Consider the following 125000-nt stretch of genomic DNA (forward strand, 5'->3'; position numbering starts at 1 on the left):
CTTATCTAGATGATATTGTGTTACTTATCTAGACGGTAGTGTGTTACTTATCTAGATGATATTGTGTTACTTATCTAGATGATATTGTGTTACTTATCTACATTACATTAAAGTCATTTAGCAGACGCTCTTATCCAGAGCGACTTACAAATAGATGATATTGTGTTACTTATCCAGATGGTAGCGTGTTCCTTATCTAGATGATATTGTGTTCCTTATCTAGATGGTAGTGTGTTACTTATCTAGATGGTAGTATGTTACTTATCTAGATGGTAGCGTGTTACTTATCTAGATGGTAGCGTGTTACTTATCTAGATGTTAGTGTGTTACTTATCTAGATGGTAGTGTGTTACTTATCTAGATGGTAGTGTGTTACTTATCTAGATGGTAGTATGTTACTTATCTAGATGGAACCCAACTCTTCAGGATATAGATTTGTGAGAATGTTACGACAGGGAGAGAAAAACATCTCAGTGGTTTTAAAAGGTCAGAAACCTTTTTTTTTGTCCTACAACATTTTTGAAGACATGTCTCGGGAAACGTGACTGTGCCTTTTGTAGACAAAAAGACTCAGAGACACAGGCTGTGTTTTATACAAGCTTTATTACAACTTGGTTAACAGCTGTACATGTCAGAGCGTAGGAAGCACATTTTATCAACAGGTTTCAAATGGACAGGTAACTATGACCACTAATGTCCTCCTCCACTGTTTGTTAGTCCCATACAGTGTATACATATTATACAAGCAGCAATAGAAAACTTGGCAAATGGAAAGGTTATTTGCTACTTTATTTTTTAATGTAAAATAAGTCTTTCCTATGAATAAAAAATACAGCAACCATAAAACCTGGCGATTAAGTTCTGACTGAAAAGCCTCAGTTCTTAAAAGTTTTTTACCCTAGGAAAACCAGATTGACCGCTACGCTCACCATTGTTTGAAACATTCAGTCTGGTGTAACTATGCTAGAGGTTTATTGTCCTGTGTAGAACACTAGCCTGGTCCCAGATCACTTGTCAAGACAGCACACACTGATCTGGGACCAGGCTAGGAGACTAACCGATCTGGGACCAGGCTAGGAGACTAACCGATCTGGGACCAGGCCAGGAGACTAACCGATCTGGGACCAGGCCAGGAGACTAACCGATCTGGGACCAGGCTAGGAGACTAACCGATCTGGGACCAGGCCAGGAGACTAACCGATCTGGGACCAGGCCAGGAGACTAACCGATCTGGGACCAGGCCAGGAGACTAACCGATCTGGGACCAGGCCAGGAGGACCAGGCTAGGAGACTAACCGATCTGGGACCAGGCCAGGAGGACCAGGCTAGGAGACTAACCGATCTGGGACCAGGCCAGGAGGACCAGGCTAGGAGACTAACCGATCTGGGACACAAGTAGAGACACGTTGTCCAACCAATCATATCACCAGATGTCAGGAGACTATAGTATTTAACACAAGTAGAGACATGTTGTCCAACCAATCATATCACCACATGTCAGGAGACTATAGTATTTAACACAGTAGAGACACGTTGTCCAACCAATCATACAAGTAGAGACACGTTGTCCAACCAATCATATCACCAGATGCCAGGAGACTATAGTATTTAACACAAGTAGAGACACGTTGTCCAACCAATCATACAAGTAGAGACACGTTGCCCAACCAATCATATCACCAGATGCCAGGAGACTATAGTATTTAACACAAGTAGAGACACGTTGTCCAACCAATCATACAAGTAGAGACACGTTGTCCAACCAATCATATCACCAGATGCCAGGAGACTATAGTATTTAACACAAGTAGAGACACGTTGTCCAACCAATCATACAAGTAGAGACACGTTGCCCAACCAATCATACAAGTAGTAAAAGCCATATAAAGTTCATCAGTTACATAATAGTATGGACACATCCTTTTGTTATAAACTGAAAGACACACAGTATCAGCAACAAGTCAATAAGTCTACTCTTACTCACACCCGTTTGGTTTTTACACTCGAGGCGAAAGCACTTTCAACATGTTCATGATATAACATGATAGGAAAGATCCTCTTTGACTTCTACCAGTCTGTCCATTAGTGACGCAGCGGGTCTAGAGGCATCACTATAGACCCGGGTTCGATCCCGGGCCCAGCGTCGTCCGGGCTAGGGGAAGGTTTGAACGGGGTAGGCCGTCATTGTAAATAAGAATTTGTTCTTGCTTAGTTAAATAAAGGTTAAATAAAAAAATAAAATGTTTGTTTGTTCTTGTACTAAAATGAGTGTTTTATACTGGACAGGTGGAGGTAGAACATCCCTGTTTCAGTCCGTTTTCTAACGTTTGGTGCCTAATGAACTACGACCCGGGACAGGGCAGTCTTACTATGTGAGCCATCAGCTAATGAACTACGACCCGGGACAGGGCAGTCTTACTATGTGAGCCATCAGCTAATGAACCACGACCCGGGACAGGGCAGTCTTACTACGTGAGCCATCAGCTAATGAACCACGACCCGGGACAGGGCAGTCTTACTATGTGAGCCATCAGCTAATGAACTACGACCCGGGACAGGACAGTCTTACTGCGTCGGCCATCTGCTAATGAACCACGACCCGGGACAGGGCAGTCTTACTATGTGGGCCATTTGCTAATGAACCACGACCCGGGACAGGGCAGTCTTACTATGTGAGCCATCAGCTAATGAACTACGACCCGGGACAGGGCAGTCTTACTATGTGAGCCATCAGCTAATGAACCACGACCCGGGACAGGGCAGTCTTACTACGTGAGCCATCAGCTAATGAACCACGACCCGGGACAGGGCAGTCTTACTATGTGAGCCATCAGCTAATGAACTACGACCCGGGACAGGGCAGTCTTACTGCGTCGGCCATCTGCTAATGAACCACGACCCGGGACAGGGCAGTCTTACTATGTGGGCCATCTGCTAATGAACCACGACCCAGGACAGGGCAGTCTTACTATGTGAGCCATCAGCTAATGAACTACGACCCGGGACAGGGCAGTCTTACTATGTGAGCCATCTGCTAATGAACTACGACCCGGGACAGGGCAGTCTTACTATGTGAGCCATCAGCTAATGAACCACGACCCGGGACAGGGCAGTCTTACTACGTGAGCCATCTGCTAATGAACCACGACCCGGGACAGGACAGTCTTACTATGTGAGCCATCTGCTAATGAACCACGACCCGGGACAGGGCAGTCTTACTGCGTCGGCCATCTGCTAATGAACCACGACCCGGGACAGGGCAGTCTTACTATGTGAGCCATCTGCTAATGAACTACGACCCGGGACAGGGCAGTCTTACTATGTGAGCCATCTGCTAATGAACCACGACCCGGGACAGGGCAGTCTTACTATGTGAGCCATCTGCTAATGAACCACGACCCGGGACAGGGCAGTCTTACTATGTGAGCCATCTGATAATGAACCACGACCCGGGACAGGGCAGTCTTACTATGTGAGCCATCTGCTAATGAACCACGACCCGGGACAGGGCAGTCTTGCTGTGTCGGCCATCTGCTAATGAACCGCGACCCGGGACAGGGCAGTCTTGCTGCGTCGGCCATCTGCTAATGAACCACGACCCGGGACAGGGCAGTCTTACTATGTGAGCCATCTGCTAATGAAACACGACCCGGGACAGGGCAGTCTTACTATGTGAGCCATCTGCTAATGAACTACGACCCGGGACAGGGCAGTCTTGCTGCGTCGGCCATCTGCTAATGAACCACGACCCGGGACAGGGCAGTCTTACTATGTGAGCCATCTGCTAATGAACCACGACCCGGGACAGGGCAGTCTTACTATGTGAGCCATCTGCTAATGAACCACGACCCGGGACAGGGCAGTCTTACTATGTGAGCCATCTGCTAATGAACCACGACCCGGGACAGGGCAGTCTTACTATGTGAGCCATCTGATAATGAACCACGACCCGGGACAGGGCAGTCTTACTATGTGAGCCATCTGCTAATGAACCACGACCTGGGACAGGGCAGTCTTGCTGCGTCGGCCATCTGCTAATGAACCGCGACCCGGGACAGGGCAGTCTTGCTGCGTCGGCCATCTGCTAATGAACCACGACCCGGGACAGGGCAGTCTTACTATGTGAGCCATCTGCTAATGAAACACGACCCGGGACAGGGCAGTCTTACTATGTGAGCCATCTGCTAATGAACTACGACCCGGGACAGGGCAGTCTTGCTGCGTCGGCCATCTTGCTGTATTCTTCAAAAAGGCTCTGCCATGGCATCCTATCAACAAGCCTACTTGTTTTATAAAAAGGTTAGAGAAAGGTTTTACACATTTTATACAATGTAGGAAATGTATGAATCTAAGTCAATATTGCATATGTATGTCAAATAAAAACAGGAATAAATATCAAAGTTATAAAGGCTAGATAGAAGCATGTGATCTCTTCTAACAATACCCTCCACCATTTAGAGAGAAACACATCGAGGTTATTATCAGTGAAATAAAGAAGCAGAGCACTCCTTACATAGAGGTTAAGTCATCAGAACACTTATACAGAAATACATGGAAACTAAACATCTAGATCTAGACTGAGTGTACAAAACATTAAGAACACCTGCTCTTTCCGTGATATAGAGCCCTCCAACTCAACTCTGGAACAGTTTGAATCCAGGGTCTGGTTTATACATGGGACACCAGGGCCTGCTTTAGACATGGGACACCAGGGCCTGCTTTATACATGGGACACGAGGGCCTGCTTTAGACATGGGACACCAGGGTCTGATTTAGACATGGGACACCAGGGTCTGGTTTATACATGGGACACCAGGGCCTGATTTAGACATGGGACACCAGGGTCTGATTTAGACATGGGACACCAGGGCCTGATTTAGACATGGGACACCAGGGTCTGATTTAGACATGGGACACCAGGGCCTGCTTTAGACATGGGACACCAGGGTCTGATTTAGACATGGGACACCAGGGTCTGATTTAGACATGGGACACCAGGGCCTGATTTAGACATGGGACACCAGGGCCTGATTTAGACATGGGACACCAGGGCCTGATTTAGACATGGGACACCAGGGCCTGATTCAAACATGGGACACCAGGGCCTGATTTAGACATGGGACACCAGGGCCTGATTTAGACATGGGACACCAGGGCCTGATTCAGACATGGGACACCAGGGCCTGATTCAGACATGGGACACCAGGGCCTGATTCAGACATGGGACACCAGGGTCTGGTTTAGACATGGGACACCAGGGCCTGATTCAGACATGGGACACCAGGTAGATGAAGGGGAGGAGACAGGTTACAGAAGGATTTTTAAGCCTTGAGACATGTATTGTGTATGTGTGCCATTCAGAGGGTGAACGGGCCAGACTAAATATTTAAGTCCCTTTGAACAGGGTATGGTAGTAGGTGATAGACGGTTTGTGTCAAGAACTGCAACGCTGCTGGGTTTTTCACTCTCAACAGTTTCCCGTGTGTATATAGAATGGTCCACCAACCAAAAGACATCCAGCCAACTTGGAACAACTGTGGGAAGCATTGGAGTCAACATGGGCCAGCATCCCTGTGGAACACTTTAGACATCTTGTAGAGTCAACATGGGCCAGCATCCCTGTGGAACGCTTTCGGACACCTTGTGTGGAGTCAACATGGGCCAGCATCCCTGTGGAACACTTTAGACACCTTGTAGAGTCAACATGGGCCAGCATCCCTGTGGAACACTTTAGACACCTTGTAGAGTCAACATGGGCCAGCATCCCTGTGGAACGCTTTCGGACACCTTGTGGAGTCAACATGGACCAGCATCCCTGTGGAACGCTTTCAACACCTTGTAGAGTCAACATGGGCCAGCATCCCTGTGGAACGCTTTCGGACACCTTGTCGAGTCCATGCCCTGATGAGGCTAAAGGTGAGGGGGGGGAGGATACAACTCAATATTAGGAAGGTGCTCCTAATGTTTTGCACACTCAGTATATACACATTTGATTAGAGGATCAAGTGCAATAAATGATGATATTGCCCTTTTTCTCTCAGACCCCCAAAAAAACACAAAGAGAGAGAGAGAAGTGGGTGGAACAACCAGCAGATACACACCAGTTTAACAGTACAGTGACCATGTGTTGCTAGTCGCTTGATCATCGTCATTAAGAATAACACTGTCTTCCATGTAGTCCTCGCTTTGCACCACACATTTAGAACAAGAGGTTTCCTTGACCTTGGACACAGCATGAAGAATCTTTAAAATGTTTTTGTTTTGTTTATCCCCAGCCCTAGCTCCAGCTCTCCCCGTTACCCCACTAGAGACTACTGTTGTTGTCTCAGAGTATGTCATGACGACAGAGGTTCGCAAGCAGATGCAGGTCTGTGAGTGAAGGAGGAGGAGGAGGAGGGGGTGGCGGTAGGTTAGGTGGCCTCTGAGAGGGCGGCGCCGTCTGGGTCTGTAGAGAGCCCTTACCACCCCCACCCCCAGTCCTGGGCATAGTCTGGGCCCGCCCGCCCGGCCCGTCCTCCGTAGAGTTGAGGGTTAGTGTTGATGAAGGGTTATTTTCAGCTCGACTCATTATTAAGCCATGGTCATGCACCCGCCCATCACCCCTGCCTGCGCTGGTCATGTAATGTCACTGTGGAGAGGAGGGAAAAGAGAGGAGGGAAAAGAGAGGACAGAGAGAGAGAGAGAGAGAGGAGGCGAGAGAGACAGAGAGACGGAGAGAAAGAGAGGAGGCGAGAGAGAGAGAGAGAGAGGAGGCGAGAGAGAGGAGGCGAGAGAGAGGAGGCGAGAGAGAGGAGGCGAGAGAGAGGAGGCGAGAGAGAGGAGGCGAGAGAGAGGAGGCGAGAGAGAGAGAGAGAGGAGGCGAGAGAGAGAGAGAGAGGAGGCGAGAGAGAGAGAGAGAGAGAGGAGGCGAGAGAGAGAGAGAGGAGGCGAGAGAGAGAGAGAGGAGGCGAGAGAGAGAGAGAGAGAGAGAGAGAGAGAGAGAGAGAGAGAGAGAGAGAGAGAGAGAGAGAGAGAGAGAGAGAGAGAGAGAGAGAGAGAGAGAGAGAGAGACAACAACAACCAGTAAAAGGTTTGGTTATAATGATACAGCAGATCATGATCAAAACGGTCTGATAGACAGCAGATCTTTCACCAGAATATAGACACATTTGCAGTGCCACTAGAAACCACTAAACAGTCATGTTGCCGCCCTGTAGGTTTACATCTATCTAGTCCAGGGCTCTCCAACCCTGTTCCTGGAGAGATACCCTCCTGTAGGTTTACATCTATCTAGTACAGGACTCTCCAACCCTGTTCCTGGAGAGATACCCTCCTGTAGGTTTACATCTATCTAGTACAGGACTCTCCAACCCTGTTCCTGGAGAGATACCAAAGTTTATAATCCTCCTCCCTGTATAGTGTATAATCCACCTCCCTGTATAGTTTATAATCCACCTCCCTGTATAGTTTATAATCCACCTCCCTGTAAAGTTTATAATCCACCTCCCTGTATAGTTTATAATCCACCTCCCTGTAAAGTTTATAATCCACCTCCCTGTAAAGTTTATAATATACTTCCTTGTAAAATTTATAATCCTCCTCCCTGTATAGTGTATAATCCACCTCCCTGTAAAGTTTATAATCCACCTCCCTGTAAAGTTTATAATATACTTCCTTGTATAGTTTATAATCCACCTCCCTGTAAAGTTTATAATATACTTCCTTGTATAGTTTATAATCCTCCTCCCTGTAAAGTTTATAATATACTTCCTTGTATAGTTTATAATCCACCTCCCTGTAAAGTTTATAATCCATCTCCCTGTAAAGTTTATAATCCTCCTCCCTGTAAAGTTTATAATATACTTCCTTGTATAGTTTATAATCCACCTCCCTGTAAAGTTTATAATATACTTCCCTGTATAGTTTATAATCCACCTCCCTGTAAAGTTTATAATATACTTCCTTGTATAGTTTATAATCCACCTCCCTGTAAAGTTTATAATATACTTCCCTGTATAGTTTATAATCCACCTCCCTGTAAAGTTTATAATATACTTCCCTGTATAGTTTATAATCCTCCTCCTTGTAAAGTTTATAATATACTTCCCTGTATAGTTTATAATCCTCCTCCCTGTAAAGTTTATAATCCTCCTCCCTGTAAAGTTCATCATAACCACTGTTTGACTAGGTCCAGCGCATAGATAGTGGTTATGGACCGTTAGCATGCAGACGGGTTAATATGGGACAGTTATAGCTGTGCATCGTGTTAGTTACGAGTGTGGATCTAGAGGACAAAAAGAGAGAGGACAGTTTGGTATTTCCTCATGCAACACAGGATAATAGGGAGAGACGCTCACTGCGTTCACCATAATCAATCAATAAACTATTGATTGATAAATAATTGATAATGACAACTGGTTGATTTGAGAACAGGAGTCTACAGGGGAAGAGGTTTCCCTTCATTTCAGGAGAAACATTTGATCAATATGAATCTTTGTTCTGTTCTGTAAATACCGTATGTATGTGTACAGTTACCTACTCGACTGCTAGGTCCCAGTTTAGTGGAGGCCAACTACAGACTACACCTAAAACAAAGACTGTCTAAAACAGACTGCACGTAAAACAAAGACTGTCTAAAACAGACTGCACGTAAAACAAAGACTGTCTAAAACAGACTGCACGTGAAACAAAGACTGCCTAAAACAGACTGCACGTAAACAAAGACTGTCTAAAACAGACTGCACGTAAAACAAAGACTGCCTAAGAGACTGAACACACTTAACACATACTATGTACTGTACTGGGTTTAAAGATATCAACTGGTCACTAGCCCTATACATAGTGGACACACCCTCTCCAAAACTAAAGAGCATTCAAGCAATAGATATGAAAATATTCTCTGTTTTTCTTTTCATAAAGGTTAAAATACAACAACAAAAACAACAACAACAACATGGCATCTCTACTCTCGTGTTACATAGAAACAACAAGTTATTAGATCGGAGGATTCCAAACAGAAGATGAACAGAACAGGTAACATCGTTTTACAAAAATGTGCATAATAATTATTGATAATAAATCCAGGTAACCAGATTTAAAAGGGAGACTGAAGGACTGTGGAGGAGGACAGAGAACAAAGGAGCATCAGAGGATTTATCCTAAACCGGTCCAGTGAACACGGGATCACTAAGCTCAGCCGACACCCATACAACTGGACTGTGTGTCCTGAGGGACACCTGCAGGGGGTCAGGGGAAAAAAAGGTTCAGGTAGGGGTCAGGGTGCCATGTCTACCTGGCCGTGGTGGTACCTGGCCTGGAAGGGTCGGAGGTCAAAGGTCGGGTTGAAGAGTCACGGCGCCATGTCTACCTGGCGGTGGCGGACTGGGGTCCCGGGTATCCGGGGTAGGAGCGGCGTGTGCTGGTAGCCTGTCTCTGGCGGGCCAGGAAGGACTGTCCGGAACCCGTACTGGCCAGACGGTCCTCTGCTGCCTTCTTCTGGAGAGCCATGCCCTGAGGGGAGGGGGGCAGACATGTTTCATTAAGACACATATTCATTAAAAGATGTTGGTTAAATCCCCTGTGTCTGATATGTGAGTTTTCTTCTCATTTTTGACTCAAAACACTGAAGCCAGCAACACGAACACTACACTTTTTATATACATGGAGATTTCATTTCGGGAGGCAGTTATCCTAGTGGTTAGAGGGGTGAGGCAGGTATCCTAGTGGTTAGAGCGTTGGGCCAGTAACCGAAAGGTTGCTGGATCGAATCCTGAGCTGACAAGGTAAAAATCTGTCGTTCTGCCCCTGAACAAGTCAGTTAACCCACAGTTCCTAGGCCAACATTGTAAATAAGTATTTGTTCTTAACTGACTTGCCTGTTAAAATAAAGGTAAAAATGTTTCTTTTTTAAAGTGGCATAGGAAATCCTAGAGCGCCCTCTAGTGTTTGACAGGAGTAACAACATATAATAATGCATTTTTATTTTTATAACTAACCCAAGACAGACTGTCGTTTCTAATGAGAGCAAAGTAATCGTAGTGGGCAGAACAAGCAAGGAGGAGGGCGGAGCCAAGCGCGAGCGAGATCCTATTGGCGCGTTCTAGAATATATTTGCATATTTCTGTTACGGAACACCTACTCTTGTGAAGTGTGCGTGTGCAATAACTCAATTCGCCCTTGAACATCTTGTAACCAATTCAATTTATTGAAACTTTGGCAAAGGGTAAAGTCCACAAAACGTAGTCCACTCTGTTCATAACAGATTGAAGTTTTGGGAACAGAAAACTGTATCGAGATTAAATGTTACATGAGAAAATTTGCAGAATGTCAGTGAAAATCCATCCAACTCAATCTCCTCCCATTTCCGGCCACTGGGCTTCCTCTCATCACCATATTTGGTAGTGAGTGGAAATGTCACATAATTTATACATCTGGTGGAACATCTGGTTCTTTGTTCCATCTGTGGTAATACAGTCTGGGGTAAATATGTACCATGTTGTAGCAGGCAGACACTACCGTGCCCCGAGTAGGCTTCATGAGTACAAATCAAAGTATGCGAAACGGATCACGGATGTGGTACTCCGCTTGTACACATTTTGAAGCATGCAACGATGCAAGCTTCAGCGAAATGTATGGACAGAAATATGAGGCAATCACGTAAGAAATCAAATGTAAAATGTCTTGAAATCAACGACGGCCATTATTTGAGCTGAAGCGAGAGAAAATACACTCCGACTTCAGAATTAAATGTTGCCTATTTTCATCTCATATGTGCCTGACTACAATATGTTATCTTGATACTTTAATAAATACATGTTTACCTGCCTACAATGCCAACGTGAGGTAATACAGTAGGGGAAGTGCTGCTCAGCGTGAGGTAATACAGTAGGGGGAGTGCTGCTCAGCGTGAGGTAATACAGTAGGGGGAGTGCTGCTCAGCGTGAGGTAATACAGTAGGGGGAGTGCTGCTCAGCGTGAGGTAATACAGTAGGGGAGTGCTGAGGTAATACAGTAGGGGAGTGCTGCTCAGCGTGAGGTAATAGAGTAGGGGAGTGCTGAGGTAATACAGTAGGGGGAGTGCTGCTCAGCGTGAGGTAATACAGTAGGGGAGTGCTGCTCAGAGTGAGGTAATACAGTAGGGGGAGTGCTGAGGTAATACAGTAGGGGGAGTGCTGCTCAGCGTGAGGTAATGCAGTAGGGGGAGTGCTGCTCAGCGTGAGGTAATACAGTAGGGGAGTGCTGCTCAGCGTGAGGTAATAGAGTAGGGGGAGTGCTGAGGTAATACAGTAGGGGGAGTGCTGCTCAGCGTGAGGTAATACAGTAGGGGAGTGCTGCTCAGCGTGAGGTAATACAGTAGGGGGAGTGCTGAGGTAATACAGTAGGGGAGTGCTGCTCAGCGTGAGGTAATACAGTAGGGGAGTGCTGAGGTAATACAGTAGGGGAGTGCTGCTCAGCGTGAGGTAATACAGTAGGGGAGTGCTGAGGTAATACAGTAGGGGAAGTGCTGCTCAGCGTGAGGTAATAGAGTAGGGGAGTGCTGAGGTAATACAGTAGGGAGTGCTGCTCAGCGTGAGGTAATACAGTAGGGGAGTGTGAGGTAATACAGTAGGGGAGTGTGAGGTAATACAGTAGGGGGAGTAGTGCTGCTCAGTGTGAGGTAATACAGTAGGGGAGTGCTGCTCAGCGTGAGGTAATACAATAGGGGGAGTGCTGAGGTAATACAGTAGGGGGAGTGCTGAGGTAATACAGTAGGGGAGTGCTGAGGTAATACAGTAGGGGGAGTGCTGCTCAGCGTGAGGTAATACAGTAGGGGAGTGCTGCTCAGCGTGAGGTAATACAGTAGGGGGAGTGCTGCTCAGCGTGAGGTAATACAGTAGGGGGAGTGCTGAGGTAATACAGTAGGGGGAGTGCTGAGGTAATACAATAGGGGAGTGCTGAGGTAATACAGTAGGGGAGTGCTGCTCAGTGTGAGGTAATACAGTAGGGGGAGTGCTGAGGTAATACAGTAGGGGAGTGCTGAGGTAATACAGTAGGGGGAGTGCTGAGGTAATACAGTAGGGGAGTGCTGAGGTAATACAGTAGGGGAGTGCTGCTCAGCGTGAGGTAATATAGTAGGGGGAGTGCTGCTCAGCGTGAGGTAATACAGTAGGGGAGGTGCTGCTCAGCGTGAGGTAATACAGTAAGGGAGTGCTGCTCAGCGTGAGGTAATACAGTAGGGGAGTGCTGCTCAGCGTGAGGTAATACAGTAGGGGGAGTGCTGCTCAGCGTGAGGTAATACAGTAGGGGAGTGCTGCTCAGCGTGAGGTAATACAGTAGGGGGAGGTGCTGCTCAGCGTGAGGTAATACAGTAGGGGGAGTGCTGCTCAGCGTGAGGTAATACAGTAGGGGGGAGGTGCTGCTCAGCGTGAGGTAATACAGTAGGGGGAGGTGCTGCTCAGCGTGAGGTAATACAGTAGGGGGAGTGCTGCTCAGCGTGAGGTAATACAGTAGGGGGAGTGCTTCTCAGCGTGAGGTAATACAGTAGGGGGAGTGCTGAGGTAATACAGTAGGGGAGTGCTGCTCAGCGTGAGGTAATACAGTAGGGGGAGTGCTTCTCTAATGTAATGTTTAATGCGTTCTCCAAACTCTCGTAATCAAGAGAACGTCCTGAGAGTCGTAGTACGAGAGTGTGGAGAACGGTAGTGTGTATATTGAGGAAACAGCAACCCGATGAGTTAAGAGTACGATGACTAACATGTAATATAACAAAACACACCATGTTGTACCAGGCAGACACTATGAGTTTCTCCTCCTGGTCTCTCTGAGCCTTGGTCTTGTCGTAGTCTTTCTGTAGCGGGAGATCAACAGAGGAACAGTAGGTTAGTAAACTACTCCCCAACCCCTCCTCCATCCTAACCCCTCCCCCATCTTAACCCCTCCTCCATCCTAACCCCTCCTCCATCCACTCCCCAACCCTAAACCCTCCTCCATCCTAACCCCTCCTCCATCCACTCCCCAACCCTAATCCCTCCCCCATTTAACCCCTCCTCCATACTAACCCCTCCTGCATCCTAACCCTTAACCCTCCCCATCTTAACCCCTCCTCCATCCCATCCCCTCCCCAACCCTAAACCCTCCTCCATCCTAACCCCTCCTCCATCCCCAACCCCTCCTCCATCCTCAACCCTAACCCTCCTCCATCCCCAACCCTAACCCCCTCCTCCATCCCCAACCCTAACCCCCTCCTCCATCCCCAACCCTAACCCCTCCTCCATCCCCAACCCCAACCCCTCCTCCACCCCCAACCCTAACCCCTCCTCCATCCCCAACCCTAACCCTCCCCAACCACTCCTCCATCCCCTCCCCAACCCTAACCCCCTCATCCATCCCCTCCCCAACCCTAACCCCTCCTCCATCCCCTCCCCAACCCTAACCCCTCCTCCATCCCCAACCATAACCCCTCCTCCATCCCCAACCCTAACCCCTCCTCCATCCCCAACCCTAACCCCCTCCTCCACCCCCAACCCTAACCCCTCCTCCATCCCGAACCCTAACCCCTCCCCAACCACTCCTCCATCCCCTCCCCAACCCTCTCCTCCATCCCCTCCCCAACCCTAACCCCCTCCTCCATCCCCTCCCCAACCCTCTCCTCCATCCCCTCCCCAACCCTAACCCCCTCCTCCATCCCCAACCCTAACCCCCTCCTCCATCCCCAACCCCTCCTCCACCCCCAACCCTAACCCCCTCCTCTATCCCCAACCCTAACCCCTCCCCAACCACTCCTCCATTCCCTCCCCAACCCTCTCCTCCATCCCCTCCCCAACCCTAACCCCCTCCTCCTTCCCCAACCCTAACCCCTCCCCAACCACTCCTCCATCCCCTCCCCAACCCTCTCCTCCATCCCCTCCCCAACCCTAACCCCTCCTCCATCCCCAACCCTAACCCCTCCCCAACCACTCCTCCATTCCCTCCCCAACCCTCTCCTCCATCCCCTCCCCAACCCTAACCCCCTCCTCCATCCCCAACCCTAACCCCTCCCCAACCACTCCTCCATTCCCTCCCCAACCCTCTCCTCCATCCCCTCCCCAACCCTAACCCCCTCCTCCTTCCCCTCCCCAACCCTCTCCTCCATCACCTCCCCAACCCTAACCCCCTCCTCCATCCCCTCCCCAACCCTCTCCTCCATCCCCTCATCAACCCTAACCCCTCCTCCATCCCCAACCCTAACCCCCTCCTCCATCCCCAACCCCTCCCCTCCACCCCCAACCCTAACCCCTCCTCTATCCCCAACCCTAACCCCTCCCCAACCACTCCTCCATTCCCTCCCCAACCCTCTCCTCCATCCCCTCCCCAACCCTAACCCCTCCTCCTTCCCCAACCCTAACCCCTCCCCAACCACTCCTCCATCCCCTCCCCAACCCTCTCCTCCATCCCCTCCCCAACCCTAACCCCTCCTCCATCCCCAACCCTAACCCCTCCCCAACCACTCCTCCATTCCTCCCCAACCCTCTCCTCCATCCCCTCCCCAACCCTAACCCCCTCCTCCATCCCCAACCCTAACCCCTCCCCAACCACTCCTCCATTCCCTCCCCAACCCTCTCCTCCATCCCCTCCCCAACCCTAACCCCCTCCTCCTTCCCCTCCCCAACCCTCTCCTCCATCACCTCCCCAACCCTAACCCCCTCCTCCATCCCCTCCCCAACCCTCTCCTCCATCCCCTCATCAACCCTAACCCCCTACTCCATCCCTCCTCCATCCCCAAACCTTCCTCCTACATCCTAACCCTTAAACCATAACCCAGCCCCTGGTACCTCCAGAGAGTGCAGCATCCTTTCCCTCTCCTGCAGCTGGTTCTTCAGGGTCTGGACCTCTGGTGCCGAGCCCTGGTTCTGCTTAGGGTCCAGGGTCCGGATAACACTCTTCGCCTTCTCCAGGTACTTCTTATATCTGTCCTCCATCTGCTTCATGTCTTCATCCTTCTTCTTTAACGCCTCTTCCAGTTCCTCTACTTTCTGGGCTGGAAAGAGAGAAAACAAATCAAACATAACACCAAAGAGTTACACACAGTTCATAGAAATGAAAGGAAAAGGGTTGAGAACGTACAGCTAAGTAAACTTGGGATAAAAACATCTGCGAAAATCCACATTTTTATATATTTGTTCTCACCCACAATCATACATTAGACCTTGTCATCACAGGCGAGCTTGTCATCTCTGACCTCACAGAAACCTGATGTTACACCGGGTCCACCTGCTACTGAAACCTGATGTTACACCGGGTCCACCTGCTACTGAAACCTGATGATCCACCAGGTCCACCTGCTACTGAAACCTGATGTTACACCGGGTCCACCTGCTACTGAAACCTGATGATCCACCAGGTCCACCTGCTACTGAAACCTGATGTTACACCAGGTCCACCTGCTACTGAAACCTGATGTTACACCGGGTCCACCTGCTACTGAAACCTGATGATCCACCAGGTCCACCTGCTACTGAAACCTGATGTTACACCGGGTCCACCTGCTACTGAAACCTGATGTTACACCAGGTCCACCTGCTACTGAAACCTGATGTTACACCGGGTCCACCTGCTACTGAAACCTAGCAATCCACAGGGTCCACCTGCTACTGAAACCTGATGATCCACCAGGTCCACCTGCTACTGAAACCTGATGTTACACCAGGTCCACCTGCTACTGAAACCTGATGTTACACCAGGTCCACCTGCTACTGAAACCTAACAATCCACAGGGTCCACCTGCTACTAAAACCTGAAGTTACACCGGGTCCACCTGCTACTGAAACCTGATGTTACACCGGGTCCACCTGCTACTGAAACCTGATGTTACACCGGGTCCACCTGCTACTGAAACCTGATGTTACACCGGGTCCACCTGCTACTGAAACCTGATGTTACACCGGGTCCACCTGCTACTGAAAACTGATGTTACGCCGGGTCCACCTGCTACTGAAAACTGATGTTACGCCGGGTCCACCTGCTACTGAAACCTGATGTTACGCCGGGTCCACCTGCTACTGAAACCTGATGTTACGCCGGGTCCACCTGCTACTGAAACCTGATGTTATGCCGGGTCCACCTGCTACTGAAACCTAATCATCCACAGGGTCCACCTGCTACTGAAACCTGATGTTACACCGGGTCCACCTGCTACTGAAACCTGATGTTACACCGGGTCCACCTGCTACTGAAACCTGATGTTACACCGGGTCCACCTGCTACTGAAAACTGATGTTACGCCGGGTCCACCTGCTACTGAAACCTGATGTTACGCCGGGTCCACCTGCTACTGAAACCTGATGTTACGCCGGGTCCACCTGCTACTGAAACCTGATGTTACGCCGGGTCCACCTGCTACTGAAACCTGATGTTACGCCGGGTCCACCTGCTACTGAAACCTAATCATCCACAGGGTTCACCTGCTACTGAAACCTGATGATCCACCAGGTCCACCTGCTACTGAAACCTAATCATCCACAGGGTCCACCTGCTACTGAAACCTAGCAATCCACAGGGTCCACCTGCTACTGAAACCTGATGATCCACAGGGTCCACCTGCTACTGAAACCTAGCAATCCACAGGGTCCACCTGCTACTGAAACCTGATGATCCACCAGGTCCACCTGCTACTGAAACCTGATGATCCACCAGGTCCACCTGCTACTGAAACCTAACAATCCACAGGGTCCACCTGCTACTGAAACCTGATGTTACACCGGGTCCACCTGCTACTGAAACCTGATGTTACACCGGGTCCACCTGCTACTGAAACCTGATGTTACACCAGGTCCACCTGCTACTGAAAACTGATGTTACGCCCGGTCCACCTGCTACTGAAACCTGATGTTACGCCGGGTCCACCTGCTACTGAAACCTGATGTTACGCCGGGTCCACCTGCTACTGAAACCTGATGTTATGCCGGGTCCACCTGCTACTGAAACCTAATCATCCACAGGGTCCACCTGCTACTGAAACCTAGCAATCCACAGGGTCCACCTGCTACTGAAACCTAACAATCCACAGGGTCCACCTGCTACTGAAACCTGATGTTACACCGGGTCCACCTGCTACTGAAACCTGATGTTACACCGGGTCCACCTGCTACTGAAACCTGATGTTACACCGGGTCCACCTGCTACTGAAACCTGATGTTACACCGGGTCCACCTGCTACTGAAACCTGATGTTACACCAGGTCCACCTGCTACTGAAACCTGATGTTACACCAGGTCCACCTGCTACTGAAACCTGATGTTACGCCGGGTCCACCTGCTACTGAAACCTGATGTTACGCCGGGTCCACCTGCTACTGAAACCTGATGTTACGCCGGGTCCACCTGCTACTGAAACCTGATGTTACGCCGGGTCCACCTGCTACTGAAACCTGATGTTACGCCGGGTCCACCTGCTACTGAAACCTAATCATCCACAGGGTTCACCTACTACTGAAACCTGATGATCCACCAGGTCCACCTGCTACTGAAACCTAATCATCCACAGGGTCCACCTGCTACTGAAACCTAGCAATCCACAGGGTCCACCTGCTACTGAAACCTGATGATCCACCAGGTCCACCTGCTACTGAAACCTGATGATCCACCAGGTCCACCTGCTACTGAAACCTGATGTTACACCAGGTCTACGTACTACTGAAACCTAGCAATCCACAGGGTCCACCTGCTACTGAAACCTGATGTTACACCAGGTCCACCTACTACTGAAACCTAGTAGACAACCACTGACGAAACCCATGCTACCCCTTATCCACCATTAAATACCTACTCAAACCAGCTGAGTCACCCATCAACAATGCTGCTACGACAGAGGACTGTGGAAGATTCTCCACATACGTGGAATTGTCACTCCCCACCTCCCAAATGTATCTAACCTTCCATAAACTGCTTTACTCTGACCTCACCTGCTGAGATATTGTCCACAAGCTGTGGCCTTGACTCCATCTCCACAACCCTACTGAAATCTTGTTCCTCCACTCTCACGACATTTTATAAAGGAACTGATCAACAAGTCAACAAAAAGCTCATCAAACTTGACCTCCAATGACCTCTGAGACTGTCCAATCCGGTTTCAGGCCTAACCACAGTACAGAAACAGCCCTCGTCAGAGGTGTAAACCCCTTCCTCATGTCAACTGACAGTGGACTCCCGAACATCCTCGTCCTCAGTTCCGCCATCGACATCCTCCTGGATCGACAGTACTCTCATTAAACTGGTTCACCAGTTTACCAACAGCACACAATATGTTGCCGTAGGAAATGCCAAGTCAGAACCCACCACAATTACCTGTGGTGTCCCTCAAGGCTCCGTCTTAGGTCCACTCCTACTCATAATCTACACGTTCCCCTTTGGTCTCCTAATCATTTAACACGGCATCCATTTCCACTGCTACGCTGACGACAAACAGATCTACATAAAAACCACCCTGCACTTCCTCTCGTCCATTAACACCCTCACCAGCTGTCTGGATGACATCAAGGCCTGGATGTCAAACAATCTCCAGCAACTCAACAACAGCTTGTGCAGAACAGCGCTGCCAGGGTCCTCACAGGAACCCGGAGGTCTAACCACATCACGCCCTTCGAGCCTTTCTCCACTGGCTGCCCACCATATTCAGAATCAACTTCCTGTTAGTCTTCAAAACTCTCAATGCCTCTGGTCCCCAATACCTCAGTGAACTCCTCAGGCCGAAACAGTCTTCACTGTCACTCTGGTCAAATGATCAAAGACTGTTTGGGACTCTAAAGACATGCTTAAAATCAATGGGTCCTGGAATGAACTCAATGCCTTTAAGTCAGAGCTCAATAATCACTTCTTAAAACTGTATTTCACTTAATATGATCTATGATGTGGTGTATGTTGGTATATGTTGCTATAGTTTAGAGTTCTATTGGCCTTCTACTAGAGTTCTATTGGCCTTCTACTAGAGTTCTATTGGCCTTCTACTAGAGTTCTATTGGCCTTCTACTAGAGATCTATTGGCCTTCTACTAGAGTTCTATTGGTCTTCTACTAGAGTTCTATTGGTCTTCTACTAGAGTTCGATTGGTCTTCTACTAGAGTTCGATTGGTCTTCTACTAGAGTTCGATTGGTCTTCTACTAGAGTTCTATTGGTCTTCTACTAGAGTTCTATTGGTCTTAAACTAGAGTTCTATTGGTCTTCTACTAGAGTTCTATTGGTCTTAAACTAGAGTTCTATTGGTCTTCTACTAGAGTTCTATTGGTCTTAAACTAGAGATCTATTGGTCTTAAACTAGAGTTCTATTGGTCTTAAACTAGAGTTCTATTGGTCTTCTACTAGAGTTCTATTGGTCTTAAACTAGAGTTCTATTGGTCTTCTACTAGAGTTCTATTGGTCTTCTACTAGAGTTCTATTGGTCTTCTACTAGAGTTCTATTGGTCTTCTACTAGAGTTCTATTGGTCTTCTACTAGAGTTCTATTGGTCTTCTACTAGAGTTCTATTGGTCTTCTACTAGAGTTCTATTGGTCTTCTACTAGAGTTCTATTGGTCTTAAACTAGAGTTCTATTGGTCTTAAACTAGAGATCTATTGGTCTTAAACTAGAGTTCTATTGGTCTTAAACTAGAGTTCTATTGGTCTTCTACTAGAGTTCTATTGGTCTTCTACTAGAGTTCTATTGGTCTTCTACTGGTCTTCTACTAGAGTTCTATTGGTCTTCTACTAGAGTTCTATTGGTCTTCTACTAGAGTTCTATTGGTCTTCTACTAGAGTTCTATTGGTCTTCTACTAGAGTTCTATTGGTCTTCTACTAGAGTTCTATTGGTCTTCTACTAGAGTTCTATTGGTCTTCTACTAGAGTTCTATTGGTCTTCTACTAGAGTTCTATTGGTCTTCTACTAGAGTTCTATTGGTCTTCTACTAGAGTTCTATTGGTCTTCTACTAGAGTTCTATTGGTCTTCTACTAGAGTTCGATTGGTCTTCTACTAGAGTTCTATTGGTCTTCTACTAGAGTTCTATTGGTCTTCTACTAGAGTTCTATTGGTCTTCTACTAGAGTTCTATTGGTCTTCTACTAGAGTTCTATTGGTCTTCTACTAGAGTTCTATTGGTCTTCTACTAGAGTTCTATTGGTCTTCTACTAGAGTTCTATTGGTCTTCTACTAGAGTTCGATTGGTCTTCTACTAGAGTTCTATTGGTCTTCTACTAGAGTTCGATTGGTCTTCTACTAGAGTTCTAGAGTTCGATTGGTCTTCTACTAGAGTTCTATTGGTCTTCTACTAGAGTTCTATTGGTCTTCTACTAGAGTTCTATTGGTCTTCTACTAGAGTTCTATTGGTCTTCTACTAGTTCTATTGGTCTTCTACTAGAGTTCTATTGGTCTTCTACTAGAGTTCTATTGGTCTTCTACTAGAGTTCGATTGGTCTTCTAAAGTTCGATTGGTCTTCTACTAGAGTTCTATTGGTCTTCTACTAGAGTTCTATTGGTCTTAAACTAGAGTTCTATTGGTCTTAAACTAGAGTTCTATTGGTCTTCTACTAGAGTTCTATTGGTCTTCTACTAGAGTTCTATTGGTCTTCTACTAGAGTTCTATTGGTCTTCTACTAGAGTTCGATTGGTCTTAAACTAGAGTTCTATTGGTCTTCTACTAGAGTTCTATTGGTCTTCTACTAGAGTTCTATTGGTCTTCTACTAGAGTTCTATTGGTCTTAAACTAGAGTTCTATTGGTCTTCTACTAGAGTTCTATTGGTCTTAAACTAGAGTTCTATTGGTCTTCTACTAGAGTTCTATTGGTCTTAAACTAGAGTTCTATTGGTCTTCTACTAGAGTTTATTATTATCATATATGTTAAATGAACAAGTTCAATGAGAAGTAATAAATTAATAACTTACAACTAGAGGTGTACTTGGGCTCCAAGTCATCGATGTGCGCACACTTCTTCTGCAGTTCACTGTTCACTTCCCGTAATTTCTCCCTTTTAGAGACCACAACAACATCATCAGCAACAGACAGTCAGGAAACGCCACAAACAAGCATCATCTTCAATCGATCTGACCAAACTTTCAAACGTCCCAATCTTAATTTAACAAAAAAATAATTATAATAATAACATTTCACAATAGATTTTAAAAAAAGTTACTTACATGTGAGCATCATTTTTCTTCTTCAGAATGATTGACTTTAAAAAAACAAAAAACAAAAAAAACAATGTTGGTTGTAGTAATTTCATCAGAGGGCATTGTAAAGCAGTAATGATATCATGTAGGCCTATGGGTTGGTGAATGTTCCCTTTTCTGATTGAGATAAATTACATCTCATCACATTGGATGGCTTGGAATTACGTTGCGACATATTTGATGTTATCATATTGATTTCCAGGTTTAGATTACCGTGAAGAAAATGAGAGTCCTGGATATTAATGTATTTTCCTTACATTAAAAAAAAGGCCATGAATGTAATATAATAATATTGATACCATTTAGACAGACGCTTTTATCCAGACTAGAGGCACCCTGACCACCAGTCATGTGTTGAAAAGGCATTCTAAAAAGGGGCCGTATGGAGTCCGATGAACTCCTGGGATAACATTCATGTCTCTGCGTGCAGTTTGAAGGAAGCACCATGACTAGCACCAACTGAGCTACACAGATTAAGCAGTTAAGATTGAAGTCTCATGGGTCTGACATAAGAGTGATAGCTCGGAAAAAAGCTTCTATAGAGACTAGAGGCACCCTGACCACCAGCAGGGACTGTAGATTGAAAAGGCACTTCTTAAAAAGGGCCGTTATCTACTTCCCCAGAGTCCGATGAACTCCTGGATAACATTCATGTCTCTGCGTGCAGTTTGAAGGAAATGATTGCTGACTAGCACCAGAAATAAAGGTAATTAAAAAAGCAAATGACTGGAAGTCTAAATGGATCTCTGCTAAAATGATAGTTTAGATAATATAACTATAAACTTTACAGTCATTGTCTAACGGAGTTAGCGTTGGCTCAAAAGATCTATCTCCAACTACTCCTTCTTACTGGGGACACAGAATTAAAACTGTACAGAGAGTCTATCAGGGCTTCCCAGAGGAGATGAGAGGAGATGAGAGACAGCATCTCAGTGCTAGAGGCGTCATTACAGACCCTGGTTCAATTCCAGGAAAGACTGTACCACGTTTAACATCCGTGATTGGGAGTCCCGGAGATAGAGCAGGCGCTACAACTGGCTCAGCCTCCTAACAGGGTTTTGGCTGGCAGGACAACCAACCAATGACTCAAACAAAAATGATTTGTTCTTTAACTGAACACAACAACTAGTTAAAAAAGGTAATATAAAAAAATAAAAAATCTGACTCTGGGGAAGTAAATAAATAGACTGATCACTGCCAAAATCCTGCAAGTATTTAAGCACTAATATAACTATAATAGAATGAAACTATTACACCTTGTCATCGGGTTCTAAACAACGAGAACAAGCCCTCCCTCATCGGGTTCGTCTAAACAACGGAACGATCTCCTCATCGGGTTCTAAACAACAAACAAGCCTGAATGGGTTCAGAATTAAAGAGAAAAGCAGAGATCGGGTTCTAAACAACGCAGGACAGACCTCCTCATCGGGTTCTAAACAACGAGAACAAGCCCTCCTCATCGGAGATGAGAACAGAGAGACAGAAAGAAACAGAGAAGCATTTCCTCATCGGGTTAGTCATGCAGTCCTCAGGGTTCTAAAAACGACAGGACAACGGGCGTTTAACATCAACAAACATATCATTCCTCCTGACAAGATGTCAAACAACGGAGAACAAGCCCTCCTCAGAAACAGGAACAAGCCGCTCATCGGGTTCAGATGACCTGACCTTTAGCCTCCTAACAGGATAGGCTAAACAACGGAACAAGCCAACCAATGACTTCCAAACACTACAACATCGAGTAAGACAACAAACAGAACACAACAACAACAACACATACCACAAACACAGTGTTAGAATGTTAGTGAAAATGACAACAACCCTCCAGGGTTTAAACAACGAGAACAAGTTCTGATGGGTTCTAAACAATGAAACAGACTCCTCATTTGTTCTAAACAACGTGAACAAGCTTTATTTTCTGCATCAGTAAAGGTTTCTAAAAAAGCCATGTAAAGAACGACAATGACCCGACGTTCTAAACAACGAGAACACGCCCTCCTCATCGGGTTCTAAACAACGAGAACAAGCCCTCCTCATCGGGTTCTAAACAACGAGAACAAGCCCTCCTCATCGGGTTCTAAACAACGAGAACAAGCCCTCCTCATCGGGTTCTAAACAACGAGAACACGCCCTCCTCATCGGGTTCTAAACAACGAGAACAAGCCCTCCTCATCGGGTTCTAAACAACGAGAACAAGCCCTCCTCATCGGGTTCTAAACAACGAGAACACGCCCTCCTCATCGGGTTCTAAACAACGAGAACAAGCCCTCCTCATCGGGTTCTAAACAACGAGAACAAGCCCTCCTCATCGGGTTCTAAACAACGAGAACAAGCCCTCCTCATCGGGTTCTAAACAACGAGAACAAGCCCTCCTCATCGGGTTCTAAACAACGAGAACAAGCCCTCCTCATCGGGTTCTAAACAACGAGAACAAGCCCTCCTCATCGGGTTCTAAACAACGAGAACAAGCCCTCCTCATCGGGTTCTAAACAACGAGAACAAGCCCTCCTCATCGGGTTCTAAACAACGAGAACAAGCCCTCCTCATCGGGTTCTAAACAACGAGAACAAGCCCTCCTCACCGGGTTCTAAACTTAACAGCCCCCATAGCAGGACAGGATGTCGTGGGTTCTGTCGTTTCCAGTTTGTTTAATAAGCGCTCTGATAGTCGTAAAATCAGGGAGTTAATCTGATCTGAGATCAGTTTTAGTGGTACTCACATCGTCTGCTTTGGAGCCCTGTTCCTGAAGACTCCTCTGCAGCTCCTCCACCTGACTCTGACCCTCGATCAGTCTCTGGTTCACCAGTCTGGAACACACACAGTCACCATGTTTGTTTGTTTAACTATACTTAACACCAGACGATCCCACTAGAGTAGTAAACAAACAACAATTTGACCAGCTAGGGACATGTTGTTAATCCCCACAAGGTCAAATGCTGTATCTAGGGGGGGTTTTAGGGTTAAGTTAAGGTTAGAATTAGGTTTAGGGTTAAGGTTAGAATTAGGTTTAGGATTAAGGTTAGAATTAGGTTTAGGTTAAGGTTAGAATTAGTTTAGTTAAGGTTAGGGGTTAGAATTAGGTTCAGGATTAAGGTTAGAATTAGGTTTAGGATTAAGGTTAGAATTAGGTTTAGGGTTAAGGTTAGAATTAGGTTTAGAATTAGGTTTAGGGTTAAGGTTAGAATTAGGTTTAGGGTTAAGGTTAGAATTAGGTTTAGGGTTAAGGTTAGAATTAGGTTTAGGGTTAAGGTTAGAATAAGTGTTGGGGTTAGAATTAGGTTTAGGATTAAGGTTAGAATTAGGTTTAGGGTTAAGGTTAGAATTAGGTTTAGGGTTAAGGTTAGAATTAGGTTTAGGGTTAAGGTTAGAATTAGGTTTAGGATTAAGGTTAGAATTAGTGTTGGGGTAAGAATTAGGTTTAGGATTAAGGTTAGAATTAGTGTTGGGGTTAGAATTAGGTTTAGGATTACGGTTAGAACTAGTGTTGGGGTTAGTTTTAGGGTTAGGCTTAGGATTTTCAGGTTAAGGTTATTGTTAAGGTCAGGGAAAATAGGATTTTGTTCTTCCGTCCGCGTGGGGACCTGCAATCTACAAAGGTTGGGTTTGGTGTATAAGAAAAATACAATTTTTAATGGAATAGAAGAAGCGTGTGTCTGTGTGGCGTGTGTCTGTGTAGCGTGTGTCTGTGTAGCGTGTGTGTCTGTGTAGCGTGTGTGTGTGTAACGTGTGTCTGTGTAGCGTGTGTCTGTGTGGCGTATGTCTGTGTAGCGTGTGTCTGTGTGGCGTATGTCTGTGTAGCGTGCGTGTGTCTGTGTAGCGTGCGTGTGTCTGTGTAGCGTGCGTGTGTCTGTGTAGCGTGCGTGTGTCTGTGTAGCGTGCGTGTGTCTGTGTAGCGTGCGTGTGTCTGTGTAGCGTGCGTGTGTCTGTGTAGCGTGCGTGTGTCTGTGTAGCGTGCGTGTGTGTGTCTGTGTAGCGTGCGTGTGTGTGTCTGTGTAGCGTGCGTGTGTGTGTCTGTGTAGCGTGCGTGTGTGTGTCTGTGTAGCGTGCGTGTGTGTGTCTGTGTAGCGTGTGTCTGTGTAGCGTGTGTCTGTGTAGCGTGTGTCTGTGTAGCGTGTGTCTGTGTAGCGTGTGTCTGTGTAGCGTGTGTCTGTGTAGCGTGTGTCTGTGTAGCGTGTGTCTGTGTCTGTGTAGCGTGCATCTGTCTGTGTAGCGTGTGTCTGTGTAGCGTGTGTCTGTGTAGCGTGTGTCTGTGTTGCGTGTGTCTGTGTTGCGTGTGTCTGTGTTGCGTGTGTCTGTGTAGCGTGTGTCTGTGTAGCGTGTGTCTGTGTAGCGTGTGTCTGTGTAGCGTGTGTCTGTGTAGTGTATAGTGTCTAGTGTATAGTGTGTCTGTGTAGTGTATAGTGTGTAGTGTAGTGTGTATAGTGTATAGTGTATAGTGTATAGTGTGTAGTGTATAGTGTATAGTGTGTAGTATATAGTGTGTAGTGTATAGTGTGTAGTGTGTAGTGTATAGTGTGTAGTGTAGTGTGTAGTGTGTAGTGTATAGTGTGTAGTGTAGTGTGTAGTGTATAGTGTGTAGTGTATAGTGTGTAGTGTATAGTGTGTAGTGTATAGTGCATAGTGTATAGTGTATAGTGTGTACTATATAGTGTGTAGTGTATAGTGTATAGTGTGTACTATATAGTGTGTAGTGTATAGTATATAGTGTGTACTATATAGTGTGTAGTGTATAGTGTATAGTGTATAGTGTGTAGTGTGTAGTGTATAGTGTATAGTGTATAGTGTGTACTATATAGTGTGTAGTGTATAGTGTGTACTATATAGTGTGTAGTGTATAGTGTATATAGTGTATAGTGTATAGTGTATACTATATAGTGTATAGTGTATAGTGTATAGTGTGTAGTGTATAGTGTATAGTGTGTAGTGTATATAGTGTATAGTGTGTAGTGTATAGTGTGTATAGTGTGTACTATATAGTGTGTAGTGTATAGTGTATAGTGTGTAGTGTATAGTGTATATAGTGTGTACTATATAGTGTGTACTATATAGTGTATAGTGTGTAGTGTATAGTGTGTATAGTGTGTACTATATAGTGTGTAGTGTATAGTGTATAGTGTGTAGTGTATAGTGTATAGTGTATAGTGTATAGTGTGTACTATATAGTGTATAGTGTGTACTATATAGTGTATAGTGTGTAGTGTGTAGTGTATAGTATATATAGTGTATAGTGTGTAAGTCGCTCTGGATAAGAGCGTCTGCTAAATTACTTAAATGTAAATGTAGTGTATAGTGTGTACTATATAGTGTATAGTGTGTAGTGTGTAGTGTGCACCTGTTTTCTGTCTCCAGTTCGTTCTTCCTACTGTTTGCGTCCTCCAGTAAACTCTGCAGCAGAGCGATCTTCTCATTATCAGAACCCTCCTGGGCCAGCTTCAGCATGTTGTTCTCATGCTGCAGTCTGATCAGCTTCTCTCTGGGAACAAAACACAGGGACAGATTCCCATGTAGAAATGGGATTAAATCAGTTTAGTTAGGCCCTAACACGCCTAGTTAGGCCCTAACACGCCTAGTTAGGCCCTAACACGCCTAGTTAGGCCCTAACACGCCTAGTTAGGCCCTAACACGCCTAGTTAGGCCCTAACACGCCTAGTTAGGCCCTAACACGCCTAGTTAGGCCCTAACACGCCTAGTTAGGCCCTAACACGCCTAGTTAGGCCCTAACACGCCTAGTTAGGCCCTAACATGCCTAGTTAGGAACCATAATTTGTCTACACGGACAAGTTCCTGCCTGGTTTAGATCTGATCTGTCTGAAAGATATCAGTTTGTCTCTGTGGATGGTTTGTCCTCTGACAAATCAATTGTAAGTTTCAGTGTTCCTCAAGGTTCTGTTTTAGGACCACTACTGTTTTCACTATATATTCTAACTCTTGGTGATGTCATTCGGAAACACAATGTCAACATTCATTGTTGTGCAGATGAAACATGGTGAAGCCCCAAAATTGCCTAACCTGGAAGTGTTTCAGACATAAGGAAATAGACAGCAGCAAATGTTTTACTTTTAAACTCTGACAAAACAGAGATGATAATTCTAGGTCCCAAGAAACAGTGGGGTGCGTCCCCTGAGTGGGTTGATTCACTGTTGTTGTCATCCTGTCTGGGTTGCCCCCCCCCCCCCCCCTTGGGCTGTGCCGTGGCGGAGATCCACCCTCTCCGAGTTGGGCATCTCCGGCGCGGCCCACGCTTGGATTGCGTCCTACCTGACAGGTCGCTCCTACCAGGTGGCGTGGCGAGAATCTGTCTCCTCACCACGCGCTCTCACCACTGGTGTCCCCCAGGGCTCTGTTCTAGGCCCTCTCCTATTCTCGCTATACACCAAGTCACTTGGCTCTGTCATAACCTCACATGGTCTCTCCTATCATTGCTATGCAGACGACACACAATTAATCTTCTCCTTTCCCCCTTCTGATGACCAGGTGGCGAATCGCATCTCTGCATGTCTGGCAGACATATCAGTGTGGATGACGGATCACCACCTCAAGCTGAACCTCGGCAAGACGGAGCTGCTCTTCCTCCCGGGGAAGGACTGCCCGTTCCATGATCTCGCCATCACGGTTGACAACTCCATTGTGTCCTCCTCCCAGAGCGCTAAGAACCTTGGTGTGATCCTTGACAACACCCTGTCGTTCTCAACTAACATCAAGGCGGTGGCCCGTTCCTGTAGGTTCATGCTCTACAACATCCGCAGAGTACGACCCTGCCTCACACAGGAAGCGGCGCAGGTCCTAATCCAGGCACTTGTCATCTCCCGTCTGGATTACTGCAACTCGCTGTTGGCTGGGCTCCCTGCCTGTGCCATTAAACCCCTTCAACTCATCCAGAACGCCGCAGCCCGTCTGGTGTTCAACCTTCCCAAGTTCTCTCACGTCACCCCGCTCCTCCGTTCTCTCCACTGGCTTCCAGTTGAAGCTCGCATCCGCTACAAGACCATGGTGCTTGCCTACGGAGCTGTGAGGGGAACGGCACCTCAGTACCTCCAGGCTCTGATCAGGCCCTACACCCAAACAAGGGCACTGCGTTCATCCACCTCTGGCCTGCTCGCCTCCCTACCACTGAGGAAGTACAGCTCCCGCTCAGCCCAGTCAAAACTGTTCGCTGCTCTGGCCCCCCAATGGTGGAACAAACTCCCTCACGACGCCAGGACAGCGGAGTCAATCACCACCTTCCGGAGACACCTGAAACCCCACCTCTTTAAGGAATACCTAGGATAGGATAAGTATCCCCCCCTTTAAGATTTAGATGCACTATTGTAAAGTGACTGTTCCACTGGATGTCATAAGGTGAATGCACCAATTTGTAAGTCGCTCTGGATAAGAGCGTCTGCTAAATGACTTAAATGTAAATGTAAATCTTTGTGGATCTTTGTGGGCTATACTCAGCCTTGTCTCAGGATGGTAAGTTGGTGGTTGAAGATATCCCTCTAGTGGTGTGGGGGCTGTGCTTTGGCAAAGTGGGTGGGGTTATATCCTTCCTGTTTGGCCCTGTCCGGGGGTGTCCTCGGATGGGGCCACAGTGTCTCCTGTCCCCTCCTGTCTCAGCCTCCAGTATTTATGCTGCAGTAGTTTATGTGTCGGGGGGCTAGGGTCAGTTTGTTATATCTGGAGTACTTCTCCTGTCCTATTCGGTGTCCTGTGTGAATCTAAGTGTGCGTTCTCTAATTCTCTCCTTTCTTTCTCTCTCTCTCTCTCTCGGAGGACCTGAGCCCTAGGACCATGCCCCAGGACTACCTGACATGATGACTCCTTGCTGTCCCCAGTCCACCTGGCCATGCTGCTGCTCCAGTTTCAACTGACCTGAGCCCTAGGACCATGCCCCAGGACTACCTGACATGATGACTCCTTGCTGTTCCCGGTCCACCTGACTGTGCTGCTGCTCCAGTTTCAACTGTTCTGCCTTATTGTTATTCGACTATGCTGGTCATTTATGAACATTTGAACATCTTGGCCATGTTCTGTTATAATCTCCACCCGGCACAGCCAGAAGAGGACTGGCCACCCCACATAGCCTGGTTCCTCTCTAGGTTTCTTCCTAGGTTTTGGCCTTTCTAGGGAGTTTTTCCTAGCCACCGTGCTTCTACACCTGCATTGCTTGCTGTTTGGAGTTTTAGGCTGGGTTTCTGTACAGCACTTTGAGATATCAGCTGATGTACGAAGGGCTATATAAATACATTTGATTTGATCTGACAATTAATCTCGACGGTTGTACACTCTTTTTGACGAACATTTACAAAATATTTGAAGAGGAGCTTTTTTCTTCATAACATTGTGAAAATCAGAACCTTTTAGTCTAAAAATGATGCAGAAAAATTAATCCATGCTTTTGTTACTTCTAGATTAGACTACTGCAATGCTCTATTTTCCGGCTACCCGGATAATGTACTAAATAAACTTCAGTTAGTGCTAAACACGGCTGCTAGAATCTTGACTAGATCCAAACCATCATATTACTCCAGTGCTAGCCTCCCTACACTGGCTTCCTGTCAAGGCAAGGGCTGATTTCAAGGTTTCACTGCAAACAGTGTTTCCAGCCACTAGACTAAGCTATGCTACGCTAACGCTAGCTGTGTTACCAGCCACTAGACTGAACTATGCTACGCTAACACTAGCTGCAGCAGGGAATGTTATTCCTTGGAAAGCAGCTAAAACAGAGCTGATGTAACTCTGAAGGATCTGGTGACATACTGAACATTATTACATAACTAACAAGAATAACTCTCATCCCACAGTACATTACCCAGCCAGGCACCTCATCAGTCTATAGTACATTACCCAGCCAGGCCACTCATCAGTCTATAGTACATTACCCAGCCAGGCCACTCATCAGTCTGTAGTACATTAATTACCCAGCCAGGCCACTCATCAGTCTATAGTACATTACCCAGCCAGGCCACTCATGAGTCTATAGTACATTACCCAGCCAGGCCACTCATCAGTCTGTAGTACATTACCCAGCCAGGCACCATCAGTCTATAGTACATTACCCAGCCAGGCTATAGTCTATAGTATTACCCAGCCAGGCCACTCATCAGTCTATAGTACATTAATTACCCAACCAGGCCACTCAGTCTATTATAGTACATTACTCAGCCAGGCCACTCATCAGTCTATAGTACATTACCCAGCCAGACCACTCATCAGTCTATAGTACATGAATTACCCAGCCAGGCCACTCATCAGTCTATAGTACATTACCCTGCCAGGCACCGCATCAGTCTATAGTACATTACCCAGCCAGGCCACTCATCAGTCTGTAGTACATTACCCAGCCAGACCACTCATCAGTCTATAGTACATTACCCTGCCAGGCACCGCATCAGTCTATAGTACATTACCCAGCCAGGCCACTCATCAGTCTATAGTACATTACCCAGCCAGGCCACTCATCAGTCTATTATAGTACATTACCCAGCCAGACCACTCATCAGTCTATAGTACATGAATTACCCAGCCAGGCCACTCATCAGTCTATAGTACATTACCCTGCCAGGCACCGCATCAGTCTATAGTACATTACCCAGCCAGGCCACGCATCAGTCTATAGTACATTACCCAACCAGGCCACTCATCAGTATATTATAATACATTACCCTGCCAGACCACTCATCAGTCTATTATAGTACATTACCCAGCCAGGCCACTCATCAGTCTATTATAGTACATTACCCAGCCAGGCCACGCATCAGTCTATAGTACATTACCCAACCAGGCCACTCATCAGTATATAGTACATTACCCAGCCAGACCACTCATCAGTCTATAGTACATGAATTACCCAGCCAGGCCACTCATCAGTCTATAGTACATTACCCTGCCAGGCACCGCATCAGTCTATAGTACATTACCCAGCCAGGCCACTCATCAGTCTATAGTACATTACCCAGCCAGGCCACTCAGTCTATAGTACATTACCCAGCCAGGCTATTCATCAGTCTGTAGTACATTAATTACCCAGCCAGACCACTCATCAGTCTATAGTACATTACCCTGCCAGGCACCGCATCAGTCTATAGTACATTACCCAGCCAGGCCACGCATCAGTCTATAGTACATTACCCAACCAGGCCACTCATCAGTATATTATAATACATTACCCTGCCAGACCACTCATCAGTCTATTATAGTACATTACCCAGCCAGGCCACTCATCAGTCTATTATAGTACATTACCCAGCCAGGCCACGCATCAGTCTATAGTACATTACCCAACCAGGCCACTCATCAGTATATTATAATACATTACCCTGCCAGGCCACTCATCAGTCTATTATAGTACATTACCCAACCAGGCTATTCGTCAGCCTTCCACAGAGCACAAAAAGAAAGGCATTGAAGGTACACAAGGGACTAAATGATTCAAGCTGCACCAGAAACTAATCAAGTGTTGACTTAAACTTCTTGATCAATTCTTTGTGATATTCATGAATTGTACACTCTTTAGACAAAAGTATGTGGACACCCCTTCAAATGAGTAAATGTGGCTATATCAGCCACACCTGTTGCTGACTGGTGTAGAAAATCGAGCACACCGCCATGCAATCTCCATAGACAAACATTGGCAGTAAAATGGCAGACTGAAGAGCTCAGTGACGTTCAATGTGGCACAGTCATAGGATGCCACCTTTCCAAGTCAGTAAGTCAAATTTCTGCCCTGCTAGAGCTTCCCCGGTCAACAGTAGGTGCTGTTATTGTGAAGTGGAAACGTCTAGGAAGACCCCCACAGTAATATTCCAAAATCTAGTGGAAAGCCTTCTCAGAAGAGAGGCTGTTATAGCCAGCAAAGGGGGGGGGGACCAGCTCCATATCAGCGCACACGATTTTGGAATGAGATAATGGATGAGCAGGTGTCCACATACTTTTGGTCACGTTGTGTATCTGGCTGTGTCGAGCAGAGCGGAGAATGTCAAACCGACCAGAGGGGAAGCGGTCAGAGAAGAAGAGAAAGGTCTAATCGGTTTAGCGTATTTTAACGGAAACGGAAAGTACTAATCTTTGAAATGTTTAGAAAGTATGACAGCAGATAAATCAAATCAAATCAAATCAAATCAGTTTCAACTGTTCTGCCTTACTATTATTCAACCATGCTGGTCATTTATGAACATTTGAACATCTTGGCCACGTTCTGTTATAATCTCCACCCGGCACAGCCGGAAGAGGACTGGCCACCCCACATATGCTCTCTCTAATTCTCTCTTTCTTTCTCTCTCTCGGAGGACCTGAGCCCTAGGACCGTGCCCCAGGACTACCTGACATGATGGCTCCTTGCTGTCCCCAGTCCACCTGACTGTGCTGCTGCTCCAGTTTCAACTGTTCTGCCTTATTATTATTTGACCATGCTGGTCATTTATGAACATTTGAACATCTTGGTCATGTTCTGTTATAATCTCTACCCGGCACAGCCAGAAGAGGACTGGCCACCCCACATAGCCCGGTTCCTCTCTAGGTTTCTTCCTAGGTTTTGGCCTTTCTAGGGAGTTTTTCCTAGCCACCGTGCTTTTACACCTGCATTGTTTGCTGTTTGGGGTTTTAGGCTGGGTTTCTGTACAGCACTTTGAGATATCAGCTGACGTACGAAGGGCTATATAAATAAATTTGATTTGATTTGATTTGATGACAGCAGATAACACATCAGAGTTCAACACAACAGAAAAATGATAGATTTCTGGGAACTCAACCAATCATACCGGATCTCTGGGGTGACGATCTCTGCCGCCAGCGAATCAGAGCCCTCGTTACTGTCCAGTGGAACCATGCCTGGAGAAACAAAGATGTTATGTTAGACACAATCACATACTAAGACTAGAGGCACTGTAGGGACATGAACATACTAAGACTAGAGACACTGTAGGGACATGAACATACTAAGACTAGAGGCACTGTAGGGACATGAACATACTAAGACTAGAGGGACATGAACATACTAAGACTAGAGGCACTGTAGGGACATGAACATACTAAGACTAGAGACACTGTAGGGACATGAACATACTAAGACTAGAGACACTGTAGGGACATGAACATACTAAGACTAGAGGCACTGTAGGGACATGAACATACTAAGACTAGAGACACTGTAGGGACATGAACATACTAAGACTAGAGGGACATGAACATACTAAGACTAGAGACACTGTAGGGACATGAACATACTAAGACTAGAGACACTGTAGGGACATGAACATACTAAGACTAGAGACACTGTAGGGACATGAACATACTAAGACTAGAGGGACATGAACATACTAAGACTAGAGGGACATGAACATACTAAGACTAGAGGCACTGTAGGGACATGAACATACTAAGACTAGAGACACTGTAGGGACATGAACATACTAAGACTAGAGACACTGTAGGGACATGAACATACTAAGACTAGAGACACTGTAGGGACATGAACATACTAAGACTAGAGACACTGTAGGGACATGAACATACTAAGACTAGAGGCACAGGGACATGAACATACTAAGACTAGAGACACTGTAGGGACATGAACATACTAAGACTAGAGGCACTGTAGGGACATGAACATACTAAGACTAGAGACACTGTAGGGACATGAACATACTAAGACTAGAGACACTGTAGGGACATGAACATACTAAGACTAGAGACACTGTAGGGACATGAACATACTAAGACTAGAGGCACTGTAGGGACATGAACATACTAAGACTAGAGACACTGTAGGGACATGAACATACTAAGACTAGAGGCACTGTAGGGACATGAACATACTAAGACTAGAGACACTGTAGGGACATGAACATACTAAGACTAGAGACACTGTAGGGACATGAACATACTAAGACTAGAGACACTGTAGGGACATGAACATACTAAGACTAGAGACACTGTAGGGACATGAACATACTAAGACTAGAGACACTGTAGGGACATGAACATACTAAGACTAGAGACACTGTAGGGACATGAACATACTAAGACTAGAGACACTGTAGGGACATGAACATACTAAGACTAGAGACACTGTAGGGACATGAACATACTAAGACTAGAGACACTGTAGGGACATGAACATACTAAGACTAGAGACACTGTAGGGACATGAACATACTAAGACTAGAGGCACTGTAGGGACATGAACATACTAAGACTAGAGGCACTGTAGGGACATGAACATACTAAGACTAGAGACACTGTAGGGACATGAACATGACTAGAGGCACTGTAGGGACATGAACATACTAAGACTAGAGGCACTGTAGGGACATGAACATACTAAGACTAGAGGCACTGTAGGGACATGAACATACTAAGACTAGAGACACTGTAGGGACATGAACATACTAAGACTAGAGGCACTGTAGGGACATGAACATACTAAGACTAGAGGCACTGTAGGGACATGAACATACTAAGACTAGAGACACTGTAGGGACATGAACATACTAAGACTAGAGGCACTGTAGGGACATGAACATACTAAGACTAGAGGCACTGTAGGGACATGAACATACTAAGACTAGAGGCACTGTAGGGACATGAACATACTAAGACTAGAGACACTGTAGGGACATGAACATACTAAGACTAGAGACACTGTAGGGACATGAACATACTAAGACTAGAGGGACATGAACATACTAAGACTAGAGACACTGTAGGGACATGAACATACTAAGACTAGAGGCACTAGGGACATGAACACTAAGACTAGAGACATACTAAGACTAGAGGGACATGAACATACTAAGACTAGAGGGACATGAACATACTAAGACTAGAGACACTGTAGGGACATGAACATACTAAGACTAGAGGCACTGTAGGGACATGAACATACTAAGACTAGAGACACTGTAGGGACATGAACATACTAAGACTAGAGACACTGTAGGGACATGAACATACTAAGACTAGAGACACTGTAGGGACATGAACATACTAAGACTAGAGACACTGTAGGGACATGAACATACTAAGACTAGAGACACATGACTAGAGACACTGAGGGACATGAACATACTAAGACTAGAGACACTGTAGGGACATGAACATACTAAGACTAGAGACACTGTAGGGACATGAACATACTAAGACTAGAGACACTGTAGGGACATGAACATACTAAGACTAGAGGGACATGAACATACTAAGACTAGAGGGACATGAACATACTAAGACTAGAGACACTGTAGGGACATGAACATACTAAGACTAGAGGCACTGTAGGGACATGAACATACTAAGACTAGAGGTAGGGACATGAACATACTAAGACTAGAGACACTGTAGGGACATGAACATACTAAGACTAGAGGCACTGTAGGGACATGAACATACTAAGACTAGAGACACTGTAGGGACATGAACATACTAAGACTAGAGACACTGTAGGGACATGAACATACTAAGACTAGAGACACTGTAGGGACATGAACATACTAAGACTAGAGGCACTGTAGGGACATGAACATACTAAGACTAGAGGGACATGAACATACTAAGACTAGAGGCACTGTAGGGACATGAACATACTAAGACTAGAGGGACATGAACATACTAAGACTAGAGGCACTGTAGGGACATGAACATACTAAGACTAGAGGGACATGAACATACTAAGACTAGAGACACTGTAGGGACATGAACATACTAAGACTAGAGACACTGTAGGGACATGAACATACTAAGACTAGAGACACTGTAGGGACATGAACATACTAAGACTAGAGACACTGTAGGGACATGAACATACTAAGACTAGAGACACTGTAGGGACATGAACATACTAAGACTAGAGACACTGTAGGGACATGAACATACTAAGACTAGAGGCACTGTAGGGACATGAACATACTAAGACTAGAGACACTGTAGGGACATGAACATACTAAGACTAGAGACACTGTAGGGACATGAACATACTAAGACTAGAGGCACTGTAGGGACATGAACATACTAAGACTAGAGACACTGTAGGGACATGAACATACTAAGACTAGAGGCACTGTAGGGACATGAACATACTAAGACTAGAGACACTGTAGGGACATGAACATACTAAGACTAGAGACACTGTAGGGACATGAACATACTAAGACTAGAGACACTGTAGGGACATGAACATACTAAGACTAGAGGGACATGAACATACTAAGACGAGAGGCACTGTAGTTGTGTACAGTACTGTAAAGAGCAGGAGTGTCTGTGACTGTTACCTGTAGACAGTTGTCCTTCCTGAGCCTCAACAAAACGCAGCTCCTCAATGGTCTCCTTTAGGGAGTCTCTCTCTGACCTCATCCGCTGGAGGGGGGTGGATAGATAGAGAGAGAGAGATCTGTTGTGACGGATTGCTTCCTGTTTATGCTCTACTTCCGGTATCACAGATGACTGGTTGACAATGGAAAGACCATGTTGACCTGTAGTTCTGGAATTAGAGTAGTACTGAAGTACAGTACTGTAAAGTCAACCTGTAGTTCTGTACAGGACTGTAAAGTCAACCTGTAGTTCTGTACAGGACTGTAAAGTCAACCTGTAGTTCTGTACAGGACTGTAAAGTCAACCTGTAGTTCTGTACAGGACTGTAAAGTCAACCTGTAGTTCTGTACAGGACTGTAAAGTCAACCTGTAGTTCTGTACAGGACTGTAAAGTCAACCTGTAGTTCTGTACAGGACTGTAAAGTCAACCTGTAGTTCTGTACAGGACTGTAAAGTCAACCTGTAGTTCTGTACAGGACTGTAAAGTCAACCTGTAGTTCTGTACAGGACTGTAAAGTCAACCTGTAGTTCTGTACAGGACTGTAAAGTCAACCTGTAGTTCTGTACAGGACTGTAAAGTCAACCTGTAGTTCTGTACAGGACTGTAAAGTCAACCTGTAGTTCTGTACAGGACTGTAAAGTCAACCTGTAGTTCTGTACAGGACTGTAAAGTCAACCTGTAGTTCTGTACAGGACTGTAAAGTCAACATGTAGTTCTGTACAGGACTGTAAAGTCAACCTGTAGTTCTGTACAGTACTGTAAAGTCAACCTGTAGTTCTGTACAGGACTGTAAAGTCAACCTGTAGTTCTGTACAGGACTGTAAAGTCAACCTGTAGTTCTGTACAGGACTGTAAAGTCAACCTGTAGTTCTGTACAGGACTGTAAAGTCAACCTGTAGTTCTGTACAGGACTGTAAAGTCAACCTGTAGTTCTGTACAGGACTGTAAAGTCAACCTGTAGTTCTGTACAGTACTGTAAAGTGAAAGTCAACCTGTAGTTCTGTACAGTACTGTAAAGTGAAAGTCAACCTGTAGTTCTGTACAGTACTGTAAAGTGAAAGTCAACCTGTAGTTCTGTACAGGACTGTAAAGTCAACCTGTAGTTCTGTACAGGACTGTAAAGTCAATCTGTAATTCTGTACAGGACTGTAAAGTCAACCTGTAGTTCTGTACAGTACTGTAAAGTGAAAGTCAACCTGTAGTTCTGTACAGTACTGTAAAGTGAAAGTCAACCTGTAGTTCTGTACAGTACTGTAAAGTCAACCTGTAGTTCTGTACAGTACTGTAAAGTCAACCTGTAGTTCTGTACAGGACTGTAAAGTCAACCTGTAGTTCTGTACAGGACTGTAAAGTTAACCTGTAGTTCTTTACAGGACTGTAAAGTTAACCTGTAGTTCTGTACAGGACTGTAAAGTCAACCTGTAGTTCTGTACAGGACTGTAAAGTCAACCTGTAGTTCTGTACAGGACTGTAAAGTGAAATGAACCATTGTAACACCTACATCCTTTTCTTTCTGTAGAGAGTCCACCTTCTCCTTGAGTCTCTTGTATTCAAACTCCATCTTGTCTGTCTTTTTGGACTCCTCAGACAGCTTGTTCTGCAGCTCTACCACCTGGGGACAACAAGGACAGTATGTTAACCTGTCTCTCTGTGTGTTTGTAGTGGTGTGTAGTGGTGTTCAGTCTCTATCCACACTCATCTCTCTGTGTGTGTGTAGTGGTGTTCGGTCTCTATCCATACCCATCTCTCTGTGTGTTTGTAGTGGTGTTCGGTCTCTATCCATACCCGTCTCTCTGTGTGTTTGTAGTGGTGTGTAGTGGTGTTCAGTCTCTATCCATACCCATCTCTCTGTGTGTTTGTAGTGGTGTGTAGTGGTGTTCAGTCTCTATCCATACCTGTCTCTGTGTGTGTTTGTAGTGGTGTTCAGTCTCTATCCATACCCGTCTCTCTGTGTGTTTGTAGTGGTGTTCAGTCTCTATCCATACCCGTCTCTCTGTGTGTTTGTAGTGGTGTTCAGTCTCTATCCACACCCGTCTCTCTCTGTGTGTTTGTAGTGGTGTTCAGTCTCTATCCATACCTGTCTGTGTGTTTGTAGTGGTGTGTAGTGGTGTTCGGTCTCTACCCATACCGGTCTCTGTGTGTTTGTAGTGGTGTGTAGTGGTGTTCGGTCTCTACCATACCGGTCTCTGTGTGTGTGTAGTGGTGTTCGGTCTCTACCCATACCCATCTCTCTGTGTGTGTAGTGGTGTTCGGTCTCTATCCATACCTGTCTCTTGTAGGACTCCAGCTGTCCTCTCGTGGTGTTGGCCTTGCGTACTTCTTCCTCCAGACTGACAGTGTTCTGCATGTACAGAGTGTTCTTCTCCTCCAACAGTTTGACCTGTCTCCTCAGATCTCCCAGGTCCTCCAGCTTCTTTTTATACGACTCCACCATGACCTCCAGCTTGGACACCTTGTCTGACGAGTGTCTGTGTGACACAAACACGAGCTAAGGGTGTGTGTCTATACAAGACGTTGTAGCGCTGCCAGTGGGCTGACAACTATGTCAATGGCAGACCACTAGTGAACCACGACATGCTTGCTAGCTGGGTCAACTCGTTCTTGAGCGTTACCTTGCTCGGGGTCAATTCCAAATTAAAACTGAAATTCCGATTGGATTTGAGTGTAGGGGTTAGGGTGTAGGGGGGGTTAGGGTGTAGGGGTTAGGGGGTTAGGGTGTAGAGGTTAGGGTGTAGGGGTTAGGGGGGTTAGGGTGTAGAGGTTAGAGTGTAGAGGTTAGGGTGTAGAGGTTAGGGTGTAGAGGTTAGGGTGTAGAGGTTAGGGTGTAGAGGTTAGGGTGTAGAGGTTAGGGTGTAGGGGTTAGGGTGTAGGGGGGTTAGGGTGTAGGGGTTAGGGTGTAGGAGGGTTAGGATGTAGAGGGGTTAGGGTGTAGGGGGTAGGGGTTAGGGTGTAGGGGGGTTAGGGTGTAGGGTGTAGATGTTATGGTGTAGGGGTTATGGTGAAGGAGGTTAGAAAGTAGGGGGTAGGGTGGAGGGGTTAGGGTGAAGGGGGTTAAGGTGAAGGGGGTTACGGTGTAGGGTCGTTAAGGTGTAGGGGTTAGGGTCTAGCATGTAGGGGTTAGGGTGTAGTTCCTACCTGAGTACATCCATTTCGTCCTTCAGTGTCTGGGCCTCGTCAGCCAGGGAGGTGAGCTCTTCATTCTGCCCTCTCAGCTCTGTCAGCTCCTTCTCCAACTCCTCACAGTGGATACGATAATCATCCTTCGCTGCCTCCAGCCTGCAGACACCCCAGAGAGAGAGAGAGAGAAACGTACACCTCAGTCCAAACTGAAACCACAACTGATGACAGATACACAAACTCACAGGTCACTCAGTGCCTCAAAAACTTCAACTTGACATTTCGAGCTGACGAAGTTTACATTTTGAGGTTGTTTGAGGACGTTGTGCTCAGTTGGTCCGTGGGGGTACCAGGAGCCACAGAAAATGCCCCAGATGGACAATGGCCTATTATGGACGAGTGCCCAAACCCATAGTCCAGTGTTTCCCAAACTCGGTCCTGGGATGCAGGGGTGCACGTTTTGTTTTTTTGCCCCTTTCACTACACAGCTGATTGAAATTATCATCAATCTTTGAGTAAAAATCAAAACGTACAACCCCCCGTTTGGGAAACACTGCCATAGTCTCCCAGTGACTCTCTCAGTGATGGCCCAGGGTCCTGTGGTGAACCAGACACCGTGGTGATGGCCCAGGGTCCTGTGGTGAACCAGACACCGTGGTGAACCAGACACTGTGGTGAACCAGACACCGTGGTGAACCAGACACTGTGGTGAACCAGACACCGTGGTGAAACCAGACACTGTGGTGAACCAGACACCGTGGTGAACCAGACACCGTGGTGAACCAGACACTGTGGTGATGGCCCAGGGTCCTGTGGTGAACCAGACACCGTGGTGAACCAGACACCGTGGTGAACCAGACACCGTGGTGAACCAGACACCGTGGTGAACCAGACACCGTGGTGAACCAGACACTGTGGTGATGGCCCAGGGTCCTGTGGTGAACCAGACACCGTGGTGAACCAGACACTGTGGTGAACCAGACACCGTGGTGAACCAGACACTGTGGTGAACCAGACACCGTGGTGATGGAGTTCCGGTTCCGGTTGGAGCGAGTGGTCGCATCTGCACGTCGCTCCAACGGGTAGTATAACGGGTAGTATAACTTTTTCATTATATTTCATTATATCACAACGGTTTGATTTGTCTTATCTTAGCAATTTCTTCTCAGCTAGCTACATAGCCGTCTTTGTATCAAAGATAATTGCGTAATTATCGTATTTCGCCGTCCTAACGTAGTCTTCACTAGCCAGCTAGCTAACGTCCACTGATTAGCTGCACTGGAGAAACTGTTACACTCAACTGAACGACTTGATTAGTTTAGTGTTAGCTAGCTACATAGCTGTCTTTGCTGTCTTCGTATCATCGTATCATCGTATCCAAGATAATTGTGTTGTTTAGGTTTAGAGTGTGTAGTCTTAGAGTGATTATCTTAATTTACCGAGGTTAGCTAGCCAGCTATTTGTCGTCCTTAACGTAGGTGACTCTGCTAGCTAGCCAACAGCTAGCCAACGCTAGCCAACGTCTTCTGTATAGAACTCAACTACCCGGTCGCATTCACAGGTTGTATCACATTTTCACTTCATTTTCATTACAGTACAACGGTTTGATTTGTTTGATCGTAGCTAGCTACTTAGCTAGCTACATAGCCGTCTTTGTATCAAAGATAATTGTGTAGTCTAGAGCGATTTTCTAGGTTCGCTAGCCATCTATTGTCGTTCTTTTAACGCAACGTAACGTAAACAACACTGCTAGCTAGCCTGCTAGCCCCCGAATAGCAACACTGCAGAAACTATTACACTCAACGGAACGACTTGATTAGTGTAGTGTCAACAACGCAGCCACTGCCAGCTAGCCTACTTCAGCAGTACTGTATCATTTTAATCATTTTAGTCAATAAGATTCTTGCTACGTAGCTTAACTTTCTGAACATTCGAGACGTGTAGTCCACTTGTCATTCCAATCTCCTTTGCATTAGCGTAGCCTCTTCTGTAGCCTGTCAACTATGTGTCGGTTTATCCCTGTTCTCTCCTCTGCACAGACCATACAAACGCTCCTCACCGCGTGGCCGCGGCCACCCTACTTTGGTGGTCCCAGCGCGCACGACCCACGTGGAGTTCCAGGTCTCCGGTAGCCTCTGGAACTGCCAATCTGCGGTCAACAAGGCAGAGTTCATCTCAGCCTATGCCTCCCTCCAGTCCCTCGACTTCTTGGCCCTGACGGAAACATGGATCACCACAGACAACACTGCTACTCCTACTGCTCTCTTCGTCCGCCCACGTGTTCTCGCACACCCCGAGAGCGTCTGGTCAGCGGGGTGGTGGCACCGGGATCCTCATCTCTCCCAAGTGGTCATTCTCTCTTTCTCCCCTTACCCATCTGTCTATCGCCTCCTTTGAATTCCATGCTGTCACAGTTACTAGCCCTTTCAAGCTTAACATCCTTATCATTTATCGCCCTCCAGGTTCCCTCGGAGAGTTCATCAATGAGCTTGATGCCTTGATAAGCTCCTTTCCTGAGGACGGCTCACCTCTCACAGTTCTGGGCGACTTTAACCTCCCCACGTCTACCTTTGACTCTTTCCTCTCTGCCTCCTTTCCACTCCTCTCCTCTGACCTCACCCTCTCACCTTCCCCCCTACTCACAAGGCAGGCAATACGCTCGACCTCATCTTTACTAGATGCTGTTCTTCCACTAACCTCATTGCAACTCCTCCAAGTCTCCGACCACTGCCTTGTATCCTTTTCCCTCTCGCTCTCATCCAACACCTCCCACACTGCCCCTACTCGGATGGTATCGCGCCGTCCCAACCTTCGCTCTCTCTCCCCCGCTACTCTCTCCTCTTCCATCCTATCATCTCTTCCCTCCGCTCAAACCTTCTCCCACCTATCTCCTGATTCTGCCTCCTCAACCCTCCTCTCCTCCCTCTCTGCATCCCTTGACTCTCTATGTCCCCTATCCTCCAGGCCGGCTCGGTCCTCCCCTCCCGCTCCGTGGCTCGATGACTCATTGCGAGCTCACAGAACAGGGCTCCGGGCAGCCGAGCGGAAATGGAGGAAAACTCGCCTCCCTGCGGACCTGGCATCCTTTCACTCCCTCCTCTCTACATTTTCCTCCTCTGTCTCTGCTGCTAAAGCCACTTTCTACCACGCTAAATTCCAAGCTGCTGCCTCTAACCCTAGGAAGCTCTTTGCCACCTTCTCCTCTCTCCTGAATCCTCCGCCCCCTCCCCCCTCCTCCCTCTCTGCAGATGACTTCGTCAACCATTTTGAAAAGAAGGTCGACGACATCCGATCCTCGTTTGCTAAGTCAAACGACACTGCTGGTTCTGCTCACACTGCCCTACCCTGTGCTCTGACCTCTTCTCCCCTCTCTCTCCAGATGAAATCTTGCGTCTTGTGACGGCCGGCCGCCCAACAACCTGCCCGCTGACCCTATCCCCTCCTCTCTTCTCCAGACCATTTCCGGAGACCTTCTCCCTTACCTCACCTCGCTCATCAACTCATCCCTGACTGTTGGCTACGTCCCTTCCGTCTTCAAGAGAGCGAGAGTTGCACCCCTTCTGAAAAAACCTACACTCGATCCCTCCGATGTCAACAATTACAGACCAGTATCCCTTCTTTCTTTTCTCTCCAAAACTCTTGAACGTGCTGTCCTTGGCCAGCTCTCCCGCTATCTCTGAATGACCTTCTTGATCCAAATCAGTCAGGTTTCAAGACTAGTCATTCAACTGAGACTGCTCTCCTCTGTATCACGGAGGCGCTCCGCACTGCTAAAGCTAACTCTCTCTCTCTGCTCTCATCCTTCTAGATCTATCGGCTGCCTTCGATACTGTGAACCATCAGATCCTCCTCTCCACCCTCTCCGAGTTGGGCATCTCCGGCGCGGCCCACGCTTGGATTGCGTCCTACCTGACAGGTCGCTCCTACCAGGTGGCGTGGCGAGAATCTGTCTCCTCACCACGCGCTCTCACCACTGGTGTCCCCCAGGGCTCTGTTCTTGGCCCTCTCCTATTCTCGCTATACACCAAGTCACTTGGCTCTGTCATAACCTCACATGGTCTCTCTTATCATTGCTATGCAGACGACACACAATTAATCTTCTCCTTTCCCCTTCTGATGACCAGGTGGCGAATCGCATCTCTGCATGTCTGGCAGACATATCAGTGTGGATGACGGATCACCACCTCAAGCTGAACCTCGGCAAGACGGAGCTGCTCTTCCTCCCGGGGAAGGACTGCCCGTTCCATGATCTCGCCATCACGGTTGACAACTCCATTGTGTCCTCCTCCCAGAGCGCCAAGAACCTTGGCGTGATCCTGGACAACACCCTGTCGTTCTCAACTAACATCAAGGCGGTGGCCCGTTCCTGTAGGTTCATGCTCTACAACATCCGCAGAGTACGACCCTGCCTCACACAGGAAGCGGCGCAGGTCCTAATCCAGGCACTTGTCATCTCCCGTCTGGATTACTGCAACTCGCTGTTGGCTGGGCTCCCTGCCTGTGCCATTAAACCCCTTCAACTCATCCAGAACGCCGCAGCCCGTCTGGTGTTCAACCTTCCCAAGTTCTCTCACGTCACCCCGCTCCTCCGTTCTCTCCACTGGCTTCCAGTTGAAGCTCGCATCCGCTACAAGACCATGGTGCTTGCCTACGGAGCTGTGAGGGGAACGGCACCTCAGTACCTCCAGGCTCTGATCAGGCCCTACACCCAAACAAGGGCACTGCGTTCATCCACCTCTGGCCTGCTCGCCTCCCTACCACTGAGGAAGTACAGCTCCCGCTCAGCCCAGTCAAAACTGTTCGCTGCCCTGGCCCCCCAATGGTGGAACAAACTCCCTCACGACGCCAGGACAGCGGAGTCAATCACCACCTTCCGGAGACACCTGAAACCCCACCTCTTTAAGGAATACCTAGGATAGGTTAAGTAATCCTCTCACCCCACCCCCTAAGTTTTAGATGCACTATTGTTAAGTGACTGTCCCACTGGATGTCATAAGGTGAATGCACCAATTTGTAAGTCGCTCTGGATAAGAGCGTCTGCTAAATGACTTAAATGTAAATGTAAATGTGATGGCCCAGGGTCCTGTGGTGAACCAGACACTGTGGTGAACCAGACACTGTGGTGATGGCCCAGGGTCCTGTGGTGAACCAGACACCGTGGTGATGGCCCAGGGTCCTGTGGTGAACCAGATACTGTGGTGATGGCCCAGGGTCCTGTGGTGAACCAGACACTGTGGTGATGGCCCAGGGTCATGTGGTGAACCAGACACCGTGGTGAACCAGATACTGTGGTGATGGCCCAGGGTCCTGTGGTGAACCAGACACTGTGGTGATGGCCCAGGGTCATGTGGTGAACCAGACACCGTGGTGAACCAGATACTGTGGTGATGGCCCAGGGTCCTGTGGTGAACCAGACACCGTGGTGAACCAGACACTGTGGTGATGGCCCAGGGTCCTGTGGTGAACCAGACACCGTGGTGAACCAGATACTGTGGTGATGGCCCAGGGTCCTGTGGTGAACCAGACACTGTGGTGAACCAGACACCGTGGTGAACCAGATACTGTGGTGATGGCCCAGGGTCCTGTGGTAAACCAAACACCATTGAAGACCCGGTCAGAGTGAGTGAGTCCCTGAGGTTCCGTGGGTGAGATGAACCCAGACAGTGTGGTGATGGCCCAGGGTCCTGTGGTGAACCAGACACCGTGGTGATGGCCCAAGGTCCTGTGGTGAACCAGACACCGTGGTGATGGCCCAGGGTCCTGTGGTGAACCAGAAACCGTGGTGATGGCCCAGGGTCCTGTGGTGAACCAGACACTGTGGTGATGGCCCAAGGTCCTGTGGTGAACCAGACACCGTGGTGAACCAGACACTGTGGTGATGGCCCAGGGTCCTGTGGTGAACCAGACACCGCGGTGATGGCCCAAGGTCTGTGGTGAACCAGACACCGTGGTGATGGCCCAGGGTCCTGTGGTGAACCAGACACCGTGGTGATGGCCCAGGGTCCTGTGGTGAACCAGACACCGTGGTGATGGCCCAGGGTCCTGTGGTGAACCAGACACCGTGGTGATGGCCCAGGGTCCTGTGGTGAACCAGACACCGTGGTGAACCAGACACTGTGGTGATGGCCCAAGGTCCTGTGGTGAACCAGACACTGTGGTGATGGCCCAAGGTCCTGTGGTAAACCAGACACCCTGGTGAACCAGACACTGTGGTGATGGCCCAAGGTCCTGTGGTGAACAAGACACTGTGGTGATGGCCCAAGGTCATGTGGTGAACCAGACACCGTGGTGATGGCCCAAGGTCCTGTGGTGAACCAGACACTGTGGTGATGGCCCAAGGTCCTGTGGTGAACCAGACACTGTGGTGATGGCCCAAGGTCCTGTGGTGACCCAGACACTGTGGTGAACCAGACACTGTGGTGAACCAGACAACGTGGTGATGGCCCAAGGTCCTGTGGTGAACCAGACACCGTGGTGATGGCCCAGGGTCCTGTGGTGAACCAGACACCGTGGTGATGGCCCAGGGTCCTGTGGTGAACCAGACACCGTGGTGATGGCCCAGGGTCCTGTGGTGAACCAGACACTGTGGTGATGGCCCACGGTCCTGTGGTGAACCAGACACTGTGGTGATGGCCCACGGTCCTGTGGTAAACCAAACACCATTGAAGACCCAGTCAGAGTGAGTGAGTCCCTGAGGTTCCGTGGGTGAGATGAACCCAGGCAGTGTGATCTTTTACCAGCAGGGGCAGAGAGGTGGCTGAGGCCACCGCTGGGGGTTGGGGCCAAGGCCAGGGGGCAGGGTGAAAGGGAGGGGCAGGTAGTCCCAGTCCCAACTCAACAGAGACATCTCTGAGTGCCTGCTGTGAGTGCCAAATGGTTAGTGGCTGGTCTAGGATCAGTTGTCTTTTAGATCATGATGAATAACATAATGTGGACAAGGGAGAACTGATCCTAGACCAGTACTCCTACTCCGAGAAGCTTTATTAATATCTATTATCTACAGCTTATTAATACAGGCCCAGGTCTTATTAATACAGGCCCAGGTCTTATTAATACAGGCCCAGGTCTTATTAATACAGGCCCAGGTCTTATTAATACATGCCCAGGTCTTATTAATACAGGCCCAGGTCTTTTAATACAGACCCAGGTCTTTTAATACAGGCTCAGGTTAATACTTTTAATACAGGTCTGGAGAATAATAGACCCAGGTCTTAAGTCTTTAATACAGGCCCATGTTAATACTTATTAATACAGGCCCAGGTCTTATTAATACAGGCCCAGGTCTTATTAATACAGGCCCAGGTCTTATTAATACAGGCCCAGGTTAATACTTATTAATACAGGCCCAGGTTAATACTTATTACTACAGGCCCAGGTTAATACTTATTACTAAAGGCCCAGGTCTTATTAATACAGGCCCAGGTCTTATTAATACAGGCCCAGGTCTTATTAATACAGGCCCAGGTCTTATTAATACAGGCCCAGGTCTTATTAATACAGGCCCAGGTCTTATTAATACAGGCCCAGGTCTTATTAATACAGGCCCAGGTCTTATTAATACAGGCCCAGGTCTTATTAATACAGGCCCAGGTTTTTTTTATACAGGCCCAGGTTTTTTTTTATACAGGCCCAGGTCTTATTAATACAGGCCCAGGTCTGGACTGGAGAATAATAAGACTGTCTCAGTTGATCCAATCCACTAACATCTTTTGAATGAACACATTCCTCACTTAGATGTGTGTGTGTGTGTGTGTGTGTGTGTGTGTGTGTGTGTGTGTGTGTGTGTGTGTGTGTGTGTGTGTGTGTGTGTGTGTGTGTGTGTGTGTGTGTGTGTGTGTGTGTGTGTGTGTGTGTGTGTGTGTGTGTGTGTGTGTGTCTTTACTATCATTCACGTGATGATGATTATTTTATCAAATCAATTAACTATATATAATATTATGATAATCAACTTAATTCTGTAACAATTAACTCATTAGCAATCTTGGGGCACCACAGAGTTTATTTAAACTTAACTCTTCAAGATATCTTCTATTTCAGTCATCAATCAGTCATTAATTAATTTACCTTCAGTCTCATTCTGAATGAAGCAAAATCTTTGGATAAATGACGAATCAGCGATATACAAACTGGCTTAATTATTTATTTACTAACTAACTAAACAATCACACAGAATTACATAAACCCAGAAACAGAATAGCTTACACATTGATGACTACATAATGCAATGAAAAGTCCCTAGTGGACTAAATGGCAGACACACTGGTGACACAAAATGGCAGATTCAAAAGGCTGAGGGAGAAATCAAAAAGCTCTTTAACCAATCAATCGCTCAGTGAGTTACAGCCTGTTTAATAACAGAACTACTAACATTAGATCTCTGTCAGCACAGTCTGTTTCTATCTGTGAGACCAGGAACATACGGTGCACTCGGGAAGTATTTATGCCCCTTCATTTCTTACACATCTTGTTACGTTACAGCATTAACTCTAAAATTGATTCAATAATTTGTTTCTCATCAATCTACACACAATATCCCGTAATGACAAAGTGAAAACAGTTTATTTAATTTTTGCAAATAAAAAATAATAAAAACAATAAAGAAAGATCTTATTTACATAACAAATCCGAGCAAAAACCAAGCAATGAGGTCAAAGGAGTCCGTAGAGCTCCGTGACAGGATTGTGTCGAGGCAGAGATCTGGAAAAGGGTACCAAAACATTTCTGCAGCATTGAAGGTCCCCAAGAACACAGTGTCCTCCATCATTCTTAAATGGAAGAAGTTTAGAACCACCAAGATTCTTCCTAGAGCTGGCAACCTGGCCAAACTGAGCAATCGGGGGAGAAGGGCCTTGGTCTGGGAGCTCCAGAGTTCCTCTGTGGAGATGGGAGAACCTTCCAGAAGGACAACCATCTCTGTAGCACTCTACCAATCAGGCCGTTATGGTACAGTGGCCAGATGGAAGCCACTCTTCAATAAAAGGCACATGACAGCCCGCTTGGAGTTTGCCAAAAGGCACCTAAAGGACTCTCTGACCATGAGAAACAAGATTCTCTGGTCTGATGAAACCAAGATTGAACTCTTTGGCCTGAATGCCAAGCGTCACATCTGGAGGAAACCTGTCACCGTCCCTACGGTGAAGCATGGTGGTGACAGCATCACGTCTGGAGGAAACCTGGCACCATTCCTACGGTGAAGCATGGTGGTGACAGCATCACGTCTGGAGGAAACCTGGCACCATTCCTACGGTGAAGCATGGTGGTGACAGCATCACGTCTGGAGGAAACCTGGCACCATCCCCTTACGGTGAAGCATGGTGGTGGCAGCCTCATGCTGTGGGGATGTTTTTCAGCAGCAGGGACTGGGAGACTAGTCAGGATCGAGGGAAAGATGAACAGAGCAAAGTACAGAGAGATCCTTGATGAAAACCTGCTCCAGAGCGCTCAGGACCTCAGACTGGGGTGAAGGTTCACCTTCCAACAGGACAACGACCCTAAGCACACAGCCAAGGCAACACAGGAGAGGCTTCGGTACAAGTCTCTGAATGTCATTGAGAGCCTGGACTTGAACCCGATCAAATATTTCTGGAGAGTCCTGAAAATAGCTGTGCAGCAACGCTCCCCATCCAACCTGACAGAGCTTGAGAGGATCTGCAGAGAAGAATGGGAGAAACTCCCCAAATACAGGTGTGCCAAGCTTGTAGCGTCATACCCAAGACGACTAGAGGCTGTAAGGTGCTTCAACAAAGTAATGAGTAAAGGGTCTGTATACTTATGTAAATGTGATATTTCCATTTGTTTTATATTTAAAACTGTTTTTGCGTCGTTATCATGAGGTATTTGTGTGTAGATGTATAAGGACATTTAATAAAATTAAATTTTAATAACATAACAAAATGTGTAAAAAGTGAAGGGGTCTGAATATATATATAATAATATATGCCATTTAGCAGACACTTTTATCCAAAGAGACTTACAGTCATGTGTGCATACATTCTACGTATGGGTGGTCCCGGGGATCGAACCCACTACCCTGGCGTTACAAGCGCCATGCTCTACCAACTGAGCTACAGAAGGAACCGAATACTTTCAAATGCACCGTATTCATCTGAAACACAACGCATCTGAAACACAACGCGTCTGAAACACAACGCGTCTGAAACACAACGCGTCTGAAACACAACGCGTCTGAAACACAACGCGTCTGAAACACAACGCGTCTGAAACACAACGCGTCTGAAACACAACGCGTCTGAAACACAACGCGTCTGAAACACAACGCGTCTGAAACACAACGCGTCTGAAACACAACGCGTCTGAAACACAACGCGTCTGAAACACAACGCGTCTGAAACACAACGCGTCTGAAACACAACGCATCTGAAACACAACGCATCTGAAACACAACGCATCTGAAACACAACGCATCTGAAACACAACGCATCTGAAACACAACGCATCTGAAACACAAAATGATTCTGTAATTGTAGGTGGAACGATCAAAGCATCTGTGACAGAAACTGAATGAAACTGTAAATGAGAAACTCATTCATACTTTTCTCAAGGTGGGGCTGAGAACCAGGTACCTCCCTTCTTCACTTCCTGGACCTCCCTCCCCACCCCCATCTCCCTCCCTGCCAAGACCTCCTCCGCCCCCAGCCTGGACCTAAGGGTGTTACCTGAAGGTCTCCTCCTGGAGCTGTTCTAGCTGTGTCTGCAGCTGCAGGTGTCTTCGTCCTACAGGGCTGTTCAGGTCTTCTATGGAGTCAGACTGGTTGAGACGCTCCATGAGGATCTGGTTCTCAGCCAGGAGACTACCCCTCTCCTCCTGTAGCGCTGCCACCTAGTGGGGAATATTTGTCATTACACATACCGATCATCTGCGATTTACTGAAAGTCTTTACAAAAACATTTGACTTTTCTCTTTCGTAAACATGAAAAGTACAGTACTTTAAAATCTGAATTGTTCTTCAACAGCAAAAGTTTTTTTTTTTTTTCATGACCACATTTTATGATCACAAACAATTGATTTCAAATCAGGAAAAAAGCAAGCACACAAAAACAACAAAACCAAACCCACAAAGTCTTAGTACAGAGCAAACTAGGCAACATGCTTTTATGTGGCTTTCTCAACAACGTGTTGGCAGGATCATACTCACTCCACACAGAAGCCAAGCAGCAGTGGGGTGTTTGAGAAACAGCCAACTACTGTGTATGACTTCATCAAAACAGGCAGTGAAATGTACCTTAACAGCTGATAAAGGGACCTAACCCAATAACAGAGACCTACTGCACTGTGAAACACCTAACCCAATAACAGAGACCTACTGCACTGTGAAACACCTAACCCTATGCCAGAGACCTACTGCACTGTGAAACACCTAACCCTATGCCAGAGACCTACTGCACTGTGAAACACCTAACCCTATGCCAGAGACCTACTGCACTGTGAAACACCTAACCCTATGCCAGAGACCTACTGCACTGTGAAACACCTAACCCAATAACAGAGACCTACTGCACTGTGAAACACCTAACCCAATAACAGAGACCTACTGCACTGTGAAACACCTAACCCAATAACAGAGACCTACTGCACTGTGAAACACCTAACCCTATGCCAGAGACCTACTGCACTGTGAAACACCTAACCCTAGAATACAGACCTACTGCACTGTGAAACACCTAACCCTATACCACAGAGACCTACTGCACTGTGAAACACCTAACCCAATAACAGAGACCTACTGCACTGTGAAACACCTAACCCAATAACAGAGACCTACTGCACTGTGAAACACCTAACCCTATGCCAGAGACCTACTGCACTGTGAAACACCTAACCCTATGCCAGAGACCTACTGCACTGTGAAACACCTAACCCAATAACAGAGACCTACTGCACTGTGAAACACCTAACCCAATAACAGAGACCTACTGCACTGTGAAACACCTAACCCTATGCCAGAGACCTACTGCACTGTGAAACACCTAACCCTATGCCAGAGACCTACTGCACTGTGAAACACCTAACCCTAGAATACAGACCTACTGCACTGTGAAACACCTAACCCTATACCACAGAGACCTACTGCACTGTGAAACACCTAACCCAATAACAGAGACCTACTGCACTGTGAAACACCTAACCCTAGAATAGAGACCTACTGCACTGTGAAACACCTAACCCTAGAATACAGACCTACTGCACTGTGAAACACCTAACCCTATGCCAGAGACCTACTGCACTGTGAAACACCTAACCCTAGAATACAGACCTACTGCACTGTGAAACACCTAACCCTATGCCAGACACCTAACCCTATGCCAGATACCTACTGCACTGTGAAACACCTAACCCTAGAATACAGACCTACTGCACTGTGAAACACCTAACCCTAGAATACAGACCTACTGCACTGTGAAACACCTAACCCTATGCCAGATACCTACTGCACTGTGAAACACCTAACCCTAGAATACAGACCTACTGCACTGTGAAACACCTAACCCAATAACAGAGACCTACTGCACTGTGAAACACCTAACCCTAGAATACAGACCTACTGCACTGTGAAACACCTAACCCTATGCCAGATACCTACTGCACTGTGAAACACCTAACCCTAGAATACAGACCTACTGCACTGTGAAACACCTAACCCAATAACAGAGACCTACTGCACTGTGAAACACCTAACCCTAGAATACAGACCTACTGCACTGTGAAACACCTAACCCTATACCACAGAGACCTACTGCACTGTGAAACACCTAACCCTAGAATACAGACCTACTGCACTGTGAAACACCTAACCCTAGAATACAGACCTACTGCACTGTGAAACACCTAACCCTAGAATACAGACCTACTGCACTGTGAAACACCTAACCCTAAAACAGAGACCTACTGCACTGTGAAACACCTAACCCTATAACAGAGACCTACTGCACTGTGAAACACCTAACCCTATAACAGAGACCTACTGCACTGTGAAACACCAGTTCAACAACAAACATGTCTCTCTGGAGCCAGAAGGAATCACATGTTAAAGTGAAGGAACTCTCTTCTCCAACCACAATACCTTACTACTCTGTCATAGACTTACTACTCTGTCATAGACTTACTACTCTGTCATAGACATTACTACTCCTTCATAGACATTACTACTCTTTCATAGACATTACTACTCTTTCATAGACATTACTACTCTTTCATAGACATTACTACTCTTTCATAGACTATACTACTCTTTCATAGACTATACTACTCTTTCATAGACTATACTACTCTTTCATAGACTATACTACTCTTTCATAGACTATACTACTCTTTCATAGACTTTACTACTCTGTCATAGAAGCAAATGCTAACTAATGCATGGATCTCCACCTAGGTGGATGTGGAACTGCATAGAGGACCAATGAGTCCATTGGCAGTTGGCAGCCAAGTAAATTAACTCCCCCGTTGGCCATCCGTTGAGGAGGTCCCCCCGTTGGCCATCCGTTGAGGAGGTCCCCCGTTGGCCATCCGTTGAGGAGGTCCCCCGTTGGCCATCCGTTGAGGAGGTCCCCCGTTGGCCATCCGTTGAGGAGGTCCCCCGTTGGCCATCCGTTGAGGAGGTCCCCCGTTGGCCATCCGTTGAGGAGGTCCCCCGTTGGCCATCCGTTGAGGATCCGTCCCCCGTTGGCCATCCGTTGAGGAGGTCCCCCGTTGGCCATCCGTTGAGGAGGTCCCCGTTGGCCATCCGTTGAGGAGGTCCCCGTTGGCCATCCGTTGAGGAGGTCCCCGTTGGCCATCCGTTGAGGAGGTCCCCGTTGGCCATCCGTTGAGGAGGTCCCCGTTGGCCATCCGTTGAGGAGGTCCCCGTTGGCCATCCGTTGAGGAGGTCCCCGTTGGCCATCCGTTGAGGAGGTCCCCGTTGGCCATCCGTTGAGGAGGTCCCCGTTGGCCATCCCCCGTTGGCCATCCGTTGAGGAGGTCCCCGTTGGCCATCCGTTGAGGAGGTCCCCGTTGGCCATCCGTTGAGGAGGTCCCCGTTGGCCATCCGTTGAGGAGGTCCCCCGTTGGCCATCCGTTGAGGAGGTCCCCGTTGGCCATCCGTTGAGGAGGTCCCCGTTGGCCATCCGTTGAGGAGGTCCCCGTTGGCCATCCGTTGAGGAGGTCCCCGTTGGGTCCATCCGTTGAGGAGGTCCCCGTTGGCCATCCGTTGAGGAGTTGGCCATCCCCCGTTGGCCATCCGTTGAGGAGGTCCCCGTTGGCCATCCGTTGAGGAGGTCCCCGTTGGCCATCCGTTGAGGAGGTCCCCGTTGGCCATCCGTTGAGGAGGTCCCCGTTGGCCATCCGTTGAGGAGGTCCCCGTTGGCCATCCGTTGAGGAGGTCCCCGTTGGCCATCCGTTGAGGAGGTCCCCCGTTGGCCATCCGTTGAGGAGGTCCCCGTTGGCCATCCGTTGAGGAGGTCCCCGTTGGCCATCCGTTGAGGAGGTCCCCGTTGGCCATCCGTTGAGGAGGTCCCCGTTGGCCATCCGTTGAGGAGGTCCCCGTTGGCCATCCGTTGAGGAGGTCCCCCGTTGGCCATCCGTTGAGGAGGTCCCCGTTGGCCATCCGTTGAGGAGGTCCCCGTTGGCCATCCGTTGAGGAGGTCCCCGTTGGCCATCCGTTGAGGAGGTCCCCGTTGGCCATCCGTTGAGGAGGTCCCCGTTGGCCATCCGTTGAGGAGGTCCCCGTTGGCCATCCGTTGAGGAGGTCCCCGTTGGCCATCCGTTGAGGAGGTCCCCGTTGGCCATCCGTTGAGGAGGTCCCCGTTGGCCATCCGTTGAGGAGGTCCCCCGTTGGCCATCCGTTGAGGAGGTCCCCGTTGGCCATCCGTTGAGGAGGTCCCCGTTGGCCATCCGTTGAGGAGGTCCCCGTTGGCCATCCGTTGAGGAGGTCCCCGTTGGCCATCCGTTGAGGAGGTCCCCGTTGGCCATCCGTTGAGGAGGTCCCCGTTGGTCCCCGTTGGCCATCCGTTGAGGAGGTCCCCGTTGGCCATCCGTTGAGGAGGTCCCCGTTGGCCATCCGTTGAGGAGGTCCCCGTTGGCCATCCGTTGAGGAGGTCCCCGTTGGCCATCCGTTGAGGAGGTCCCCGTTGGCCATCCGTTGAGGAGGTCCCCGTTGGCCATCCGTTGAGGAGGTCCCCGTTGGCCATCCGTTGAGGAGGTCCCCGTTGGCCATCCGTTGAGGAGGTCCCCGTTGGCCATCCGTTGAGGAGGTCCCCGTTGGCCATCCGTTGAGGAGGTCCCCGTTGGCCATCCGTTGAGGAGGTCCCCGTTGGCCATCCGTTGAGGAGGTCCCCGTTGGCCATCCGTTGAGGAGGTCCCCGTTGGCCATCCGTTGAGGAGGTCCCCCGTTGGCCATCCGTTGAGGAGGTCCCCCGTTGGCCATCCGTTGAGGAGGTCCCCGTTGGCCATCTGTTGAGGAGGACCCCCGTTGGCCATCTGCATGTTTCTCTACTGCTCTATTCTCTAGGCTAGAGGTTAAGAGTGTTGGGCCAGTAATGAAAAGGTCGCTGGTTTGAATTCCTGAGCAGACTCTGTGAAATATGTTAACGTCCCCTTGAGCAAGGCACTTAACCCTAATTGCTCCTGTAAGTAGCTCTGGATAAGAATGTCGACTAAATGAGTATAATGTTAATGTAAAATGGTGAGACAGAACACTGCTGCCAAGACCAAAAACCAAGCACCCAAGCACTTCCTACCATTGGGACGTCTTGGTAACACACTAGGAAGTAAACATGGGGAGGGGGAGGAGAATTAGTCTGGACGGGCAGGGTGGGTGGTTCTTGGTGAGACACAGAACTGAGGTGGGCATGACAGGACAGCTGACTAATACGCCACACAAGCTGTGTCCCAAATGGCACACTTCTCCCTAAATAGTGCACTACTTTTGACCAGGGTCCCATAAAGCATCCCATAGAGCTCTGGTCAATAGTAGTGTACTACAGAGTGAATAGGGTGCCATTAAGGGTGCCATTAGGGAGGCAGACACAGTCAAAGGAGCCTGGATTTCAAACAGGAGATGCTGTTATAGAAGCAGAGAGCACACTTCAAATCCAGGGCTTTCAATTCACACGTCAAATGACAGGGACTGAGAGAAATTAGGAATAAAAAGATTATTTACCCTCTCCTCTAGTTCAATATACTCTAACCTCAGTCTATCTCGCTGCTCCTGTACATGGAAAGCCTTCAAAGCAAGGCACAGAGTAATAGAGGTTCAGTGCAGACAGGTCAGGAGAATAGATCGGGACACGAGAACGGGACAGGACAGGAGAATAGAACAGGACAGGAGAACAGGACAGGAGAATAGAACAGGACAGGAGAACAGGACAGGAGAATAGAACAGGACGGGAGAACAGGACAGGAAAATAGGACAGGACGGGAGAATAGGACAGGAAAATAGGACAGGACAGGAGAATAGGACAGGAGAATAGAACAGGAGAACAGGACAGGAGAACAGGACAGGAGAATAGAACAGGACAGGAGAATAGGACAGGAGCATAGAACAGGACAGGATAATAGAATAGGACAGGAGAATAGAACAGGACAATAGGACAGGACAGGAGAATAGAACAGGAGAATAGAACAGGACAGGAGAATAGAACAGGACAGGAGAATAGAACAGGACAGGAGAATAGAACAGGACAGGAGAATAGAACAGGACAGGATAATAGAACAGGAGATTAGAATAGAACAGGACAGGAGAATAGAACAGGACAGGAGAACAGGACAGGATAATAGGACAGGACAGGATAATAGGACAGGATAATAGGACAGGACAGGAGAATAGAACAGGACAGGAGATTAGAACAGGAGAATAGAACAGGACAGGAGAATAGGACAGGATAATAGGACAGGACAATAGGACAGGACGGGAGAATAGGACAGGACAGGAGAATAGGACAGGACAGGATAATAGAACAGGAGATTAGAATAGAACAGGACAGGAGAATAGAACAGGACAGGAGAACAGGACAGGATAATAGAACAGGACAGGAGATTAGAACAGGAGAATAGAACAGGACAGGAGAATAGGACAGGAGAATAGAACAGGACAGGAGATTAGAACAGGACACGAGAATAGAACAGGAGAATAGAACAGGACACGAGAATAGAACAGGAGAATAGAACAGGACAGGAGAATAGGACAGGAGAATAGAACAGGACAGGAGATTAGAACAGGACAGGAGAATAGAACAGGAGAATAGAACAGGACAGGAGAACAGGACAGGAGAACAGGACAGGAGAACAGGACAGGAGAACAGGACAGGAGAACAGGACAGGAGAACAGAACAGGACAGGAGAATAGGACAGGACAGGAGAATAGGACAGGAGAACAGGACAGGACAATAGGACAGGACAGGAGAATAGGACAGGATAATAGAACAGGACAAGAGAATAGGACAGGAGAATAGGACAGGAGAATAGAACAGGACAGGATAATATGACAGGACAGGACAGGAGGACAGGACAGGAGAATAGAACAGGACAGGAGAATAGAACAGGACAGGAGAATAGAACAGGAGATTAGGACATGACAGGAGAATAGAACAGGAGATTAGAACAGGACAGGAGAATAGAACAGGAGATTAGAACAGGACAGGAGAACAGGACAGGAGAATAGAACAGGACAGGAGAATAGGACAGGACAGGACAATAGGACAGGACAGGAGAATAGAACAGGAGAATATAATAGGACAGGATAATAGAACAGGACAGGAGAATAGAACAGGAGAATATGACAGGACAGGAGAATAGGACAGGAGAATAGAACAGGACAGGAGAATAGGACAGGACAATAGAACAGGAATAGGACAGAGAATAGAACAGGAGAATATGACAGGAGAATAGAACAGAAGAATAGAACAGGAGAATAGGACAGGAGAATAGACAGGACAGGACAATAGGAGAATAGGACAGGAGAATAGAACAGGAGAATAGAACAGGGAGAATAGAACAGGAGAATAGGACAGGACAGGAGAATAGGACAGGATAATAGGACAGGAGAATAGGACAGGATAATAGGACAGGATAATAGGACAGGATAATAGGACAGGATAATAGGACAGGACAGGAGAATAGGACAGGACAGGAGAATAGAACAGGAGAATAGAACAGGACAGGAGAATAGGACAGGAGAATAGGACAGGACAATAGGACAGGATAGGAGAATAGAACAGGACAGGAGAATAGGACAGGACAGGAGAATAGAACAGGACAGGAGAATAGAACAGGACAGGAGAATAGAACAGGACAGGAGAATAGAACAGGACAGGAGAATAGGACAGGACAATAGGACAGGACAGGAGAATAGAACAGGAGAATAGAACAGGACAGGAGAATAGAACAGGACAGGAGGACAGGACAGGAGAATAGGACAGGACAGAGAATAGGACAGGACAGGAGAATAGGACAGGAGAATAGGACAGGAGAATAGAACAGGAGATTAGAATAGAACAGGAGAATAGAACAGGACAGAGAATAGAACAGGAGAATAGGACAGGAGAATAGGACAGGACAGGAGATTAGAACAGGACAGGAGAATAGAACAGGAGAATAGAACAGGACAGGAGAACAGGACAGGAGAATAGAACAGGACAGGAGAATAGAACAGGAGAATAGGACAGGACAGGAGAATAGGACAGGACAATAGAACAGGACAGGAGAATAGGACAGGAGAATAGAACAGGACAGGATAATATGACAGGACAGGACAGGAGGACAGGACAGGAGAATAGAACAAGACAGGTGAATAGGACAGGACAGGTGAATAGGACAGGAGATTAGGACATGACAGGAGAATAGAACAGGAGATTAGAACAGGACAGGAGAATAGAACAGGACAGGAGAATAGGACAGGAGAATAGGACAGGACAATAGGACAGGACAGGAGAATAGAACAGGAGAATAGGACAGGAGAATAGAACAGGAGAATAGAATAGGACAGGATAATAGAACAGGACAGGAGAATAGAACAGGAGAATATGACAGGACAGGAGAATAGGACAGGAGAATAGAACAGGACAGGAGAATAGGACAGGACAGGACAATAGGACAGGACAGGAGAATAGAACAGGAGATTAGAATAGAACAGGACAGGAGAATAGAACAGGACAGGAGAACAGGACAGGATAATAGAACAGGACAGGAGATTAGAACAGGAGAATAGAACAGGACAGGAGAATAGGACAGGAGAATAGAACAGGACAGGAGATTAGAACAGGACACGAGAATAGAACAGGAGAATAGAACAGGACAGGAGAATAGAACAGGAGAATAGAACAGGACAGGAGAACAGGACAGGAGAATAGAACAGGACAGGAGATTAGAACAGGACAGGAGAATAGAACAGGACAGGAGAACAGGACAGGAGAACAGGACAGGAGAACAGGACAGGAGAACAGGACAGGAGAACAGAACAGGACAGGAGAATAGGACAGGACAGGAGAATAGGACAGGAGAATAGGACAGGACAATAGGACAGGACAGGAGAATAGGACAGGATAATAGAACAGGACAAGAGAATAGGACAGGAGAATAGGACAGGAGAATAGAACAGGACAGGATAATATGACAGGACAGGACAGGAGGACAGGACAGGAGAATAGAACAGGACAGGAGAATAGAACAGGACAGGAGAATAGAACAGGAGATTAGGACATGACAGGAGAATAGAACAGGAGATTAGAACAGGACAGGAGAATAGAACAGGAGATTAGAACAGGACAGGAGAACAGGACAGGAGAATAGAACAGGACAGGAGAATAGGACAGGACAGGACAATAGGACAGGACAGGAGAATATAATAGGACAGGATAATAGAACAGGACAGGAGAATAGAACAGGAGAATATGACAGGACAGGAGAATAGGACAGGAGAATAGAACAGGACAGGAGAATAGGACAGGACAATAGAACAGGAGAATAGGACAGGAGAATAGAACAGGAGAATATGACAGGAGAATAGAACAGAAGAATAGAACAGGAGAATAGGACAGGAGAATAGGACAGGACAGGACAATAGGACAGGACAGGAGAATAGGACAGGAGAATAGAACAGGAGAATAGAACAGGACAGGAGAATAGAACAGGAGAATAGGACAGGACAGGAGAATAGGACAGGATAATAGGACAGGAGAATAGGACAGGAGAATAGGACAGGATAATAGGACAGGATAATAGGACAGGATAATAGGAAGGACAGGAGAATAGGACAGGACAGGAGAATAGGACAGGATAATAGGACAGGAGAATAGAACAGGAGAATAGGACAGGAGAATAGGACAGAAATAGGACAGGATAGGAGAATAGAACAGAAGAGAATAGAAGGACAGGAGAATAGAACAGGACAGGAGAATAGAACAGGACAGGAGAATAGAACAGGACAGGAGAATAGAACAGACAGGAGAATAGGACAGGACAATAGGACAGGACAGGAGAATAGAACAGGAGAATAGAACAGACAGGAGAATAGAACAGGACAGAGGACAGGACAGAGAATAGGACAGGACAGGAGAATAGGACAGGACAGAGAATAGGCCAGGAGAATAGGACAGGACAGAAATAGAACAGGATTAGAATAGAACAGGAGAATAGAACAGGACAGGAGAATAGAACAGGAGAATAGGACAGGAGAATAGGACAGGAGAGATTAGAACAGGACAGGAGAATAGAACAGGAGAATAGAACAGGACAGGAGAACAGGACAGGAGAATAGAACAGGACAGGAGAATAGAACAGGAGAATAGAACAGGAGAACAGAACAGGACAATAGAACAGGACAGGAGAACAGACAGGAGAATAGAACAGGACAGGATAATATGACAGGACAGGACAGGAGAACAGAACAGGAGAATAGAACAAGACAGGAGAATAGGACAGGACAGAATAGGACAGGAGATTAGGACATGACAGGAGAATAGAACAGGACAGGAGAATAGAACAGGACAGGAGAATAGACAGGAGAATAGGACAGGATAATAGGACAGGACAGGAGAATAGGACAGGAGAATAGAACAGGAGAACAGGAACAGGACAGGAGAACAGGAGAATATGACAGGACAGGAGAATAGAACAGGAGAACAGAACAGGACAGGAGAATAGGACAGGACAGGACAATAGGACAGGACAGGAGAATAGAACAGGAGAATATAATAGGACAGGAGAATAGAACAGGAGAATAGGACAGGAGAATAGAACAGGAGAATATGACAGGACAGGAGAATAGAACAGGAGAATAGAACAGGAGAATAGAACAGGAGAATAGGACAGGATAATAGGGACAGGAGAATAGGACAGGAGAATAGGACAGGAGAACAGAACAGGAGAACAGAACAGGACAGGAGAACAGGAGAGAATAGAACAGGAGAACAGAAATAGAACAGGAGAACAGAACAGGAGAATAGGACAGGAGAACAGGACAGGAGGACAGAACAGGAGAACAGAACAGGAGAGGACAGGAGGACAGGACAGGAGAATAGAACAGGAGAACAGGAGAGGACAGGAGAATAGAACAGGAGAATAGGACAGGAGAATAGGAGAGGACAGGAGAATAGAACAGGAGAATAGAACAGGATAATAGGACAGGACAGGATAATAGGACAGGACAGGAGAATAGAACAGGAGAATAGAACAGGAGAATAGAACAGGAGAATAGGACAGGACAGGAGAACAGGACAGGACAGGAGAACAGGACAGGAGAATAGAACAGGACAGGAGAACAGGACAGGAGAATAGGACAGGACAGGAGAATAGGACAGGATAATAGGACAGGACAGGATAATAGGACAGGAGAATAGAACAGGACAGGATAATAGGACAGGACAGGATAATAGGACAGGACAGGACAATAGAACAGGACAATAGGACAGGACAATAGGACAGGACAGGAGAATAGGACAGGACAGGACAATAGAACAGGACAGGAGAATAGAACAGGACAGGAGAATAGAACAGGACAGGAGAATAGGACAGGACAGGAGAATAGGACAGGAGAATAGACAGGACAGGAGAATAGAACAGGAGAATAGAACAGGATAATAGAATAGGACAGGAGAATAGAACAGGACAGGAGAATAGAACAGGAGAATAGGACAGGACAGGAGAATAGAACAGGACAGGAGAATAGAACAGGAGAATAGAACAGGACAGGATAATAGGACAGGAGAATAGGAACAGGACAGGAGAATAGAACAGGAGAATAGAGAATAGAACAGGAGAATAGGACAGGACAGGAGAATAGAACAGGAGAATAGAACAATGTTATCAAACAGAAGAGAGAACAGACATAGTGAACACAGTACTCGGTTGTAGAATAGCAGAATGAAGAAACCCTAGATGACGTTTGGTTTTAGTGGTGGGAGCCTAAATGGAATGCCGTCCTACCACGATTAAGGGACTGTCACCAAGAAGTCTTCATGGGTCTAACAGACTCCAAATTAAAAATCTGACTTTTGTCTCAGATCTGGGTTGGGTCTGATTTAATTGCCAAGGGTCTCGGGTATGTGTAAAAAAAAAACATTTTTTAAAGGGTATTTACCCGGCCAGACCCGTCGTCTGTTCATTTAATTTAATGTGCGTGACGTAGTGAGAACTGCGTGAGCGTGTCATCTGTGTCAGCCAATTGCAACTCAATAAAACGTATAGCTTATGTGTCCTGCTGAAAGCGGATCTGGGGCTGCTCACCTCACGTACACCTGCTGCTGAGGAGAGAGAGTGAAAGGAGTCTTGACCTAGGCTACTGTTGACTGGGAAGATGGAGGCCTTTTTCATTGAAGTAAAACATTAATTAGAGAAGAAAGAGGACAGGGAAAGGAAGCCGACAAGCGGAATGTCCTCGGGGACAAACGTTTTCATATTGTGGTGGACAAACGAGATGAACGTTGGCCAATGAACGTGTGCAGCTTGTGTTTGGAGGTTTGATGCAATAGTATTTATTATAATTAGTGTTATCATTATTATTATTATTGTATATCATTATTACTATTTTATGCCTATTTAAGAATCTAGAACAGTTACATTTCTATGAGACGTTTTCATTGGCTAAATTAAGTTGGAACCTTCTTGTTAATGTTGTGCTCCGGATTTAGTTAAAGGCGGGTTAAAAGGAGGCCTGTTATAAAATAAATATAATTAGCCCATTGTCGTCAATTGTAAATGAGAACTTGTTCTCAACTGGCCTACCTGGTTAAATAAAGGTGAAATAAAAAATTAAAACTTTGTTGGTAATTGCTGCAATATAGTCCAAGTCTGTTCAAAAGTTTTTAAACAAGGTTTTTAAACATGTTCTTTATTAGAATATGCAACAAATGTTTTCGTTTCATTCTGTTGAGCCATTTTCTTCTTCGGGCCAAATGAAGTTTAAACTGGAATGCTGTGGTTGATGTTTTTAAGGACGAGTAACTGTGGATCATTTGGCCAATGGTGTTCCTATATCGATGGTGCTGTCAGGACCCAGGCGGAGGTGACTTTCTCTCCCTCTTTCTACTCTCAGATCTGAACCGGTCTGAACCGGTCTGAACTGGTCAGTTTGGTTCTGTTTTTCCACAGGCCTTTACGGAACGGGTCTGAAGGTCCTCAGGTCCATTCGGAAACGCGTCTCCATTTAAAATGCATAAATAATGTATTTATGCATATCGGGATCGGGCGGGAAAGACACAGATTTATTTCAGGAACGGGTCCAACCTTTTTAGACCAGCGAAGACCTTAACCGTTAACTTTTACCCCTGGTATTCATATGGAGGTTTTAACCATTATACTGAGGATATTTATTCCATCAACCATTATAACAAAGGTTTGACTTACTTTCAACTATAGGACACCATCGTGAACCTATGACCTTCTACTACGGCTGTACAGTATCTAGTTGAAGGCAGAGACAACATTAGTCACGTAAAGGAATAAACCCAAAACTTAAGGCCAACCTGCATGTCCAGCTCGTGACATCTCTGTGCGATCTCCTCCTTGGTGGCTAGAGCCTCGTTCAAATCCTCCACCGTCTTCTTCAGCTAAAAATACAACTAGTATGTCGGAATTAACATGGAAAAATACTAAATAAAGGCTGATAATACAAAATAACACGATTTTAGTGTAACACACAGTGTAATGTAGCAAGAGAACATTCTCCGTTAACGTCTCACCTGTCTATCGATGTCAGCGTCTGAGTCGTTTCCTCCCATTACAGGGCACTCTTTGCTCATCAACTACAACAGAGAGAATCATACATAGTGTGATGTCATCTGTTATAACACATGGATACTCTACAGTGTGATGTCATCTGTTATAACACATGGAGATCAGACACAGTGTGATGTCATCTGTTATAACACATGGATACTCTACGCAGTGTGATGTCATCTGTTATAACATGGATGTCATCTGTTATAACACATGGATACTCTACATCTGTTAGTGTGATGTCATCTGTTATAACACATGGATACTCTACGCTGTTATAACACATGGATACTCTACGCAGTGTGATGTCATCTGTTATAACACATGGATACTCTACGCAGTGTGATGTCATCTGTTATAACACATGGATACTCTACGCAGTGTGATGTCATCTGTTATAACACATGGATACTCTACGCAGTGTGATGTCATCTGTTATAACACATGGATACTCTTACGCAGTGTGATGTCATCTGTTATAACACATGGATACTCTACGCAGTGTGATGTCATCTGTTATAACACATGGATACTCTACGCAGTGTGATGTCATCTGTTATAACACATGGATGTGATGTCATCTGTTATAACACATGGAGATCAGACACAGTGTGATGTCATCTGTTATAACACATGGATACTCTACGCAGTGTGATGTCATCTGTTATAACAGTGTGATGTCATCTGTTATAACACATGGATACTCTACGCAGTGTGATGTCATCTGTTATAACACATGGATACTCTACGCAGTGTGATGTCATCTGTTATAACACATGGATACGCACGTGTGATGTCATCTGTTATAACACATGTGATACTCTATAACACATGGATACTCTAGTGTGATGATGTCATCTGTTGTCATATAACACATGGATACTCTACACAGTGTGATGTCATCTGTTATAACACATGGATACTCTACGCAGTGTGATGTCATCTGTTATAACACATGGATACTTCTCGCAGTGTGATGTCATCTGTTATAACACATGGATACTCTACGCAGTGTGATGTCATCTGTTAACACATGGATACTCTACGCAGTGTGATGTCATCTGTTATAACACATGGATACTCTACGCAGTGTGATGTCACTGTTACACATGGATATCTACGCAGTGTGATGTCATCTGTTATAACACATGGATACCACATGGATACTCTACGCAGTGTGATGTCATCTGTTATAACACATGGAGTGTGACTCACATGGATACTGTGATGTTATAACACATGGATACTGTGATGTCATCTGTTATAACACATGGATACTCTACGCAGTGTGATGTCATCTGTTATAACACATGGATACTCTACGCAGTGTGATGTCATCTGTTATAACACATGGATACTCTACGCAGTGTGATGTCATCTGTTATAACACATGGATACTCTACGCAGTGTGATGTCATCTGTTATAACACATGGATACTCTACGCAGTGTGATGTCATCTGTTATAACACATGGATACTCTACGATGTCATCTGTTATAACACATGGATACTCTACCATCTGTTATAACACATGGATATCATACAGTGTGATGTCATCTGTTATAACACATGGATACTCTACAGTGTGATGTCATCTGGATACTCTACGCAGTGTGATGTCATCTGTTATAACACATGGATACTCACAGTGTGATGTCATCTGTACTCTACGCAGTGATGTCATCTGTTATAACACATGGAGATCATACACAGTGTGATGTCATCTGTTATAACACATGGATACATGTCATCTGTTATGGATACTCTACTGTTATAACAGTGCAGTGATGTCATCAGTGTGATGTCATCTGTTATAACACATGGATACTCTACAGTGTGATGTCATCTGTTATAACACATGGATACCTCACATGGATACACGTGTGATGTCATCTGTTATAACACATGGATACTCTAGCATATAACACATGGACATCTGTTATAACACATGGAGTATGTCATCTGTTATAACACATGGATACTCTACACAGTGTGAACATGGATACTCTAATGTCATCTGTTATAACACATATACTCTACGTAGTGTGATAACAGTGTGATGTCATGTTATAACACATATACTCTACGCAGTGTGATGTCATCTGTTATAACAATGTCATCTGTTATAACACATGGATACTCATACTGTCATCTGTTATAACACATGGATACTCTACACAGTGTGATGTCATCTGTTATAACACATGGATATCTACGCAGTGTGATGTCATCTGTTATAACACATGGATACTCTACGCAGTGTGATGTCATCTGTTATAACACATGGATACTCTACACAGTGTGATGTCATCTGTTATAACACATGGAGATCATACACAGTGTGATGTCATCTGTTATAACACATGGATACTGTACACACAGTGTGATTCATCTGTTATAACACATGGATACTCTACGCAGTGTGATGTCATCTGTTATAACACATGGATACTCTCGGATATACTCTACCTGTGATGTCATCTGTTATAACACATGGAGATCATACACAGTGTGATGTCATCTGTTATAACACATGGACAGAGTGTGATGTCATCTGTTATAACACATGGATACTCTACGCATGTGATGTCATCTGTTATAACACATGGAGATCATACATGGAGATCATAACATGGATACTCTCTGTTATAACACATGCAGTGTGATGTCATCTGTTATAACACATGGATACTCTACGCAGTGTGATGTCATCTGTTATAACACATGGATACTCTACACAGTGTGATGTCATCTGTTATAACACATGGATACTCTACACAGTGTGATGTCATCTGTTATAACACATGGATACTCATCTGTTATAACACATGGATACTCTACACAGTGTGATGTCATCTGTTATAACACATGGCGATCATACACAGTGTGATGTCATCTGTTATAACACATGGATACTCTACGCAGTGTGATGTCATCTGTTATAACACATGGATACTCTACGCAGTGTGATGTCATCTGTTATAACACATGGATACTCTACGCAGTGTGATGTCATCTGTTATAACACATGTCATCTGTTATAGCATGGATACGCAGTGGATACTCTACGCAGTGTGATGTCATCTGTTATAACACATGGATACTCTACGCAGTGTGATGTCATCTGTTATAACACATGGAGATCATACATAGTGTGATGTCATCTGTTATAACACATGGATACTCTACGCAGTGTGATGTCATCTGTTATAACACATGGATACTCTACACAGTGTGATGTCATCTGTTATAACACATGGATACTCTACGCAGTGTGATGTCATCTGTTATAACACATGGATACTCTACGCAGTGTGATGTCATCTGTTATAACACATGGATACTCTACACAGTGTGATGTCATCTGTTATAACACATGGAGATCATACACAGTGTGATGTCATCTGTTATAACACATGGATACTGTACGCAGTGTGATGTCATCTGTTATAACACATGGATACTCTACACAGTGTGATGTCATCTGTTATAACACATGGAGATCATACACAGTGTGATGTCATCTGTTATAACACATGGATACTCTACGCAGTGTGATGTCATCTGTTATAACACATGGATACTCTACGCAGTGTGATGTCATCTGTTATAACACATGGATACTCTACGCAGTGTGATGTCATCTGTTATAACACATGGAGATGTGTGATGTCATCTGTTATAACACATGGATACTCTACGCAGTGTGATGTCATCTGTTATAACACATGGATACTCTACACAGTGTGATGTCATCTGTTATAACACATGGATACTCTACACAGTGTGATGTCATCTGTTATAACACATGGATACTCTACAGTGTGATGTCATCTGTTATAACACATGGATACTCTACGCAGTGTGATGTCATCTGTTATAACACATGGATACTCTACACAGTGTGATGTCATCTGTTATAACACATGGATACTCTACGCAGTGTGATGTCATCTGTTATAACACATGGAGATCATACACAGTGTGATGTCATCTGTTATAACACATGGATACTCTACGCAGTGTGATGTCATCTGTTATAACACATGGATGTGTGATGTCATCTGTTATAACACATGGATACTCTACGCAGTGTGATGTCATCTGTTATAACACATGGATACTCTATGCAGTGTGATGTCATCTGTTATAACACATGGATACTCTACACAGTGTGATGTCATATAAGGACACAGGAAATGGATCTCTAGAGTAAAACACACAGCCACTTGAAATGTTTACAAAGGCATACCTCTTGAATGGCTGTCATGACAACGTGTTGAACAGATTCCTCCAGCATCATTATGGTCTGGATGTATTCTACAGGGGCAGAGGAAGACAGCAGGAATGAAGACAGCAGTTCAGTCTAAGAAGCACCCGCAGTGTCACAATGACAAGAACTGAATGTGATGAAGCCGTGAGATAAGCTGGAAGCTGGACACACTTCCTCAACTGAACTCTGTCTCTAGGACACTGTGTACTTCCTCAGGGCTGAACTCTGGGACAGGGCTGTGTACTGTCTCTAGGACAGGGCTGTGTACTGTCTCTGGGACAGGGCTGTGTACTGTCTCTGGGACAGGGCTGTGTACTGTCTCTGGGACAGGGCTGTGTACTGTCTCTGGGACAGGGCTGTGTACTGTCTCTGGGACAGGGCTGTGTACTGTCTCTAGGACAGGGCTCTGTCTCTAGGACAGGGCTGTGTACTGTCTCTGGGACAGGGCTGTGTACTGTCTCTGGGACAGGGCTGTGTACTGTCTCTGGGACAGGGCTGTGTCTCTGGGACAGGGCTGTGTACTGTCTCTGGGACAGGGCTGTGTACTGTCTCTGGGACAGGGCTGTGTACTGTCTCTGGGACAGGGCTGTGTACTGTCTCTGGGACAGGGCTGTGTACTGTCTCTGGGACAGGGCTGTGTACTGTCTCTGGGACAGGGCTGTGTACTGTCTCTGGGACAGGGCTGTGTACTGTCTCTGGGACAGGGCTGTGTACTGTCTCTGGGACAGGGCTGTGTACTGTCTCTGGGACAGGGCTGTCTGTCTCTGGGACAGGGCTGTGTACTGGGACAGGGCTGTGTACTGTCTCTGGGACAGGGCTGTGTACTGTCTCTGGGACAGGGCTGTGTACTGTCTCTGGGACAGGGCTGTGTACTGTCTCTGGGACTGGGACACAGGGCTGTGTACTGTCTCTGGGACAGGACACTGTCTCTAGGGGCTGTGTACTGTCTCTGGGACAAGGCTGTGTACTGTCTCTGGGACAGGGCTGTGTACAGTCTCTGGGACTGGGACAAGGCTGTGTACTGTCTCTGGGACAAGGCTGTGTACTGTCTCTGGGACAAGGCTGTGTACTGTCTCTGGGACAAGGCTGTGTACTGTCTCTGGGACAAGGCTGTGTACTGTCTCTGGGACAAGGCTGTGTACTGTCTCTGGGACAAGGCTGTGTACTGTCTCTGGGACAAGGCTGTGTACTGTCTCTGGGACAAGGCTGTGTACTGTCTCTGGGACAAGGCTGTGTACTGTCTCTGGGACAAGGCTGTGTACTGTCTCTGGGACAAGGCTGTGTACTGTCTCTGGGACAAGGCTGTGTACTGTCTCTGGGACAAGGCTGTGTACTGTCTCTGGGACAAGGCTGTGTACTGTCTCTGGGACAAGGCTGTGTACTGTCTCTGGGACAAGGCTGTGTACTGTCTCTGGGACAAGGCTGTGTACTGTCTCTGGGACAAGGCTGTGTACTGTCTCTGGGACAAGGCTGTGTACTGTCTCTGGGACAAGGCTGTGTACTGTGTACTGTCTCTGGGACAAGGCTGTGTACTGTCTCTGGGACAAGGCTGTGTACTGTCTCTGGGAAAAGGCTGTGTACTGTCTCTAGGACAAGGCTGTGTACTGTCTGGACAAGGCTGTGTACTGTCTCTAGGACAAGGCTGTGTACTGTCTCTAGGACAAGGCTGTGTACTGTCTCTAGGACAAGGCTGTGTACTGTCTCTAGGACAAGGCTGTGTACTGTCTCTAGGACAAGGCTGTGTACTGTCTCTAGGACAAGGCTGTGTACTGTCTCTAGGACAAGGCTGTGTACTGTCTCTAGGACAAGGCTGTGTACTGTCTCTAGGACAAGGCTGTGTACTGTCTCTAGGACAGGGCTGTGTACTGTCTCTAGGACTGTGTACTGTCTCTAGGACAGGGCTGTGTACTGTCTCTAGGACAAGGCTGTGTACTGTCTCTAGGACAAGGCTGTGTACTGTCTCTAGGACAAGGCTGTGTACTGTCTCTAGGACAAGGCTGTGTACTGTCTCTAGGACAAGGCTGTGTACTGTCTCTAGGACAAGGCTGTGTACTGTCTCTAGGACAAGGCTGTGTACTGTCTCTAGGACAAGGCTGTGTACTGTCTCTAGGACAAGGCTGTGTACTGTCTCTAGGACAGGAGGCTGTGTACTGTCTCTAGGACAAGGCTGTGTACTGTCTCTAGGGACAAGGCTGTGTACTGTCTCTAGGACAAGGCTGTGTACTGTCTCTAGGACAAGGCTGTGTACTGTCTCTGGGACAGGGCTGTGTACTGTCTCTGGGACAGGGACTGTGTACTGTCTCTGGGACAGGGCTGTGTACTGTCTCTGGGACAAGGCTGTGTACTGTCTCTGGGACAAGGCTGTGTACTGTCTCTGGGACAAGGCTGTGTACTGTCTCTGGGACAGGGCTGTGTACTGTCTCTGGGACAGGGCTGTGTACTGTCTCTGGGACAGGGCTGTGTACTGTCTCTGGGACAGGGCTGTGTACTGTCTCTGGGACAGGGCTGTGTACTGTCTCTGGGACAGGGCTGTGTACTGTCTCTGGGACAGGGCTGTGTACTGTCTCTGGGACAGGGCTGTGTACTGTCTCTGGGACAGGGCTGTGTACTGTCTCTAGGACAAGGCTGTGTACTGTCTCTGGGACAGGGCTGTGTACTGTCTCTGGGACAGGGCTGTGTACTGTCTCTGGGACAGGGCTGTGTACTGTCTCTGGGACAGGGCTGTGTACTGTCTCTAGGACTGTCTCTGGGACAGGGCTGTGTACTGTCTCTGGGACAGGGCTGTGTACTGTCTCTGGGACAGGGCTGTGTACTGTCTCTGGGACAGGGCTGTGTACTGTCTCTGGGACAGGGCTGTGTACTGTCTCTGGGACAGGGCTGTGTACTGTCTCTGGGACAGGGCTGTGTACTGTCTCTGGGACAAGGCTGTGTACTGTCTCTGGGACAGGGCTGTGTACTGTCTCTGGGACAAGGCTGTGTACTGTCTCTGGGACAAGGCTGTGTACTGTCTCTGGGACAAGGCTGTGTACTGTCTCTGGGACAAGGCTGTGTACTGTCTCTGGGACAAGGCTGTGTACTGTCTCTGGGACAAGGCTGTGTACTGTCTCTGGGACAAGGCTGTGTACTGTCTCTGGGACAAGGCTGTGTACTGTCTCTGGGACAAGGCTGTGTACTGTCTCTGGGACAAGGCTGTGTACTGTCTCTAGGACTGTCTGTCTCTAGGACAAGGCTGTGTACTGTCTCTAGGACAAGGCTGTGTACTGTCTCTAGGACAAGGCTGTGTACTGTCTCTAGACTCTAGGACAAGGCTGTGTACTGTCTCTAGGACAAGGCTGTGTACTGTCTCTAGGACAAGGCTGTGTACTGTCTCTAGACTCTAGGACAAGGCTGTGTACTGTCTCTAGGACAAGGCTGTGTACTGTCTCTAGGACAAGGCTGTGTACTGTCTCTAGGACAAGGCTGTGTACTGTCTCTAGGACAAGGCTGTGTACTGTCTCTAGGACAAGGCTGTGTACTGTCTCTAGGACAAGGCTGTGTACTGTCTCTAGGACAAGGCTGTGTACTGTCTCTAGGACAAGGCTGTGTACTGTCTCTAGGACAAGGCTGTGTACTGTCTCTAGGACAAGGCTGTGTACTGTCTCTAGGACAAGGCTGTGTACTGTCTCTAGGACAAGGCTGTGTACTGTCTCTAGGACAAGGCTGTGTACTGTCTCTAACAAGGCTGTGTACTGTCTCTAGGACAAGGCTGTGTACTGTCTCTAGGACAAGGCTGTGTACTGTCTCTAGGACAAGGCTGTGTACTGTCTCTAGGACAAGGCTGTGTACTGTCTCTAGGACAAGGCTGTGTACTGTCTCTAGGACAAGGCTGTGTACTGTCTCTAGGACAAGGCTGTGTACTGTCTCTAGGACAAGGCTGTGTACTGTCTCTAGGACAAGGCTGTGTACTGTCTCTAGACAAGGCTGTGTACTGTCTCTAGGACAAGGCTGTGTACTGTCTCTAGGACAAGGCTGTGTACTGTCTCTAGGACAAGGCTGTGTACTGTCTCTAGGACAAGGCTGTGTACTGTCTCTAGGACAAGGCTGTGTACTGTCTCTAGGACAAGGCTGTGTACTGTCTCTAGGACAAGGCTGTGTACTGTCTCTAGGACAAGGCTGTGTACTGTCTCTAGGACAAGGCTGTGTACTGTCTCTAGGACAAGGCTGTGTACTGTCTCTAGGACAAGGCTGTGTACTGTCTCTAGGACAAGGCTGTGTACTGTCTCTAGGACAAGGCTGTGTACTGTCTCTAGGACAAGGCTGTGTACTGTCTCTAGACTCTAGGACAAGGCTGTGTACTGTCTCTAGACTCTAGGACAAGGCTGTGTACTGTCTCTAGACTCTAGGACAAGGCTGTGTACTGTCTCTAGACTCCAGGACAAGGCTGTGTACTGTCTCTAGACTCCAGGACAAGGCTGTGTACTGTCTCTAGACTCCAGGACAAGGCTGTGTACTGTCTCTAGGACAGGGCTGTGTACTGTCTCTAGGACAAGGCTGTGTGTAATTGCTTCCCTATTAAGCTAGAGCTATGAAGAAAGAAAACCTGGAGTTTTGGTGCAGGTACAGAAAACCAGCGCACAAATAAAATGGCGATATTCTCAAAGAAAGAAAGAAAGACAGACAGACACAGACATGGATAAGAACACGACAGACAGACAGACAGACAGACAGACCTTGTTTCTGCTCACAGTTGACAGCACAGCCTAGTATGAGTTGCAGCATCCTGCCCAGCTCTGCAGCGTCTGAGTGTTCTCCTATCAGGTTGATGTCTGGCAGGGTGAAGTCATTGATCTGCTGTTGAAGGACCTCTTGGTTGTAGTCCAGTATACCTTTCAACACCTTCTTTAGATTACTGATCTGAAAAGGACGAGGGAAGAGGTGACATTGGGACTGTGGCACTGACAAGGGCTTTAGAGCAGATGGCACCAACACAAAAAAAGACAATGTATTAAAACGACCATCATCATCATACCTTTAGCCGCCAGTTATCTCCCACCTCGGGCTTGATCCTACCGATCCAGTTGTCAGTGAAATACACAATGTCTCTGGAGAAGAGAAAGGTAAGTGGTCACATATGGGAGAAAGAAAGTGAAGAGAGAAGACACAACTCCCAGACGCAACACCTAGCCACAACACCTAGCCACAACCCTGAGCCACAACCCTAGCCACAACACCTGCCAGCACCTAGCCACAACACCTAGCCACAACACCTAGCCACAACACCTAGCCACAACACCCACTAAAAGGTTGGTTTGATGGTTAAACAAAATATAACCACTGCCACTCACATTTTCTGTAGGGCCTGGGCCATGACGATCCCACTTGTGAGATCGTCCACCGTCCTGCATGGTGCCTCCAATCCAAACGTCTGGATCTAGATAAAAAAGAAAAACACAACCATTTCCTGCTATGAGATATTACAGAGATACCCACCGAACCTTACATGCATCATTACTTGACCCCTGGACATCTCCCCTCTTCACAAAGTCTCAAAACATGGCCACTGTACATTCCCAACTTCTTTTTGGGAAACATGGAGCGGAGCTCTACAGCGATTAGGTTGAGCCTACTCGGTATTCTACTTGTCGGTTTTTGGGACTTTGCAGGAAATTAGTAAAAGACAGAGCACTTTTGGGATCTCTCTCTCTCTCTCTCTCTCTCTCTCTCTCTCTCTCTCTCTCTAGCAGTGTTGTCACTCTAAATGAACAGACTGAACTCAGCAGAGGAGAGGTACAAGACATGGATGGTGCCATGGTCAACGCCATAATCACAGTAACACATAAAGACAGACTCCTCTCCGTCCTGAACTGAATGTTTCTACACGAGGAGGTTATTTCCTACAGGACTGACCTCCAGGAGACCCTTTTGGGACCGAGACCATTGACCAGCCCAAGAATTACATGTACTTCTGTTCAGTTGACTGTTTTTGAGATGATCTATATAAACTACATATATTATTATTTCTACCTAGTAAAAGTGTAGGTTAGCCTTTGAGGCTAATATTTAATGTTATAGGCTATGTTTAGGCTGTTTTACATTCAAATACCAAGCGTATATCACTGCATCCTGCTGTACAGGCACACTAAGGTTAAGAGCTATAAATAGTCTACAGACTTAACTCACCACCAAGGATGAGTGGTGACCTACAGCTGAACCCTGATCTGAGTAGAGGTCTATAGCTGAACCCTGATCTGAGTAGAGGTCTATAGCTGAACCCTCAGATCTATAGCTGAACCCTGATCTGAGTAGAGGTCTATAGCTGAACCCTGATCTGAGTAGAGGTCTATAGCTGAACCCTGATCTGAGTAGAGGTCTATAGCTGAACCCTGATCTGAGTAGAGGTCTATAGCTGAACCCTGATCTGAGTAGAGGTCTATAGCTGAACCCTGATCAGAGTAGAGGTCTATAGCTGAACCCTGATCAGAGTAGAGGTCTATAGCTGCAACCCTGATCTGAGTAGAGGTCTATAGCTGCAACCCTGATCTGAGTAGAGGTCTATAGCTGAACCCTGATCAGAGTAGAGGTCTATAGCTGAACCCTGATCTGAGTAGAGGTCTATAGCTGAACCCTGATCAGAGTAGAGGTCTATAGCTGAACCCTGATCTGAGTAGAGGTCTATAGCTGAACCCTGATCAGAGTAGAGGTCTATAGCTGAACCCTGATCTGAGTAGAGGTCTATAGCTGAACCCTGATCTGAGTAGAGGTCTATAGCTGAACCCTGATCAGAGTAGAGGTCTATAGCTGAACCCTGATCAGAGTAGAGGTCTATAGCTGAACCCTGATCAGAGTAGAGGTCTATAGCTGAACCCTGATCAGAGTAGAGGTCTATAGCTGAACCCTGATCAGAGTAGAGGTCTATAGCTGAACCCTGATCAGAGTAGAGGTCTATAGCTGAACCCTGATCAGAGTAGAGGTCTATAGCTGAACCCTGATCAGAGTAGAGGTCTATAGCTGAACCCTGATCAGAGTAGAGGTCTATAGCTGAACCCTGATCAGAGTAGAGGTCTATAGCTGAACCCTGATCAGAGTAGAGGTCTATAGCTGAACCCTGATCAGAGTGTCACTGCAGGCTGGTGCTCACATAAATATTGGTTGTTTATATTTGAGAAGAAAATACCTGCAGACATTTAGACAAATTCTCTACTTTCTGCATCCTTCTCTGGTCGTTTTCATGTCCCAGAGCACAGGTTGTCATTTTACCACTACCTTCTCTGGTCGTTTTCATGTCCCAGAGCACGGGTTGTCATTTTACCACTACCTTCTCTAGTCGTTTTCATGTCCCAGAGCACGGGTTGTCATTTTTACCACTACCTTCCTTTGACAATTAGACAGTTTTCTTTTCAGTCAGCAGCCCTTTTCATAGTTTCCCACAAATGAAAGCAATCAAGATGACTTGTCATCAACTAAGGTTGCATTAAACTGCAGTTACAACAGTCATTGAAAAAGACAGGAAAGATACAGTAAACAGATCTGAAAAGATAATCGACTACCGTGAGAACATCTCTTACATTTCATGGGTGTACTGAGATGATGTGCTTCTGATCGACTCTTGACATCTTTACATTTCATGGGTGTACTGTGCAGATGATGTGCTTCTGAGAGAAGATAACATCTCTTACATTTCATGGGTGTACTGTGCAGATGATGTGCTTCTGAGAGAAGATGAGAACATCTCTTACATTTCATGGGTGTACTGTGCAGATGATGTGCTTCTGAGAGATGTGTTAAGGCTAATCCTGATCTGTCAGATGTGACAATCGTCAGGGCCATTAGCTAGGCTGTGCACACACACACACACACACACACACACACACACACACACACACACACACACACACACACACACACACACACACACACACACACACACACACACACACACACACACACACACACACACACACACACACACACACACACACACACACACACACACACACACCTCTCTGTACTGCTACTTATGAAAAATGGCTTTGCGTGAGGAGGGAGAACAATTAACTGAAATGTCAAACTCAAACTGCCACTTTCAAACCTTCCACAGCTACTGAATGAAATTCTGGCGACTTTGGCAAATAAATATGACTGAACTAAACCAGCTTATGAACCGTACTAGTGTTATGTGATAAAGAAGATAATTTGCTTGCTTATGTTTTTGGTGGTCAGTGATTAGTTTAATAATATTGTGTATTTGAATACATAACGGTCTCTGTGGAGTAGCATAGAGGCGATGAGTGACCGCCAGCTGGCCTGGCTAGAAGACCCGTCAGTCACAGTTGATGTTGACAAAGCTGCTGTTGGGTTTTTAAATGTAGCCCTCACATGCTAGTTAGGAAACCCTACCCTGCCCGTGACTCTGTGTACTAACAGAGGCAAAGGTTGCGCCTGGAACGCTGGTCAGCAGAGCAGGATCCTCACCGCCGCCTCATAAACAATGTCCACTCCGAGAAACATGAACTGGTACGAGGTCCATCGACCTTCTTATGAACTAAAGCCAACTCCAACGGATCAAATCCTAATTCATCTTCTAATCTTTAAAAATAAAATAAACATGTTTGTGATGGAAATACCCACCGAAGCCCCTGGGGACTCAAGGAGACTATTTTTACCACCTGTTTGTGATGGAAATAGACACGGGGTGGTTTTTCATTACCGTCAAAAACAATTTATTTCAAGTTTAAAAAAATAATAAAATACATTGGAATATTTGTAGCTACTTTTCAGTCAACGTGTGCAATACTTTTAGGAGATAAAGCAGATTGCATTCTTAATATCACCTGTCACGTTAAGCTTACAGGTAAGATCCCAGTCAGCGGCGTTTGTTTACAAGCTCACAACCAGAGAAAACCGGAGCCTTGTGAGTCACTCACTGTTGTGCAGCACGGACCAATGAATCTCGTTACAGTATGGAATTCACAACTCAATGTTGGCCAGCTAGATATCTCATAACTATTAAGTTAACTGTCTAAAATGTGCTAAATGCTGCATTTGGTTTGCTCATTTTGTAGCTCGTTATCTAGCTAGCTAAGTGGTTAGTTATCTAGCTAGCTAGCTAAGTGGTTAGTTATCTAGCTAGCTAAATGGTTAGTTATCTAGCTAGCTAAATGGTTAGCGTCTCTTGGTAACAGCAGAGAATGCCCTCCTGGATCACAACACGTTTTCGACCCCCCGAGAGTTTACAGTTGTCTAGAAAGCACCACCAGCTGCCTAGAAAGCACCACCAGTTGCCTAGAAAGCACCACCAGCTGCCTAGAAAGCACCACCAGCTGCCTAGAAAGCACCACCAGCTGCCTAGAAAGCACCACCAGCTGCCTAGAAAGCACCACCAGCTGCCTAGAAAGCACCACCAGCTGCCTAGAAAGCACCACCAGCTGTCTAGAAAGCACCACCAGCTGCCTAGAAAGCACCACCAGCTGCCTAGAAAGCACCACCAGCTGCTCTAGAAAGCACCACCAGCTGTCTAGAAAGCACCACCAGCCCCAATACGGCGCACTTCAAATTCAAATACTTCTGCCTTCATGAACCATCGATCATCCTTGCAGTGGCAGACCACCTGTAACAACACCTGCACAGGATCGGTACATCTGAACATCACACCTGCAGCACAGGTACAGGATGTCAACAACAACTGCCTGAGTTACACCAGGAACACACAACCCCTCTATCAGTGCTCAGACTGCCCGCAATAGGCTGAGAGGGGGATTGTAAGGCAGATCCTCACCAGACATCACCGGCAACAACGTCGCCTATGGCCATAAACCCACCATAGCTGGACCAGACAGGACTGGCAAAAAGTGCTCTTCACTGACGAGTCACGGTTTTGTCTCACCAGGGGTGATGGTTGGATTCGCGTTTATCTGTCGAAGGAATGAGCGTTACACAGAGGCCTGTACTCTGGAGCGGGATCGATTTGGATGTGGAGGGTCCGTCATGGTCAGGGTCGGTGTGTCACAGCATCATCGGACTGAGCTTGTTGTCATTGCAGGCATTCTCAATGCTGTGCGTTACAGGAAGACATCCTCCTCCCTCATTCTGCCATGGCCAACAAAGAGCCCGGATCTAAATCCCATTGAGCATGTCTAGGACCTGTTGGATCGGAGGGTGAGGGCTACGGCCATTCCCCCCAGAAATGTCCGGGAACTTGCAGGTGCCTTGGTGGAAGAGCGAGGTAACAACATCTCACAGCAAGAACTGGCAAATCTGGTGCAATCCATGAGGAGGAGATGCACTGCAGTACTTAATGCAGCTGGTGGCCACACCAGATACTGACTGTTACTTTTGATTTTCACCCCCCGCCCCAAACTAGTGTCATTTAAAGTGCTAGTGGATTTATATTCAGAAGCAAAGTAAAAACAGCACCGTTGACATCAACATAGTACACATAAGAGCATGTGCTGCCTTGAACAGGCAGACTGAACACTAGAGACTCCTGGTCAAGGAACAACAAACACCTTGTGAGTGACTCAAGAGAGATGAGATGACTTAAGTAGCGTAGTAAACGATAACTATTGGACGTTACACAAGGCGAATCACCTTTAACAAAGCAAATACCATTATATTAGGTCAATTAAAAACCCAAACCGGTCCGTGCATCAATACTGGTATATCATAAAATATGGTATACGACCCAGCCCTAAACGCTATCACTATGTACTGGTATTAATATCGATGGTTAAATTAGGTGAAAAGGAGACTGGAGTGCCACTAAGGTAAGAGTTAGGGTTATGGTTAAGGTAAGAGTTAGGGTTATGGTTAAGATTATGGTTATGGTTAAGGTAAGGATTATGGTTATGGTTAAGGTAAGGATTATGGTTATGGTTAAGGTAAGGATTATGGTTAAGGTTATGGTTAAGGTAAGGATTATGGTTATGGTTAAGGTAAGGATTATGGTTAAGATTATGGTTAAGGTAAGGATTATGGTTAAGATTATGGTTAAGGTAAGGATTATGGTTATGTTTAAGGTAAGGATTATGGTTAAGGTTATGGTTAAGGTAAGGATTATGGTTATGGTTAAGGTAAGGATTATGGTTAAGGTTATGGTTAAGGTAAGGATTATGGTTATGGTTAAGGTTTATGGTTAAGGTTATGGTTAAGGTAAGGATTATGGTTATGGTTAAGGTAAGGATTATGGTTAAGGTTATGGTTAAGGTAAAGATTATGGTTAAGGTAAGGATTATGGTTATGGTTAAGGTATTATGGTTAAGGTAAAGATTATGGTTATGGTTAAGGTAAGGATTATGGTTATGGTTAAGGTAAGGATTATGGTTATGGTTAAGGTAAGGATTATGGTTATGGTTTGAGTTTAGGTAAGGATTATGGTTATGGTTTGAGTTTAGGTAAGGATTATGGTTATGGTTTGAGTTTAGGTAAGGATTGTGGTTATGGTTTGGGTAAAGAATATGGTTAGGGTTATGGTTAAGGTAAGGATTATGGTTAAGGTTAGGGACGTCCCAAGGATCCCTGATAGCATCACCAACCACAACGCTTGTTTACGGAAGACAGAGGTGAATACTGTGCTAATTATGTTTCGGAGTCTCTGAACACCTGTGTTTGTAACCGAAGGAAATTACACCAGAAAAGTGCTTTAATTGAAGAATACTTTCGGCTGCAACTGTGTTAATCCCGGTAAAAAAAATAAACATTTTTTTTTTAACAGTGTACAGTAGGTGTTTTTTTTCTGCATTGTGAAATAATGTTTTATTTGATGTCAACGCAGATGGATTTACGTTTCTAAACGTTAAAACAGAGCTCACATGGAGCCATCTGTCCGCAGTACCATCATCAGCAGAGAAAGGGACCCGCTGTAAGAGCCGCATTGGGCTCCTGAAAACTCGGGTTGGGCTTCGCTAGACGACTCCGTTTGGCATTTTACAACGCAAATCTAGTTAGTTCAATGTCGTCTCACAAGTGTCCATCAAATCCGAGTTGAATTATTATCGGCGACCAAAGATAATACATTTGATTTACTACGTACCCATGTTAAAAGGCTGTCGCACAGTTCAACTCGATCCACAGAGTTCAAGGTACTCATCGTATTTTGTAGTTCAATTTAATCCACAAGAGATCGCTCTTATTTATCAGAATAAATAAAATAAAAAATGACTATAGACAGTCGTCTCGGCGAGATGAAATCAACAAACACGTCTGATCAACTGGATTAAAAACAAAACGAGGATTTATTTCGACGAAAAACGTTACTCGGGTTTCCCGACGGGATTAGATACGGTCCCACCGTCTCTTTTTCACGTATAGAAACACATACAGCGTCGAATATATATTAAAAGGTTATTTTATCAGTAAACAGTCACGTTGAGACAACATCCACCGGTCTATCCTCTTCCAACCAGCTGGGGGGAAAAGATGCCACCCTTTTTTGGACCGAAGCTCCGAGCCTGAATAAGATTTTATAACTTTTATCAAAGTTAGTCAATTGTGAATCCCTCTCAAACATTAAATAATCATAATCATATAGGGGAAAAAAGTACAAATAAATGTCAAATAACTTCCATTCCATGAACATTTGAATAAATACATTGGGTTGAATTTAGTGCAGGCAGTACTTGGGACGCCACAGCTACGTAGGCGAGAAAAAAGGACCCCTGTAAGAACATGAAAGTGGAGCAACTAATTAAAAGGGTGAGACTTTTAGCTTGTAACAGATGTATTTGACCCTATTTCCAGTCTTATTTCCATAGTTAGTCTTAACTTGTCCATTATATTTAGTTAAAACTGTATAGTTATATTTAGACAGATATAAGTGACATGTAACTATATAACTCTGTGTTGTATGGTCTGTAGGGTCTGTAGCTAGTTATATTTAGATATAATTCACATGTAACTATATAACTCTGTGTTGTATGGTCTGTAGCTAGTTATATTTAGATATGTTATATTTAGATATAATTCACATAGTAACTTATATAACTATACTCTGTGTTGTATGGTCTGTAGCTAGTTATATTTAGATATATATGTATACTATACCTCTGTGTTGTACTATACTTCTGTGTTGTATGGTCTGTAGCTAGTTATATTTAGATATGTAACTATATAACTCTGTGTTGTATGGTCTGTAGGGTCTGTAGCTAGTTATATTTAGATATAATTCACATGTAACTATACCTCTGTGTTGTATGGTCTGTAGCTAGTTATATTTAGATATAATTCACATGTAACTATATAACTCTGTGTTGTATGGTCTGTAGCTAGTTATATTTAGATATAATTCACATGTAACTATATAACTCTGTGTTGTATGGTCTGTAGCTAGTTATATTTAGATATGTAACTATACCTCTGTTTGTATATAGTTAGATATAATTCACATGTAACTATACCTCTGTGTTGTATGGTCTGTAGCTAGTTATATTTAGATATGTAACTATACCTCTGTGTTGTATGGTCTGTAGCTAGTTATATTTAGATATGTAACTATACCTCTGTGTTGTATGGTCTGTAGCTAGTTATATTTAGATATAATTCACATGTAACTATATAACTCTGTGTTGTATGGTCTGTAGCTAGTTATATTTAGATATGTAACTATATCTCTGTGTTGTATGTAACTATATCTCTGTGTTGTATGGTCTGTAGCTAGTTATATTTAGATATAACTTCTACATGTAAGATATATACCTCTGTGTTGTATGGTCTGTAGCTAGTTATATTTAGATATAATATCTCTGTGTTGTATGGTCTGTATCTAGTTATATTTAGATATAATTCACATGTAACTATATAACTCTGTGTTGTATGGTCTGTAGGTAGTTATATTTAGATATGTAACTATATCTCTGTGTTGTATGGTCTGTAGGTAGTTATATTTAGATATAATTCATGGTCTGTAGCTATGTAACTATATATAACTCTGTGTTGTATGGTCTGTAGCTAGTTATATTTAGATATAATTCACATGTAACTAACTATATAACTCTGTGTTGTATGGTCTGTAGGTAGTTATATTTAGATATGTAACTATATAACTCTGTGTTGTATGGTCTGTTATATTTAGATATGCTAGTTATATTTATTTAGATATAATTCACTATAACTATATATTTAGATATGTAACTATACTCTGTGTTGTATGGTCTGTAGCTAGTTATATTTAGATATAATTCACATGTATAATTGTGTTGTATGGTCTGTAGCTGTAACTGTTGTATGGTCTGTAGCTAGTTATATTTAGATATGTAACTATGTATGGTCTGTATGGTCTGTTAGTTATATTTAGATATGTAACTATATCTCTGTGTTGTATGGTCTGTAGCTAGTTATATTTAGATATAATTCACATGTAACTATACCTCTGTGTTGTATGGTCTGTAGCTAGTTATATTTAGATATAATTCACATGTAACTATACCTCTCTGTTGTATGGTCTGTAGCTAGTTATATTTAGATATAATTCACATGTAACTATATCTCTGTGTTGTATGGTCTGTAGCTAGTTATATTTAGACATGTTGTAATGTCTGTTAGTTATATTTAGATATCTATATAACTGTTGAATGAAGAGAGTCATATCTCTGACCTCTGTGTTGTATGGTCTGTATGCAGTAATGTCGTGTAGGTTACTCATGATTTTAATGAACAGAAAAGCGGTACATGAAATAACTGAAATACGAAAACAACAAACGAAACGTGAAACTAATTACAGCCTATCTGGTGACTACAACACAGAGACAGGAACAAACACCCACAAAATACAACGCGAAAGTCAGGCTGTCTAAATACGGTTCCCAATCAGAGACAACGACAAGCACCTGACTCTGATTGAGAATCGCCCAGGCAGCCAAGCCTAACTAGACACACCCCTAATCATACACAATCCCAATTACTACAAACCCCAATACGAAACACAACATATAAACCCATGTCACACCCTGGCTTACCCAAACATATAACAAAAACACAAGATACAATGACCAAGGCGTGACAACATGTAACTATACCTCTCTTATGTATGGTCTGTAACGAGCCCTTGAGTTCTCAACTGAAGGACCACAGTTCAATCAATGATCTACAATATCCAATTAACTATATCTATACTATATCTACTATAAATATCCACGCTCTATTTCAGGGTGTAGAACATGTATTAAACCTCGCTAGCGATATGTCATTTTTCTGGGGCGACCAGACCAAATTCATATAGACATGTAAGTTATTGATCAGTCGTTGTGGTTGAAATCAGGTCTAATTCATATAGACATGTAAGTTATTGATCAGTCGTTGTGGTTGAACGCAGGTCTAATTCATATAGACATGTAACATGTTATTGTTGTGGTTGAAATCAGGTCTAATTCATATAGATCAGTCGTTGTGGTTGAACGCAGGTCTAATTCATATAGACATGTAAGTTATTGATCAGTTGTTGTGGTTGAAATCAGGTCTAATTCATATAGACATGTAAGTTATTGATCAGTTGTTGTGGTTGAACGCAGGTCTAATTCATATAGACATGTAAGTTATTGATCAGTCGTTGTGGTTGAAATCAGGTCTAATTCATATAGACATGTAAGTTATTGATCAGTCGTTGTGGTTGAACGCAGGTCTAATTCATATAGACATGTAAGTTATTGATCAGTTGTTGTGGTTGAACGCAGGTCTAATTCATATAGACATGTAAATGTAATGTAAGTTATTGATCAGTCGTTGTGGTTGAACGCAGGTCTAAGAAGCGGTTGATATGATATATGTGCGCTATTTCTATGGTTCACGTTACTTTTCTGGGTCTTTTTACTTTTGGTTTTTGTACACCAGCTGAAAATACTTTTTTATTTTAATTTTATTTTAAAGGACTATGTCACAGCGTTTTAAATGGTTCTCTACACTGTCTAGCTTGTCACAGGCAAAATATTTAGATTTTCTTTGCAACCAGGAAATGGCGGATCGATTTCTGCGTTATGCACCTTTTCACTTTCATATTTATTTTACCTTTATTTAACCAGGCAAGTCAGTTAAGAACAAATTCTTATTTTCAATGACGGTCTAGGAAGGGTGGGTTAACTGCCTGTTCAGGGGCAGAACGACAGATGTGTACCTTGTCAGCTCAGGGGTTTGAACTCGCATCGGTTACTTGTCCAACGCTCTAACCACTAAGCTACGCTGCCGCCCCAAATATACAGTACCAGTCAAATGTTTGGACACATCTATTCATTCAAGGGTTTATTTATTTTGACTATTTTATACATTGTAGAATAATAGTGAAGATATCAAAACTATGAAATAACACATATGGAATCATGTAGTAACCAAAAAAAGTGTTAAACAAATCAACATCTTTTATAGTCACCATTTGCCTTTGACCGCTTTGCACACTCTTGGCATTCTCTCAACCAGCTTCACCTGGAATAATTTTCCAACATTCTTGAAGGAGTTCCTACATATGCTGAGCACTTGTTTGCTGCTTTTCCTTCACTCTGTTGTCCAACTCATCCCAAACCATCTTAGTTGGGATGAGGTCGTGTGATTGTGGAGGCCAGGTCATCTGATGGAGCACTCCCTCACTCTCCTTCTTGGTCAAATAGCCCTGACACAGCCTGGAGGTGTGTTGGGTCATTGTCCTGTTGAAAAACAAATGTTAGTCCCAGTAACCTAAAGGTTGCTGGATCGAATCCGCGAGCTGACAAAGTAAGAAATCTGCCGTTCTGCACTTGATTAAGGCAGTTAACCCTGGTAGGTTGTAATCGTAAATAATAATTTGTTCTTAACTGGCTTGCCAAGTAAAAAAATAAAATAAATGCACAAACCAGATGGGATGGGGTATCGCTGCAGAATGATGTGGTAGCCATGCTGTGTTAAGTGTGCCTTGAATTCTAAATAAATCACAGACAGTGTCACCAGCAAAGCACCCCCACCACATAACACCTCCTCCTCCATGCTTCACGGTGGGAAATACACATGCAGAGATCATCCGTTCACCTACTCTGCGTCTCACAAAGACATGGTGGTTGGAACCAAAAATATCAAATTTGGACTTATCAGAACGAAGGACAGATTTCCACCTGTCCAATGCTTGTGTTTTTTGGCACTTCTTATTGGTGTCCTTTAGTAGTGGTTTCTTTGCAGCATTTCAACCATGAAGGCCTGATTCACAGTCTTCTTTGAACAGTTGATGTTGAGATGTGTCTGTTACTTGAACTCTGAAGTATTTATTTGGGCTGCAATCTGAGGTGCAGTTAACTCCCATGAACGTATCCTCTGCAGCAGAGCTAACTCTGGGTCTTCCTTTCCTGTGGCGGTCCTCATGAGAGACAGGTAACTCTGGGTTTTCCTTTCCTGTGGCGGTCCTCATGAGAGACAGGTAACTCTGGGTCTTCCTTTCCTGTGGCGGTCCTCATGAGAGACAGGTAACTCTGGGTCTTCCTTTCCTGTGGCGGTCCTCATGAGAGCCAGTTTCATCATAGTGCTGGATGGTTTTTGCGACCGCTCTTGAAGAAACTTTCAAAGTTCTTAATGTTCCGTATTGACTGACCTTCATGTTTTGAAGTAATGATGGACTGTCATTTCTCTTTGAGCTGTTCTTACCATAATGTGGACTTGGTCTTTCACCACATAGGCCTATCTTCTGTATACCCCCCTTTTCACAACTGATTGGCTCAAATGCATCAAGAAAGGAAGAAATTCCACAAATTAACATTTTACGTATGGCAAACCTGTAAATTGAATTGCATTCCAGGTGACTACTTGGTGAAGCTGGTTGAGAGAATGCCAAGAGTGTGCGACGCTGTCATCAAGGCAAAAGGGTGGCTACTTTAAAGAATCTCAAATATAAAATATATTTTGTTTGAACTTTTAATTTGTTTATTACATGATTCCATGTGTGTTATTTCATAGTTTTGATGTCTTCACTATTATTCTACAATTTGAGAAAATAGTTAAAAAAAATAAAACACTTTGACTGGTACTGTAAGTGAAAGAATCTTTCAAATACAAAAGATAGAAAGTTGCGATCTGGGAGATCCTCTCACTTTCATTGGACTATTCCTCCGTTCCTCAAAAATACAACCGGCTGCAACTTTCCTAAACTACCTACACTAAGTATATATTTTGTGTTTGATAAATTTCTCATAAGTGAGATATTTTTAAGTTTCAAATGTTTCCAAAACAGTATCGCGTGTGACTGGTGCATGTTTTAGAAGAGACATTTCCCCTCAGAAAGATAAAGAGATGTCCAATGACAGAATGGCCGACATCTCTGTTCTAACCCAGGTCTGTAGGGTATGATTAAGTGCCATGGATTTGAGTCGTCAATAAGGGCTTTGTGATCGACATGTACTCTCTGTTCTAACCCAGGTCTGTAGGGTATGATTAAGTGCCATGGATTTGAGTCGTCAATAAGGGCGTTGTGACTTTGTGATCGACATGTACTCTCTGTTCTAACCCAGGTCTGTAGGGTATGATTAAGTGCCATGGATTTGAGTCGTCAATAAGGGCTTTGTGACCGACATGTACTCTCTGTTCTAACCCAGGTCTGTAGGGTATGATTAAGTGCCATGGATTTGAGTCATCAATAAGGGCTTTGTGACCGACATGTACTCTCTGTTCTAACCCAGGTCTGTAGGGTATGATTAAGTGGCATGGATTTGAGTCGTCAATAAGGGCTTTTGTGACCGACATGTACTCTCTGTTCTAACCCAGGTCTGTAGGGTATGATTAAGTGCCATGGATTTGAGTCGGGCTTTGTGATCAATAAGGGCTTTTAAGTGATGGATTTGAGTCATGTACTCTCTGTTCTAACCCAGGTCTGTAGGGTATGATTAAGTGCCATGGATTTGAGTCGTCAATAAGGGCTTTGTGATCGACATGTACTCTCTGTTCTAACCCAGGTCTGTAGGGTATGATTAAGTGGCATGGATGAAAACAATGGAAATGGGGAGGTGGACTATTTGCTGCAAGTTGAAGACTCAATCATAGAAGGAGTCAGCAACCCGGTCTTGTTTGTGGTCGTTCTCAGTGTCACGTTCCTGTGTGGACTGGTAACTCTGCTCTGCAGGTAGGCCTATTGTACTTCTATTCACAGCCTATGGGAATGTTTTGAGACCAGTTATTTAGCTTTTTATTTTATTTTTATGTTTGAGTTTCCTGTTTTTGTTTTTAACTGATATGCCAGTGAACGTTCTTGTTAGTAAGTTGTTTTCTAATATCCTGAAAGAAAGTGTTTGTTTTTTCTCTTCATTCTACTCACGTGGACCTGCAGAAATGAGCAGCAGAACATCCACCCAGAGAACCAGGAACATGTCCGTGCCGTCCGACAGCAGCTGCAGTCTGACTCACAGGTGAGAAGACAATGAGAAGACAATGAGAAGACAACGGGAAGACAATGGCTGCTCCCGTGTCCAGCGTGTTGTCACTTCCTTCTCCTTGGAAGTATCACACGACACCCTTTAAAATAATAAATAATCATCATCTCAAATCAAAGTTTATTGCGTTACGTTTTACAGGATACAGGGTGTAAACGGTGCTGTGAAATGCTTAACTTACTAGCTCTCCTCAAAAGTGCAATTCTCTCCTCTCTCTCTCTCCTCTCTCTCTCTCCCTCTCTCTCTCTCTCTCCCCCCCTCTCTCTCTCTCTCTCTCTCTCTCTCTCTCTCTCCCTCTCTTACTCTCTTACCTCTCTGCTCTCTCTCCCCCTCTCTCTCTCTCTCTCTCTCTCTCTCTCCCCTCTCTCTCTCCCCCTTCTTTCTCTCTCTCTATTCTTTCTCTCTCTCCCTCTCTCTCCCCCCCCCTCTCTCTCTCTCTCTCTCCTCTCTCTCTCTCCCTCTTTCTCTCCACCGTCAGGAAGGTGAACCAACAGAGCCCAGGCAACAGTTCTATACAGACATGTCCTGTCCAGTGTGTCTACAGCAGGCCGTGCTGCCTGTGGAAACCAACTGTGGACATCTCTTCTGTGGTTAGTGTGTGTTTTAGATACGTCATTAGGGTCTGTCGTCTTTTCAACTAAGAAGAAGGAATCTGAACTAGCTACAATAAAACTGATATAGCCGTTGGATAGATACATTCAGTGGATATTAACACATTGTTGTTGTATTTTCAAGGTTCTTGTATAATTGCATATTGGCTTATATGGGACATGGCTTGGTGCAATCAACTGTCCCATCTGCAGACAAATGGTAAGACGTCTTCAAATACCCATTATAACTTGTGTTTACTGTCAATACGTGTATCATCATGCACATAGTAATACTACATGTCCTGTCCATAGTGCTGAAGGCCGTTGCTACTATACATCTTGCTATGTTCTCATTTTGATTCTTAAATAAAAGGAAAATAACATTTTCAAGACTGTTATTGCACAGTACTGCAGTTGTTCTTTGTGCACTGACCTCTCTACCCTCACCCCGACCCCTGACCCCACTTCCAACTGACCCCTCTTCCCAAATGACCTCTACAATAAAACTGATATTTTCATTCAGGTTCACATTGTATAATTGCATATTGGCGAAATACCCTCACCCCTCTACCCTTACTGTCACCTCTCTATCATCATCCCTCTTCCCTGACCCCTCGCACTACCCTGACCTCTCTACCCTGACCTCTCTTGCCTGTTCCCACTTTTGATTCTTAAATAAAAGAAAATAACCCCATTTTCAAGACTGTCTACCCTGACCCAGTCTACCCTAAACCCTTGTGCACTGACCCCTCTACCCTGACCCCGACCCCTGACCCCTCTTCCCTGACCCCACTTCCCTGACCCTCTAACCTCACCCCTTCCCTGACCCTCTACCCTGACCCCTAAACCCTCTTCCCTGACCCCTCTACCCTGACCCCTCTACCCTGACCCCTCTATCCTGACCCCTCTTCCCTGACCCCTCTACCCTGACCCCTGACCCCACCCTGACCCCTCTAACCTGACCCCTCTACCCTGAACCCTCTACCCTGATCCCTCTACCCTGACCCCTCTACCCTGACCCCTCTACCCTGACCCCTCTACCCTGACCCCACTTCATTGACTCCTCTAACCTGACCCCTCTTCCCTGACTCCTCTACCCTGACCCCTTTACCCTGATCCCTCTACCCTGACCCCTCTACCCTGACCCCTCTACCCTATGTGAACAGGTGACCCTGCTGTTCCCTCTCTTCCATGAGCATGCCGCCCCTCAGCAGGTACAGGATGGAACGGTTGAACCGCTCCTCATCCTCCGGGATCTCGACGACTACAACCGCAGGTTCTCAGGACAACCCAGATCGGTATGTATTTCAAATCCAATGTTTATTTGTCACATGCGCAGAATACAATTATTATTATTAGTGAAATGCTTACTTTGTCTTATGCAGTCAGAGACCGGTTGTCTGAGTGATTGATATATGTGTATGTGAGGGTCAATTCTCTCCCTGCGGAATAGTTAAATCGATATTTATTGAAAGCAGAGTTGGCCGCAGAGGCAGATACTCCTCACATTGAAATGCTTTGGGCTTGTTTCTCAGACCCTGAATCCCATCTCATTGGCCTATTAATGGATGATGGGCTTTAGTGAAGTTGTGAGACGTTGCAAGTCAAGAAATTGAGATCCATTGTGAGATTTAGATTGCAGATAGATGGGCCTAGTGCACGGTTCTGACTCGGTCTGCATGTTGGCTGACCTGCCTGTACAGGGTCCCTCTCTCTCCGTCCCTCGCTAGCTCCATGACTCGGTCTGCATGTTGGCTGACCTGCCTGTACAGGGTCCCTCTCTCTCCATCCCTCGCTAGCTCCAAATTGTCCATGTTTGTCACATCCTTACACTAAATTGTCCTTTGTCTCTCCCTGCTCTCAGCTGATGGACCGGCTGCGTGACGTCCCCACGTTGCTGCGCCACCTCTTCAGGGAGATGTTCTCCGTAGGGGGCCTGTTCTGGATGTTCCGGATCCGTGTCCTGCTGTGTCTGATCGGGGCTCTGACCTACCTGATCTCCCCTTTGGACTTCATCCCCGAGGCTCTGTTCGGTCTGCTAGGCTTCCTGGACGACTTCTTCATCATCCTGCTTCTCTTCATCTATATCTCTATCATGTATAGAGAGGACTGGTGACCCAGAGACTGGCAGCGTGATGGAGAGAGGTGGTGACCCAGAGACTGGCAGCGTGATGGAGAGAGGTGGTGACCCAGAGACTGGCAGGGTGATGGAGAGAGGTGGTGACCCAGAGACTGGCAGGGTGATGGAGAGAGGTGGTGACCCAGAGACTGGCAGGGTGATGGAGAGAGGTGGTGACCCAGAGACTGGCAGCGTGATGGAGAGAGGTGGTGACCCAGAGACTGGCAGGATGATGGAGAGAGGTGGTGACCCAGAGACTGGCAGGGTGATGGAGAGAGGTGGTGACCCAGAGACTGGCAGGATGATGGAGAGAGGTGGTGACCCAGAGACTGGCAGGATGATGACAGCAGTTCAGTTCGGCTGCGGGGAAATGTAAATTGTAAAATGCAGGAAATGTAAATTGTGATGCAGGAGCCAGGAGGACAAAATATGCCATGGACATAGTTACTGATCATCGCTGATGGAGCTTCAGGTCAAAGACACAGTGAGAGAGCTCTGTTGCTTTGGACTGGAGTGCCCTCATGCTGAAGTGTGGAGACTAGGATTAACGGGTCTGTTGGCAAAATGTTTGTTTTTGGCAGGTTGTTATTTCATCAGTTGATGTAATCCTATTGAATATGCTAATCTAAAGTGTGTGTGTGTGTGTGTGTGTGTGTGTGTGTGTGTGTGTGTGTGTGTGTGTGTGTGTGTGTGTGTGTGTGTGTGTGTGTGTGTGTGTGTGTGTGTGTGTGTGTGTGTGTGTGTGTGTGTGTGTGTGTGTGTGTGTGTGTGTGTGTGTGTGTGTGTGTGTGTGTGTGTGACTGGGCTGGGACAATAAACTGATAATTACTGACATTGCATTCCTCTTATGTTGTTGGACATTTTTTGTTATTTTGCTACACATTCCTGTTCTAAAAAACATTTATTTGGTCAACGGTAATAGCCTATGAATTTAGTTTTAATCCTGCTATCAAAGTATCTGCCTGTTCCTGTTTCGCTGTCGGCTGCTCTTTAGCTTCCTCTCCCCACTGCATAGGGAGGAGGGAGCCACGCGTTCTGAGAAGCACAAGCGTATAACCGTTGGGGGGGGGGGGGGTAAAAATAAAATTGCAAGGGGGAAAAATTACAGTTTTCAAAGCAACTACTCTTCTAGTTACAGAGAAGAGTCACTGCTTTATTTGTGTGAGTATATATTTATTCACCTCTTAATGTTGCGTTCATGGCACCTGTTTACAACCTGAGTAGGCTTTAGTATGGTTTTGATGCGCCTCGGAGGAGAGAGCTCCAATTTTGTAGTGAATAGGTCTACTTTAACTTAGGCGTAGTGCTGGAATGTAAGGAAAATTGGACGACATTGGACTTAAATTTGAGTGATTTTTAGTCAATTAGCCAACAATATCATTTTTAGAGTTAGCAATCTAAGGATTTTAAGTTCCAACTTCCTCACGAATGATACAAGATGACTGAACATTTTCTGAAGAGACAAAAAAAATGTACGTGATAATTCAGTTTTGTTTTCTCTTTTGACAGGTCGCACATCAACATGTCGAATGTCCCGTTCGTTACCAGAATCCTGTCGGCAGTAACCGCCCATAAACAAATATAAATGTTTATCGTTGTGTTTTATTATCGGAACAAAAATAGTTTCATGTATTGAAAATATGGATTGGTTGGTGTGTGTTTTTTGAGAAATTAGCATGTTACCAAAATAATGGCAGCTGAATTTAATCGTGTCTTTTGTACACATGGCTGTACTGCAGCATGACTGGTTAACTAATGTATTAATTTAACTAATTAACTGGTTAACTAATGTATTAATTTAACTAATTAACTGGTTAACTAATGTATTAATTTAACTAATTAACTGGTTAACTAATGTATTAATTTAACTAATTAACTGGTTAACTAATGTATTAATTTAACTAATTAACTGGTTAACTAATGTATTAATTTAACTAATTAACTGGTTAACTAATGTATTAATTTAACTAATTAACTGGTTAACTAATGTATTAATTTAACTAATTAACTGGTTAACTAATTTATTAATTTAAATAATTAACTGGTTAACTAATGTATTAATTTAACTAATTAACTGGTTAACTAATGTATTAATTTAACTAATTAACTGGTTAACTAATGTATTAATTTAACTAATTAACTGGTTAACTAATGTATTAATTTAACTAATTAACTGGTTAACTAATGTATTAATTTAACTAATTAACTGGTTAACTAATGTATTAATTTAACTAATTAACTGGTTAACTAATGAATTAATTTAACTAATTAACTGGTTAACTAATGTATTAATTTAACTAATTAACTGGTTAACTGGAATGTTTAAAACCAATTAACTGGTTAACTAATGTATTAATTTAACAATTAACTGGAACTAATGTATTAATTTAACAATTAACTGGTTAACTAATGTATTAATTTAACTAATTATTATGGTTAACTAATGTATTAATTTAACTAATTAACTGGTTAACTAATGTAAATTTAACTAATTAACTGGTTAACAATGTATTAATTTAACTAATTAACTGGTTAATAATGTATTAATTTAACTAATTAACTGGTTAACTAATGTATTAATTTAACTAATTAACTGGTTAACTAATGTATTAATTTAACTAATTAACTGGTTAACTAATGTATTAATTTAACTAATTAACTGGTTAACTAATGTATTAATTTAACTAATTAACTGGTTAACTAATGTATTAATTTAACTAATTAACTGGTTAACTAATGTATTAATTTAACTAATTAACTGGTTAACTAATGTATTAATTTAACTAATTAACTGGTTAACTAATATTAATTTAACTAATTAACTGGTTAACTAATTTATTAATTTAAATAATTAACTGGTTAACTAATTTATTGATTTTAACTAATTGACTTGTTAACTAGTCAATTAGTCCCAAATATAAAAGAAACTGCCTTCGTATGGGGTGGAGATGGAGTTCTCTGGTTAGAGCGTTGGACTAGTAACCAGGAAGGTTTCCAGTTTAACATGGACTGACAAGGTACAAATCTGTCGTTCTGCCCCTGAACAGGCAGTTAACCCACTGTTCCCAGGCCGTCATTGAAAATAAGAATTTGTTCTTAACTGACTTGTCTAGTTAAATAAAGGTAAAATTAAATAAAAAGTGTATTGTGGAATGTTCTCAAACCATTACTGTCCATGATATCAGTACAGATTCCACATTTGGACCAGTGGGGATGCAACAGTCCGTCCCCATATCGAAAGCATTATTTTGAAATATTGGCATTATGGGCATGCAATTTTGATTCCAGGTAACATTGAATTAAAAGTTTGAGCCCAATAGAAATTGTGTGAGTAATAATCTAGTTTACGTTGCCTGTGGGATATATGAGTGAATACCGCCTCTTCTAGGGCAATAGGAGAAGCCATAGTTCTTTCTATACTCAGCCAGGGGGCAGGCAGAAGAATCACGTTGAAAACAATTTAGGACGGGGCGAAATGCTGAGCCTGGAAATACAATTTAAAGTTTGGAACAGATAGTGATCCTCTTTGTAAGTTTGTTCATTTAATCTGCAGTCGACACCTTGGCGTATACATTTTGAAGAAACCAGGTGGCAGTATGCATTTTATCTCAATAGCCAGAAGGGGGCATGGGAAGCATTGAACTACAGAAATTCAGCTGTGGAGATTAATATTCATTTTGACAATAGATATTCTGCTTGTTAGTCCATCTACTGAGGTCGGATTGAATTGATTTACCAGGTGGTCAGTTAGTTTCTGGCTTTTTTGAAAGGAAGGAAATATATCTTCTCCCAAATATTAAAATGGAAACCACAGGAATTCCAGAAGTGGAGATGGAGTTCTCTGTCAGGGCCTTGAGGCAGTTTAGACATGGACACCAGGTGGCAGTATAGTCCAGTTTAATATGAGAAGACACCAGGTGGCAGTATAGTCCAGTTTAATATGAGAAGACACCAGGTGGCAGGATAGTCCAGTTTAATATGAGAAGACACCAGGTGGCAGGATAGTCCAGTTTAATATGAGAAGACACCAGGTGGCAGTATAGTCCAGTTTAACATGAGAAGACACCAGGTGGCAGTATAGTCCAGTTTAATATGAGAAGACACCAGGTGGCAGTATAGTCCAGTTTAACATGGACACCAGGTGGCAGTTTCCAACATGGAAGACACCAGGTGGCAGTATAGTCCAGTTTAATATGAGAAGACACCAGGTGGCAGTATAGTCCAGTTTAACATGGAAGACACCAGGTGGCAGGATAGTCCAGTTTAACATGAGAAGACACCAGGTGGCAGTATAGTCCAGTTTAACATGAGAAGACACCAGGTGGCAGGATAGTCCAGTTTAACATGGACACCAGGTGGCAGGATAGTCCAGTTTAACATGAGAAGACACCAGGTGGCAGGATAGTCCAGTTTAATATGAGAAGACACCAGGTGGCAGGATAGTCCAGTTTAATATGAGAAGACACCAGGTGGCAGGATAGTCCAGTTTAATATGAGAAGACACCAGGTGGCAGGATAGTCCAGTCCAGTTTAATGTGAGAAGACTGTAGGTGGCAGGATAGTCCAGTTTAAATGATAAGACACCAGGTGGCATAGATAGTCCAGTTTAACATGAGAAGACACCAGATGGCAGTATAGTCCAGTTTAACATGGAAGACACCAGGTGGCAGTATTGTCCAGTTTAACATGAGAAGACACCAGGTGGCAGTATTGTCCAGTTTAACATGGACACCAGGTGGCAGTATTGTCCAGTTTAACATGGACACCAGGTGGCAGGATAGTCCAGTTTAACATGAGAAAATGCAATAATCAGTAGTAGGAGAGAAGTTGAAAACTCTGACTTCCTGACTCTTTTCCCCCTATGACCATGTTCATGTCTGATGTTGTGTTTTTCTCGGTGAATGATTTGATCAGTATTTTACACATTGACACATCTGTGATGGAAATACATTGTTATTGACACTGGAGGGAAAGTTTTTGGTCAATGATCTGCAGTGTTGATATCTTCATGAGAATCTTTTAAGTGTCTTTTATTTGTGTTTATATCTACTGCTCTACTAGGAGCTGATTAAGTCAAGTCAATCAAGTCTATGTATCTACAGTACAATATTAGGAAGGTGTTCTTAATGTTTTGTAAAACCAGTGTAGCTACAGTACCAGTCAAACGTTTGGACACACCTACTCATTCAAGGGTTTTTCTTTATTTTTACTATTTTCTACATTGTAGAATAATAGTGAAGACATCAAGACTATGAAATAACACATATGGAATCATGTGTTAAACAAATTAATGTTATATTTGAGATTCTTCAAAGTAGCCACCGTTTGCCTTGATGACAGCTTTGCACACTCTTGGCATTCTCTCAACCAGCTTCATGAAGTTGTCACCTGGAATGCATTTCAATTAACAGGTGTGCCTTGTTAAAAGTCAATTAGTGGAATTTCTTTCCTTAATCCGTTTGAGGCAATCAGTTGTGTTGTGACAAGGTAGGGTGGTATACAGAAGAAAAAGACCAAGTCCATATTATGGCAAGAACAGCTCAAATAAGTAAAGAGAAACAAGAGTCCATCATTACTTTAAGACATGAAGGTCAGTCAATCTGGAAAATGTCAAGAACTTTGAAAGTTTATTCAAGTGCAGTCGCAAAAACCCTCAAGCTCTATGATGAAATTGGCTCTCATGAGGACCACTACAGTGAAAAGACCCAGAGTTACCTCTGCTGCAGAGGATAAGTTCATCAGAGTTAACTGCACCTCAGATTGCAACGCTCTAACCACTAGACTACCTGCCAACCCAAGGATAGGTTGTTTAGTTACCAGCCTCGGAAATTGCAGCCCAAATAAATGGTTCACAGTGTTCAAGTAACAGACACACCTCAACATCAACTGTTCAGAGGAGACCGTGTGAATCAAGCCTTCATGGTCGAATTGCTACAAAGTAACCACTACTAAAGGACACCAATAAGAAGAAGAGTCTTGCTTGGGCCAAGAGACACTAGCAATGGACATTAGAATAGTGGAAATCTGTCCTTTGGTCTGATGAGTTCAAATGTGATATTTTTGGCTCCAACAGCCATGTCTTTGTGAGACACAGAGAAGGTGAACGGATGATCTACACATATGTGGTTCCCACCGTGAAGCATGGAGGAGGAGGTGAGATGGTGTGGGGGTGCTTTGCTGGTGACACTGTTGGTGATTTATTTAGATTTCAAGGCATACTTAACCAGCATGGCTACCACAGCATTTTGCAGTGTTACGCCATCCCATCTGGTTTGCACTTAGTGGGACCATTATTTGTTTTTCAACAGGACAATGACCCAACACACCTCCAGGCTGTATAAGGGCTATTTGACCAATTCAGTATTCAGCACTCTAAATATCATTCCCAGTATTCATCACTCTAAACATCATTCTCAGTATTCATCAATCTAAACATCATTCTCAGTATTCATCAATCTAAACATCATTCCCAGTATTCATCACTCTAAACATCATGCTCCTTCCCAGTATTCATCACTCTAAACATCATTCTCAGTATTCATCAATCTAAACATCATTCTCAGTATTCATCAATCTAAACATCATTCTCAGTATTCATCAATCTAAACATCATTCTCAGTATTCATCAATCTAAACATCATTCCCAGTATTCATCACTCTAAACATCATGCTCCTTCCCAGTATTCATCACTCTAAACATCATTCTCAGTATTCATCAATCTAAACATCATTCTCAGTATTCATCAATCTAAACATCATTCTCAGTATTCATCAATCTAAACATCATTCTCAGTATTCATCAATCTAAACATCATTCCCAGTATTCATCACTCTAAACATCATTCTCAGTATTCATCACTCTAAACATCATTCTCAGTATTCATCAATCTAAACATCATTCTCAGTATTCATCAATCTAAACATCATTCTCAGTATTCATCAATCTAAACATCATTCTCAGTATTCATCAATCTAAACATCATTCCCAGTATTCATCACTCTAAACATCATGCTCCTTCCCAGTATTCATCACTCTAAACATCATTCTCAGTATTCATCAATCTAAACATCATTCTCAGTATTCATCAATCTAAACATCATTCTCAGTATTCATCAATCTAAACATCATTCTCAGTATTCATCACTCTAAACACCAATTCAGATTGTTTGGGATGAGTTGGACCACAGAGTGAAGGAAAAGCAGCCAACAAGTGCTCAGCATATGTAGGAACTCCTTCAAGACTGTTGGAAAATTATTCCAGGTGAAGCTGGTTGAGAATGCCAATAGCGTGCAAAGCTGTCATCAAGGCAAACGGTGGCTACTTTAAAAAATATAAAATATAAAATATATTTAGATTTGTTTAACACTTTCGGTTACTATGTGTTGTTTTATAGTTTTGACGTCTTCGCTATTATTCTACAATGTAGAAAATAGTTAAAATAAAGAAAAACCCTTGAATGAGTAGGTGGGTTCAAACTTTTGACTGGCACTTCATGTGCTGTGTTCAGTGAATCTACGAAGTGGCCTAATTTTTCAGTTAAATCCACTTCAATCAATGTAGATGAAGGGGAGGAGACAGGTAAAAAATATATATTTTGAAGCCTCTAGACAACATAATGTATTGTGTATGTTTGCCACTCAGAAGGTGAATGGGCAAGAAAGATTTAAGTGTCTTTAAACGGTGTTTGGTAGTAGGTGACAGGGGCACTGGTTTGTGTCAAGAACTGCAACGCTGCTGGGTTTTACACACTCAACAGTTTCCTGTGTATCAAGAATGGTCCACCACCCAAAGGACATCCAGCCAACTTGACACAACTGTGGGAAGCATTGGAGTCAACATGGGCCAGCATCCCTGTGGAATGCTTTTGGCATCTTGTAGAGTCCATGTCGCGACGAATTGAGGCTGTTCTGATGGAGGGGGGGCTGCAACTCAATATTAGGAAGGTGTTCTTAAGGTTTTTGTACACTCCTTGCCTATTGGTTGGGGCACAACAACTACTAAACATAGACCATTATTTTTCCCTACAGAATGGCTTCAGAGACCGGACAGTAATAATGTGTTCTATTTGGTCCATAACTATTGAAGAGACGCTTTCACGCCGGAAGCCCTCTGGAGGATCTAATCTAACACTATACAACACAGTTCTAAAAGGCCACGTCCCTCTAGAGGATCTAATCTAACACTATACAACACAGTACTAAAAGGCCACGTCCCTCTAGAGGACCTAATCTAACACTATATAACACAGTTCTAAAAGGCCACGTCCCTCTAGAGGTCCTAATCTAACACTATACAACACAGTTCGAAAAGGCATCGTCCCTCTAGAGGATCTAATCTAACACTATACAACACAGTACTAAAAGGCCACGTCCCTCTAGAGGATCTAATCTAACACGAGAAGAACCCTGTGCCGTGAAGAAACACTGAGGCCAGAGAGGTGAGTGGCGTCTAGATGATGTCAATGACAATGTTTGGATGTTTACACGGCAACCATACAAATCTTCCTATGCAGGTGGCAGAACACCAGGCAGTTAATAAAACAACGAATTCTAAATGTGTGTCCGCTTCATTATGTCATTGTTTGAGGAGGCGGCATGATGAGGCTTGCATGAGTTTCCAGTCAATAACCAATTGACCTCCAACCACTGTATGAACTCATCACTTAATCACCATGTTAACCACTGCTGTGGATAATGATTTATTATGCTCAATTTAACTCTGAACGGGCGCAGAGGCAGGGGAAGAAGGGGGAGGCAGGGGAGGGGGAAGGGGGAGGCAGGGGAGAGGGGGAGGAAGAAGAGGGGGAGAGGGGGAGGCAGGGGAGAGGGGAGGAAGAAGAGGGGGAAGGGGGAGGCAGGGGAGAGGGGGAGGAAGAAGAGGGGGAAGGGGGAGAGGGGGAGGAAGTAGAGGGGGAAGGGGGAGAGGGGGAGGCAGAAGAGGGGGAAGGGGGAGAGGGGGAGGGGGAGGAAGAAGAGGGGAGGGAGAAGAGGCGAAGAAGGGGAGAGGGGGAGGGGGAGGAAGAAGAGGGGGAGGCAGAAGAGGGGGAGGAAGAAGAGGGGGAGGCAGAAGAGGGGGAGGAAGAAGAGGGGGAAGCAGGGGAGAGGGGGAGGGGGAGGAAGAAGAGGGGGAAGCAGGGGAGAGGGGGAGGGGGAGGAAGAAGAGGGGGAGGCAGAAGAGGGGGAGGAAGAAGAGGGGGAGGAAGAAGGGGGAAGCAGGGGAGAGGGGGAGGGGGAGGAAGAAGAGGGGGAAGCAGGGGAGAGGGGGAGGAAGAAGAGGGGGAGGCAGGGGAGAGGGGGAGGAAGAAGAGGGGGAGGCAGAAGAGGGGGAGGGAGAAGAGGGCGAAGATGGGGGAGGGGGAGGAAGAAGAAGGGGGGGGGAGGAAGAAGAGGGGGAGGCAGAAGAGGGGGAGGAAGAAGAGGGGGAAGCAGGGGAGAGGGGGAGGGAGAAGAGGGCGAAGAAGGGGAGAGGGGAGGGGAGGAAGAAGAGGGGGAGGGGGAGGAAGAAGGGGAGGCAGAAGAGGGGAGGAAGAAGAGGGGGAGGAAGAAGAGGGGGAGGGGAGGAAGAAGAGGGGGAAGCAGGGGAGAGGGGGAGGAAGAAGAGGGGGAAGCAGGGGCGAGGGGAGGAAGAAGAGGGGGAGGCAGGGGAGAGGGGGAGGGGGAGGAAGAAGAGGGGGAAGCAGGGGAGAGGGGGAGGAAGGGGAAGAGGGGGAGGCAGGGGAAAACAAGGCATTCTCTGCCTGGCTTGTAACTGAGAGAGGATAATGTCTGCATGGGCGTTGTATTGTACAAGGAATCTGTTGACCACAGGGATGGCGTAACAGTGAACATGGACACTGTGTTAACGAATAACATTGAATACAGAGATAGATTGAGTATAGAGCATATATAAAACACAACAGTAGTGGTCTTAAAACAGACCCATGAGGAACTCCAAACCATACCGAACATTTGGCTGAGGAATTTCCATCCACAGATTCCTGTCCCTCAGATATATGCACTCACTACAGTAAGTCGCTCTGAATAAGACCGTCTGTAAAAAATATATTAAAGGACAGATGTAAAATCTTAAACAACAAGATATTTAAATGAATTAACATCAAAACGGCCAAATAATTCCAAGACCCCTGTTATGCACCTTTATTCAGACACAGTGCTTCAGATACAATAAAGTAACGTTAATTGTTTGGCATAAAAAGCCCAAGCCTCTGCTAAATGACATACTGTATATTATAACAACAGGGAAGAAGCCTCTGCTAACTGACATACTGTATATTATAACAACAGGGAAGAAGCCTCTGCTAAATGACATACTGTATCTTATAACAGCAGGGAAGAAGCCTCTGCTAAATGACATACTGTATATTATAACAGCAGGGAAGAAGCCTCTGCTAAATGACATACTGTATATTATAACAGCAGGGGAGAAGCCCAAGCCTCTGCTAAATGACATACTGTATCTTATAACAACAGGGAAGAAGCCTCTGCTAAATGACATACTGTATATTATAACAGCAGGGAAGAAGCCTCTGCTAAATGACATACTGTATATTATAACAACAGGGAAGAAGCCTCTGCTAAATGACATACTGTATATTATAACAGCAGGGGAGAAGCCCAAGCCTCAGCTAAATGACATACTGTATATTATAACAGCAGGGGAGAAGCCCAAGCCTCTGCTAAATGACATACTGTATATTATAACAGCAGGGGAGAAGCCCAAGCCTCTGCTAAATGACATACTGTATATTATAACAGCAGGGGAGAAGCCCAAGCCTCTGCTAAATGACATACTGTATATTATAACAGCAGGGGAGAAGCCCAAGCCTCTGCTAAATGACATACTGTATATTATAACAGCAGGGGAGAAGCCCAAGCCTCTGCTAAATGACATACTGTATATTATAACAGCAGGGAAGAAGCCCAAGCCTCTGCTAAATGACATACTGTATATTATAACAGCAGGGGAGAAGCCCAAGCCTCTGCTAAATAACATACTGTATATTATAACAGCAGGGGAGAAGCCCAAGCCTCTGCTAAATGACATACTGTATATTATAACAGCAGGGAAGAAGCCCAAGCCTCTGCTAAATGACATACTGTATATTATAACAGCAGGGAAGAAGCCCAAGCCTCTGCTAAATGACATACTGTATATTATAACAACAGGGAAGAAGCCTCTGATAAAATACATACTGTATATTATAACAACAGGGAAGAAGCCTCTGATAAAATACATACTGTATATTATAACAGCAGGGAAGAAGCCCAAGCCTCTGCTAAATTACATACTGAAACAAAATGTTTCTACTGTAGAGTGATGGAGCTGACAGCAACCTGCTGTGTGTGACCTGCTGTGTTTGCAATGTGCTCGCAATGTGCTCACGATGCTCTCCTCCTCCGCCACCTCTTCTCCTCCTCCTCCTCCTCCTTCTCCTCCTCCACCTGCTCCTCCTCATCTCCTCCTCCTCCTCCTGCACCTCTTCTCCTCCTCCTCCTCCTCCTCCTCCACCTGCTCCACCTCTTCTCCTCCTCCTCCTCCTCCTCCTCCTCCTCCTCCTCCTCCTCCTCCTCCTCCTCCTCCTCCTCCTCCTCCTCCCCTCCTCCTTCGCCTCCTCCTCCCCCACCTCCGCCTCCTCCTCCTCCTCCTCCTCCCTTTCCGACCTCCTCCTCCTCCTCCTTCTCCTCCGCCTCTTCCTCCTCCTCCTCCTCCTCCTCCTCCTACCTCCTCCTCCTCCTCCTTCTCCTCCGCCTCTTCCTCCTCCTCCACCACCTCCTCCTCCTACTTCTCCTCCCTCCTCCTCCTCCTCCTCCTCCCCCTCCTCCTCCTCCTCCTCCTCCTCCTCCTCCTCCACCTCCTCCTCCTCCTCCTCCTCCTCCTCCTCCTTCCTCCTCCTCCTCCTCCTCCTCCTCCTCCTCCTCCTCCTCCTCCTTCCTCCTCCTCATCCTCCTCCTCCTCCTTCCCCTCCTCCTCCTCCTCCTCCTCCTCCTCCTTCCCTTCTCCTCCTCCCTCCTCCTCCTCCTCCTCCTCCTCCTCCTCCTCCTCCTCCTCCTCCCCTCCTTCCCCTCCTCCTCTACCTCCTCCTCCTCCTCCTTCCCCTCCTCCTCATCCTTCTCCTCCTCATCCTCCTTCCCCTCCTCCTCATCCTCCTCCTCCCCCTCCTCCTCCTCCTCCTCCACCGCTTTGGCAGAATGTAAATAATAATTTGGCACATTGGTACGTGGTGTAATAAATGAACCATGTCATTCCAATAGACCAGACAACATAATCCACACCGTCCACACCGTCCACACAGTCTACATAATCCACACCGTCCACACAGTCCACATAATCCACATCCGTCCACACCGTCCACATAATCCACTCCGTCCACACCGTCCACACCGTCCACATAATCCACATAATCCACACCGTCCACACCGTCCACACCGTCCACACAGTCCACACAGTCCACACAGTCCACATAATCCACACCGTCCACATAATCCACACCGTCCACACCGTCCACACAGTCTACATAATCCACACCGTCCACACAGTCCACATAATCCACATCCGTCCACACCGTCCACATAATCCACTCCGTCCACACCGTCCACACCGTCCACTCCGTCCACATAATCCACACCGTCCACACCGTCCACACCGTCCACACCGTCCACACAGTCCACATAATCCACACCGTCCACATAATCCACACCGTCCACATAATCCACACCGTCCACACCGTCCACATAATCCACACCGTCCACATAATCCACTCCGTCCACACCGTCCACATAATCCACACCGTCCACACCGTCCACATAATCCACTCCGTCCACACCGTCCACACCGTCCACACAGTCCACATAATCCACACCGTCCACACAGTCCACATAATCCACACAGTCCACACAGTCCACACCGTCCACACAGTCCACTCCGTCCACTCCGTCCACATAATCCACACAGTCCACATAATCCACTCTGTCCACATAATCCACTCCGTCCACATAATCCACACAGTCCACTCCATCCACATAATCCACACAGTCCACTCCGTCCACATAATCCACACAGTCCACTCCGTCCACACTGTCCACTCCGTCCACTCCGTCCACACAGTCCACTCCATCCACACTATCCACTCCGTCCACACAGTCCACAAAGTCCACTCCGTCCACACTGTCCACTCCGTCCACACAGTCCACACAGTCCACTCCATCCCCTCCGTCCACACAGTCCACTCCGTCCTCCATGATTCACCACATAATCCACCAGTCCTTCCACATAATCCAGTCCTCCACATAATCCAGTCCGTCCACATAATCACCAGTCCTTCCACGATCCACATAATTCACCAGTCCTTCCACGATTCACCAGTAATCCACGATTCACCAGTCCTTCCCACACTGTCCTTCCCACCGATCCACCAGTCCTTCCACGATCCGTCCACACAGTCCAGTCCTTCCACATTCACCAGTCCTCCACGATTCACCAGTCCTTCCCAGGATTCGATCCACACAGTCCTTCCACGATTCACCAGTCCTTCCACACTGTCCCAGTCCTTCCACGATTCACCAGTCCACCACATTCACCAGTCCATCCCCTCCCTTCCACGTCCACACAGTCCTCCCAGGATTCACCAGTCCTCCATGATTCACCAGTCCTTCCACGATTCACCAGTCCTTCCACGATTCACCAGTCCTCCCAGGATTCACCAGTCCTTCCACGATTCACCAGTCCTTCCACGATTCACCAGTCCTTCCACGATTCACCAGTCCTTCCACGATTCACCAGTCCTTCCACGATTCACCAGTCCTTCCAGGATTCACCAGTCCTCCCAGGATTCACCAGTCCTTCCACGATTCACCAGTCCTTCCACGATTCACCAGTCCTTCCACGATTCCGCACATTTTGTTTGCTGAAACCAACAATTCCCTGCACATTTTACCCGAGGGCTTGCAAATGTGTCCGGATGTCGCACTATTTCCGCAATGTTATTATTGCAAAAAAAACGGATCACCTCAGAACAAAAAAGGACTCCACAAATACACTTTAACATTCAAGATAGGGAATGTTATAAAATAAAATAAATAGTATTCTACTTTCTATTCATATTATTCATAAATAGATCAAATACAGTGTTAGAAGAAAGGATCATTATTTAAATAAAACATTTTTAATCTAAAGGAACTGTTCAGATACGGGATATACATTTTAAAATTAATTACAGATATAGTTGATTTATTCACTGTCCTATCATGATGGAACAGTCTCCAACCCTATACCCTAGAAACCTACCTACCTGAGCGACCCATACACTATAAGGAGAAGTCCTTATAGGCCTACTGCAAGTAGCCGATACGCAGCAACGACAGGAAGAATAACACGGTCAGAGACCCACTAGAGCAGCACCGCCCCCTCAAGAGTCTGAGCCTGCCTGGCAGGGTTGGTCCTGCAAAGCCAAAGCCCCCTGATGGGAGATCATAATATAACAAGGAAATTCTTAAAGCTGCTAATGAGAACCTTGATGACCTTGTCCCTAGCCGGTGGGGATTCCGGTGGGGTGCCCCCACCCAGGAAGTGGCAGTGCTGGCAACACTAGCTGCAGTAACCCATTGGATAGGGGTCACTCTGACATTCAGAGAGGGGGCCAATTATTGTGGCCCTGGGTGACTGCTCAGAGATGCTTTGGGAAAATATTCTCAACGGGGAACCAGCGTGTGTTTGTTTCAGGGGACAGGGGTGTATCTACGACTTGACATTGGTTAATCTCCCCATTCTTGCTCCGCTTGGCATGCCTTCTCAAACAGCTACGACTGTATATGCTTTCACACATCAAGTCTTCTCTTGAGTTGGGCTCAGGATGGAGCAACTGTTGAACATCTGTGCGTGTGGATGTTTGCTATGGGGTAATGATGTTAGGGACAGTATAGAATGTATCCTACATCTGTTGCTATGGGGTAATGATGTTAGGGACAGTATAGAATGTATCCTACATCTGTTGCTATGGGGTAATGATGTTAGGGACAGTATAGAATGTATCCTACAACTGTTGCTATGGGGTAATGATGTTAGGGACAGTATAGAATGTATCCTACATCTGTTGCTATGGGGTAATGATGTTAGGGACAGTATAGAATGTATCCTACATCTGTTGCTATGGGGTAATGATGTTAGGGACAGTATAGAATGTATTCTACATCTGTTGCTATGGGGTAATGATGTTAGGGACAGTATAGAATGTATTCTACATCTGTTGCTATGGGGTAATGATGTTAGGGACAGTATAGAATGTATTCTACATCTGTTGCTATGGGGTAATGATGTTAGGGACAGTATATAATGTATCCTACATCTGTTGCTATGGGGTAATAATGTTATTCTACATCTGGGGGGTAATGATGTTAGGGACAGTATAGAATGTATTCTACATCTGTTGCTATGGGGTAATGATGTTAGGTACAGTGTAGTATGAATCACTATAATCACAATATTTTTGTAATGCCAGTCCTGGTTACAGGTACAGTATCAATCATTTGTGTGATGTGCCTACAGTATTACACATATTATAATTTAATTGTGGAAATCAATTAAGATATATATATATATTTATATACTGTATATAACTCAGCAAAAAAAATACACCCTCTCACTGTCAACTGCGTTTATTTTCAGCAAACTTAACATGTGTAAATATTTGTATGAACATAACAAGATTCAACAACTGAGACATAAACTGAACAAGTTCCTCAGACATGTGACTAATAGAAATGGAATAATGTGTCCCTGAACAAAGGGGTTGGTCAAAATCAAAAGTAACAGTCAGTATCTGGTGTGGCCACCAGCTGCATTAAGTACTGCAGTGCATCTCCTTCCTCATGGACTGCACCAGATTTGCCAGTTCTTGCTGCTTACTCTTCCACCAAGGCCTGATCCACGAAGTCTCCTCTGAACAGATGACATTGAGATATATTTACCAAATAAGCTATCTTCTGTATACCACCCCTACCTTGTCACAACACAACTGATTTTCTCAAATGCATTAAGGAAAGACATTTCACAAATTAACTTTTAACAATGCACACCTGTTAATTGAAATGCATTCCAGGTGACTTCCTCAAGAAGCTTGTTGAGAGAATTCCAAGAGTGTGCAAAGTTGTCATCAAGGCAAAGGGTGGCTACTTTGAAGAATATCAAATATCAAATATATTTTGATTTGTTTAACACTTTTTTGATAACTACATGATTCCATATGTGTTATTTCATAGTTTTGATGTTATTTCTATTATTCTACAATGTTGAAAATAGTACAAATAAAGAAAAATCCTGGAATTAGTAGGTGTAGTAGGTAAACAAGATGGGAGAAACTTCCAGAAGGAAAACAACCTTTGCAGCACTCCACCAATCAGGCCTTTATGGTAGAGTGGCCAGATGAAAGCCACTCCTCAGTAAAAGGCACATGACAGTCCACCAATCAGGCCTTTATGGTAGAGTGGCCAGATGAAAGCCACTCCTCAGTAAAAGGCACATGACAGTCCACCAATCAGGCCTTTATGGTAGAGTGGCCAGATGAAAGCCACTCCTCAGTAAATGCACATGACAGTCCACCAATCAGGCCTTTATGGTAGAGTGGCCAGATGAAAGCCACTCCTCAGTAAATGCACATGACAGTCCACCAATCAGGCCTTTATGGTAGAGTGGCCAGACGGAAGCCACTCCTCAGTAAAAGGCACATGAAAGCCAGATTCTCTGGTCTGATGATACCAAGATTGAACTCTTTGGCTTGATTGCCAAGCGTCACATCTGGAATAAAACTAACACACAGCTGTGTGGATCTGAGAGGATCTGCAGAGAAGAATGGGAAAAACTCCCCAAATACAGGTGCCAAGCTTTGATATGAGACTCAGCTCAGATCCTCTTTCCATTGATCGTCCTACAACTTGATTAGATTGTATGACGATCAATGGAAACAGAATTGCACCTGAGCTCAATTTTGAGTCTCATATCAAAGTGTCTGAATAAATATGTAAATAAGGTTTGTTTTTTTATTTTTAAGAAATCTTCTAAAAAATAAAAAATATTTTAAAACGGTTTTCGTTTTATCATTATGGGGTATTGGGTGTAGATGTTATGCAGGTGAATGAGGACCCAAAAGCGACTTGGCGAAAACAGAGTCTTTAATCCAGTTTAAGGAAATAGCAATACTCCTAGACAAATCGGAGCGGTAAATAAAGCATAAAAAAACAATTCCACTCGTAATCACGAGAACTGACTGAGACTCGATAATGAACTGCAGGTTGCCTCGGGAAGGCACTTGACCGTAGCAGACTCAGACACCTGCTCACCACGCAGCATCTGAGGGAAACACGACACGACAGGGCAAAACATAGACACAGCACGGTGAACAGTATACAAGAATCCGACAGGGCAGAAACGGAAAACAAGGGGAGAAATAGGGACTCTAATCAGGGGAAAAGATAGGGAACAGGTGTGGGAAGACTAAATGATTGATTAGGGGAATAGGAACAGCTGGAAGCAGGAACGGAACGATAGAGAGAAGAGAAAAGGGAGAGAGAAAAAGGGGAATAACCTAAAAAGACCAGCAGGGGGAAAACGAACAGAAGGAAAAGCAAAATGACAAGACAATATAAGACAAAACATGACAGTAGATTGATGAGAGGGGGAAAAATATTTCAATCCATTTTAGAACAAAGCTGTAACGTAACAAAATATGGATAAGGGGAAAGGATCTGAGTACTTTCCAAATGAACTGTGTCTATTTATTATGGCTACGAAAATGTTAGCTTTTAAAATCTGATCCAACAATTAATATCAAGAGTCTAGAAATCCAGAGTTTAAAAACAAACGTGACACTGTATGCTGCTGATTCATCCTGATTAACTCTTTAGTCATATCTAAAGTTAGTCATCATCTCTCTTTTTCCCAGTTGGCTTATGGCCCTGCGACCCAACGACCCAAAAATATTCCATTTTATTTGAACAGACAAAATTACACGGGCCTTATATAATGAAAATGTACCACCAGGCCTCCAGTGCGCCTCCGGGGTCCAGCATGCCCTGTTCCTCCTCCCCGCACTCGCCCTGAGGTGCGTGTCCCCAGCCCGGTACCACCAGTGCTGGCACCAGGCACCAGGCCTACATTGCGCCTCGGCAGTCCAGTACTGCCGGCCGGTAGTCCGCACTTTTTGGGGGAAGGGGGGTACTGTCACACCCTGACCTTCGTTATCTTTGTTTTCTTTATTATTTTTGTTAGGTCAGGGTGTGACGAGGGTGGGTATGTTAGTTTTTGAATTGTCTGGGGGTTTTTGTAGATCTAGGAGTTTTCGTTAGTCTAGGTAATTTTATGTATTTGGTGGCCTGAATTGGTTCCCAATCAGAGGCAGCTGTTTATCGTTGTCTCTGATTGGGGACCATTTTTAGGTAGCCATTTTTCATTTTTGCAGGGCTGATGGGCTACTGGGCTGACTGGCTACTGGGCTGACTGGCAACTGGGATGACTGGCTGCTGGGCTGACTGGCTACTGGGCTGACTGACAACTGTGCTGACTGGCTGCTGGGGTGACTGGCTACTGGGCTGACTGGCTACTGGGCTGACGGGTTGCTGGGGTGACTGGCTACTGGGCTGACTGGCTACTGGGCTGACGAGTTGCTGGGCTAATGGGCTGACTGGCTGCTGGGCTGACTGGCTACTGGAGTGATGGGCTGACTGGCTACTGGGCTGATGGGTTGCTGGGCTACTGGCTATTGGGGTGACGGGCTGTTGACTGGCTACTGGGCTGACTGGGCTGACTGGGCTGACTGCTACTGGGCTGACTGACTACTGGGCTGACTGGCTGCTGGCTGATGGGCTGCTGGGATGATGGGCTGACGGGCTGCTGGGCTGACTGGTTACTGGGTTGACTGGCTACTGGGCTGACTGACTATTGGGCTGACTGGGCAACTGGGCTGATGGGCTGCTGGGCTGACTGGCTGTGCTGACTGGCTGCTGGGGTGATGGGCTACTGGGCTGACTGGCTACTGGGCTGACTGGCTAATGGGCTGACTGGGCTGCTGGGCTGATGGGCTACTGGGCTGACTGGTTACTGGGATGACTGGCTACTGGGCTGACTGGCTATTGGGCTGACGGGCAACTGGGCTGATGGGCTACTGGGCTGACTGGCTACTGGGCTGATGGACTACTGGATTGACTGACTACTGGGCTGACTGGCTACTGGGCTGACTGGACTACTGGACTGACTGACTACTGGGCTGACTGGCTACTGGGCTGACTGGCTACTGGGCTGACTGACTACTGGGCTGACTGGCTACTTGGGCTGACGGGCTGCTGGGCTGATGGGCTACTGGGCTGACTGACTACTGGGCTGACTGGCTAAAGGGCTGACGGGCTGCTGGGCTGATGGGCTCTCACTGGGCTGACTGACTACTGGGCTGACTGGCTACTGGGCTGACTGGCTACTGGGCTGACTGACTACTGGGCTGACTGACTAAAGACTGACTGACTACTGGGCTGACTGGCTAAAGGGCTGACTGGCTATTGGGCTGAAGAGGGAGGACAGGCTACTGGGCTGACTGACTACTGGGCTGACTGGCTAAAGGGCTGAGGCTGCTGGGCTGATGGGCTACTGGGCTGACTGACTACTGGGCTGACTGGCTATTGGGCTGACAGGCTGCTGGGCTGATGGGCTACTGGGCTGACTGACTACTGGGCTGACTGGCTACTGGGCTGACTGGCTACTGGGTTGACTGAGTACTGGGCTGCCTGGCTACTGGGCTGACTGACTACTGGGCTGACTGACTACTGGGCTGACTGAGTACTGGGCTGACTGAGTATTGGGCTGACTGACTACTGGGCTGATGTGCTACTGGGCTGACTGACTACTGGGCTGACTGACTACTGGGCTGATGGGCTACTGGGCTGACTCACTACTGTGCTGATGTGCTACTGGGCTGACTGTCTACTGGACTGACTGAGTACTGGGCTGACTGGCTACTGGGCTGACTGGCTACTGGGCTGACGGGCTACTGGGCTGACTGGCTGCCTGGTTACTGGGCTGACTGGCTATTGGGCTGACAGGCTACTGGGCTGATGGGTTGCTGGGCTAATGGGCTGACTGTCTGCTGGGCTGACTGGCTACTGGAGTGATGAGCTGACTGGCTACTGGGCTGATGGGTTACTGGGCTACTGGCTATTGGGGTGACGGGCTGTTGGTCTGACGGGCAACTGGGCTGATGGGCTACTGGGCTGACTGGCTACTGGGCTGATGGACTACTGGATTGACTGACTACTGGGCTGACTGGCTTACATTGGGCTGATGGACTACTGGACTGACTGACTACTGGGCTGACTGGCTACATTGGGAGGACAGGCTACTGGGCTGACTGACTACTGGGCTGACTGGCTATTGGGCTTACGGGCTGCTGGGCTGATGGGCTACTGGGCTGACTGACTTACTGCGCTGACTTACTATTGGGCACGGGCTGCTGGGCTGATGGGCTACTGGGCTGACTGACTACTGGGCTGACTGGCTACTGGGCTGACTGGCTACTGGGCTGACTGACTACTGGGCTGACTGACTACTGGGCTGACTGGCTATTGGGCTGACTGGCTATTGGGCTGACTGGCTATTGGGAGGACTGTCTACTGGGCTGACTGAGTACTGGGCTGACTGGCTACTGGGCTGACTGGCTACTGGGCTGACTGACTACTGGGCTGACTGACTACTGGGCTGACATTGGCTGCCTGGCTACTGGGCTGACTAGCTATTGGGCTGACGGGCTGCTGGGCTGATGGGCTACTGGGCTGACTGGCTACTGGGCTGACTAACAACTGGGCTGACTGGCTACTGGGCTGACATTATTACTGGGCTGACTACATACGGGCTGACTGACAACTGGGCTGACTGGCAACTGGGCTGACTGGCTGCTGGGCTGACTGACAACTGTGCTGACTGGCTGCTGGGGTGACTACTACTGGGCTGACTGGCTACTGGGCTGACGGGTTGCTGGGCTAATGGGCTAACTGGCTGCTGGGCATGACTGGCTACTGGAGTGATGGGCTGACTGGCTACTGGGCTGATGGGTTGCTGAGCTCCTGGCTATTACATTACACTGACGGGTTGCACTGGTCTGATGGGCTACTGGGCTGATGGGCTGCCTGGCTACTGGGCTGACTGGCTACTGGGCTGACTGGCTACTGGGTTGACTGAGTTACTGGGCTGCCTGACTTATTACACTACCTGGCATTACATGGGCTGACATTATTACATTACACACAGCTGATGTGCTACTGGGCTGACACTACTGGGCTGACTGACTACTGGGCTGGTGCTAAAGAGGGAGGCATTATTACATTACACACAGCTTACACTAAAGAGGAACACTCTAGGCTGGTGCTAAAGAGGGAGGCTCATTAGGCTGCTGCATTAACTAGAGGCAGGCTCTACATTGGTGCTAAAGAGGGAGGCTCTCAGCTGGTGCTAATTATTACAACTCACAGCTGGTGCTAAACAGGGAGGCTCTAGGCTGGTGCTAAACAGGGAGGCTCTCGGCTGGTTATTACTAAAGAGGACACTCTCGGCTAGTGCTAAAGAGGCAGGCTTACTCGGCTGGTGCTAAACAGGAGGCTCTCAGCTGGTGCTAAAGAGGGAGGCTCTAATTTACACTACACACAGGTGATAAAGAGGAGGCTCACGGCTGGTACTAAAGACACAGGCTCTAGGCTTGTTAAATTAGGGAGGCTCTCGGCTGGTGCTAAACAGAGACACTCTCAGCTGGTGCTAACACAGGGAGGCTCTCACAGCTGGTGCTAAAGAGCATTACTCTCGGCTGGTACTAAAGAGGAGGCTCTCGGCTGGTGCTAAAGAGGGAGGCTCTACGGCTGGTGCATTAACACAGGGAGGCTCTCGGCTGGTGCTAAAGAGCAGGCACTCGGCTGGTGCTAAACAGCACTCATTATTACACTGGTGCTTAACTAGAGGGAGGCTCTCGGCTGGTGCATAAAGAGGGAGGCTCTCGGCTGTTGCTAAAGAGGGAGGCTCTCGGCTTACTAAAGAGGGAGGCTCTCAGCTGGTGCTAAATACACCGCTGGATTATTACACTACACACAGATGAAGGTGTTTACATGTCCTAACAGTTCTAAAGATCGCTTAGAAAACCAGGTGTTTTAATTGGCATATTATTACTTCGATTCTGAGCTCACACCTATTAAAATGCGTAGATTAAGGTGTATACATGACTATTGCATAATCTGCCTACCGACAAAATCAGTTTAACACGGGATTATTTGTGTGCATGTAACCATTGTTACTGAGATTTGATTGCCTCAATGCAGGAGCGTGAATCAAAATCTGAAACGCACTTCTGCTTGAAGACATAGGCTACTAATCCTCCAGAGGCCACCGACTGTACCAGAGCGAGCATTACAGAGACAAGCACCACTACACACAGCTTACGCTGCTGGCAAATTACAACTCAACTAGGGGAAGGAAGACAGCGTGTCTTGAGCGGACAGGGTTCAGCACACACTCGAACAGCCATGCCAGTTGAAGGGGTTGGAAGGGTTAGGGCCTTAGCTAAATCACCATCTCCCTCGTCTTCCCTCCACTGAACTCTGAGCACCACCAGAGGGGTTTTCGTTTTTCTAAAGTGTGCAACGAAAATGCTCCAAATTGTTCATACAAATTTAGTGGAAACACTCTCTTGCACTGTGTGAGTACATTACACACAGCATTACATTACACACAGCATTACATTATTACACTACACACAGCATTACATTATTACACTACACACAGCACACATTACATTATTACACTACACACAGCACTACATTATTACATTACACACAGCATTACATTATTACACTACACACAGCATTACATTATTACACTACACACAGCATTACATTATTACACTACACACAGCACTACATTATTACATTACACACAGCATTACATTACACACAGCATTACATTATTACACTACACACATCATTACATTATTACACTACACACAGCATTACATTATTACACTACACACAGCATTACATTATTACACATTACTACACACAGCATTACATTATTACACTACACACAGCATTACATTATTACACTACACACAGCATTACATTATTACACTACACACAGCATTACATTATTACACTACACACAGCATTACATTATTACACTACACACAGCATTACATTACACACACACAGCACTTACACTACACACAGCACTACATTATTACATTACACACAGCATTACATTACACACAGCATTACATTATTACACTACACACATCATTACATTATTACACACTACATTACACAGCATTACATTATTACACTACACACAGCATTACATTATTACACTACACACAGCATTACATTATTACACTACACACAGCATTACATTATTACACTACACACAGCATTACATTATTACACTACACACAGCATTACATTATTACATTACACACAGCATTACATTATTACACTACACACAGCATTACATTATTACACTACACACAGCACTACATTATTACATTACACACAGCATTACATTATTACACTACACACAGCACTACATTATTACACTACACACAGCATTACATTATTACACTACACACAGCATTACATTATTACACTACACACAGCATTACATTATTACACTACACACAGCATTACATTATTACACTACACACAGCACTACATTACATTATTACACTTACACACAGCACTACATTATTACACTACACACAGCATTACATTATTACACTACACACAGCACTACATTATTACACTACACACAGCATTACATTATTACACTACACACAGCACACATTATTACACTACACACAGCACTACACTACACACAGCATTACATTATTAAACTACACACAGCACTACATTATTACACTACACACAGCACTACATTATTACACTACACACAGCATTACATTATTACAGCATTACACTACACACAGCACTACATTATTACACTACACACAGCACTACATTATTACATTACACACAGCATTACATTATTACACTACACACAGCACTACATTATTACACTACACACAGCATTACATTATTACACTACACACAGCACTACATTATTACACTACACACAGCATTACACTACACACAGCACTACACTACACACAGCATTACACTACACACAGCACTACATTATTACACTACACACAGCACTACATTATTACACTACACACAGCACTACATTATTACACTACACACAGCACTACATTATTACATTACACACAGCACTACACACAGCATTACACTACACACAGCATTATACACACAGCATTTATTACACTACACACAGCACTACACACAGCACTACACACAGCATTACATTATTACATTACACACAGCATTACACTACACACAGCACTACATTATTACACAGCACTACACACAGCATTACATTATTACACTACACACAGCATTACACTACACACAGCATTACATTATTACATTACACACAGCACTACACTACACACAGCATTACACTACACACAGCACTACACTACACACAGCATTACATTACACACAGCACTACATTATTACACTACACACAGCACTACATTATTACACTACACACAGCACTACACTACACACAGCACTACAGCATTACACTACACACAGCACTACATTATTACACTACACACAGCACTACACTACACACAGCATTACACTACACACAGCATTACACTACACACAGCATTACATTATTACACTACACACAGCATTACATTATTACACTACACACAGCATTACACACTACACACAGCACTACACTACACACAGCACTACACTACACACAGCATTACACTACACACAGCATTACACATACACACAGCACTACACTACACACAGCATTACATTACACACAGCATTACACTACACACAGCATTACATTACACAGAGCATTACACTACACACAGCACTACATTATTACTTACACACAGCATTACATTACACACAGCATTACATTATTACTACACACAGCATTACACTACACACAGCACTACATTATTACATTACACACAGCATTACATTACACACAGCATTACATTATTACACTACACACAGCATTACACTACACACAGCATTACATACACACAGCATTACACTACACACAGCATTACATTACACACAGCATTACATTACACACAGCATTACACTACACACAGCATTACATTATTACACACAGCATTACATTACACACACAGCATTACACTACACACAGCATTACACTACACACAGCACTACATTATTACACTACACACAGCATTACATTACACACAGCATTACACTACACACAGCATTACATTACACACAGCATTTATTACATTACACACAGCATTACACTACACACAGCATTACATTACACACAGCACTACACTACACACAGCATTACATTATTACACACAGCATTACATTATTACATTACTACATTATTACACACACAGCACTACATTATTACATTACACACAGCATTACACATTACACACAGCATTACATTATTACACTACACACAGCACTACATTATTACACTACACACAGCATTACACTACACACAGCATTACACTACACACAGCACTACATTATTACACTACACACAGCATTACATTATTACACTACACACAGCACTACATTATTACACTACACATTACAGCACACAGCACTACATTATTACATACACACAGCATTACACTACACACAGCATTACATTACACACAGCACTACATTATTACATTACACACAGCATTACATTATTACACTACACACAGCATTACATTATTACACTACACACAGCACTTTATTACACTACACACAGCATTACACTACACACAGCACTACACTACACACAGCATTACACTACACACAGCATTACACATACACACAGCATTACACTTAGCATTACACTACACACAGCATTACACTACACACAGCATTACATTACACACAGCATTACACACTACACACAGCATTACATTATTACATTACACACAGCACAGCATTACACATACACACAGCATTACATTATTACACTACACACAGCATTACATTATTACACTACACACAGCATTACATTATTACACTACACACAGCACTACATTATTACACTACACACAGCACTACATTATTACATTACACACAGCACACTACATTATTACATTACACACAGCATTACATTACACACACACACAGCATTACATTACACACAGCATTACACTACACACACATTACACTACACACAGCATTACACATTACACACAGCACTACACTACATTACACACAGCATTACACTACACACAGCACTACATTATTACATTACACACAGCACTACACTTATTACACACACAGCATTACACTACACACAGCACTACATTATTACACTACACACAGCATTACACACAGCATTACACTACACACAGCACTACACTACACACAGCACTACACTACACACAGCATTACACTACACACAGCATTACATTATTACACTACACACAGCACTACATTATTACATTACACACAGCATTACACTACACACAGCACTACATTATTACACTACACACAGCACTACATTATTACACTACACACAGCATTACATTATTACACTACACACAGCATTACATTATTACACTACACACAGCATTACATTATTACACTACACACAGCATTACATTATTACACTACACACAGCACTACATTATTACACTACACACAGCACTACATTATTACACTACACACAGCACTACATTATTACACTACACACAGCATTACATTATTACACTACACACAGCACTACATTATTACACTACACACAGCATTACATTATTACACTTACACACAGCATTACATTATTACACACACACAGCATTACATTATTACACTACACACAGCATTACATTATTACACTACACACAGCATTACATTATTACACTACACACAGCATTACATTATTACACTACACACAGCATTACATTATTACACTACACACAGCATTACATTATTACACTACACACAGCATTACATTATTACATTACACAGCATTACACTACACACAGCACTACATTATTACATTACACACAGCATTACATTACACACAGCACTACATTACACTACACACAGCACTACATTATTACACTACACACAGCACTACATTATTACACTACACACAGCACTACATTATTACACTACACACAGCATTACATTATTACACTACACACAGCATTACATTATTACACTACACACAGCACTACATTATTACACTACACACAGCACTACATTATTACACTACACACAGCACTACATTATTACACTACACACAGCATTACACTACACACAGCATTACATTATTACACACAGCATTACATTACACACAGCACTACACTACACACAGCATTACATTATTACACTACACACAGCACTACATTATTACACTACACACAGCATTACACTACACACAGCATTACACTACACACAGCATTACATTACACACAGCATTACACTACACACAGCATTACATTATTACATACACACAGCACTTACACTACACACAGCATTTACACTACACACAGCATTACACTACACACAGCATTACACTACACACAGCATTTACACTACACACAGCATTACACTACACACAGCACTTTATTACATTACACACAGCATTACACTACACACAGCATTACACTACACACAGCACTACACACACACACAGTATTACACTACACACAGCACTACATTATTACACTACACACAGCACTACATTATTACACTACACACAGCACTACATTATTACACTACACACAGCATTACACACAGCATTACACTACACACAGCATTACACTATTACACACAGCATTACATTACACACAGCACATTACACTACACACAGCATTACATTATTACACTACACACAGCATTACATTATTACATTACACACAGCATTACACTACACACAGCACTACATTATTACACTACACACAGCACTTACATTATTACACTACACACAGCATTACATTATTACACTACACACAGCATTACATTATTACACTACACACAGCATTACATTATTACACTACACACAGCATTACATTATTACACTACACACAGCACTACATTATTACACTACACACAGCACTACATTATTACACTACACACAGCACTACATTATTACACTACACACAGCATTACATTATTACACTACACACAGCACTACATTATTACACTACACACAGCATTACATTATTACACTACACACAGCATTACATTATTACACTACACACAGCATTTATTACATTACACACAGCATTATTACTACACACAGCATTACATTATTACACTACACACAGCATTACATTATTACATTACACACAGCATTACATTATTACACTACACACAGCATTACATTATTACACTACACACAGCATTACATTATTACACTACACACAGCATTATACATTATTACACTACACACAGCACTACATTATTACACTACACACAGCATTACATTATTACACTACACACAGCACTACATTATTACACTACACACAGCACTACATTATTACACTACACACAGCACTACATTATTACACTACACACAGCACTACATTATTACACTACACACAGCATTACATTATTACACTACACACAGCACTACATTATTACACTACACACAGCACTACATTATTACACTACACACAGCACTACATTATTACACTACACACAGCATTACATTATTACATACACACAGCATTTACACACACAGCACTACACACACACAGCACTTTATTACATTACACACAGCACTACACTACACACAGCATTACATTATTACACTACACACAGCACTACATTATTACACTACACACAGCATTACATTATTACATTACACACAGCATTACACTACACACAGCATTTACATTACACAGAGCATTACACTACACACAGCACTACATTATTACATTACACACAGCACTACACTACACACAGCATTACACTTACACACAGCATTACACTACACACAGTATTACAGTATTACAGCATTGCAGTATTGCATTATTACAGTATTGCAGTATTACAGTATTGCAGTATTACAGTATTACAGTATTACAGTATGGCAGTATTGCAGTATTACAGTATTACCGTATTACAGCATTACACTACACACAGCATTACAGTATTACAGTACTACAGTATTGCAGTATTACAGCATTACAGCATTACATTATTGCAGTATTGCAGTATTACAGTATTACAGTATCACAGTGTTACAGTATTGCAGTATTGCAGTATTACAGTATTACAGTATTACAGTATTGCCATATCACATTATTACAGTATTGCAGTATCACATTATTACAGTATTGCAGTATTACAGTATCACAGCATTACAGTATTACAGTATCACAGTATTACAGTATTGCAGTATTACAGTATCACAGTATTACAGTATTACAGTACAACAATATTTGTTTACTGCTTCAGTGGAATATTGATGTATAAATCTTGATTGGTGTAGTTCTGTCCTTGAGACGTTTTTGTCTATGAATGTTATGTACTATGTCATGTACTATAATGTATTATGTCATGTACTATGTCATGTACTATGTCATGTACTATGTCATGTACTATAATGTATTATGTCATGTACTATGTCATGTACTATAATGTATTATGTCATGTACTATGTCATGTATTATAATGTACTATGTCATGTACTATGTCATGTACTATAATGTATTATGTCATGTACTATGTCATGTACTATAATGTATTATGTCATGTACTATGTCATGTATTTCTAATGTATTATGTCATGTACTATGTCATGTACTATAATGTATTATTCATTACTATGTCATGTACTATAATGTATTATGTCATGTACTATGTCATGTACTATAATGTATTATGTCATGTACTATGTCATGTATTATAATGTATTATGTCATGTACTATGTCATGTATTATAATGTACATTATTACATGTCATGTATTATAATGTACATTATGTCATGTACTATGTCATGTATTATAATGTATTATGTCATGTACTATGTCATGTATTATAATGTACTATGTCATGTATTATAATGTATTATGTCATGTACTATGTCATGTACTATAATGTATTATGTCATGTACTATGTCATGTATTATAATGTACTATGTCATGTACTATGTCATGTCCTATAATGTACTATGTCATGTACTATGTCATGTATTATAATGTACTATGTCATGTACTATGTCATGTACTATAATGTATTATGTCATGTACTATGTCATGTATTATAATGTACTATGTCATGTACTATGTCATGTACTATGTCATGTATTATGTCATGCTAGCAAAAGACATATGTCTTTGATCAATAGCTCTCTCTCTCTAATGTTGTTCCACGTTAATCAAGCCGTTTCTAAGGAGATGACGTATTACACCGATGAACAGTATTGCCATGAATTGACAAGCAGTACCACATTAAGACAACGTGTTAAAGGCCTGCATTCCAAATGTGTCTCTGTTCCCTACATAGATCCCTTTCCTGGTCAATAGCAGTGTTTACTGCTTCAGGGAATAGGGATGTATAAATCTTGATTGGTGTACCTGCCCTTGAGACGTGACTTGTCTATGAATGTTATGTACTATGTCATGTACTACAATGTATTATGTCATGACAAACACATAAACATTTACATTTACATTTACATTTAAGTCATTTAGCAGACGCTCTTATCCAGAGCGACTTACAGAACCAATTGTCTTTCTACACTACTGGATTCTTGTTTTTAAACGATTGGGTTTCTCTTAATTATGTGGTGACACTGTGATTGATTTACATTGTGAAAGATATTATTTTTGTGAAATGCGGTGAATATTATAGGACCCAACCATGGTTTCAAAGTAATGATCACATGTCAAGGTTACTTTCTCCAAGTAGAAATGATAACTTCATGTAGAAAAAGTAAGGAAGAATCCATCCTCAAGTCTGGCAATTTCATCACTGCAGTAAAATAAGACTTAATAAGAAGAATGACATTACAAAAGCGCTCTCTCTCTCTCCACAGGATAGAGGACATCTCCACCTCTCTCTCTCCACAGGATAGAGGACATCTCCACCTCTCTCTCTCCACAGGATAGAGGACATCTCCACCTCTCTCTCTCTCCACAGGATAGAGGACATCTCCACCTCTCTCTCTCTCCACAGGATAGAGGACATCTCCACCTCTCTCTCTCCACAGGATAGAGGACATATCCAACTCTCTCTCTCCACAGGATAGAGGACATATCCAACTCTCTCTCTCCACAGGATAGAGGACATATCCAACTCACTCTCTCCACAGGATAGAGGACATATCCAACTCTCTCTCTCCACAGGATAGAGGACATCTCCACCTCTCTCTCTCCACAGGATAGAGGACATCTCCACCTCTCTCTCTCTCCACAGGATAGAGGACATCTCCACCTCTCTCTCTCCACAGGATAGACGACATCTCAACCTCTCTTTCTCTCCACAGGATAGAGGACATCTCCACCTCTCTCTCTCTCCACAGGATAGAGGACATCTCCACCTCTCTCTCTCTCCACAGGATAGAGGACATCTCCACCTCTCTCTCTCCACAGGATAGAGAACATCTCAACCTCTCTCTCTCTCCACAGGATAGAGGACATCTCCACCTCTCTCTCTCCACAGGATAGAGGACATCTCCACCTCTCTCTCTCCACAGGATAGAGAACATCTCAACCTCTCTTTCTCTCCACAGGATAGAGGACATCTCCACCTCTCTCTCTCTCCACAGGATAGAGGACATCTCCACCTCTCTCTCTCTCCACAGGATAGAGGACATCTCCACCTCTCTCTCTCCACAGGATAGAGAACATCTCAACCTCTCTCTCTCTCCACAGGATAGAGGACATCTCCACCTCTCTCTCTCCACAGGATAGAGGACATCTCCACCTCTCTCTCTCCACAGGATAGAGAACATCTCCACCTCTCTCTCTCTCCACAGGATAGACGACATCTCCACCTCTCTCTCTCCACAGGATAGACGACATCTCCAACTCTCTCTCTCCACAGGATAGACGACATCTCCACCTCTCTCTCTCCACAGGATAGACGACATCTCCACCTCTCTCTCTCCACAGGATAGAGGACATCTCCACCTCTCTCTCTCTCCACAGGATAGAGGACATCTCCACCTCTCTCCTTCACAAGATAGAGGACATCTCCACCTCTCTTTCTCTCTCTCTCTCTCTCTCTCTCCACAGGATAGAGGACATCTCCACCTCTCTCTCCACAGGATAGAGGACATCTCCACCTCTCTCTCTCTCTCCACAGGATAGAGGACATCTCCACCTCTCTCTCTCTCCACAGGATAGAGGACATCTCCACCTCTCTCTCTCTCCACAGGATAGAGGACATCTCCACCTCTCTCTCTCTCCACAGGATAGAGGACATCTCCACCTCTCTCTCTCTACACAGTACAGAGAGGGATATATTTCTCTCTCTCTCTCTCTCCACAGGACAGAGGACATCTCCACCTCTCTCTCTCTCCACAGGACAGAGGACATCTCCATCTCTCTCTCTCTTTCTACAGTACAGAGGGACATCTTTCTCTCTCTCTCTCTCCACAGGACAGAGGACATTTCCACCTCTCTCTCTCTCTCTCTCTCTCTCTCTCTCTCTCTCTCTCTCTCTCTCTCTCTCTCTCTCTCTCCCTCCTCAGGACAGAGGACATTTCCATCTCTCTCTCTCTCTCCACAGTACAGAGGGACATCTCTCTCTCTCTTTCCACAGGACAGAGGACATATCCATCTCTCTCTCTCCACGGGACAGAGGACGTCTCCATTTCTCTCTCTCTCCACAGTACAGAGAAGGACATCTCCATCTCTCTATCTCTCTTAACAGCAGATGACATTACCAAAAGAGGGTAAGTCTTCAGAATGAGTCACCCAGGGAGGGAAAACGGTTTTGACGTCTGTCAAAAGAACAAGTTATTCCAAATGAGCGATATTAACCCAATGAGCCCCACCATGTTTTGGGGATTTCTACCATTAGTCTGAATCACGAGGCTGTGCTAAAGTGGTGTTTGAGACAAAAAACCATCTGTAGAGTCCGAATGGTTTGCACTACAAAGCTATCTATGAAGCTCGCTACGAAAAAGATTACTCTAATGAACACGCACATGTAGCATGTTCTGCTCTATGACTCTCACACGCTACAGAATAGTCCATAGAAGAGTCAGTAGAAGGTACGGGGTTCTCCTATGTAGACAATCCTAGGAAATACAAGGACATAATGTCTATAATGCTGTAATAATGACCCAGTTTAACATTTTCTGCAGCATTGAAGATCCACAAGAACACAGTGGCTTCCGTCATTCTTAAATGGAAGAAGTTTGGAACCGCCAAGACTCTTCCTAGCACTGGCCACCCGGCTAAACTGAACAATCGGGGGAGAAGGTCCTTGGTCAGGGAGGTGACCAAGAACCCGAAGATCACTCTGACAGAGCTCCAGACTTCCTCTAAGGAGATGGGAGAACCTTCCAGAAGGACAACCATCTCTGCAGCACTCTACCAAATCAGGCCTTTGCAAAGGTTTTTCCTATTTTGTTGCATTTCAACCTGTAATTTAAATTTAAATGTATTTTTATTTGGATTTCATGCAATGGACATACACAAAATGTCCATATTGTTGAAGTGTTTCATAAAATGAAAACAAATTTAGAACAGAAAAGTGGTGCGTGCATATGTATTCACCCCCTTTGTTATGAAGTACCTAAATAAGATCTGGTGCAACCAATTACCTTCAGAAGTCACATCAATAGTTAAATAAAGTCCACCTGTGTCATTCTAAGTGTCACATGATCTCAGATCTTCTTTAAGCAATGTTTTTTTTCTGGCCCTCTTCTGTAAAGCCCAGCTCTGTGGAGTGTACGGTGTAAAGGGGTCCTATGGACAGATACTCCAATCTCCACTGTGTATATAGCTGTTCTGAAAGGCCCCAGAGTTGGCAACCCCACTAAGCAAAGGGCACCACCAAGCAAGCAGCATCATGAAGACCAAGGAGCTTCTCCAAACAGGTCAGGGACAAAGTCGTGGAGAAGTACAGATCAGGGTTGAGTTATAAAAAAATATCAGAAACTTGAGCATCTCACAGAGCACCATTAAATCCATTATCAAATATAATCCTGAAGGAGCTGCAAAGCTCCACAGCGGAGATTGGAGTATCTGTCCATAGGACCACTTTAAGCCGTACACTCCACAGAGCTGGGCTTTATGGAAGAGTGGCCGGAAAAAAAGCCATTGCTTAAAGAAAAAAATAAGCAAACATGTTTAGGGTTCGCCAAAAGGTATTTGGGAGACTCCCCAAACACATGGAAGAAGGTACTCTGGTCAGATAAGACTAAAATGTAGCTTTTTGGCCATCAAGGAAAACGCTATGTCTGGCGCAAACCCAACACCTCTCATCACCCCGGGAACACCATCCCCACAATGAAGCATGGTGGTGGCAGCATCATGCTGTGGGGATGTTTTTCATCGGCAGGGAAACTGGTTAGAATTGAAGGAATGGTGGATGGCGATTAATACAGGGAAATCCTTGAGAGAAACCTGTTTCAGTCTTCCAGAGATTTGAGTCTGGGATGGAGGTTCAACTTCCAGCAGGACAATGACTCTAAGCATACTGCTAATGCAACGCTTGAGTGATTTAAGAGGAAACATTTAAATGTCTTGGAATGGCCTAGTCAAAGCCCAGACCTCAAACCAATTGAGAATCTATGGAACGACTTAAACATTTCTGTACACCAGTAGAACTCATCCAACTTGAAGGAGCTGGAGCAGTTAACATATAACATATAACATCTGCTAAATATGTGACACGAATACAA

The 125000-nt window shown here is 45.1% G+C and overlaps 1 protein-coding gene and 1 pseudogene across 5 annotated transcripts; one reads left to right on the top strand and one right to left on the bottom strand.

Moving 5' to 3' along the window:
• Positions 1-6479: 6479 nt before the first annotated feature.
• LOC123989564 (protein Hook homolog 3-like) lies at positions 6480-80420 on the bottom strand. 5 transcript variants are annotated; one of them, XR_006830569.1, is made up of 22 exons: positions 80020-80420; positions 73337-73422; positions 73021-73093; positions 72722-72905; positions 67992-68059; positions 63703-63765; positions 63487-63570; positions 55689-55751; positions 50208-50371; positions 39550-39690; positions 38681-38882; positions 37916-38026; positions 36374-36458; positions 32870-32939; positions 26464-26604; positions 23851-23938; positions 21099-21133; positions 20847-20929; positions 14769-14974; positions 12734-12805; positions 9288-9489; positions 6480-6628 (listed from the first exon to the last, which is right to left on the bottom strand). XR_006830569.1 is itself a non-coding variant. In XM_046290678.1 (22 exons), the coding sequence occupies exons 1-22, from the start codon at positions 80074-80076 to the stop codon at positions 6616-6618; spliced, it is 2232 nt and encodes a 743-aa protein (XP_046146634.1). In that variant the 5' UTR covers positions 80077-80420; the 3' UTR covers positions 6482-6615. The 5 variants fall into 5 exon arrangements, 2 of the variants coding, with proteins under 2 accessions (XP_046146634.1, XP_046146635.1); XR_006830568.1 differs by having other exon boundaries at positions 6482-6628; positions 9272-9489; positions 80020-80419; XM_046290678.1 differs by having other exon boundaries at positions 6482-6628; positions 9347-9489.
• A 175-nt stretch (positions 80421-80595) lies between these two features.
• On the top strand, positions 80596-90540 carry LOC123989565 (annotated as a pseudogene).
• Positions 90541-125000: the final 34460 nt, after the last annotated feature.

The sequence above is a fragment of the Oncorhynchus gorbuscha genome, linkage group LG11 (assembly GCF_021184085.1).
Source record: "Oncorhynchus gorbuscha isolate QuinsamMale2020 ecotype Even-year linkage group LG11, OgorEven_v1.0, whole genome shotgun sequence".
NCBI classification, from domain to species: Eukaryota; Metazoa; Chordata; class Actinopteri; order Salmoniformes; family Salmonidae; genus Oncorhynchus; species Oncorhynchus gorbuscha.

Bases quoted from the DNA above. Each gene is read 5' to 3' on its own strand.
- LOC123989564 (XM_046290678.1), bottom strand. From the start codon at position 80,076: ATGAGTACCTTGAACTCTGTGGATCGAGTTGAACTGTGCGACAGCCTT. The intron at 21,134-23,850 runs GTGAGTACCACT...GTTTTTTTAAAG, and splicing joins AGGGCTCCAAAGCAGACGAT to TCAATCATTCTGAAGAAGAA. The intron at 12,806-14,768 runs GTACCAGGGGCT...CTCCCGCTACAG, and splicing joins GGATGCTGCACTCTCTGGAG to AAAGACTACGACAAGACCAA.